Source organism: Thunnus albacares, chromosome 5 (genome assembly GCF_914725855.1).
Source record: "Thunnus albacares chromosome 5, fThuAlb1.1, whole genome shotgun sequence".
NCBI classification, from domain to species: domain Eukaryota; kingdom Metazoa; phylum Chordata; class Actinopteri; order Scombriformes; family Scombridae; genus Thunnus; species Thunnus albacares.
Window position 1 is genome coordinate 12,477,397 of NC_058110.1, and position 110,063 is coordinate 12,587,459.

Genomic DNA, 110,063 nt, shown 5'->3' on the forward strand with positions numbered 1-110,063 from the left:
AGACATAAAAGGGAAACCTCATGCTTCCAATCAGGATCAATGAGTTCAACAGACTGCTCAAGTGTGTAGTATCACAACCAGAACAAAGAAGACTGAACATGGGGAAACTTGTTTGTAGTCAAACAGAAATAAAGTAGACCAACAGGGGCCAACAGGCCGACTGGGAAAACTGCCTCTGAGGCAGTAACACTGCTGTGAGGTGCAGCAATAAACCTAAATCAGAGGTTATAAAGCTGCTTTGTCCCACAACTTTGAATGTAAAATGTATTTGAATGCATGTATTTAACACTGGGACACAGGATTGTGGCCTCATGAGTCTTGGGAATGTACCAAGACAACACATAACATATTTTTGGTCTTAGCAAAAGGAAACAGCAGATGAGGAAAGAAGAAGAGTGAACCACTGCTGAGTTAACATACACACGCAACATCTGAAGCATAAAACAACAACGTTATTCTGTCTCCTCTTCTTTACTTTTACAATTTCCAGAGAGATGTTTATTATCCTGGGAACAGCCAGTCTTTTCAGTGGACTTCATTATATATATTTCTCTGTCTAGTTTTAACCTATCAACAATTTTCACTCTCCTCTTATCAGGCTTTTTGTTGGCAAAAGTCCCACAATGCATCTGTTAAATAATGGATATGGTATTATTAAAGTAATTTAAGTCAATTCAGTTTGGACCATTATTTCCATTAAATATATCCAAATAGACTCATTTAATACCATTAAACCCATAAATTAGATATATTCCGATAGATCTTTGGCTATATTTACGGAAGATTTCTAAGATCTCCTAATGACTGTAAACAGGTCAAGTGTGTTTATGTTTGTTGAGTTTAGACAGATACAGAAGGACCTTTGCATTACCACTAAATAACAAATAGGTTATATGTATGTCTTTGTAAATCGGGATATAGCTCCAAAAGAGTTAAATCTTTAAAATCCAAACAAATCTGTAACAGAGGCACAGCTGCTGTATGTACTGTACTATATATACTGTATATATATATATATGTACAGCATATGCCATTCTAAACAAACTCAACTGCATATAAGAGTGAGCATCCATCATTCATTCATCCATAAATAATAAATAATGCAAACTAAGTAGATGGAGTTTGTCAGTGCTCTGGATTCAGTCTAGAGACAAACTCTGAACTGTCTCCTGGTATGAATCTCTTTGACCTCATGAACACAAAAAAAGCTCCCCACAGATGGTGGGGAAGTCCCACAGAAAGAAATGCATCATAGTGCAGCCTAAAACCGTATCCATACATTACAGTGTCATGATATATCATATGGAAGAATGTAGTCTGTCAAAGGTAAAGGATCTGGTCTTTCCAGTCCCAAACCAACATCTCAATCCATTTGACTATTTACAGCTATAAACAAAGTTGTGGTGTAACACTGTATTTTAAGTCTCCCTATTTAGCATTTATAAGCAGTCTATAAACATTTAATATAACACACTAAAATGTAGTTATACGTGTTGTTGAGTTGTTATTGTACTGAGAGTATTTGAATTTAAAAATATAAAGAGCAAGAGTTCATGTAAAATATGCATCTATGTCATCACCACAAACCAAGAATAGCTGCAAAAGAAGAAAAAAAACAAACAAATACATAAAATACTGATTTGCTTTCATGCTTACATTAAAAATTCTGGTGGAAACTGGAAGTCTGTCCCAAGAAAAGAGACAAATTGAAATGAGCTCATGAGGTGTGGTGATAAATGAGGAGGCAAACTCTTTCAGTTTTATATCTTATATCTTATATATTTGCATTTCAGCATTTCCTGTGGTTTACTGGTTAAATATCTAAAAACAGAAAACTGTTGTAACGAGCAACATGCTTTACAACTGGTTCACTCAGAGCTTCACCAGTAAAGGTACCTTTTGGCATAATAGTGTTGCAATAGGTCAAGAGGTCACCAAAAATATGAAGATTCATCCTGTATTTTCGTAAATGAGTTTGAGATACTTTGTTATGCTGTTATATAATGTGGGCACTAGACACAGGGTTGCAAGTTCTCCATGAATATCCATAACAAGATTCACAGCAGTTTGGTCAGTTGCTCTTGTGGCATCTTGCTCTGAATAAACCTCCTGGATGAATTGGCTGAACATCAGCATCATGAAGAAAAATACAGATTTTTCCAAAAATTTTGAATGAAAGAAAAAATAATAAAAATGTGCAGAGAGAAAAAGTGAGCAGCAAGCCCTGAAACACCTGTTTAAGGTGAGGCCTGCTGCTGCCTGATGAAGTGTGACTAACACACACACACGCACACACACACACACACACACACACACACACACCATTGGCGCTGGAATAGGGGGCACAATGAGACTTATTGTCCCCCACTTTCAGGTGTTATAGTAATAAAGTGGTTATTTCTAAGCCAGGTATTGCGGTCACAGCAATAATGTCTAAGTCTACTCTAACATGTTGGACCTTTAAATCCAGCCCTAATTAGAACACAGAGGACTGTGAGGCCAGTTTAAATAATTTGACCACCAAATACAACTCTGGGTCCTATTTTTTGTAAGCAGCACACAGACAGTTTGGTATTTTCCTGACCTTGAAATTTGCTTTGCCCGTCTGTGTGGTATTGTGGTGCCCAGTGCAGCATGAATAGTGAACCGCCAGGAGGAGACAAACAAATAGGCAGCAAAAATTGAGTTGTTGGTGTTTTTGTGGAAAATGGGTCTTAAATGTGTCAGAACCACATCTGTTTCTTAATCACTTGGTGATTTTATCAACAGGAGAAAACTAAATACCAGCTGTAAATGTGCTACAATAATGGATTAATACTTGAATATAAATTAGTTAAATAATTTCAATGGTTTTCTGATATTTTCACCAGCATTTATCTACTTTATATTAACCTTTTTTATAACCTTCAAAAAACCTGCAATAATACTTTTATCCTTTAGTAGTATGAATAGTAACAGAAACAGCAGCAGCAGTACTAGTAGTTTTAGAAAAAAAACAAAACAAAACATAAGATCTAAACAGAAACATTAAATTCTTGATATGGATTCCAGTACATGTTTTCTGTCTAAATGTATACATGACTAATTTATATACATGGGTAGTCAATGTTAAAATTTGTTTCTTGAAGTTTGACTCATACTAAACTGCAGACACTATAAATACTTTCATTCCTTTTACACAGTGTAGACATCAGAAATGGTTTTATAGAGGGCAGCGGGTGAACATTTGTGTGTTTGTGGATCTTTATTCATGAAAATCTTCAAATCAGTGTGTTGGAGAAGCGAGAGTATATTCATTCAGCATCTGTGTGTGTGTTTATGTGGCTGCAGTAATTGTTAGGGTGTGAAGTCGTTTAGTGGGTTCGGTTGCAGGTTTGGTTTTATGAGATGGTCTGTTTAGCTGAAATGACAAGCGGCCATTGTTACTGCACATTTCCATAGATGTTACAGCCCAATTACCCTCAAATCACACGCATGGCCAGGCCCAGCAGCTGTGGTAATGTAATGGGCCAACACTGAGCCTGGAAATTTGCAAGAAGACTAAATAAGGCAGCATCTCTTCATTTTGGAAACAGTTCATCATCTTTCAAGCCATTGACATTGGGTCCTCACTTGTATAGAAAGGGAGATAAACACACACACATCTATAAATAAAAAGCAGACATGGGGAGTAGAGCCAGCTATTTCATCCTGGCATTAAATGACAAATAGTCTTGTAGCAGGTGTGCAGTCTACAAGTTGTTGATTCAGCATTAAATAGAGCATGTCTTCATGGTTTCAGTAGAGTAAAAGTCATAGTTTATAAAAGTGACTCATTTCAGGGCACTGCTGTTTGTCTATGTTTATGTCACTGGCGCCATTAACCTTGTACTGCCAAAAGACCACATAGGAGAGTCTCCCCTTTCCCCAAAAAGGAAGCAAACTTAAAACGTAAAATTCTTTAAAATACCAACTCTGGGATCACATTTATGTTAGAAAATCAACTTTTAATCTTGTTAAATAGCATACAAGTACATAGCATGCATGGTAGAAAGACATTTAAATAAAACATAAATACACATTTAAATTAGGCTCTTTCTGTCAGAGACCCCACAACCAGGACAATTTTACAATACAATAAAGGGACAACTCACCAAGTTAATGTTCATTTGTAATCCAAGGATCTTTACACTTTTCAGCCTAAATTCTCTACTCAGAGTTTTGTTGCCTGTATGTTCAGTAAAAGAGTGTTTTCTGTGGGGAAACTGTTGAACCTACTTGCCTACGGTGTGCTTGTTGGACTGCTAGTATACTTATTTTAATTACTACATTTTCTATGTTAACATTGTACCACTGGCTGAATCTCCAGTCTGCTTATCACGGAGTAGCTGTGGAGATCTGAGCATGTGCAGGCATTTATTAATTAGTGCACCTCCAATTAAGGAGGAGCAACTAATGAGTGAAATCACCTGGTGTACTTTCATTAGAGAGATATCCTGCACAGGTTTCAGAAAAATGGTTGCAACACTGATCAGTGTTTGAATCCTCGTCAACTGATAAAACCATCAAATGTTTTACTGTATAAACATACTGTAAAATACTACAATAAGATATTAAGGCAGGACAAGTGCTGTGAATTTAAAGTTTTAGATAAAAGTTTTGACAAACTGTACTGAACACAATATAACAAGGACATAATAGTAAGTTAAAAATATGAAATGCCAGATGCAATATCACAACACACTTTGTACACTGTACAGCAACTGAAATGCATTTGAAGGCTTTACTATGGCTGTTTTGAACATGCACATATAACTGACATTTAGTCAGTAATGGCATATTTTTGTCTGCAACTAATAATTCCATATTTGCAATAGTGCACAAAAAATGAAAAGTCATTCTGAAGCATTTTTGTGTCACTTTAAGTCTCAAAACACTGTCCAACAAAAAGAGTATCAGCTTTTATTGCAGCGGTTCCATTTTATGAGTATATATGCTGCAGTAAAATGGAAACTTGTAATTTCAAACACGCTTACAATCATTGTTACAAAAGTTACATTAAAACACAGTTTTACATTTTCTGATGACAGTAATTCAGGACTTAAGAGAGGCAGAAGTGAGAAGAAAAGAATAAATTCCACCACAACAAAATAAATACTCTGTTTTATCATCTTCATACATCAGAGCAGACCAAACCAAACACTTGTGTAGCTGTTTCTGACAAGACTAAAAAAACTGTGAGAAAAGGAACTTTTATGGAGTGTTATTTTCACGATAAATCTATTTTTTATCCTGCCAATTTTGTTTCATGCACACCATTTTCCTGTCATTCTATCATTTTCTTTCAGTTTAGATACACATCAGAAGCAATATTTTTAGAGAAAACACCTTAATTGGAATCTAATAGCCACTCTCACAATCCTCTGAATAAGAAAATAAACTTTGGCAGAGGGAAAAAATGTGTCACCTTCTTAAGAAAAACTCACTTGATACTAAGAAATTGTGGGAAAATGTGTTTTAATAGGGGTTAGGATTTTTATAGATTGCAAATATAGCCTTCATGAGATGCTAATAGTACCTTTTATTTTAAATCTCTCTCTCTCACCCCTCCAACCATCTTCTCTCCTCCTTTTTCATTTGTCAGAGAAGCGATTCACACGCCACAAAGGTCACAAAAAGGTGAAAAAGTTAACTTGTGTTAGTGTTGTTTCCTGACTAATTTTAAATAATGAGATGGATCCCAGAGTATATATACCATCTTCCATAAGTATACATATTAGCAGGATTTCACATGAAGTCACACCATATTGGAAGTCCTCAAGTTCTTGTGCAACAACAGGCTATTCGTGAACACTTGCTTTTAACGTGAACTATGGTCCAGTAGTTCTAGTGTTCCCCTTGCGCCCTAAACATATAGCCATCATTTGCACATTTCTCCACTGGACCTCCATGATGGGACCAGAGGAGGTTCCTACTGATGCAGCTCCAAAGCCTCCATGTATGCTAACTGTTACACTTGATACGACTGAAAGCTACTCTTAAGACTTACTAAATCAAATTCAGTTAAAAGGATAAAGTTTCAGTTTTACTTTTCCCCATTTTATTTTCTATTTTATTTTATTACTGAGGCTCCAGACAATCTCACCCTCATCCAAACACACTGAAATTGAAGTTTGACATCCATTCTCCTCACATCGATCTGTCTTTCCTGACCACCTCTCTGTTTTTACATATTTGAAGCCACATTTAACCTCAAGTTGCAACGGTCACATGTCATGTCTTTTCTTTATTTGCCCTGTCTGTTTTCTGCTACAACCACCTCTATTTCTGTCTCATTAAACAATTCATTCCTCAGTTCTCTTCTTCACCTGTTACCTTTGGGAAGGAAAACCTCTCTTTAGCCCAGTAACCGTAAAAATGATATTTTAACAACAAAGCAAGACAATAATAATGTGGATTATTCTGTGTTCAAACCATGAACCGTCTTAAAACCTATGTTTACAAAGCAGAAAGAAAAGAGGAGTCAGCCAGTACAATTGACCCCTCCATTGTTCCCTCTAATGTGGAGCTGGAAAGCTACAGAACAGGGACGAACTGTGGGAAATGAGTTTAGGGGCTGATTAAGTGTGAGTTAAGGTCAGCTTATGTAATTTCTTCTTTAATGGCTGGTTTTTGACTGGTGGTCAGACAAAAAAAGCACTTTGAAGACGTCACCTTGAGCTGTGGGAAATTGTGATATTTTTCACTGTTTTCTAAAAACTAAACCATTACTTAAGTAATACAAAAATAATCAGAAAATTCATTGAAAATGAAAATAATCAGTATTTACAGGGTTTCTTGCAGGATCGATGTTAATGTTACAGGCTTCATTGAGTTGAAGTGCCGAAAGATCCCCAGTGGAGCCAATATTGGAGGCTGACTTTGGCCAATTGGTACATTCCCAGGAGCTGTTATGGTATTTACTGAAAAAGCGTGAAAATAAGCCTCTGTGAAATATCCCTTTAAGGGGTCATTGAGGAGGGATTTTAATCTCTAGTTGGTGTTTAAAGGAAAGTTCAACCCACAGCAGTGAAAACAAAGCAATGTGCCTATAATCTGTTGAACCATCAACAGTCGTCTCATGGTAGCTTCCAGTTTGAGCTAGATGAGCTTATGAATTCAGTGTTATGGGTGGGTGAACTTTCAGTTTATGTGAGTGTGTGTGTCCTTGTGGCAAGATCAGATACAGCGAGTGTCTAAGCTTGTGTGCTCCATTAGTTGCAGATGCCTCTTACAAATATACTGCGGAGTATATCTAGAGCTGAAGTCACACATGAACGTTTCATAACAAATCCAAAGGCATGGACCATTAAATACAAAGTCAGAAGGAAATTAATCCAGTGATTGCATTGTGTGAAGTTAGTAGTGAGAAACAGAAATGCAGAGTCAGCGTATATGTGTCCATGTGTGTCAGAGCTGCATTTGGAAAATTTGCTTATTTGTTGTCCAAAGATAAAAAAGTATGTAAATGTGATTTTTCTCTCTGTTGAAGCTCCAATTTGCATTTAGCGTGGATTTTTATGTGAATAACTTTCCCAGTGCAGATAAAAGTTGTATAAGACAATTTAAATAATAATATAAGCAAACTGTCAATGATGCTGCAAAAGCAGACGTGAAACAGGGTCTGCTGTTGGTAAAGTCAATCCACAGGCATGCAAACATTACATCGGTTTCTATGGTTTTCTCAGTGAAGAATGACTTCTATGACTTAATGAAATGAGAGTGGTGTGTTGTTTTCATTTTCTGTCATTTCAATGGTAGTAAATGTAAACGAGGGCAAAGATCTGGAGGGGGGAGGAATCCTTGGTAAAAAGCATCCTCAAAGTATATTTGAAAGATGGTCTCTAGTCTCTTCTTTATCACCAACATCATTACATCAACAGCAACCTTCTGTTCAGTAGCAGTCTCTGTTTGTACTGTCTTCCCAGACAACTGAACACTTTTTTGGGCCACAGTCAGAACCAACCTCTGACACCTGACTTACACATACACTGATTTCATAAAAACCATCTACCTTCTTAAAAATCCAGGTGCCAAAGTTTCAACTATTAGGAGCTGATGCTGGTTTTAACCCTTATATGCTGCCCCATTCATCTTGTCCTGTATTGAAATGTTCGTCCCTTTTCCCTCTTTCATTTTCTCCTTCTTTTTCCCCTCCCCGTTGTTTCTCTGTTACTCCTTCCATGCGCTGAGGTCCCGCGGCGTTCGGTTGCGTTCGCCGGAGCTCTTGCTACGTGCCTTCCTCGCACTATCCTGCGCCTGACGGTATTTCTCCAACATGCTCTTGTGTTTCCTCCTCAGCTTGTCATTGCACCACATCCTTTCGCAGTACTCCTCCACTTGCGGCAGGTTTGATGGCCCGATCAGCTGCATGATATCCTTGAACCACGTACGCGATTGGCCTATTTGACCCGATGAGCCACCCCTACTGTATGCGGCACAAGGCATCCAGGCCCTGTAGCCTCCGGTTGATCGGTCTTTGAATGAGTCAGAGAGGCCGGCGTTGTCGCGTGCCATGAGCTCATCCACGGTGTCCGCCTGGAGGACTTCGAGGGTGAGGCGGGCCAGGGTCTGCGTGAAGCCATGCTCCCGGGAGCGGCAGATGTACACGCCTTCATCCTGGCGGAAGAGGCGACGGAAGAGGAGGCCCTGCTCCGTACTCATCACACGATCGTCCAGCTTCACCTGAGTGTGGCAGAGGGAGAATGTGTGTGAGATGAGGTTCAGGAAGAGAGAGTTAGCAGAGATGTGAGAAGAAGAAGAATAGTTTTGTTTCAGATTTTGCTGTGACTGCCTAGTGAAAAAGAAGACATCAAGGCCTTGTAGTTGCATTTTACACCTGGAAGCAGCCACACATCTTAAATCAGCTGAGCTTTACTAGCAAGGTGTGTTATTCCAAGATTCAAACTAAATTTATTGACGTCATTTTCGGTTTGCATATGCCGCGAACGTCTGCAAATTTGCTTTTGATAGTATAAATGCAAAGAGCAAGGCAGTGACAAATGGGAATTTAAAGCCACTATGTGTATAATTTTTATGAGATTATAACATCTTTATCTTTCAAATTATTCTGATGCATTAAGTTTTTGTTGGTGATAAATGAAGCCATCCTTGTGGAAATCGTGTGGTCAATTGTTGCTTTCTTTAAGTCAGAAAATTACATTCTTTCAAATTCTTATGTATCTCAAGAAAAAAAAAAACACTGAAGGCTGCTAGCTGATGCAAACAAATAATGAAACATGAATCAGTAAAATTTGGTCAAAAAACATGTAATCTACTTCATAGCATGAGAACAGAATGAAAGAGAACAGGGGCTGTTTGCGCTGTTTTCTCAGCTTGAATTGCAACAGTAAGAATGTACCATGAAATCCAGTCACTGATAGTTTTTACTTTCTCCGCCTTCTCTTTCCTCCCTTTCTTTCCATACCTCCACCCAAAGTCGCTCTACCTCCTCTATTCATTTATACCTCTTCCTTTCCTCTTCTCTACCTTCCACCTCCCCCTCTCTCTCTCACTCCATCCCTCTGCTTCTCTAACTATCCTTCGGTGCCAACACAAACATGGCAGTCTTGTCAGTTAGAGTGGCAGCCAAATGTTTATTTGCAGGGAAATGGAGAGGGGTGGTAATGCCTTAATACTTGCATGGCTGACCGAGGCACTCAGTTAAGCTTGGAGAAACATAACCTCAAACAGATGAATGATTACTGTAGGCGTGGGCACACAGAGCAACACAATTTTCTAAGTAGCACTTTAATGGGACTTTGCAACACCGCCTTTAAGTCACAGTGGCCTGCAGACATTGAGTGACAATTTAGCTTTGTGTGGCGTGTGGTCAAGGTTTGCAAAGAATTCGCTGTTTATCCAAGAGAAAGAGTGGTTGTGCATTTTCCTTTGAAATATAACTGCTTAATTTCGACCACATGTCAAATGGCTGTCAAATGTGTCAACCATGCGCCAAATTCGCAAGCAGATCTCAGTTTTAAAGGCAGTTACTCAGGCCACTGTTTGCCAGAAGTTTCATTGCGCCCCTCATGTGTCTCCCAAACTTTTCTCTCATCATAGATATATTTATACGGAGTGACATTTATGATCTTGATTTTGATTAGATGGCTCTGTTCTGATTGATTCTTATTGTCTCACCTCCTCTTTGCGGTCGTCGCGTTGGACGAGCCAGGTAACTGAAGCTTGTGGAGACCGAGGGACACATTCCAGGAATGTGCTGTTGTTCTCGGTCCCATACACCACTCTGTCCTCCGTCACATCAAGTTCCTCTGGTTCAAAGAAAGATTGAAAGAAAGTTGAATGATTGTGAAAGAACAAAAATAAAGACTCAGTCAGTACGGGTTAGATTCTCCTTATGGTCACCTCTCGTCTGCTTAAAATGTATGCAAACGTCCATCAAATAGGCTACAGTATTATTCTTAGTATCATTCATGTTCTCTTGACCAACACTGAACCACGTACATGTATGTAAATCTATAACAGGTGAATTCTATAAAGTGCAGTTACTGTTCATACTTAATAAAACACCAAATATCTATTTTCTTTTTATGGCATCTTGAAGTTTAATTGTTTCAGTTAGTATTATGCCTACTTGGAGGATGCCTAAATGAGGCTCCAAGGGGTTTTGCACTTTTGTCGTGTTGTATTTTAGCGTATCTTCCTGTCCTACATATACATACAGTACATAAACTAAACATTACAAATACATTCTTCAACATGAATGTACAGCAGAGTGTCTGGTTCCACAAACATACTCATTCAAAACAGTCTATGCCCTTCTACCTACAGTTGTTGTTGGGAAAAAGTCAGATATAATAAAGGTTAAGCGATTTTTTTAAATCACCTGTAATGACCTGTCACATACCTGAAATAAGGATTTAAGGACACTAATCCCAAACACAACCCACACAAGGAAGAGCTGCAACCTCAACTGCATTCCTCAAAGAATACAGATAATGTCAGCATGAAATAATGCTGATTTGGAGACACAAATTATACACCAGGCAGTATTTCTGGCTGTGGTAAAGAGTTGACTTTTCATATGAATAAATGTTTTCTTTAACAAATAGTAAACATTTGAATTTAGGATGAAATTTCAGTATTTGCAAAGAAAACACATGTCTCAGAGAAGTTTACTTTTAACAACAACTTGACACTTTGGCACAAAGAAACCTTGTTAAACGTGGGTTCATTCAGAGGCTTTGAGGGAGACGTCTTTCATCACCTCAGCTCCATACCAACACTCATTCAACACATGCACAGACTCTTTCTTCCCTGCCTCTTGACGGCCTTGTTTTTCTCTTTCTTGCATGTCTTCTCACTTTCTCTCAGCCTCACCTCCAAATCACATTTATTTATTTTCTCCCACTCATTTGTCCTTTTGTGTTTGTTCTTGTTTTTCATATGATGGCTGATATATGTCTGAGTTTAAGCTCACCTGTCAGTCTCTCAACATTTTCTTCTCTTTTCTCACACAGACAAACAAATATACCATCTTTCACCTTGTCTTATTATCTGTCTGCTTCCTCTTAACATGGTTCATAAGAATCACTGATGGCAAAAATCTGTAGCTCTGTATTACAGCATGTAAATGCCTGAGTGTGCTTGTACTACATTTCTCGTGTCCCTTTAACACAAAACCCAACCAAGTATAAGATCTGGTGTGAATAAACACATTTACTAGCTTATGTTCTACATGCAGTGTGTGTCGTGTGTACTTCCTGTCTAATATACTGTCCAACATCTGCCTCACACAGCTTAGGATAAACTGACAGACAAATTGTGTAAATGTGACTTCTGACATAAACATTCTTTGGCTTTTATCCTGAGAAAGAGGCAGGCAGACATACACTGACTCTTACAGACACAAACACATACAAACAATCTTCATTCAAAGAGGTTGGCACAAGTCCAATAACATCTTCCCCCGGATCTCAGGTGTATACAGACTCATGTACAGTATACAGAAGAGAGGAGTCTCACTGGTCTTCTTCCTATCTAGAGCTAAATAGTTTGGAGTGTCTAAGAAGAGTGCCGCCCTTGTCCAGACAACACAAGAAGTAATGCTTATATGCACTGACCTGGCACGAATGTTCACTTTCTCTTCATTGTTAAACATTTTTATATTGAGGAGGAGTTTGAAAAATCCTTGCAAGCAGATACAAGAACGTTTAGAATATGTCCTTAAAACCAGGACAAATCAGTTATAAAGCAATTAAAAAAAACTGTAAAAAAAAAAACCCAAAATATGTATGAATTACATGTGATATCAACAAGTTTGTAATGAAAGTCAAAAGCAATTGAATTTAAAGAAATGTCTTCAGGACTGAAAACAGCAAATGTATTTGCATTTTTGATCATTTCCAAATGTAATATTTGGAGATAAATGCTTTCTGAAGAACTTTGACCTATTCTACCTCTTCTATTTGGACCACCTATGTCTTATAATCTGTCTCTACAGAAGTGGTACTAACACATTGGTGTTGCCAATCCCAGTGCAACAGGTTGCTAGTTTAAATAGAATAAGAATGAAAAAGAATAAGCTGAGAAAACGTGTGTGGAGAAAGCAAATGAGTTACGCTCTCTCCTCTCTTGGTAAACAGTGTCACCTTTCCTTTGAGCAAGGCAAGGATTAACTCCAAATAACAGTAGGAACAAGTGTGATTCTGAAACTCAGACTTGCAGGGTAAAGTCGAGGAAGGTAACGTCACACTTACCACTCAGATTCTGATCCACACACTGCAGAACAGGGTTTCCATGCCTGATGTCCTGTCTGCGGTAGCGGCGTTTGCTGTTGGGCACGTATCGAGCGCAGGATGATCCGTCCCAGGCACAGTAAGGGTCTCTGGCCAGGCAGCACTCGGCACAGGCTTTCCCATAAGTTTCACATCGATGCAGTTTCACCTGGGCCACACCTGCAGGAGAGCCCACGAAAAGGGCTTGCTGTTTGAAATAATGAGAGGAGAAAAAAAGGAGTAAGGACATGCATAATGAAGATAACATTTGATTTAAGTTAATAGAAGTGAGCATTTAACTTAGTAATTACAGTCATATCAACTTACCCTTTTGACTGATATGTCCATTGATGTAATTGAAGTTGGCACCTGCAATAATGAAAATAATTGGCTTCAGGGATTTTACTATGTGTGAAAAGCCAACAGTAATAAAAGTCAAAGCAGATGTGAAGGAGAGCAACTCTAAGTAGTGAATTATCTAAAACGGTGATAGAAAAAAAATGAGGAGAAAATGGGATTAGGTTTGAAACAGCTTTTCTTTAAGTGCTGAGGACTGTAGAGTGAAGATAGAGTAAAACTTACTTTAAAGACTTGTAGCTCCTCCAGTGTGACCTCTTCTGTCTCTAGGCTGTTTCCACTGTGCAGAGCAATGACCTTCAATATGGTGCCAACATCTAAAAGACAAGCAGACACATACTCTAAGTAAAAAGGTTACAGAATTGAAGCAGCATCTGTTCTCCGCCCCCAAAATCCAGTTTCTTCAAAGGGCCCAATAAAGTTTCATCCATAAGACCATAAACAGAATGTACTATTTAACCATTTGCAAGACAAAACCAGGCTTCTGAAAACAATAATCCAATTTAAAAATGTACATAATACAAGTTTCTGAATTTGGAAAGGCATTAAATCACTTACCCGTGCCAATGAACATGACGTCATACTGTCCGTCCTCTGCCTCGACCCGGTCCACCACAATTTGTTTCAGCTTGTAAGGAATATTGGCCTTTACAAGCACAGGCTGGCGCATGGCGGGATACACTGGCCGCCACATCAGCGGGTGGTTACGGGCAAACTGCAGCACCGAATCAGGGAAGTCTTTTGTGCTGCCAAACTCTCTGCCAGGCTGGTTAATGATTTTACTGGGGCACTGGGGAGACAGAGGGAGGGAGGAATGACGTAAGGAAACAAAGGAAAATGGGAGGAAAGGAATTTTATTACATTAAAACAGAAATATTTTGTTGAAATCCTTGGCTGGCTATGTGATGCTACACTGGAACACAAAAAAATGGACGGAGGCAGGGATAGATGGGTGATTAACAACAGAAGCAAGCTAGATGGAGGAATTTAAAGCAACATTCTGGGCTTTCTCCACCTTGACGCTACATTTCCACCATTTTCCACCATACTTGGGGTGTGCTTTCCAAAAGAAAGCCTAATTATGTTCCTAAACGTCTCTCAAAGAACCATCATTAGCAGTTTTATTGTGCCTAAAAACTTTTGGATGAAAGTTCACAATCACTGTTGTAAAGTTAGTTTGGAAACAGCTCTATAGAGTTTGCTATTAGTTTAAAAAATCTCTTATTTATCTCACTTAAGTAATGAGAAAATAAATGTGCTTGAAATGGGCCAAAATTCTGTATCACTCAAATAAGTAAGAGGGATGAACACTGTCCAAATAAAGGAATTTAAACAAACGACCTTTGATCACAATTTAGGTTTGTGATCTTTGTCTGACAAAAACATAGTCTTCACTGCAATAGTTTTTCATTTGCCTGACGTCACTACGGTTAAAAAATTTCAACTGTTTTATTCAGAAGTAATTGGCTCTGTTGTCTCTGCTGGTGGCCAAAACCATCCTGAATGATGGCTTGTTTGTCAGCTGATTTAACCTCTTCAGAAACTTAAATCACTTAATTTGTGGCTCTCTAAACTCTGGGATCATCTGTCTGTCACAATTAAAGGATGATTTAACCCGCAGTTTCATGCAAGATAAGTGACTGCAGCGATGGACAGGGAGAGACAGCCTCATCTTTACAGAGCCCCTGCCCGAATTCACAAATCCCCCCATCTAGTCTTAACTGGCCAATTGGCACTCAAACACAACCATAAAAAGGCTGCTTTTGGAACTGATTTCAGGAGTGTCACTTGTAATATACCAGAGCTGAAGCTGTTGTGGGTGTGTATGTACAGTATGTTATAATGAATTGCCAGATTACAAAAGACAAATAAAGAAGGAACAGCGGAAAGACATCACTTTAGAAACCAACTGGAGTCTAAGAAACAAACAAACTGACAAATTGAAGAGAGAAGCTGCGATGACAAGAGATTTGGATAAGAGAAGCTACAACAGTAAAGAAAGGAAACACTGCAGCAGTGACTGTCTAAAATGAAAGCATATGTCAACCTCATGAGGCTGACAACTTTGCCAAACGTCATAAATTAAGGCTGAGAAAAGAGCAGGGTTGAATTGAGATTGATTTCCTTTCACAGTTAATATTGGTGAGAGAACTCCTGGTCATTTGACCGTATTATAATAGCAGGTAAGGAATTTATATAAATCTCTCTGCTTCATATTGCTTTTCCAGACTGTATTTCCATATGGTAGAAATATTGTTACTCCTCCTTATCACAACAGTAACTGATCCACACAATAGCAGTGTAATGGTCTGGATTCAGTTTTAGTGGAGGAATCTGAACTGAGCATGGAGGTTAGACTCAAATATGCACAAACTATTGCTGAATAATAGTTCATTCTTCTGACTATGGTTTACTCAGTGGCATAATTTTTGACCACAGAAAGTGGAAGCACATCAAAGCCCAATTCTTTAACTCACTAACTTCAAATGCCTCCAAATTTTGACTGTATGACTTCACAGTAAGCATGGATTGTGATGTTTGTGTATAATTCAACTTTTCTAGCAATGTTTGTCAGTCTGTGGATGGAAGTGTAAAAATAAGAAGTTTGGCACTTTCATTTTGTAACTGAAAGAACTTTTCAACATGTATTTATTTAAGATTTCTTCAACTCTTACACGTTTACACATTCACTTGTGCAGTTCCCAAAGCACATCCTTGATATGTCAGCCTGTTTTAAACTTCACTAAAATACTCCTCCTCTATGCCTAAAACCTAAACTGGAACAGCTCCAAAGTCTATCTCAACCCATCCAAACTGTGCTGCAGCAGGTCGGCTGCTTTAAATCTCCGACTGAGAGCCAAAATAATGAGACAGAGAAGAGGTGAGCATAGTTGTCCGACACCTACTCACCTCCATTATCGTTGTGTGTATGTGATATATATGTGTGTATGTGAGTGTGTTTGCATGTGTAAGCGTGTTAAATACAGTATGCATTGTGTAAGCCGCTCTGTGTTGTATATAGGAAATTGATCCATTATGACAAAAAAAAACCCCAATAGAGCAGGAAGATTAGCTAAGGTTCAAATCCTAAAAGATTACATTCCTCATTTCTACATCAATCTCTCTGGCTGTGGTTAAACACATCTGCACTTTAAGACCAAACAGATGCTTAACATCACCACCAATATACAGCAGGTTCAAACACAACAGATTCTGGGTTTTTTTTTGTTGTTTTTTTTCACAAAGCTGCAGAAATGAATCCTTCTTGGTACATGTTTAATACAATCTCTAAATTGCAGTTTATTTTCTCTTTATGTCACATAAGTATGTCTGTTTACTCTCTGACTAGTTATAATGTAATCATGGTGTAGTCACCTACAGTATCTTAAATTTTAAAATTGTCAAAACTGTAGATATTCGTTTTGTTGGTTTTAAGGTGTTTAAGGTGAACGTTTGATATTTTAGAATTTGAAATGTTTGATATGAGCATAAGTAAGTACAAAATAGCATTAGGGTGGTTACTTGATTGAACATAAAGTACATGGTGGTGTTTTATATTAATGTAACAACCTTTTGAAAGACAATAAAACTTTTAAGTTATTTTGAATTGGTTTGTTGATGAGTAAACTATTCAGATAAAAAGAATACCCAAATTAAGATCAGGCTTCAAGTAAAGTATCCACTACAACTTATGAAATGATTCTTATGATGACAAAATGACAGACATGATGCTCCTATAAGATGCTTATTAAGTCGGATAGAAGGAGCTAAACAAGGATGTAAAACAATAGATCCTAAAACCTTTATAATAACAAAACATCTATAAGCCAACTCTAACTCTACCCAGTAACATCTGATCTCTTACCAAAATGAGCAGTTGGCAATCCCTAAAAAGATGAGTCTGGAAAACTAAATTCTGACTCCATTAGGTAATCCTATATAGACATTTCTGTCAGTGTAGGTGGAAGTAAAAAATGCACTGATCATATCACTGAGGTGAGAGCATAATACCATATGGTTGATTTAAAACATGTCAAGAAAAGCAATTTTCATGTCAAAAATCAATCCTCAATCCAAGAGAAACACCCAGGTAAATGAATCGTTGTGGAGGGATGATCTAGGATAAAACCTGTGTGGTAGCAACTCAAGAGCTGGATATTAAAATATCAAAACATGAGGCTTTTATGATGAAAATGATGTAAAACATATCAGGGTGGATAACAGGGACAGGCTGACAAATCCATCACGAAGTTAAGATATTGATGACACTTCATACCAAGGTCCAGGTAGGATTATTAAAGCTCCAGTAAACCTACAATAAAGACTATCCAAGCATTTCCTTTGTTACAGGATGATTTCTGACACTAATTTAGACAAAATGCAGTGATGATTCAATCCAAGATAAATATCTAGGGAGGATAAATCCACCAAATCTTTCTAAAAATGTATTCAGGGATTGAGATAGAACTTTTATTTTTCATTCCTTGGTGAGTTTTGACAGGTGAGTAAAGAGACAGGGTGGATATTAAACTGTATCCAGCTCAAATCTGTTATGATGAAAGATCAAAGAAAATAAAGTGCATTTTAAAGTTCTGTCTAGTGGTGAAAGACAGAAAAATCTATGTCAGCAGTTCAAAAAGAGTCCAGGGTCAATATTTTAACTACAGCCAGATATCCAGGTAAGATAACAAGCAAGTCTTCATCAAATGAGTTTTGATGGATAGTTCAAGGAGAAAGAAACAATTGGCTTTTGGATTCAATAAGATTCCTCCATCTTTTTTTTTCCTCTCTCCTTTTTTCTTTCCTTCTCCCTCTCTTCTTCCCATCTGTTCTTCTTCATCAGCCTGCCCTGAGTTATCACCTTCTTCCCCCCTTCCTCCTTCCCTCTCTCCCTTACTCGCAATTTTGGGCCAAGACATTCCTGTTAATCAGAGAGTCAGCGACCTGAAACCACAGAGGTGTCTGCTCTGTTCTCACATTATACATATGCCTTCCGCCTCCAAATGCTCTCCGTCACTCTGGTAATGAGGTGGAATTACACGTGCGACGTGATTGTGTGTACATGTGTTGTCTACGCGCATGTGTTTGTGTGTGTAACAAGTCTGAATTACAGTGATGTGGTTGAGAGAACATGACAGAGCTCCACTGAGAGTCGAGATGTAAACCAGGAGAAAAGTCTGTGCTGTATACAGTAACCACAGCTGCACTACCACATACAGTAGTTTACTTTACTGATATGGAAACTTTCTGCACCTGGTTGTTTTTATCCCCTTTCTATCCACAATGCTTTTTACCCATCTGTTAGAGAACATACAGTGAGCCTAAGAATTATATTCATACACAATGACTGTATACTGCATTATAGTAGCTAAATAGGTTTTTGTAGTGCCAACCACCTCATGTCTGGAGAACAATGAATCTAAGAAATTTCACAAAATGTTCAGATCTAACAGCAGTAGAGGTGACCACACTGACAAATTGGGCAAATCCATCTTCTGTTAAATTAATCATTTTTAATTGATTCCTTTTTGCACAGGAAGCAAATGAAAAGATTGGAGTAATATATTCACTTGTCTCTATATTAGGTATACACAGCTAAAATGAAACAGTCTAATACAACAGCCCTGCTATATATCCTATGAAAGGTACACATTTTGTTTCATGAAACAATTTAATATTTATATACTTATTACATTATTGTTCCTTGGGGTATTTGAGGAATAATCATTTGCATGTTTTTTGGGGATGTAAACAGGAAGTATAACATTGTCATTGATTCAGTGAGTTTGCTAAGGGATACAACTTGAGCCCCATTTTTGTTAGCAAATTGGCTCCATTAAAAGTATACCAAGTTAGCTATTATTAGTTCCTGTTTACAGTGTATCCATGGAAACCCACTGGATTACTTTGATACTGGCAAGTTCTGGAGTTTTATATTTCTATGATTTCTTAGTAGAACTATGGATGTTTATTTGCACATATCAGAAATGATGAGTATCATGTCACGTCTCTCCTTCCGCGCCAATCCTTCATCTCCCTTGTGCCCCCCAGTTTGAAAACCTCTGATTTACAGGATTGAGATCACAGAAGAAATGCTATCAGCATATGAAGGCAGGAAAATATTATGTTTCCTTATAATGTTGCCAAGAAGAGTCATGTATTATGGTTCATTGTGGTCAAAGCAAGTATAGAACCATCACTCACCACGCCTGGTCTTGGATAAGGGACCCTGCCTTCGTAGGCCCCCCACTGGTAGTCAGGGCCCTCTTTATGAGCAAAGGGTCCGTTGAAGGCTTCTCTGATATCAGCCATACGGTAAACACACACTGCAAAACCCTGGAAGACATTACTGTGGAGGAGAGAGGGAGATATTCAGTGTCACAGCTAAATATGTAGACAAATTACTTTATTATTTGGATCACATATTTGACAAGAAATGAAAGCAGATTCAGTTATATTTGCAAGAAAGAGGAACTTGTGAGAAAAAAAATGAATTGGGCACATAACATTCTGGAGTCTAACAGCATTTAACAATATTAGATATCGGTATAGACATCATTCACATGTCTGACAGAAATTTAGCATGTGTGGAGAAGCCTGTAGAGGAGTATGTTGACCCACCGTGGGACACTGTCAATCTTTTTTTTTCCAATTATTTGGGAATAATTCAATTCTCATGACTGTTTTGTTGTAGAGTATATTCTAGAGTAGATAAATAAAGGTATACAGTAAATAATGGTTGTATGTGTGTGCATGTGTGTTTACCTAATAGTGCTAAAGATTGCATAGACATCAGGGTTCCTCTCATCCTTGGTCCTCAGCAGGAAAACATCCTCTATTTAATATGAAAAGACAATGCCAGTAAGTGCGTGCGTTCATGTGATGTGCGAATATGACATGATATAACATTATTTATTTATTTTTTTATTAACAAAATGCAAAGGATAACATGTTAAAGTGAAAAACGTATTTCCAACATGGTCCCAAAGTGTTTTTACATGCTGAAATAAAAATGTCAGTGAAAAGTTCTTTATAAATCTGTGACCCTTTACTGTAAGTAAGTCCTGACCTGACTTCTATGAGCCTCTAACATTTTAAAGCTTGTCGGAAGGCTGTTCCACGTCATTGCATCAGTGTAAAAAAGGAGCTTCTGGCTACATATGCGATATGTTTAAATCATATACTCATAATTCTGTGAGTGTAGATCTCACCCAGTTGGTTGAAGTGTGTGTCAATGCCGTGAGGTCCCGGTACAGAACAAACCAGTCTGGCTTTGATGAAGGTACTCCACTTGTTCACCAGCACCCTCTGACCTCCAACATCATTCTGGCAGAAGAACAGAAATACACACAGAAATGTTTTACAGACATATCTATAAAACACAGCTGCATAGTTTTCTGTACACTTCCAGCAGCACATATTTCATTGTTTTGGCTCTGTACTCAGCACACTGAAATAAATCAATACACTGAGGTTTAAGTGCTGATTTTTTTGCTTTAACCCAAAAGCAAGGCAATCAAGAAGTTTTATAGAGACAAATGTGGAATGTTCTTGATTGGTCAAGTCAGCCCCATGACCTCAGAGAAACTGATCAGGTGTATCACCTGCTGAAGTCCAGACTGAAGCCCTTGAAACAATCAAGAAGTGAAGATGGCTGCAGTTGGAGCCAGGTGGAGCACCGGCAGGGAAGACACCGAGTGTCTACTGACGTCTGTGGATTTGATCTAAATATTTAATATGATGAATTTATTTCAGTTTATCCTGATTTATACAATTACTTTTTGTTCCTATTACCCAAATCTTAACATGTGTGTCCTGACTGAACACTTGAAATAGATTCAACTACATGTACACACAATAAGGTTCAAACTAAAGTATGTGTCTCTTGAATAATTTGAAATAAATAAATATATACAGTAATATATACGATGTGGGTGTGCTTTGGCATAGATTACACAGGCATGTTGTAGCAACATGTGTAACAGGGTATGTGTGTGTGTGTCCTTCACTGTCCCTTTTTCATAAAAATTAAAGGACCAGCGTGTAGGATATAGTGATATCTAGCAGTGAGGTTGCAGAATGCAACCAACTGAATACCCCTCCCCTCACCTTCCAAGTGTGTAGGAGAACCTACAGTGGCCGCAAAACTCGCAAAAAAAGCGAAAGGCCCTCTCTATAACCAGTGTTTGGTTTGTCCATTCTGGGCTACTGTAGAAACATGGCAGTGCAACATAGAGGGCTCTGTGGAAGAGGACCCGCTCCCTATGTAGATATAAAGGGCTCAATCTAAGGTAACAAAAACTGAACGATTCTTATTTTCAGGTGATTATACACTAATTAAAACATATGAATATTATATTCAATTTCTGCCAATAGATCCCCCTAATTATTATACAATGGTTCTTTAAGGGAAATCTTCTGCTATGTGTATAAGTGTCTACATAGGAACATGCATGGACATTTGTGTGTGTGTGTGTGTGTGTAAGGAGGATCAGTGGTGATAATTGCCTTCCTGGGAAGATGCACCACAAGGGAAGTGGTGACAATTATTCAAAATGTATGGAGACAAAATAAAAGGAAAGATGAAGATGAGGAAGACAGACAAAGTGGTGTTTTGATGGTTTACGAGAGATTTCGTCTGAGAAGTTTGTGCAAACTTTTCTGGCACAGTCAAACAGTCTCTACGGAAATCCTTCAGCTGTGTGTGTGAGAGTGTGTTTGTGTGTATTTGCTTGTGTTCTTGCATTTGTACCTGCAATTATGAGTAAAATACACCACACACATGTGGTTTTATAAGACAAATCAATGCGTGAAAGAATGTGAGAGAGCATGCAGAGCAGATGGGGATCATGGTTGGGCAATTTGACAGCTGTGTGTGCTTTGGAAGGAGAAAGGTTTCATATCATTCTGAATATCATGATGCCTTCATAGTCCTTTGGGAAAATGTAAAAATATTTGATTGCCCAAAAAGACATTAGTCTCTTCTACAAGATGGCTTGGAACTGTCATAATAGGAGGATAAACCCATAAAACCATTACCTCCTGTCCTGAGAAGTTAATCCTACAGACATTTGTATATGACCATGTAGAAAAAGACCCCTAAATTAAATTACCGTCTCTTCTAGCTCACTGTTTCTTTGTCTTTATGTTCCTCCCATAACCTTCTTCCAGTGGACTTCAGTGGGAGTGTGAATCTATACATCACACGGAGAGGTCTGGCGTAGATTCAAATCTGAGACCCATAACAAATCTACCAAAAAACAAGAAAGCCCAAAAGGACTCCCAGACTTGACCGGATCACAACTCCACAACCTCAGCCTCAAGTGAAACACCTCTGCAGATGTCTCATTCCTAGGACTGGATGTTTGACTGGTGTAATTGTGTAATTCACCTGACCATCTGGCTTCACTCATCCCCATCCGCCAACAAAAAATCTTGATCTTTCTGTGTGCATCTATGTTTACACATGGCTGAGGTCTTTGGATTATTCTGAGGAAGTAGGACTTTGTAGGACGCAGTTTTTCAAATGTAAGTTATAAATGCTTTATGCATCACTAACTGAATTCCCCTCTATTGTAAATCACAAAGTGTTTACAATGGCAAGGATCATCATATTCTCTTTAAGTGGGAAGCTTACTTTTCAACACAAAATTCTGGTGTGATATGTAGACACTGATTGGAAAGCCAGCAGAGGAGACGATGCCAAACTTAACAGTGAAATACAAAACTGCTCGATGCAGCTTTAGAAGCCATAAGATTATGTAATGTCCAAACACCAAATAAATATGCAAGTGTCTCACCGCACACACTCGACCAACACGCGTGTGTATGGCCCCCTCCCTGTCTCCTGCCTCCGTGGCCTTCTCCGTAAAGAAGAAATACACTTTATCATTGTCTCTGTCGTCATTGTCCGGGATGAGGTGAGCAGCGACGAACTTAGGGTCTGCAGAGGAAGATTGATAAGAAAGGGGTGGATGTGAGAATGAGGCACATGGAAAGAGTCATTGATTTTTTAGGAAATAGCACAGGCCATCAAAATGATTGGTCGTCTTTCTCACAGCAGTGCCTTTCTTATTCATGGTGCTTCTAACAGTAACATTAGACTCTGTGACTTTCTGACTATAAAACAATGTTATATCTTTTCACTTCCCTGCATGACACTCATTGATGATGATATGCACGTTTTTATTGCTGATCCTCTTCAGTTCTTTCACCTTATATACTTTGAGAACTTTTGTTCTGGTGGCACTCAATATAAAAAGCAGCATAGATGTAGATAACGGCTTGCAGTCTTATCTGCAACAATGTTATTTGTTTTGGTGATCATACCAGTGTCTCAAAATTATGTGTTAATTAAAATATTTTTTAATATTGCATTTTTATCTCATATTTAGACTATTTTTTAATCTCTAACATTTCCCCTTTAGAAAATTTAAGTGATTCAATCAAATTTTATACCAAGGCTTCAGAAAAATACCAATTTCTGTTCAGTCCATCAAAACTGTACAACAGGGACACCTCATTTAGAGAGAGTACAACAACAGTGCTTTGTTTCTTTTTTCATGTGATAAGTGGCTGATAACGGATGATAATACACCACAAGGTGTCCTGATATAGAAAATAACAAACATCTAATTGTCTGTTATTGTTTACTTATCATGTAGTTTGTCTTATTTTCAGTATTGAATGTAACAGATTGATCAAATGGTGAAACCATACCATGAAGAAGTTTATGGTCAGTCTCTGTCCTCATGATTGAGCGATCTCCCATACTCCTGAAGATCACTGAGTCTCTTCCCAGGAAATCTGCCGTCAGTCCTGTGTACAACTCCCCACCTTGATAGGGAAGGAGGGGTGGAGCGGGTGAGAGACAGGATGGGTGGTGAGAGATTTATAGAAAGGGTTGTAAGAAAGAAGAGGGAAGAGAAAAGAGCAAAAGCAAAGGAACAGCAGCAATGAAGGAAAAGACATTAGGGACAATAAAATGTTTGGCACAGAAGAACAATAAGGAAATCATGGGTGACAGAGAAAAAATTTTGCGGTTCATGAAAATGAGGCAGAGGAAGGGAAGGAGAGAGGAAATCGTACAAATCCAATACAGAACACGGTGGGAGAGCAATCTGAAACCAAAACTCAAACACACTTGTACTCCTCCACTGAGACCATCAGCAGCTGACTCACTTTCAATTTCAACAACTCAGAAAATTGGTTTTCCTGCAAGTAGAAATAAAATCCTGAATCTTTCCTGTATCACATTTCTTACATGATCCTCAGAAAAACCGTCTGCGGTCAAGTTATCCGTCATTAAACAAGGCTTGGAAACAGCTCACGACAAAAATCACAACACCTGTCAGATGACAGAATTATGAGATATAGTTTTTCAAATTCAGCTTATTTTTTTAAAGATACAATTGTTTTTAATTTTTCCCAGTATATCGACCAATGTAGAAACTGAATCTGGACACATACTGTTTAAGTCAGTGGTTCTCAAACTTTGTCACATCAAGGACCCCCAAACTGACACAAATAAGACCATGGACCCCCATCTGATAAGATTTTTGCTTTTAGATGTTTTATTACAGAAAGTGTATGAAACCCATGATCAAAATAGTCATACATTGTGTGATGTGTCACTTATGGATGGAATTATAGTGAAAATGAATTATTCCCCTTTTTGCTGGGGACCCCTTGGAACCATCTCAAGGACCCCTGGGGGGCCACTTTGAGAACCACTGGTTTAAGTGATGTCACAGGTGTAAATGAATTTATATCTTTTCTTGCTGCCATAATGGTATTAACACACACGTCCTTCTGTAACCTAAACAACAGACACACAACACAAAATCAATTGGTATAACATATTTGCAGAAGTAAAGAGAGACACAGTGATGAGTGATGACAGGATCAGGGGAGTTGAGCTTTGTTTATTTTGGGAGAAGATCCTGAAATTGAAGACAAGTCTTAAAGAAGAAAACGATGAATAGGGCTTTCATTGTCTTTTATTATATCTGTATCTTTTTTTAAAATCTCCTTCTAAATTGTAGTATTTTGGTTTCAACTCAGTTTCAGTTCATTGGTATGCAGCAAAGGTCAAATGGAGCTTAGTGTAAATTCAGGCAAGAAGACTATCTATTACTCATTGATTCATTCTCATTCCTCTCTTTCTCTCTCCTGCTCTCAGATCATCTGATTAGGGGCATTACTCTTAGTTAACAAATCAGATTCAGCCACGATTTCTATCATCCTCTTATGTCTAAGCTGCCAAGCTTTAAATCTGTTCTTCTCTCTGTTGCTGTCATTTCAGTGCGAATCGTCGCGACCCTCCTCCACCCCATTCACCTCCGCTTCATCACATCAGCGCCAGATCTGAGATCACCAGAAGCCTGCTCCTCTTCACATGATCCAGATCTCATCATTCCCTTATTCATCACCACCACCAGTGTCTGGTCTCCATCTACTCTCGCCTTCCCTTCCCCCTTATAAAATGATGACATCACGATGAAGTCTAATCGCCAAAGATGTTTCACATTTTCATCTCACACTCCATGCTCAATAAAATTATTGTCACTTGTCCTGATTGAACTATAACCTTTTGGTCATTTATTCACTATTGATCCCTGAGTGGAACATCCACAGAGAGGTCAGAGGTCACGGTCAGAGACAGAGCACAGACCCTGAATATGTTAGTCATTCAGACTCAAGGACAGCCCAGTAACAGGAGCTTGAACTTGAGCCGTCTGGTCATTTTACACAGTCCTGCTGACCTAGAGGCCAACGGATTCATCACTTTCACCAATAACTCTTTTCCACTACAGGAACTTAACAACCCAAAACCTGCAGCTTCCCATAATCTGAACTAGTTAAAAGTGTGTCCAAACTTTTGACTGGTATTGTACATATGATGTTTTTTTTCCCAAGAGAGAAAACAAGATGTAGCAATGCAGTGTTTGGCCATGCTGCCCTGGAAACTCTGAATCAGATACTGAATGAAAAATTGAAATATTGAAACTCTCCCTGCAGTTCTTATGTAACTCATCTCCTGCGGTAGTGATTGTGCTGTTTTCTGTTTTACTAATCGGAGTACCTTCAGTAGGATGTGGATTTTGTATCATCTCAAGTTCAAGTTTCTTTTATTACCAGACGGCTAGGCTGGTGGAATTAATTAATTTAACCTCCTGATCAGTGCTGGAATTTAGGTTCAAGAACTTGCCTCCAAAACGGGGGAGTACAGTGGAAACAAAAGCAGAACCCGTGACAATGGCTACACTGTAAGTCACGGGTTGTTAAATTCCTGTAATGGAAAAGGCCTACATGGAGAGTGAGTGACAGCGAAACTGGTGCAGGTGAACAAACCTCACAGAAATTACAATGCTCTCCCAGCATGTAGAATTTACAACATTATGTCTTCTTAACTTTCTTTCTCTTTATATCTGTCAGTTTTTCTACTAAGAACTTATGCAGGCCTGATGCTATTCCTCAGCAGCTTTCTGTGTATTGTTCTGTATCTATGTGTCCACTGTTTAATCTACTGAGGTCCGACCTACAGAGTATTTGGCTCTAATCTAACATTTTCCTGCCAATACAATGAACTGTGAGACAAATTCTGAAAGCATACAGCTGCAGAGAGGAAGGTTGGACAGAGGGATGCATGCACACACACATGCACACACTCTCAGCAGCTCTAAGAATTGTCTGTGACTGGTATAAATCAGTGTTATTTCACAAGCTAAATAACTAATGACATTCAGAGAGAAACACCCAGAATTATTTAACAGGTCAGCACACCTCCAGCGCGTGTGTGTGTGTGTGTTCCTAGTTGCTGTCTGCAGGGCTATTATCATTTCTAAACATAGCAGCACTCTGTGCAGAGAGGTGAAAGGTGCAGAAACAGATTTTGTGTTTGGCATTTTAAATAACTAGATGTGGCAGAAAAAGAATGCTTCGGAAACTGCAACATTAATTTGACAGCTTTGTCACAGGAGGTCAAAATTGACATTCTGTTATTAAAGGCATACTATGCAGGATTTTCCTAAGACTATTGTATAGACTTATACAAAACTAATCCTTCTCAATCATCACTTATGACCCTCCAGAACTATGTTGCAATGTATGTATCTACAGAGACCTTCCCCTCTGCCTGTATTTTCTTCTTTTCTTATCTCCTCTACTGGTCTGTGTGTCTGTTTGTGTGTCTGCAATGACGGCACCTTCCCACAGGGTTGTGCAGAGTTGTGAGTGTGTTTATTTGCACTTCAGAATGTAACCGTTGTGAAACAGTCAGAAATTAATGTATTTATCTGATTCACGGCTTTGTTCTCAATACCGCCGCTCCCTCTCTTCATTCACTATCTAGCTTGCTCAACCATCTCTGTTCTCTCTGTCTCGTTCTGGTGTTGTTGAACTGGGGAGGACGGGCCATCTTTGAATGTTGTGTTTATGAATAGCAACCGAATAATCCTGCATAGTATGCCTTTAAACACTTTGTGCCAAGGGGTTAGGATAAAACACCCACCTCTTTGTTTGACCTATTTGGTTCCTCTATCATCAGTGTTTGAAGTTATTTCAATAAAATGTATTGATATTAAGCCAAATTGTAACTGGTTCCCTGTCCATATTAGCTCCATAAGCCACTTTAAAAATGGTTTAGAAATACAGGGAAAATGATATGGGACATACCACTGAAGGTGCTAGCAAAGGGGAGGCTGGGGTCATGTGGAACCTTCCCTCGTCCATTCTCCACATTCATAGGGTCCATAGTGAACACATGCTGTGGAAGAAAGAGACACATGGAGGGTTAGGTGAGGCCAAGGTGTCACGATGAAAACAGTGAGTATGCTTTTTTTTCTATGAGGCAATCTTTGTTCCTATGAAACTGGAATGACTGACAGATATTACTGTTCACTGCATTTAATAAAGATTATTAAGACTAATTGCTCTTCCTAAATTGTTGTTCACCAGTTTTGTCTCTGATCTTGGAGTAAAAGAATCCACCCTGATATTTTGTGCAAATTCAACAATTGCAGTGGTATTGACTGTGAATTACAATGTACTTCAGACTATAGACTTAAAATGTTTAACTGGATAGATTTGTGTTTTTTTTAATCACTCCCTCCCCAACCATTTTTTTTCACACTCTAGGAACACGGTCCACCATCACATATTGTCACACAGACGAACCAACACAGATCCTTTATAAGAGGTAAATATCACTAAAAGTCATTCTTCTGCCTCTCTGTTCTATTGTGCATTGTGAATGGGGACATGAGCTAATTTCAGTTTCATCCTGTGTTTCCGATTAATTTGTCCTTCCACTGAACTCTGTGTCTGTCTGAGAACTTAGACACTGTCTGAGAAACAAGGAAATGCAGGATCAGTATCGTTTCCAGAGTTTCCCACCCTGTTCCCAGACTAGATCGACCCTGAGCACTGAGCCGTATACTGAGGAGCCAGCAGGGTAATAAAAGGAAGTGCATAACACTGTTATCAAATAAAAATACACTTAAAATACAAATTTTATCAACAGAAAAACACTGCTTAAAGTTAAGATGGCAACAGGTTCCATGAACTTAGGGTCATAAAGCTCAATAAACATACTTACTGTGCAGTAACTGATCATAAATAGTCATAATCTATGATATTTCCATTTAAAAATATTCCCACTCTGTCTTGCCATCTGATAACTGGTAGCTGAAGCAACACCCTATTCATTAAATCTTTTTAATTTGCTTTGAGAAGAGTCTGGTGTCAGGTGTTTTTTTTTTTCTTGGGAAAAATATTTGGCTGCACAGTAGGTGATGTGGTTTATGCTGTCAGCAACAGTAACAGTAGACTGTTTGGAAAAATACCAGGGAGTACTCAACACTTGTGCTCTTAGCAAAGAAAATGTCTCCAAAATTAAAAAAAGATTTTATGGATCACCATTTTACATCAAACTGCAGTCTGGAGAGGGAGCAAGGAAGCAATTAAAACAACATAGTGGCTCTTTCTTCTTCATTCGCTAGTTAGTCAAGTTCACCTGACGACCACTGGCTACATCCTTGGATTGTGAGACTTGGTGGGTCAAAACAGGGTCACTGTGGACAAGAAACCTTTTGTTTTATCCCTTCTACTCCCACTTCAATGGCATCAGTGTACCAGGCCGCCAGAGCAGCCAAGGTCTGATCAGTTTGAATCCAGTGTGCTCGACTTTCCAGGCTAAAAAAGGAATGGAAAGCAACAGGACCTACAGAAAGACCTTGTGTTTGATTCAAGTCCATATTCCTGATTTAAGTGTCCTCACAGTGAACTCTGTGTCTCACTCTTTGTTCCTCTAATAGACAATGGAGTATTGTTACTGGGAGGGTTAGTCCCCGACTGAACAGATCACAGGGGAGATGATGACATTGAAGTCACTGTAAGAAGCACGGGGGACAATACGCACACCCGTGGACATTAAGTTCGGTACGTGCACCAACACTCCTTCATGCAATAATACGTGCTGAGTAACATGCGTGTAGCAAATTGCTACTGTCAGAAACAAAGGAAAACTTATATATATACTGGCATATCCAACAGATCTTAGGAAATAAGGAGAGACAGTTCATTTTTTATTCAATCCAGATGAAGCTTTTTGTTCATAAAGAGGTTTGAATGAGTTTTACAGGTGTCAAAGTGAACACGTACAGACCACCAGCACACACAACGCTTATACACACACTCACAAGTAATTATATTTGAGATGATGGGGGATAAATAAAAAGTGTTGTGAAAAAAAGCAGCAAAAAAACACTTTATTTCTTCCAGTTCTTTATATCAGTATGATTTCAGAGGATTTAATTTGTCCTTCTCACTTGACTTTATGCAAGGTATGATTATTTATTCATTCATTTTAAAGTTGTACCACATGTGCTTTTTTTTTTTCCAAAATGAGAAATACATCATTTGGCAAAAGTGGTACAGAACTGTACCAAAAGATGAATCCCTTGCTAGTAGAAGATGACAGATTTAGTGTAGAAATGAGTCTTCTTCTGAATCATACAGATACTGAACAATAAAAATGTCTTTCGTAGAAGTAATATATACTGTATATATAATTTTGTTCATTTTGTTGCCCAGTAAACATTTTCCCTGGTTTCTTCCATCCGTTTCGTCACTATTCTTCTTTCTTTATCTTGAATTTCCATCTGTTTTCTGCTCCCCATCACTTTTTCTGCTGAGGTCTTTTAGCTCACTCGTTAGTCATCCTTATTCCTTATTCAGCACCTCTTCGCTCTCTTGTTACTGAAGTTAACATCACTGCATTTCTAAATCCACCATCTGAGTGTGTGTGTGTGCATGTTTGTGCACCTCTGTGCCCAATTTTTCACTGCGCACTTGTGCATCCTATTTGCAAGAGAGTGTGCGTGATTGGTGTGGTTTGTGTGTGCGTTTGTCTGTGTTATCTCATTATGATCCAGAGGAATGGTTTGGCTGCCTTTGCAGCTGATTAGACTGTCAGAGTCACTTTGGCCAAACTCCGCCAAGACAAATATACACAAGTGCTGCGATACAGAACGAGCGAGACATCCAGGCCACTTTGTAGTCAGCTGTGCCAAGCAAAATACATCAGGACTCCCACTGCAAAACCATTTAGACAAGAGACTACTGACACACACACACACACACACACACACACATACAAATACCTGCACATTTGTGTCATTTCACTTGTGAGAACCTTCATTTATTTTATTCGGTCACTAACCTCCACCCTATTCATTATATAACCTTGCCCTTTACCAAAACACTAGCTGCAATCTTCGTCCTACATCAACCACCTTAAAGTGAGACTATATAAATTTTAAAAAGAAATGGCACACTTTTCCTCATACAAATGAAAAGTCAGAATTTATTAGCAATAAAACACCACCTTGATCAATTTTCATACAATCAGGAGTGTTGCTGCTACAGCTTTACTTGGTCTGGTGTGACCACTAATTTAAGGTTATGAAGCTAAAGTTAACAAACTTTAGATACAACTGTATACAACTGACTGTGCTAGCATACTAACATTTACTATTATCCCCTAATCGTCACTTTTGGCTACAGTGGCCATTGCTAACACACTTACATAGTCTCATTTTAAAGGAACAATCCACCCTAAAACACTAAAAACAACTATTAAACAGCAAGAGATCTTTTTATCATTAGTTCTTAAGAATCAAAGAGCTTCTTTGGGCTTCGTCCCAGACTCATTATGTTACAACGATGCAAGGAGAAATCCACTGCACTGTACGCTGCAGATGCCAGTTACTGACAAAAGCCTTACAATGCAATACACTGACAAGACAGGGTTGCATTTTTACATTTAAGACCTGACTTGCTTTGTCTCTGAACAGGAAACATTTATCTCGCTCTTGTTATTGGATTGTCAAACCAGTGGCTGAGTACAACCAGTCCACAAGATTATTTGTGGTTTGTTAGAAGGCATTCTGCAAAATGTCGGACATAGAAGTACATAATATATAGGCTAAGAAACCAAAAATAAAATTTTTACGCCCTTGAATACACTCAACATGTAAGACTGAAATGCAGTAACATGTAATATCTCACATGGGATTTTCTTTTTAACAGAGGTGGAAGAACTGGTGATTTATTTTCCTTGTCTTTCCGTCTTTGTGGAGACATTTGGTCCTATCGGTGTAAGAAAAAAAATAATACAGTGCAAGCAGGAGGGACAGGAGTAAAAAAAATACACTTTCAGGTTTAATCATATCATACCACCCAGTCACAAAACAGCTTCTTGGCTGCTGTTTCTGTCTCTGTCCTATCCCTCTTCCTCTGTCCTACTGAGTTAAACAAAGCAGACATCCACCTTTTGTCCTCCGCTTCTTCCAGCCTTTCATCTTCATCTCCATCTTCCTCCCCACTTGTCCTCCCTCACTGCACATATTTTGATGTTAAGTAGAGGTTGATGCAACATGAGCATATAAAATACTACAAAAACTAACAGGGGCTGCCCTTTTAAGTTTCACGATGTGAATCATCATTTTATCTGGGTTTTATGATGGATGTCTCATGGATCTTTTAAGTTGTCTGTGTGACAAGTTGGCTACACATTATAGTGGCTGCACACAGTCTGTAATTTAAAAAAAAAAAAAAAGGTTAAATGTCTCACAAAGTCTACCATTTGGACTCCAAGCTTCTTACAGGCAACTTGGCAAACCAACAGACTTCATCTGATTTTATGTTGTGTTTGGCCTTTTCCTCCCTGTCCAGTCAAATAATGACTGGGCTCCCTCTCTCAGCACTCACCTCTCACTCTAGCAAAAGCATGAGAAGCTCGCTTTCTGATTACATCTGTCTTTGCTTTTCGCTCAACACTGTTCTCTAATTTGTTTTTCAGTTTTTATTTGTTTCGATCCTGTTTTCATCTCCATCCCAAGAGCTCTTATCTTCATCTCATTGAAGGGAAGACTGAAAGAGAAGGACGCAGTGGTTATAAGAGAGGAACAGAGAGGGAGCATAAGATGAAAGTTGGAAGAAGAAAATGAAAGAGAGGAGAGAAAAGATGGAGATGAAGTAGAGAAAGAGGGACAGAAAGAGAGAGACAAGAGCTGATTAAGAGTTATGATGATCATTACAGAGAACATTTGATATGAAATGCCAAGTAAAAGGACAAGTAAAGGAGCAAAAAAAGATCAAAAAGAAAAAAGTAGTAAAATAAGCCTGAAAGAGGCTTCATTCATCTCCAGTTTTTAGAGCTTTGATCCAAAGGCAACATACATGGGAAAAATAAAAGGGTGATTTATGGTGCTTTCAATCTTCTCAGTCCACTTTTCTATCCACATAAATGATGTATTATTTGTCATGCTGAAGAGCTTTTTTCTCTCTTGACTTAAGAGGTGTCTTATGTGTTGTAGCATTTAGTTACTCAGCAAATTATGTTCTAAGTGCCAAAAAGCAGAATATGAAGTAAAAGTGGGCTTTTAAAAATATATACGGTATATAAAAAATATTTTTTTTAAATATCCAAAATGCTTCTAAGGTTGTTTATGTGTTCTCATGTGTGTACAGCTTTGACTCTTCTTTCCAGTTTTGTCAGTTGTTGTCACATTTCTATAAATGTCTGCTTTGCTCTGTGTGTGTGTGAATCTGTGTCTTTCCACATATTTGCTTTTATATATATTTGTTTATATGCGCATGTCTTTCATCATGTTTTTTTGTGTGTTTCTGTCTATATCTCTGCATATTTATACGTTAAAGTGCGTGTCATTTGTTTGGTTTGACTGTGTGTGTGTTCACGTTTGTGCGTGTGGTCTGGTTCTCTGTATGTCGTCACTGTAGTGCGGTGGTTTATTTTCACATCTATGACACTGCTCAGGCAGCGGTGTCACTCACCATGGGGACTCCTGTGAGTGTGTGTGTGTGTGTGTGGATGACAGAGTGAATGAGGCAGAAACACATGGACTCAAGACACATATTAGGTTCATCTAGTATTTTTTTAGGACTTAAGATGCACATCTATATGAGGATAAAATTTATGTGAACATTGTCTATAATCCATAGCAATGGTGACACATTTCTACAGTTAACTACAACATATTGTGAGCTTTTCCCGATTGGCCAGATGAAATTCAAGCTTATTGCTCAACAGTGTCAAAGTGGTTTTGGTGGTCCTGAAATCTTACCACAACCTCAGAGGAATGTGAAAACTCCCCTCTATCATGTGCGTATGACAATAGGTGGTTGCCAATCTCTGAATAAAAGCATGAAATAAAGTTAAGATTAGCTGACACTTAAGAACAATAACAGCTTGTCCTATATCAATATTTTTTTCAAAACATTGACAGTACAATAGCCTCTTTCTTCACTTAAACATAGCTGATGTAAAATGAACCTAACTTACATTTCTAACAACATCTGAGAGGTTTAGCGTAAAATCTGTGTGACAGTTAGATGGCAACATAAGACCAAGACAGAGAGAGGTGGCATGAGAGAGACACGAAGAGTATGCGTATGTCTGCCCCTAACTGAGATGAAACACCTAGGAGGTCAAAGGTCATCCCACCCAGAGTCCGGTCAGATGGCTCGCAGCCTCGGTTCCCTCGAGAGGTCAGATAAACAGATGGGTGTGTGTTCTCCACCAGTTAACGATTGGTTAAATAAATGGACAGGCTCCCTGTGGTGTCGTCCATTCAGACAGACTACCTGAAGGGAAACAGTGTGGTCTGAGTGATGCTGAACAGACACATACGAGCTGGAGAACAGCTGGTATCTTAACATCAGTCAGTACAGCTGAGGTGGTCTGAGTTTTAACACACATACAGCTGACACAATCCAGGAGTCAGTTCATACACACCTGGGCATGCACAGATACACACACAAACACACCATCTCCCCATCACAAACACATACATCCACATTCCCTGGGGTGACTAAAACAAATGCAGCAATGTTTGCACAGAGGGATGCACCATTTTTACCATCATAAACTAGTCAACAACGAGGTTTACCTCAGAAATTACAACTTTGCCATTTGCAAACATGGCTAACAATCCTTTATTTTTGAAGGTTGAGGGTTGTCTGAGCAAATTTGCTTCAACGTGTGCAAGTGAAATGCACTGCAAACCTCAAGTAACAGCGTTGAACCATCAATAAAATTAGATTTGAATTTCAAAAACTGTCTTGTTTTGTGCTTGGCTAGATGAATCACTGCAAAAAAAAAGACAAAAACAAAAGTAAGACTAAGTTTGCAAGCGTTTGCAGCAAATCCAATGTCCACACAGGTGAGTTTTACAAGACAAAGTGTGCACTAAGTGTGTTTTTGTTTGTTTGAATTTAAAATAGCTGTTTGTGGTGCATTTCAGCTACAGATGTATGTACATGGGGTTTGACTGGTTGCCGACAAGAGCTGTGATAAATTGTCTCTGGATAAAAGTTCCTGTGTCCCCACAAGGTCTGAGGATTTAAAGTGATTTAGTGATTCTGCTGAATTGATTTTGTGTGTCCAGTTTTAGTTTTCCTTGTTCTCAACCATGCAGACCACTGTATATTGTTACTGGGCTCAGAGTTATTTAGTAATAGCAGTGTTTTTCTTGAAGGCCATAAAACCCAGTCTTCAAAAAACACACTGAGGATGACAGATTGAGAGGGAGGCAGAAAATGGACAAAACACACGCTGTGATGAGCACCTAAATCCAGAAGAAAAAAACAAAAGTTCTGTAGTACACCTTCCGTACTTTATGTGCACACATAAGCCACACAATCCACCACATACACATTACTCCCACCAAAAGGTTGGCACTCTCCCACCACAATGTCTCATTTCCCTTCCACAGCTTTTTGCCAGCATCCAGCTTTCCACTCTCCTCATGCCCAGTTTGACCCCCTCCTGCTGGGCCCGGCAGGGCGGCCCACGGGGCTGTGATCTGGAGGACCGCCGTGAAACAGCGAGCTGAGAGTCTGTCTTAATGGCTCCATTCATTGATTCTTGTCTTTCAAATGGTTCCAAGTGTGAGACATTTCAGAAGGTCCCACGAGCTGAGTGGCTGCATGGAGAGCCAGTCTGTGCAGTTGAAAAGATGTATAGAGGGTCTAATGCTGCAGCTGAGTAGCCCGACAGAAAAACTCATGGCATAGCTGCCTGCTGAGGCTTAACCTTGAACCCAGGGGATCTGAGCACAGAGCAGGCCAGTCTGGGCTGACGATTTCTAAAAAGAACATTTTGGCACCAACCACATTTGTTCCATTAGACTGGTTTCCTCCACAGGACCATTTGGAGGCCACCCAGTAATCCCTTATCATCTCATATGTACATTATTTTATATATATAAATATATCTTTAAATAGACTTTCCCATTGTTAATACAGTTTTGTATTAACCAATCATCAGCTGAGATTTACTTAAGTCAGTGTTAATTTCAATTTAACTTTCAATTTATCAATTTAGCATCAACTTGTCTGGTGTCACTGAGCAATATTTCATATCAGCATAAAATCAAATATCAGTCAAATAAAGAATGTTATGATTACAGAAAATTATATCTTAACTGAGTTTTTTTAGCCTCTTTTATCCAATTGTTTTGGTTTTCAGTCATGCACATTTACCTTGCACTAATCTTCTCATACACTATTAATCCATAAGCAATTTTTTTTCCCAGGGGTTTGTGAAGACCAACACTGAGCTAAAATGAGAGTCAGTACTGGACTTACATTTATTGGATGGACAGAAGCACAATGAATGGCACTGTTGCTCTGCTCACCAGATGTGTGTAACAAGTTAGAGTATAGTCAGAAATAGCTTTATGCAACTTCAGCAATAACCATCAGTTTTTTGATTAAATCAATGTCTGTAGTAATTAGTAGTAATTTCTTAATAATGTGTCTAGAATTATCATTATTATTATCACGCTCTCAGTTGAGATTGATATTTAATCTATAGTTGTGTACAGTTAACACAGCTTGAGACAGTAATTGTAATATATTGAGTAGCCTTATATCATTGGACATGCTAAAGGGTGTGACTGTTGTAAAATTCAACTTATAGTCAGATACACTGAGCTAAACTGCACAATCCAAACTGAAAAGTCCTTTTAATGGCTACAAAGTGCATAAAAATTGCATATAATTTACTGTTTCCAAACATTTCTTTTAGGAAATGGAGAGAGAGTGCCGCAGTTCAGCATGCATACAATAAAATATGAGTCTTACACAACTGTGACAGCTGTATATCACAGAGTTTTCCTCATAAACACCAGCTGGTTGTTATTTTTTTGCATGTAGTTGCCAACACAAAGGATATATGTGTTTTTGTGTCTGTTTGTGAGTGTATGTGTGTATTTGTCTGTCTAGTGTATGAGTGTGTTTTTGTAAATGAGTGACTGGTGTACTGAGACATTCCTCCTCTCACTTTGTAGACCCCCACAGTTCTCCCCAGCAGCCCCCCCCCCCCCCCCCCCGACACACACACACACACACACACATACACACACCGCCTATCGTCACCCCAGCTTACCTCTCCTCTGTGTCCCACATAGATGAAGGTACACATCGGCTGAAAGGCTCCAGTGCCACAGGCCAAGAGGTGAGTGCGGTTGTAGGGCTGAAGAAGGCGGACAAAGTTGGCACACTCCGTCTGAAAAACAGAGATACACGCACATTAATAAAAACCTTGTATCTCAACAGAATATGTGAAAAGATATAAAATATGTTGAAACAAATGTTTTGCAATGTCCACCTGAATACAAAGTTTATCTCTTACACACGTACACACACACACACAACAGGGATAGCCAGTTAAATAAATCAAAATACACAGTGCGATAATAATGGTCCTCCAAATGCAGATAAGATGATTTTTTTTAGGGTTTTGAAGAGAACAAAATGATTTCTTAACAAGGCTTATTGATCCCACATGTTGGTAATAAGGGCCAAGGAAAGAGCTTTATTAGATGAAATGTGATAGCCTCAGTGTCCCGCACAGGCCTCGTATATCTGAATTTTGGATTTCAGCCAGAGACATGCTGATGTTGTAGAACAAGTTTCATCACATACGGGTCAGAGGAATTTTGTCAAGAAGTTTTTTTAAAACATCAGAAATGTCTGGGTGCCAATGCGAAAACGTAATGGATAATTTCTTTTGTTTTTTGTGGAGGAGTAAGGAATATCAAGACACCGTAAATCTGAATTTGACTCACAGATTTTACAAAGAAAGGAAGACAGAAATAGACTACTACTACTTTATAAAGCACACAATTAACTGGAAACAAAGTGTGAAAGGCCAGACACAGACACTCAAATAGCCATAAGAGAGAGAACAAAAGAAATGGTGACAGAGGAAATCAGTATCAAGTCTACAGGAAGCAGAGGGCACGACAACTTCCTTCTTCCTGTCTGTAACAACAGCAGCTGACAAAACGAGTGTCAGCTGAGAAGGAAGGGATCGGCCGAGTGTCATTCTCTCAAGTTAACAAGGTCAAACTCATATCTGCACAATGAGTGTCTGATGTGTATTTGTGTATTCACCCAATACTGAATGAGATACAAGTTTCTTTGCCCTGTTTTTGCATTTGTGCATTATGCATCTGCATGTCTTTTCACGATTAATGAGCACGAACATCTGCACGAGTGCTGGCCTTCTTGTGTTTTTACAAGTGCATATATTGTGTGTGAATGTATCTTGTAAAACTGTCATTTTGCGTTTGTGTGTGGCCTGCATCCCGCTAAAAGTCGTGGTGAGAGACTCAAACGTTGCTGATCATTTCCTTGAGTGCTTTGCGGCAATGCAGACCTGATGTAAACTATGTCACTGTGGTACAAGAAATAGTTTACATCATCCTGTCGCCCTTCACCGCTGAGTTATTTCTCCACCTAAATAAAACCAGGCCAGTAATAAACTAAACAGAAACATACTTGTAGTAAGGAGGCTTTCAATAAATCTCAATTTGCCGCTAATTATTCAGTGTACACAAAAAACAACACAAAAATCTGATTTTTAAATATGCCAGTGGATTTTTATTGAGGGAGAGGGGGGTATCAAAGAGCAGATTTGGCATGATTTTAAAAGGATTTCTGACTCGCCAAATTATTAACCCCAAATTAATGTTGGATGGCTTTGCGCCTGATAAAACAGTGCAGAATTTATCTCCAGCCTACTGGAATAATATCCTCAGGGGAGAAAATGAAAGGCTGGGCTTATGCCTCTACGTTCTTACAGAAGATATATGAGATCTAAGAGAGTCTACCAAGTGGACGGAGAATGAATAGAAATCTGTCTCTACTTTGTTTCCGTTCTACTACTCAGGGACTCGTCGTGAAGAGTGTGGCCTCAGAGAGCAAAGAGTGCAATGAAATGTTGAAAACAAGGAAATATGCCTGAGCTTTCCCATTCTGGGATTTTGGGTTTTACATATCTGTGTGGTCTTATTGAGATTAAGTGGCAATAAAGGGCATGCTGTTAAACAGAAAACGAAGTGGTTTATTACTAAATCTGGTTTGGTCTCTTTGGGAATAGTCTTAACATCTAGCCAGGATTGAAAATGAGGAGATTTAATCATTGCCTGAATAGTTAGGGTCAAGGCTGTTGAGTGGAAACAAAAGCTCACAATGTTCATTTATTAACCTTTGATTACCAAGGGAAGGTTGGTTGACCATAAATATTCTTTCCCAGCAGTACCCTGCTGCTCATTCACACAGTTCAAACTTTGAAGCTGCCCACAAAAACCACAGTTTTGTGTCTTGAGGGTTAAAAAAGGTATGTATTGCATTTTAAATATCAAATCATTACCACATTCACTCAGAGACATAAGTGTTATTAACATAAACAAACATGAACATTGCCAACAGCACTGGCGGTCTTTACAGTGTGCACTACAAAGTCTGATTTCTCATGAAATCCGCTGTGCAAAGTGTAATGCTTTTTATGTGCACAACAGGAGGGCGCTGTGTTTCCAGGGCAAACAAAGCAGTACTGCTGATCCAGTCCAGTGGATGGATTTAAACTTTATTTGACAACTGACTACCTGGATAAGAAATATATAGACCTTCCTAACATGTTTCGGTAATTGAAAGAAAAAAAAAAAACTTGGGCTGAAGAAGCAGAAATAGTGACTCCAGGCAGCACGAGTGGAGACTTCCTCATGACAGAAAGAAACACGGTTCATGGTGACATGTGGTCTTTATTTTTGAGACACATGAGCAGTAGCAGTGCCACGGGATACAAATCATTTCAATCATGGCCTGATTTGTTTGCACTAAGTATAACACGGAATCACAATTTGGCAATGACATATTAAATGTTTAAATAAGCTCCACAAAGAAGCAGTCAAGAAAATTTGCTCGAGGGAGTGGGATATGTTTCTTATACTATTTCTTCTCCAAGTTTGTCCTGGGTGAGCCAAGAATTCTGAACCTTCAACCTCATTGTCACATGCATGTTATATTTTGGGGAATTTAAAGGTGTTTGCAACAAAAATGTAACGGTAGCAGCCAAAATAATGCATTGATGTATTGCAGGTGAAAGATAAAAAATTTACTCTAGAAGGAATTTTTATTGATATACCATGTAAGAAACTATTAACTAGCAGATCATTTTCTTATCTGCACATATTTTTCTACATGCAAATGGATTTTTGTTTTTAATTTTGAATGAAACCTCAACCATCAGCAACCGAGCATTAGCGTCATATTTAATAAAGCATCATTTTGGCAAAACTTGGGTTGTTTTTTTATTGTTTTTACTCCAACAGTGGTGCTTGCATGTTTTAATTGGTGAATGTTTGGGCCAACAGTGAATTGCAGCTTTGAAAATTCTATTTGACAGGATTTTACTTTTGTGATCATTAAGCAGTTTAAAAGCAATGTCCATGGAGCACGATGGTAGAGCTAAAATGGAGCAAACAGCAAAGAAAAGTTCCAGCAGCCAAACATGTTCTATGATCATTGACCTGGGCAGGGAGAGGCACTGTTAGACATGGAGAGCAGTTTCCAGTATAAACAGCCGATGTTCAGTGGAGAAAAGTCAGATTCTGTAATACTAACAGGAAATGAGAGCCAACACATTCACGCGCACACACAGACACACACACACACACACACACAAATATGCACAAGACTATAGTCAACAGGACCTCATACACAAACACAATCAAAGACACACATCATGAAGGCAGTTCAAAGCTAGACAGCTGGATGAACCGGCAAGTCCAAGTCTTTGGTCTCAGCAGCTTATGATCCTCAAAGAAGACAGTTTTCTACATACTCATCACTGCTTTCCAGACAGCACTGAAAACACTCGGTAATGGCAAGAAACTCTCGCCAAACCGTGTGAGATGATTTTTCCCAAAATCTACCAGCTACTCCCACCATGTAACCAATCAAATATTCATTTTAGTAAAGAAAACCACAGTCACCTACTCAGCTTCCTGGCAGACTTAAGACAGAAAAAGACCACCCTTGGTTTCTCTGGCCTCTGCATCATCTTTTTCTCATTAATATCAAACAAAACACAGCGAAGAACCATAAAGAGAAGCTGCAACATCTTCCCAAATCTGTCTCTACTGGCAGTAATTCCATAGTGTATACAGTAAACTCTCAGACTTTAGAGATTTAAAGATTTTTCTTGAAATATAAACATGATTTACTGAATAAGTCAATACTGGGAATGTTTGCAGATGGAACAGAGCTTATTGGCGCTACTTCAGTCCTGTCAAGTGATTAAATGTAGGTACAATTCTTAGGTAGAAAGTGATCACTTTCAAATTATCAACTGTGTTTTTGTTGATGCTATTGGAGGCTTGCAGCGGGCCCTCACACAAAGCAGGCCACCCCAGAACATGTTTAAACATCAGTGACGGGAAAGACAAATATTGTATGTCACTGAAAATTACGAAATCACTTTACTTTAATGACCACATGAACAGAGTGAGTCAGTGAAATTTGTTTTTAGTCAAATTGTTTGTTGGTCATTGCTGTATTTCAAAATGACCTATATAACCACTCCCAAAAGTACTAAAAGTTTGAGTTAAGGAAACTAGAACAACTTTGTTAAGTTTAGGGGAACATTGTCGTCATTGTTAAAAAGAAGCCAATGAGAACAGTTTGTAAGAGAGAGGACACAAACCACATCTTCACTTCACTTTTTACAACCAACCAACCATCCACCCTGACCTAATAAAGACTTTTTGTATGCAGTGTTAAAATGTGATGCTTAATCCTGATCATTTAAGAATTAGCTCTTCTACACACAGGCAAAAATTAGACAATTAAAACAAAGTGGAGCTGATCACACATGCACTGATGAGGCCGACCACAAGGAAGCAAGGATTACTAACATTAGCTCTGTGCTCAAAATGTTAAGTTTATGTTAAACATGCACAGTTTTATAATGCATCACAATTTCAGCCCATTAGAGACGGAGGAATTCTCTGGCTGGATTGATTAACTTGATGGTGAGCAGAAGATACAGATAGATGAAGAAAAACAAGATGAGGTCAAAACCTAGTACATGGCTGGACGGTGTATGAAACGCTAGAGGGTTTTTAATTTGTACATTGCCTGGTTACCATCAGACAGCACAGCATTTCTAAGATGTACTTTTCATGCAGTAGTTGTAACTCAAGGTGCTGTAAAAAAAACCCGAAAACATTAAAAATACTTAAAACACATTGCACCAGATTTTGGGTGTAGACTATATAGGGCTGTGTAAGAAAGGTTGAGTTAAGATTTAAGGTCTACTCCTATGGCGCACCGCAGGCATCAGATTTAAAATGACAACACCACAGAACCAACACAGATGCTTGACCACCACCGCGCTGTCTCTCTCTCACCTGCTCACTCGTGCTCTCAGCTTGCTCGCACTCTCTCTCTCTCTTTTTTTGGCTGCAGAAACAAACAGCTTTGGTTGTTGGGTCCTCATGTGATGCTCCAAGATCAAAAGAAGGTCAGAATAGGGGCATCAAGACAGTTTGACACACCTCATAACGCCTTTGGTGCATATTCGGCGATTTAAAACAATAGGTTTACTTCAAAATCCACCCATGCTTTCAGTGAGTTTGGGCCTTTAGGCTATTGTTTCACATATTATTTCACTCACCCACAACCCAAAAATAGTTTTAATACAGTAACTATAAAGTTAATCATTAATGCTAAGTGTAAATGACCCCAATACAGTGTGTTTCATGTGTATAAAGTTTGTAAATGTATTAATTATAATGTTTTTATTTTATTTACCATGAACACAGAAGTGCTTAATTTTGACATTAGACATTAGATATACAGATATTGACAGGAAGTTACACTGACGCACAGATCCTCTTCTCATGTAAACATCACACAACAGTCTCCTTCAGAAGGTAATTGTGGCACCCCCCCTAAAAAAATATTCAAACTTGATAAAAGGATATATTAACAGTCCTACAAAAATTATCACAGCTTAATCTCCACCATTGCTGCTTGCTGTCAGTTGGTTGGGTAATATTGTTGGGATACTTAGCTTCAATGGCCTTTGGCGGCCTTCTGCCAACCAGCAGTTTAATCTCATCACTTAGTGACTCAGTGACGGACAGACAACAGCCAAAAATGTGTCATCAGCCATAGCAAGACAGTACACGCCTGACTGAAGACAGTGAGTACCTCCCCTCTGCTTGTTATTTATTTGTCTGAGCTGTAATTAATGATGGTGAAGGTCATGAGGTTATGACTCTGGGAGGAGACGCTATCAGTAAAAATATGTTTATGGTGGTAACAGAGACTTTCATTAGAGAGATAAAGAGGACGTCCCCCTACTTTATTTATCTTCCACTCACTTTTAACGTCAAGGTATGCACCCTCTGAACATGCTCATGCAGCTAAGGGCTGTGGATTTTTTGGTTTTTCCTCAACTGAATGATCAAACCTGGATTGATTATAACTAAAACCCTTAATCTGCCTCTCTTTGCCTCTGTGTCTCTCTCTCATGTATGTCTTTCTCTCAATCACCAAACACACACAAAAGTCCAAAAACACAATGTGAGGACCTTTCACCTTTCAGCCTCTACCACTTTTAGTCAAACTCAAGTTGTGTTTAACAAACTCAGACAGCAAACATATGAGATGGACCATATGGGTCCGTGTGTGTGTGTGTGTGTGTTGGGTGTATGTGTCTTTTGCTTTGTCAATGCCACAAGATACAACAGTAATCCATCTAATTTGACACCAAAAAACTCTGAAACACAAAGAAAACGAGATACGTGAAGGAATGCAGAAAGATGTCTGTGTAGTTTAACATAAGAAGACAAATATCTCTGTCTCTTACTCAAACACACACACACACACACAGACACACACTCTTTATGACTCCTTTGGCACACGTAAGGTAGAGTTACACACAGTCTGTTTTATGACCTGTGCAATAATGCTTTGTGACTCCTCCTCTCCTCTATGGACAGTACAGTAGCTCGCACACGCACACACACACCTAGCGTGGTGTGAGCCCTGTGAGCAACGCACAGAGGAAACACCTAATAAAACTGATATAAGACACCCAAGACACACCTGCCACTTCAAACACAGAGAACATATACCTACTGACACACACACACACACACACACACACACCTTCTAACCCGTTCCAGATGGAGGTGGCTGTCAGACTTCTTGCTATGAGTACAAGAAGGCACAAAAAGCCGCAGCACTTTTACAACTCTTACAACAGTGTGTCTTCATTGCGGTGTGTGTGTGTGTGTGTGTGTGTGAGTGAGTGATGTATGTGTGTAAACCAGTAATTAGTGCCAGTTTATGTATTCTGGGCACCACTTAAGCCACTGAGACCCTCTCCTCCAACTGGGACATAATTTAACGATGTCTCAGTACATCAAAGAAATGACTTCATTAAATTTTTTCTTCCTTTCCATTAATTTATTTTCTTACTTTCTTTTTTACTTTCCTCCTTTCTTTCACCCCTTCTCTCATTTCTTTCGGTCCATCTTACAACTCACCCTTGCAGCCACTTGTGCTTTACTTTGTCCTTTATTTCTTCCCTTTTTAAAGATGCTCTTAAAATCATCCCCTCCTCTATCTATCCCCCTGTTTCTCCACAAAGTTGTTTCTTTAACCTCCTCCAGGTTAACAGGCAGAAAGCTGAGTCAGCTTGTGGGGATGTGAACAACTCAAGGTGCTGGTATACTATATTCCCATATGTGTGTCATCCAGTTTGTAAATAAAATGTGGTTTGTTTCTGGACATTATTGTAGGCGGTTGCTTTTTCCAAATATCCATTCCTTCTTTTTTCTTGTCATAAACATGCACATAATTAGATTAGTGCTCTCTTTGTTTATTTATCTTTTCTCATATTTTCCTCTCTTCCTATACCTTACTCCCTATTTCCTTCTATTTGTGTTCCTTCCCTCTCCTCATTCAATCCCACCTCCCATCCCTCCTTCACAAAACCAATAAAAGTCTTCATTTACAGCAATGCTCTCCTGAAAGCTTTCCATGCAGTTCTTCATCGGGAAAGACTGGTCTCATCCACCACAGCTGTAACATTTCATTATGATTATTAAATTATCTTGACAGTGCTAGTAAGTTGTAGATTTCATTAAAGACAAACACTACTCAGCTGCTGAGTCATTAAAAGTACTGTACCTTTTAAGTAATGTGGGAGAGCAGAGAGCGGTAGGGTAGGAAACTGAAGAGTCAGCACAACACAGCATGGCACTAAACTGTGTCAGGATGCCATTTACTGCATGCTTAGTATTGCCTGAGGCGCAATCTGCACTCCCTGACAAATGTGCCATTTGGGGACTGCAGCTAAGAAAAGGACCTTGCGGTGCATTAATATTTTGTATTCTTGTTTTCAAACCTGTCAAAATGTCTTTCCTTAAATTAGAACTGGAAAAATACAAGCATGAACGGGAAGAAACAGGAGAAACACTGAGAGCAGAGCAGAGCAGAGACTGACGTGGACACAGGATTCAGTGGGTAAGCAGCTGAAATCTCTGGAGACCCAATGACCAACTTGGTTTGGAGGAACACAAGTGCCATAGAAAGAGCTGATTCTCTGCTCTTCATTGGACACATTTGGCAAAAGGTATTGAGGTGGAGTCTGGAGTCAATAGTGGAGGTCAACTCAGTCACCTCATTTATGGAAAAAACAAGGTCTGTTCAGTTCATTTTTGGCCGCATTGTAATGTCAGATGTCAGGTTACTGGCAGCAGGAATGGAAATCCAAATGTACACACAAAGACTCAACTGGTAGAGTGAAAGGCTTAAAAATCGGGCAGGCGGTCAGGACCGGCAAACAAATCCAAAAATCAGCAGACTGGCAGGACATTGACAACAGAACAGGTTACAAGCACAAACCGGGAATGCAGGAATAACTTAAAAAAGGCCACAGCAGTAAAGCAACGTGGACAATCTTGAAGAGATTGGCTGAAAACTGTCTGTGTACTGATAGTGAATGAGGAGCAGTGGCTGGCTCAGGTGATCTCTCTACAACACAAACTTGACAGAACAGATACAGCGAGTGGAAAGATAAACACTGAAACTTTAGGCAACGCAAGAATGCATACAAAGTCAACGGGAGGGCAACAGTGGGAGCAGACGCAGCTTTGATCTAGGCAGAGCAAACTGCGGTGAAGACAGGTGTGTCAGAGTTGAAAATGTTCCAAATGATGTATGACTGGAACACGTAGAAAGACAAAAAAGCAGAAGAAACTGGAGAAAAATAAAAATAACTGGAGTTCCTGGTCCACAGACACACTCCTCACACATGGACATTGCTAGCTAACAGCTACAGCTAACATTCGTACACTGTGAATCACTTACCTGTGGTTCCTTCCCCCTTTGAATGCAGTCTTCTCTGTTGCCAGGTAACGGAGGCCAATAAATCTATGAAGGAAGGTAGAGAGAGAGAAAGATGAACAAGAAGAGGAGAGAGAAAAAAAAACAGTTCAATGATTAATGACCTCATAACTTTGAAATGATGTAAATAACCACCTTATTCAGTCATATTGCAAAATGTAATTGCTTTGCGGGAGCCACACACCCCTTATGTGACTGTAAATGCAATCAAAACAATCATCGGCATGTGTCATTAAATTTGAATTATTCTCCTTGCAAATTCTGTTTTATAGCAATTAGAAGCAAATTGAGCAGAACGGACCTTCTGCATATGATGAAAGAAAAACTTTCTGAGGACGAGCCCAAGACTTTAGGATTTAACTTTTGGCTTGTAAAGCTGTAGCGTTGATTGAGACATGACACATACATTCATCATTTCAGACATGCTGAAGCCCACGCCAGGTCGGTTTGCCCAGATTACGTCATATTTTAACAACATGTTTTCTCACTTATCTCTAATGGTATCTAGTCATGCAGATAATTTTGGTTTTATTTGCCCAGTTTTTGAGATAATCTGTCTCTAAGATTTCTGCCTCCACCCCAAAACAATAGAGGTCATTTCTTTTATCGTGTTCACAGCAATGAAATAAAACTATGTTCAAAACTTCAAGGGGGTGTCCCTGTGGCTAAGAGGTTAAGATGTCAACCATTAACCGCAACTTTCCCTGTATGAGTCCAACCAGGGATCTTTGTTGCATCTTTCTTTCCCTCATTTCTTGCCATCTCTCCATTGTCATGGACCCTGCCACCATTTAAAAGAACCCTGAAAATAAAAAGTAATGTACCGGTTACACTGAATAATCCAGCAACTTTATTGGAACTGCTTTCTTCTTGGGCTGAAAACTGTTATAAGTGTCTTCTGTGGACTGACCAAAGCACAACTGCATAGCTAGATACGACTATAAGTAAGTGATGAAGTGTGTTTTACAGCTAAAATTACTTTAAATATTTCAAATAAATGATGCTTTTTGTTATTTTTTACTACAGGAAATACCATTCTTAAATTCAGAGGATCAAGTAACATGATTTTGGAATAGAGTAGAGAAATGTGAAACCTTAACTAGACCACAGTGTAATTAAGATTGATTTGTCCATCTGATTAACCGCATGCTTTTAGAACTACTTGCTCAATATGGATTAAGGCAACCACCTTTATACAATGTTCACAACAACAATAACATACAAAACTGAAACAGAAGGAAACTTTGCAATGCTCTGAAAGACTTCAAACTAGATGTGAATCTGCTGTATCAATGTTGACTCCAGAGACTCGTGGCTCTGTCCCCTCCAATGTCAGTCTTCTCTTTTGTGTCTAGTAATAAAACGAGACCTTTGGCTACAGACAAACAGGCAAGCTGTGCTCAGCTAAACCCTTAGTGTATCCTTACAACACCATCTGGATCTTGAAAAAAGAAAAGATAAATAAATAAAACTCTCTTCAGTTTTCAAGTTCTCACAGCATAGATCCAAGATTGTCTGATTATGAAAGTCCCACAGTCTTCCTCTCATTCTGCCAATTCAATAAGGAGAAGAGGTCAGTCTCAGATAGGCGTGAATTAAAATTTGGACCTGAAACAATGTGGATAGTTTTAACCAATCTGCTTTCTACAAATGAGAAAAGAAATCCAATTGCCACTGCAGAGGAAAGCCCAAGTCTGTCTCAGTATTGAGCTTCAGTGATGTGTGAAATAATGTAGATTCTTGCAAACTACCAGAGGGTTTCTCTGAGACAATAAGTCTTTGTCTGGTCCAGTAGGAAACTGTTTTGTTTTGGCTAACAGAGAGAATAGAAACCAGAGAAGAAACAAATGGTCCTGACTTGCATTACTATGTCTGATTGTGTTTAGTGTGTGTATAGAGAGCATGTGGGTGTGTGTGTGTGTGTGTGTGTGTGTGTGTGTGTGTGTGTGTGTGTGTGTGTGTGTGTGTGACGGGGCCACTCTCGTATCAACTGTATAAGATTGTTATCGAGTGTGTATGAATTTGAAGTGATGAAGTGATAGAAACAAAAATAGAGACACAATGTAAATTGAGTTGAGACAAATGAGACAAACGAATATCTGTTTCTGCCTCGTTGGCTCAAAATCAAACCACATTCTCCTCTTTTGTTCGTCACACTCTAAATTTCATATCACCAGTAAAAGTTCTGGACAGATTTTATCTCCTGTGTTATAAACCCCAAGTTATCACAGCCAGCACTGCGGGCGCACTGTGAATCAGGATGACTGAAACCTGGCTCAGACATACTGAAACTCTCTCACACATAGTCATCTGTATTTAAAGTCCTGTGCAGATAAAAGATGTGACATTGAAGTACTTTAACCACTATAATTTGCTTTAATACAGTGGAGTGCAAAAGAACAAAACTCAGCCAATCAATCCCTTAAGTTAAGTTTACCTCTGTGTCAGTGAAATAAAATACAAATCATTACAATGAAAATTCACAATGTTAGATAAAATGTCAGATAGAATACAAATCAAATTGAGTTGGTGTTGAAGAAGACTGTATATATACTCTATTACAAATACGTGTCCTCTTGCATTTAGCATCTAAAGAACATATTTTTCTTTGTAGTATCTAAAAGATTCCACATTTTTGCAAAATTTTTTAAATGTCAGTTATCTATGTATTTTATACACTTTAACAGGGGCGTGTTAAAGTGCGGCCTCTCCTGCAATTCCAATTGTGAAATACATATTTTGATGAAAAATCATCCATCAACATATTTTCCTCCCAATAAGTCCTTGAAATTCGACAACAAAATATGCAGTTTGTAACGTCCCTTTAGAACGATGTATAGAAGCGTTTTCTGATGTGGCATCCTTATTGGCAGGATGACATAACTTGTCTGCGCCTTCCAAAAACAAAAACTGAGGCAACTTTACCATATTCCTGCTGGACTGTCAGAATTCAGTTTTACTCAATAGGAAATATTTTTACAATACCTCAAGTACAACTTTTGGTGAGGGATTGTTTTTTCTTAGAAGAATTTCGAGAAAAAAAATAAATCAAACCAGAAACCACTGCTTTCTTGGTATGAATATTTTCTCCATGTACAATGGACACTAGTGCAAATATTTTTGTTGTTGCACCACCTAATGTGTGACTAACGCCTGACCTGCAAGCTGGCTTGCAACTGTGGGAATCCATTTGAAACAAAAATTTGTTTCATGCCTGACTGAAATAAATGCATAAATTATGGTCGGTCTAAGACTTGGCTTGCAATGGTTTCAATCTCTGGAACGATTTCTTTTGTATGATGCTGGATGATATGAATGATATGAATGTTGGCCTGGTGAAAGGTCTGACTCACACACAAACACACACACACACACACACAGCCTGACCTACAGCAGCCTGATAGCATGCCTGACTGATATTGATATACCGTGAAATCAGGCCCTGCCCAAAACCTGGCTGGCAACAGTCTGAGTCAGTGTACTGTAATATTCTATTCACTGTCCAAGATTCCCGCTCTGCACGATTTAGGAAATATGGCCGACCTCCACCAGCCACCCTGGTTTCTTCCTCTATTTAACTTAGCTCGACACTTCATCACTGTGACTCTGCCTTCTCAGAGTGCTCTTTAATTTTTAATCCACCCTCAAACATCATTCACATTTGCTATTTATTTGCTCTTTGAACTTGGAACAGAGTGCAAAGAAGTGTGTCAGAGCTGGAAACAAGTGAGCCGTGGAGGACGGTCACGACCGCAGCCCGTCCTTTAACTTCAAACTGGAACTTGTCATAATTTCTGACAATGAAACCGCCCCTGTGAATGAACAGGACCTTCAAAAGAGACTCCAGAGATACAATATTTGAGAAGTAAGCCAAAATTAAGATAGAAACGGGCATATTAGGTGCTGAACAACCTGGAATACATCAAAAACCTCCAGTATCTCCCTTTTAGTGCACATTATACCAAATGATGAATGAGAAATGTGATCTGGATCAACCCCACTTGTCTTTAACAATACAGAGACATATAACAAATAACACTTTTATCATATGTTTGACAAGAATCCCCTATGCCCTGTGGTCACTGAAGCTACAATAAAATACACTTTCCCTATCAAATTACATTTTTGTTTGTATTGTTTAAGTGCACTCAACTTTTACTATGACTCTAAAAGCAGAAAAATATTCAGACATGAGCTACTGTTTGTACATCATGCTGCTGCATGCTGATTTTAGCAGAGTTTGTTGCTTTTTCATTACAGATATAGTACTATAGATAGAATAATGGAATGTAATTAACTTATTTTTGACCAAAGCAGGATGCAACAAGGCTAGAATTACCCGATTTAAACACTGGACCAAAATATTTAAAGAACCTTTTACACTCTGCAATCCTAAAACAAACTCAAAGAAAAAAAGTCCCTAGAGAAGATTTAAATTCCAAAACAACCTCTGCTTTTATCAACATGTCATTTCTTATGCTGCGTAGTGTATTCCTTGGAAGCCAAAGGGAGTTCTCTAGAATGAAGCCTCACTAAGCTGGGCCACACGCCATCTCTAAAATCACCAAGGAAGCATAGCAACACAAGACACATTGTACGTAACCACACACTGAGGAAAATAAACCAGTCGTCTGAACATGCTGAAACTAATGACAAAGTCTTTAAAAGGTGCCAGCCACATTTCCAGGCCAACGCCCCCCCCCCAAAATATTAACATTTTATATACAATAATCAAAGATGGTGTATCAAATGCCATATATATTTATCTTTTAGCAAGGAGAAAGTGGAATATTGATTCCATCATTTGAAACATTTACATAAACTAAATCAGTATTTGTTTTAGTGTTTCCTGGGTAATCATTATTAAGGGAAAAGCTCCACTTTCAAGATTTGATTCAGTAGGAACTGGTAGGTTTAAGACCTGGGCAGAAACACTGAATGCACTGATTTAAAGCTGTCTGACTTGTTTTCAACCAAACCCTTGTGTTTAGAATAACACCTAGTTCCATTTTCCAATTTTACTACACTGTTAGTCAGATTTATAGTGGAAAAGGTGGCAGTGTTACCTTCATGCCAAGCAGATATAATAAGCTGTGGTTGACAGAGTTTGAGCTTGGAAACTACAATTCTGATTATTAAACTTTAACAGTTTCTCACAGAGTCTAGATATTTAATCAGATGCACCATAAGAAATGTAAAAATACCACAAAGAATAAGAATAGTGACAAAAAGTGGCAGCCATTTGGTTAACAATGATTTACTTTCTCTTGCTCTGCTCTCAGCTCACTTTAGACAAACTGGGGAGGAGGGACCAACTTTGAATGCTGTGTTTACAACCGACAAATCCTGCATAGTATACCTTTAAGTAGAAATGTTTCAGTCACATCATAATATTATTTAATATTATTTTTCAGGCTTAAATTATTTTCATTATCAAAAATATTCAGCATTTTTCAAGGTGTGTTAGAAGGATGACTTTCAACCCAAACAAGCAAAATAACTTTAGAGGAATAGGTAAGCATTTTGCAAAATACACTTATTCGCTTTCTTTCCGAAAGAGACATGAGAAGATTTACACAGCTTGTTGTCGGTACATTAAGTACGGAACTGGAGCAGAGACGGGGTTAGCCGGGGTTAGCTGCTCCAGTTCCGTACTTAATGCACCGACAACAAGCTGTGTCAATCTTCTCATGTCTCTTTCGGAAAGAAAGCGAATAAGTGTATTTTGCAGACTGGGGAACAGCTAGCCTGGCTCTGTCAAAAGTTGAAAAATATGCCTACCATCACCTTTAAAGTTCACTAATTGAGATGTTGTATCTAATTTGTTTAATTCATATACAAACAGAAATGTAAAAATTACAATCTGTGGTTTTGGGGAGAGTTTTTAGGTTTTGGCAGCAGAGACGTTGGAAGTAGGGATGCGCTGTCTGACTTTCATTTCTGTCTTTCATATTTCCTTCCAACATAAGGAATATATGGTTTCATAGCCCTGTGATATGCCTGTCAGAAATGATAAGCCTGTCTCCTGCTCAAAGCACTTCATGTGTCTTTAACTATATAAACAGTTACGTTAAGCTAGGCCAATTGCTTTGCAGCTCTGCCTCAGAAATGAGAATGATATTAATTTTCTCATCTGCTAAGAAAGCAAATATTTATATTTCCCAAAATACTCAAGACACCTTTGAACTCATATCAGAAACATCCTGAGATTCTAATTTTAGAAAATAACGCAGGGATCAGTTGTGGGAACCACGGGTTTTCAACATCAATGCTGGTTGTCAAAGCAACTTTGATTTAACATCAACATGTTTTGCTTAAGTGATAATCCCTTATGCGAAGACAAACATTATGAATTCATTCATTTGGGGTTGTTTTTTTTCCCTTTCCCTTCTTCTCTCCGTCTTTCAGCACTGGTTTATGAAGTATTTGGCAGATGTATGTCGTCTTGTAAACCTTTGTTTCATTGAACTGGCATCACGGGGAGATTTCACAATGGCTGGCTTTGATGGAAGCATGGGCATTAAACCTCAGCTTGCAGCAAACTAGAATATCAGAGAGCTTCATGTGTGATCAGCAGCCAAGGCGGAGAGCATTGAGAGGAGGCTGAGAGAGGGATGTAGGGGAATTAAAGGGCGGATAAGGTGGGCGACATCTGGCTCCCTGTGTACTTAAATTCCCAGTTCCCCCATTCACTCTGTCTTTGACCCATGTATGAGCACAGATACACACTCACACACACACACTCACTCATACTCTGCTGCTCTTAAAGTGGTGGCGCACATCAGGGACTTCTGCTTTAGAGAGACATATTTTTATTCTACGCTTGTTACAAACCAGTCTGATGGAACACAGAGAACACTGTGCGCCCTACTGCAAAATAATGTCTGAATAAATATATGCTGCATATATTCCCAGCACTATTCTTCAACAGATACACATGAAGATGATATGAAATCCCGTTTTCATTTTAACTCGCTCATTTCCCCTGTGTCAAAGCCTTCCAATAAAAACTCTCAGAATGCTCGTAAGATATAACTCAAAGGTATAATAACTCCCCAACTCCACAAATCACAGCAAAACTCATATCTATGTCCGTTGTTGCGCTGAATAAATTACATTAGATATAAATTCCACTCCAATATGAGACACATTTTTCCATGATTCTCAACATATCTGGTCTTCTTGACTTAAACCAAGATGTCGATATCTTCCCAAAATAAATGCATTTTATTTCAACAGTTAGGTTTTAAAATCAAAAATCCAATATTTGCTGATAAAAGAAAACAGAGCCTTAAATCTAGAGCAACGATAGCATTCTTTCGGCTTCTTATCTCTCTCTATGTCAGCAGACTCTCAGTGTGTGATGACGGTAAATCGGGGGACGTATTCACAAAGCATCCGAGTATAATGGCTGCACAGAGATTGTAGGGAAAGCAGCAGCAGCTTCAGTCTTCTGGCAGTATGCCCTCAAATGCTACGTAAGTCACCCATGGGTCAACCCCACTCCTTCTCTTAGCCTAGAAGATCTCTCTATTCTTAGTAAAAGTTGCTTTCAGCAGCTTTATAAACAGCTCTTAGGAGAAAAGTCTTTTAGTACCACTTAGTGGTAAAATAAGGTCCTTTGCGAATACGGCCTCTGACTTCAGCATCGTTGTTCAACTCTTATTTCTCTCTGGTGAGAGACTGTAACTCTCACTGCAAAACCAGCGTGTTTGACAAGCCTGAATGACAAATGGATGTTCATAATAAAGGTGACCTAGATTTAAAAAAACAAAAAAACAAGGCTGGTTAGCACTAGCTGCACTTTTACAGTTGTTCCTGCAGCAGGAAGGGCATGAGATCGTAGAAAATGTGATTGAGGTTTAGGTTAGAAGAGAGGTAAAGCAGAGCTGAAAATAGCTCTGGTACTACAGTCATATCCTACTGCAACCATGCTTATTTATTCACACATTTCAAAGAAATTTCATAATATACTGGATGCAGTAAATGATTGGCCCAGAGATGCATATTTACCCCAGAAATAGATGCGTGATCTGTTGTTTTTACCGAAAATTGAGCTTTCTTTAAACTCTCTAAAAATATTTTCATCACTGTTTTCTGATAATGTTTCAGTGATGATGCAATGTAATGCAGTAATATAAAATGAAATGGCTGCTCAGGTTTGAGTCACCATGTTTATGGTTGATTTATGACAGAGTGTTATAACAGATGTTCAACAAAGGGGGAGGATTCTGTAAAACCTGAAAACCCTACGCCTATATCTTCAAGTCATACATCATCTTTTTACAGATTGGAACCACTTAAATCTAAAAATGAATGACAAATGTTGACTACTATCAACTAACCCTTCACTACACATCGATCATTAGAGCAGAACAAGTCATTAAAATAACATCAATAAAATAACTGATTGTAGCTGTTGTCTCCAAACAGCCTCACCTCCTTGGGCTCGCTGCTGGCGGGTCCCAGCATGAGAGAATACATGACATCTTTCCCTCCTAGGAAGAGGCGGTCACGGTACTCATCCAAGAACACGGCAGTAAGAGAGAGCTGGCCATGATGACCGCTGAAGATAGATGACCTGTTGGTCGCCAGCAGGTCTGCAGAGAGAGGAGAGAAAAAGATTAGTATTGGCATCCAAAAAACACAAACAGAAGAGATAGAAAAAGAAAGCAGGAGGAGGTGGAGCGGAAAGTAAGAGAGATAATGATGCAGGGGTGGAAGACTTTTCACACTTCTCACAGGACTTAAATATATTCCTGCCAAGTAATAAAGCATAAGATCGAAGCAGGAAAACATACAAATCAAAAATGCAAGACACTCCACATGGAAATTAAATAACAAGTAAAGCTAAAATGCATACAGCAAGAGAAAAAGACAAAGAAAACAGATTAAAGAGAAAAAAACAACTTAATGGAATATCAATAAAAGGTAGAATACATCGTTAAGGAGATTACCCCAATTTGCTCAGTTTGTGTTCACAAATAAGCCAGAGATCAAAGTCCTGACTGATCTCGTTTCCAGTTTCTTAGAAGTTAAGAAAATTTTGTGAGAATATTTTTGCATCCTGCGGAGCGCTGATCAGTCTTGCTTGTTGCAGCTGCACCTGCTTGTTGTCCCTCTACCACACCCAACCCCCTGCTGTACTGCTGCTTTCAGATTAGAATTGGACAGAAAAACTTGACTTGCACACTGTGGTGACAGTTCAGCATTATGCACCTTTTACAAATTTATATAAAACACTTTATTGTCTTTATCCCTGTGCTCACAGCTAGTGAGCCTCCTCCTACTCTGCTGCTTGCATTTATACCAGCAAATAAACAGCAGGCTGTTCTAGAGTAATGAAACACAGGTGTAACTAATAACATTGATAATGGTTTCAATCCCTTTCTGTGCGTCAGAGTCCTGCTTTTGTGCTGGCTCAGTGAGCACATCCAGTACCATACGTTTCCTGTGTTTGTTTCCTGAATGAGTGGCATCCTGTCCCTCAGACGACTGATATAGGTCGATCAACAGTAAGTGAATTCATACCATATTCATCACCTTCTTCATGGAGACATTTTTATCATCACTAAATCACCAAGTACCACAAGAGTACAAGAGTTTCTTGTGGGAATCCAGATGTAAGACTGCCCTCTGTTCCACTGTATTGTCTCCAAACATGCTCCTGTTGCTGCTGTCGGCAAATCATTCCTGAACATTAAAGGATGTTTCCCTGAGTATCAGCCGACCACTGAGTCCCAGAAAAAGAAATATTTATATTAACACACATTTGCTGGTTTTGTTTTATTTCATTTGCAATTGAAAACAGTAAAAGCTGGCAATAACTCACACTAATAAATGTCAGAATGTCACGTTGAGCTAACCTTTTGAGTCCAATGATGATGATAAGTTATGTTAAGTTTACCACGTGCATGACTTTATGAGGGTATATATACACATGATACACACTCCCATCAGTGGGCGAGCAGGAGTCCATCTGTACACACCAGGCTGCACCTGGCTCTCCTCGCTGATCTGGCAGCAGCTTCAAAGTCAAAAGGTTGTTGCAACGACTCTGCAGGAGTGGAGGAGACCGGGTTGAACTCAAGTTCAGCTAGACGTGGGGTGTCTCCTCTCTCTCCTCTACACACACACACACACACACACACACACGCACACACACATACTGTATATACAATATAATTATATATACACGCACCAGTACATAAACACAAGCCCACTGCTTCTCAGCCGCTCAACCTCCCACAGCTTCGAAATCTTCAACTTTCTCACACAAACACCTCTTATTTCTGCCTCTCCTACTCTCTCTTTTCCATCCCGTCTCTTCTTCTTTATCACCTTGCATCTCTCTCTCTCTCTCTCTAGGTGAAGAGATGAGGAGAGAAATATGTGTGTGAGGAGGCGTCATTGGTATGCCAAATCCTCAGTGGAGGAGTCTTATGGCTCGATCGGCTTTCCGTCTATCTCTCATCACTCGTCCGTCACGCTCGCTGTTCTGTATCTTTCTTTTTCACTCGGCTCAACACACACACACACATACACACACACTGTGAGAAAGTTGCCTCAGTCACTCGCCACTCAGCGAGGGTATTGACTGAGTGAAGCACAAGGGCCCCATGTACCAGTGACACCTTGTCCATCACTGGCGCCTTGCAGACAAACACAAACACAGCTGATCTGTTTTTACTAGAAATCTCCATTTCTCCTCTCCCTAAGTGTCCACACACACATACACACACCTGCATACTCTACACTAAAACTGCTTGTCTTTATAGCTTAATCACTCAATTATTTTTCTGATTACTCAATTTATCGTTTAGTCCATAAAAGGCAAAACATCGTGAAAATTGAATTTGTCAGAGCCCAAATTAAGACATTAAATAATCATGATGTAAAACAGAGAAAAGCAGTAAATCCTCACATTTGAGAAGCTGGAAGCAGAAAATATTTGGGATTTTTGCCTCGTGTGTGAGGTGTGATGATTAATCAATAATTCATTTTCTGTCAGTGACTATGTTTTCTGTTAAATTGAGTCATCACTTCAGCATTACTCCACATGCAGAAAGATGCGTCAGTCGTTCCTTACCCTTATTCCAACTTCGTCCTTTGCCTGCAGGCATACACACACATATTCACATCCAAAGAGCCTCACCCTAGATTACCCTCAATACCGGTGCAGAATAAACTTTTACAGTGAGGGGAGAACACTTAACAGTTTAACACTCTATCATGTTTTCTCTGAATATATATTAACTAATAGAGTCTTTACAGCAGCCAAATAAATAACAGGATGAACAGACAACTCTAGTGAAACACTTTCCTCCGCTGAGGCCAACCAACGTCGAAGCCTGTTAAGTGTTGTTAAAAAATCTTCTGAAGACAGTAATGAGGGGAGTAGATTCATAAGAAAGACTGGATATAAAAGTTTCAAGCTGCTGGCAAGAGAATATGGAAGATACACAAGCAGAAAGACATCAGGGATATAGTGTAGGGAGAGAGGAGTTAGAGGAAGTTAGAGAAAGAAAGATAAAGTAGGAGAGGGAAGGGAAGGAGGCTTTGTGGCTTTTTGCAGCTGGCAAGAGTCAGAAAATAATGAGTAGTAAAAGAGACTTGCGGAGAAAGCCACGAGACAGACAGAACATGTAATGATGTATGTTGGATTTATTGGGACTGGCAGAGCAAGCAGAAAATACAATGAGGAGACAGAGAGGAAGATACACTTTAGGACTGTTTTACATTACGGAGACTTGTGCCATTGTATGATATACATTTTCATACTAAATGTTGTATTTTCTCAGTATGGTTTGAATATATTCAGAGATTTTGTAAAATGTTTGGCAATTTTTTGAAAAGCAGATAATGTTACTACACTTTACACAGTGTATATGAACAGATTTAAGTATGTTCACAGATTAAACACCTGCACTGATACTAACAGGCCTGTAGAGGCCAAATATTTCAGCAGGAAGGTCTAATCTGTGCTTTCATGACACAGTTTATCAGAACAACATGCAGGCGGCTCTAGACGACTTCAGCTGATGACTGTCTGTCTCCATGTGTTGAACCTTTTCCACACAGCTCTGAGAACTGAGATGACCTCCGGCTGGCGAATGACGAGAATGACAAGAGACTGTGTGACTTTGTGTATGTGTGGTGAGAAGACCGTGTATGCAGCGTTTGAGCTTTCGTGCGCTAAGACCTTTCACAGATACTGTAGATAAAGGGTCGGGATCTAATGTTCACAGCACACCTCTTTGTTTTGACAGGAAAGATTGTGGAAGACGGATACTGTCTGGCTACTGCGGTAGAGCTATCACATTGTTGTAAGCCCTGTGTATTTAAAGATGAATCAAATATGGGGATTCACTAAGATTATCTAACCTCAAATAACCGAGGTACAGTAGATTTTCCACATTTTGCCAAAATTGTTTTCAGAATGACAATTAAAGCAACTGATATATTGATTAACAACATTTTCTCATTCTGTTGAGAGAAAATGTAATTCAGCCAGTATTACGTTTCTAGCAAATGTAATCTCTAGGAGACAGTGTTGGGCCTATACATATCTTCCAAGTGGCAGGAACAAAAATGAAAAAAGGTGCACTTCTTCCACATGTGCAGTCAGTGTTCATCTTTACTGCAAAGTCACATCAGAGCTTGGTGTGAATTTAGGGCACAAACCTATCATGGTTTTAAAACAGGCACTTTGGCATTGAGAGCAAAAGGAGCCACAGTGCTCCTGACCAGAATTTAAAATGAAGTTCTGTGTCTTTCAACAGTGATCAGCTACTTAACATGCATAATATCACAACTCTTTCACAAGCGGTGTATGCTACACAGTGCAGGGGTGTCTGTGTCAGTGCATTTTGACCTGTCGTGGACATTTTCAAAGATCTAGTTTCCTGTGCTTTCATCCTTAAATTGAGTGCTCATCTGAGCACAGGCTTCTTTGATGTCTCTATCTCTTCTTCAGTTCTACCTTTGTATCTAATTAATCACCCACAAGTATACACAAATCTCCATCAAACAGCAGCTAAAGTATAAGCACATAAATACCACAGCCACACACACAAACACTAACACAGAGGGGAAAGGTGAACTAACAGCTTCCATCTGCAGCTTGTTACCACTCCAGCAGCTCATCGCCTCACTGTGGAAACCACACCACTGTCTCACCTCTCACCATCCTCTCTCTCCTGCTGTCGATCCATCTTCACCTCCCTTCCATCTATCCATTTAACCTCGCTCTCCACTTCATCATGCTCCGTCTCTTCTGTCTATCCCTCTCCAACTTCCTCTCTGGAAGTTATTTTCCCTCTCTTGAAGTCGCTTTTAAATATGTCTTCAATTTCATTATTTCATGTCTACCCATCTGTCTTCCTGTCTCTCTCGTCTTTGCTACTAGATTTGTCTCTTGTCTCTCTTTTTATCCATCTTGTGTCTTAAGAACCTATACATCTACGAAATTCCTCACAGCATCCATAAGGAAACTTCTACATCTGTCTCCAATGTGTCTTATTTCCCTAAAGGCAGCCAGCAGACGTTGCATTTACAAACAGCAGCCGTGCCAAACCAAAGCGACACGCTAAAGAGCATCTGGTTTCACTGTACGTGTCAAACCCTCACCCTCACCCTCAGCCACTACAAAGATATGTATGCAATAATTTATTCTGGGATTTGTTTACATTGACAATGTTCCGCTTAGTCAGGCTGAGGCATGCCCTGGTGTCTGTCAGACATGAGGACTTTGCAATCACAGTCACTGCTGCTGTTGCAAGACCGTTTCCATATTTGCTATTTTCGATTGATCTGGAAGCTTACATGGTTCTTTCATCACCCAAAAACCAATGTAATATAATCAAACTTCTGATAAAAGATAGAAAAAAAGACACATTATGATGAAACTGAAGTCAGTATTAGTGGATGAATATATTATATTAATTTTGCTCCCAACTACAGTACAACTACAGGAGTAATGAAATGTTTTGTAACAGCATCATTTCATCAGAAACTGCATTTTTCCTGATATTTTACAGCCTTTGTATGGAGATCGCACATTCTCTCTTTGTCTGTGTGGGTTTCCACCTGGCGTTCCAGTTTCACCTGACAGGCCAAAGACTCTAAGGGCATTTTCAGACCAGCACTGTTTAGTCTGGTTGAATCCAGTGATTCATTTGGGCAATTCTGAACATAGCAATTGTACCCGAGTATGGACTAAAACAGCTGCACTGAGACCCCTTGAGGATGTGGTCTAAGACTAGTCCCACACAAACAGTGGAGCAGTTCATTTGCCATGGGAATGTTATCCGACCTTGGTCCGACCAAACTACAAAGCGTACTCTAACTAAACAGCTTCCGTTGCTAGGTGCACTTTGCAAACTGGGATGTGGATGAGCAAAATCAACAGTTGTTAGCAGCTAGCTGGAGAATGAATCAAGATCCAACCTGGACTAACTCAACAAAGTGCGCTGGCATTTTTTATATTTGGCACCTTCTTCAAGACCTTCTTCTTGTGTTTATGTTCTTGCTCCCACCCCAGACACATCTGACCAATGAGTAGAGTGAACAAAGTGATTTTGGTTCCCTTGAATTTTTTCTGTGTGAAAAGAAACCGAACCAAGAGGAAAACACAAGTTCACCAGCTCATCCACTGATGCCAGTATATCCTGCCTCTTGCCCAATGCATGCTGAGACAGCTCCTTGTAATAGTGAACAGCATAACTGGTTATAGAAAATGGACGGATGGTCCTCCAGAACAGTCGTAATGATGCCTGCGTGGTGTCGTCCTTACAGAACAGTTCATCTCCTGTGTGAGCAAATGTAGCAATGGCCAGAATAACAATCTACACCTTGACTCGTTTAAAAGATGCATGTAAGTTATTAGTTTTTTTTATCTTTTTAAAGGAATATTCTGGCAGTGATGAAGAATTCAGTCTATAAAATGCTAAAAAAAAAAGTCCACAGTAACTGGTATCTTATCTCAAACTGGGCCCAAGGATGCTGATGTACATGCGGCTTAGACACACAGTTGTGTATCCTTTAAATTTAGAAGGTGTTTTTTTATATATAGTATGAGATTGTCACATATATAAAGAGTCCAGGAATGGAGATGAAGAAAAGTATTTTCATTGGGAATGTCTATTTAGGGGCACCTGTTTAGGATCATCGGCTAACAGTCATAATATAAAATCTCTGGCTGTCATTTTCATAACTGCATTTAGTGATAAAGGGTCTGGACAGGTCTGGAAACAAGAGAGGAAGTGGGTTCAACGGGAGAATCAGAAGAAAAAGATTTACTAAGAAAGAGAGAGAGAGAGAGAGAGGGAGAGAATGAGTGAAAAAGTTCACTTGCAAATCTCATGCTGACATCTCTAATGTACAAATTGGGCACAGGCAGAGTGTAAGCTATGGTAAGCTGCAGACTAAGACACACACACACAAACTTACACATGCATTTATGCAGGCACGCACGCACACACTACAGTATCAGTGTTATTGTTGGCTCAGTGGGAGAGGGGGACACATCTGAAGCCTATTAGACCCCCTGTGCTACAAAATGCATACCAGAAACACACACACATGCACACTCGCACGCACACACACACACACACACACACACACACACACACAGCATTGTGAATCAAAGAGTCCTTGGTTCAATTGTACCTATTCACATCTCTGCTGACAAAACTCACCGTCAGTCTCTTTCTCTAAATATTTCTCTTTGACATTTTGTTTTCATGAGCTCTGACACACAAACACACACAAATAAAGACTCATTAGACTCATTACACCGCTGACAGACTTCCCAGGGTATCATTAGATCTCGGCTGTATATTGTTGCAGTGTGCCAAGTATTTCTGGAATTTACCGCATTCACAAAAAGTCGTCTCACGGTGTTTCTCCGTCTATCGCCACTCCCACTCCTCTTCATCCTCATCCTCCTCTCCTCTCCCTGGTATCGAATTCCTCTCATCCTCTACATTTTTCCTCCTTGCATAGTTCTTTATAAAGTAGGTTTTCAGGGTTAGACAATAAATATATAAAATGACCAACATTATGGATCTTTTTATGACCTCAATTTACTCATTTAATTTTTTTTTCATACATACTGCATGTTGTAAAGAAAAAGATGCAAAGAAAAATGTATGTAAAAAAGTTATTGTTACAGCACTGTTATATTTATTCTTATGAAGGTAAATGTGATCATTTATCCTTGCGTGGAATTTAGGTCACATCATTCATATCTAAACAGTAACTGTGTACAAAATCAAAATATTTAACACAAGAATTAATATCCATTTCCATACGGTTTCACAACTTCAGTATATGAGCGTATCTGCCTCCAACAGGTCAAAACTTTCTCAACATGAAATAGCTCAACATTTGCTAGATCAATCGTTAATGGTTCCCAGGCGATAAATACTTCTGACCTCCCTGACTTTTCCTCTAGCCCTGCCATGAAGTTGACATCATTGCTTTTGAGTAAAATAAGTCGGCAGCTGATGGACGTGTGCTGTACAGTCATTCCCCACACTGGTATGAGTTTGGTGAATTTTGACCAAATAAGCTACTCGCATTACTCACTACTTGTATGTGATTACTGCTAATTAGCAAATCTTAGCATGCTAATACTCTTAATTAATATGGTGTACATGGTAAAAAAAAAAGTGAACTGCTAAACATCGTCATGTTAATTGCTATTGTGAGCATATATTAGGATGCTGACGTTACCATTGAACTCAAACTTGATACTTCATACAAACTGTATACAGCATGTACTATATACAGTAACAATGGTGACCAGACATCCCAAATAAATTGGGACAATTCTGTTTTTCAATGCGTTTTCTGAGTTTCTCCAGAATTCGACTGAAAGATGGTTTTCACTTTTAGAAAATATGTTGGGGGGGGGGGTTAAGTGACAATTGCGGAAAATATTAGTAGGGGAAGATCAGATATATCGGGACCACAAGCAGGTTGGATTAGTCTTCTGGATGAAAAATGTTCCTTCTCTCTCTCTCTCTCTCTAGCTCTCTGTCTCTCGTGTAAAAGAGCAGCGGCAGCTGAAAAAAGGCACAGCTGCAGCCTCTCAAAGCACTGAGTGATTGTGACAGGACGGCAAAGTTCAGACTCACACACAAACTCTATTATGAATTGACGATTGTTGTCTTTTCTACGCTGAGAATCTGGTGTTTTTTGGGGTTTTTTCTTTTCTTAGATGTCATGTACGTTACGTTGCAAGTGCATCCTTTTTGATTTTTCTCATCAGGTTTCTGTATTCAAATGAAAAAATCTCAGAGAACAAGAAGATGTTATTGGTCATGTTTTGCACATTAATAAAGTTGCATAGTAAAGTTTTTACATAGGAACAATTCTGCTAACATTCACATGATGTTTTTCAGGTTTCCTTTTTAAAGCTCAGTTACTCAGAAAGTATTAATTCGCAGCTAGCAGACTGAGATATCTGTTTTCATTGTGTTAACTCAGGCCAATGGTATCTGTTGAGATACCATAGGCCATATAACTCATGACAGTGTAAATCCTGGGATTTCCTGCCAACCTGTTACTGTTTCTCACTGGAGATGTCACTTTACCCACACAGCGTGCATTTTCATCAGAGCCAGACACATGTAATCATATGGTAAAACCATGAAAAGTGAGATGAGCACCACAGAGGGTACACACACAAAAACTGGTGACCATACAGTATGATTTCAATGTCTTTTTCTTTCTTTGTCTTCCTGTTTCAGTTTTCTTTCTTCGTTTTTCCTTTCTTTTCTTTCCTTTCTCCTTTCCTTCTCGTTCTCCCTCTTTCTCTCTTACACACACATTGACTTATTCAAGACTTTTCTCTCTGTTGTCTCAGGATGCCTATCAGAGTTCCTGTTACCCGATCTTCCCTGCTGGGCCAATCAAAACACAGCACAGGGTGTTACCTCATCACCCTCGATCCTCATCAACCCTCACCCTCCTCTGCCTCCCCCCCCTACCCTCATTTCATCATCTCTCCCTCCCCTCTTTCTCCCTTAATCTTCCTCTCTCTCTCTCCCTCCCTGGCGTCCTGTCACTTTCTCTCTATCCATCTTTCTCTTTTTGTCCACTTTCATCTTTTTTCCTCCCATTTTTGATCCACTCTTAACTCCATTACTCACCCATACCACACACACACCTCTCTCTCTCCATCATCCAAAAGGATCCATGACAAACTTCACTTCTCTTAAAGCCAGCTTTCTCCCACTTCCTCATCCCCGCTTCTTTCCTTTCTTAATCTCACCCTTCCTCTCTTTGCCTCAGAAATCAGTCATCCTCCCTCCTCACTTCCTCCTCTTCCTTACTCACTTTCACCTCATCAGTACCCATACTACATTTTCTCCCTCCATAAAGATCAATGCTATCGCCCTCCCTCACTCTCTCCTTCGGATTAACTTTTTTACTCTCATCCCTCCCTCACCTCCTTCGACGCCTCATCCGAGGGCTCCAACTCTCTATTAAATTCTCCGTTGGCTGTCACATTTTTCAGCACAGAGAGTTCAGCCAGATCTCTGCTGGCCTCATAGACGGATGCATGCATGCATTTCTGTGTGAGAGCAGATATGAATTCTTACTTAAATACTTATATTAAAAGTTGAACAACATCAAATGTAAATGTGATTCTATTTTTTGTATATAATTAGTCCTACATTTTATATGTATTAAGAAAGAAAAAAATGCCAATACAGCTGGGTTTTTCAATCTGTTTCCATTACAAACAAATCACGAAAAGAACAATTACAGTCTAAACTAATTCTCAAAGCAAATTGATTTGTTTTGATACCAATCAATTATAGACTAAAGGAAATAGTGAAAGTATCTAATGTTCTGTTCTGCAGCAAATTACAGTACAAATGCAAACATGGACGACCAGTAAGACAGCAGCTTGCCATAAACGTTAGTAGGCAGCACTCTGTGTCAGTTAACATATGGACACACGCATGCACCCAACTATGCACACACACACACGGGCTTCAGTTAACTGTGATGTTTGTGTTTATGTGTTTGTTATCTGCTGTCTAATAGATACATCAGTCCACAGTAGAGTCCCTTGTGCTCAGCCCTTCTTGTCAACATCTTCAGTGGAACTAATTGATTGCTACAAGACGGGGTGTGTGTTTGTTTCCGTGGCATGGGCGGTGGGGCGGGGGGAGGGGAGGGGGGGGGTAGACAGTACCTCAGTGCGTGTGACATGTAATGTCTCCCATCCTGCATTAAAGAGGGTTCCCATCACCTCTGGCCTGTTTCATTATCACTTTGCATTGGTTGTGAGCCAAAGTGCCAAATGGTAGGACACTGCAATGACATGAGAAGACAAGAAGAACCTTCTTTGTCTTTGTGTGTGTGTGTGTGTATCTAATGTGGCATTTTCTAAATAAACATCTCAGTAGTTTGGGTTTTTTTTTTTTTCTCTTTCTGTTTTTCTTTCTTTTCTTGTGTGTGTGCTTGCTTTCTGCTGGCTGGTGTGTCCAGACAGACTGTGTGCATAGTATTGTAATGTCTAGTAGTCCTTTAATGTCTCCAGTGAAAAAATACACTTAACAGAGCTGAAGATGTTTATCTCTCTCAGTGAGAGAGGGTGGTTGAGGGATGTTTCTCTCTCATGTTGGAAAAGCCAGACTTACTGTAAAACACTGGCAAAGCATCTGTCATTTCGACATCATGACCTAGCATGCACTTGGTTGACGGTGACGTATGGGAGAAGGCCAAATTCAACATTTGTCCAAGCGAGTTAAAAATTTTCACAAAGTGTTTTTATGAGACTGTGATTTGTTGAAAGTATTAAAAGCTATGGATGGCTTTGTAAAGTAGACAGCCATGTGAGTTATATGAATTTCTACTACATCTGCAGTGGTTTTCAACTAAAATGTTTCTTGGCAAGTTTGAAAAACTGAAGCAAACATGCAATCCTCTACAAATATGGTGCATATGCAACTATTTTGGCTTGAAATGTAATGCCGACATGCCAACCAAAAAGATTCATATTGAAAAAACTGTATTTTAGTTCAATGCCAGCATTCAATGCAGTAAGAGGTGTTACGTCAGATGCAGACCAAAGTGGTAGTGGATGGGCATGTTAGCATTTGCTATTCAACTCTTGTGGGGCAGGTTTGCATCACAGTCTTAAAGTTTGTCGCATCTAACCATGATTATTATCTTTCCCTAAACTTAACCAAGATGTTTTAATGATTCGTTTTCCCATGTTAGATAACTGGCAGTTGAGTGCAAGAAACATATGGAAACAGACAAAAGATTTGTGTGACACCACATGTTCATGTGTAGAGCACAGTATGTCACCCCACTGATGCTGCCCTTTGGCTATTGGCTAACAGTGAAGGGTCATCAGGTGATTTACTTCACCGGGGCCTTGCAGACTGTTAAACTAGCCCATGTGCTCGCTCTTTCTCTCTCTTACTACAGCCGACATCCACCCTGCATCACCTTTTCTTGCTTTTGCACCTCCGACCCCTCCAGGGAACATAACCCGTACATCCTCGCAGTGCTTTAATTGCTGATGTTGCTGGCCTACACACCCTTCTCTTTGTTTTGTGCTAACATTAGTTTTAATAAATACATTTATTGTTTTGTGTCCAGAGCTGGAGGGTGTGTTAACCCCACAGCTTCACTGTGATGACGGGACTTCTGGAGAGTTGGATGCAGTTAAACGAGCTGTTGATGGTCAGTAAATACTTCCTGACTGTAGGCTGGCTGATTGTTAAACCATAATGTCTCGTCTTCTATTTCTACACGTGTTAAAAACATATGTGGCATGTGGGTGTGTAGAGTTGTTTAAAGGCACCGTTACTTTTACCAAAAAAACTGAGTAATGCAATTACTTTTGTTGGTGAGTAATATTTAATACAAGTCAAAATCCTATACATACTGTAGGGGCTTTTGAATAGCATTTGGAGTCAAAGAAAACACCAGTCCAGATGGAGAAACTGAGAGCAGAGTAAAACAATAGATCAGATCAGCACCAGACTAGAGGGTGGGTCAGCAGGGAGAGTAGCTGCTATGTGTCTTCGTTCTTCAGGGTGTGGCAGAATGTAGAAAGTTTAGATAAATAGTATGACAGGACTTGAACCCCCCTTGGTGACGGTCCACTGCTGTGATTTGTAATTTTCATATTAAAACGGCCATTGCTGTGGACACCGGGGTTGGTTTTGGCTGGCCTGTTAGCAGGCGCATACACATCTATACGTTAAGTTGGACACATAGTCAAACAAACTGGACAGATGTAAAAAATCACAAAGAAAAGAAATACAGGTTACTCCCACTATGTGCACAAGACACACACACATGCGATGAAACACACACAGAGATACACACACCTCTCATAACTCCTGTGTGTAAGTGGAGTATTACCTAATCTACGTGACAGATGGTCAAAACCACATTGTTGGGACTTGAACTCTCAACTTTTGCTTCTCAAAGGGACCAGTGTGTTTCAGGCTTTAGATTAGCCTCTCGCTTCCTTTTATCCTTCTATCTGTCATTCTTTCATTCTTCTGTCTCTCTCATCTTTCTCTCCACTCTTTCAACCTCCTGTCTTTTCCTTTTCTTTTCATTTTCTTAGCTCCCTCTCTGTCTGTTTATCTCTCTCCACCACGGTACTATGACCTCTCTTTATCTGCCTTCCTCCGGTATTTCCATCTCCGTCTGACGCTCACTTTTTCCTCTCTTCACTCTTTCATTTACATTCAAGCTTTCATGGATCCATCATTTGTTTTCTCTCCACATTCACAGATCTTTCATTCATTAACTCTCCCTCTTTCTCCTCTGTCCTCTTGTCTCTCTGTTCTTTGAAATTCATTGATGCTTTCTCTCTTTCATGGCTATTCCCCTTCTACAATTCATCTTTCAGGCTGTTGATTCATTCCAGCATTAGGGGCACATGTTTTAATTCACAGTGCGGTTCTGGTTCAGGCAGTTAAGTCCTGTGTGCGCTGACCTTTCAGTGTATCAATGCAGTGTTTATCTGGACATGTTTTGCAGCAGAGCTAAGCCGTCAACCTATCCTTGGATTTTAAGGGATCTTGGGGTGTTAGATTTATCTCCCAGATCACCCCGGAGGTACAGCTAGATGTTTATCCAGAGGCAATTCAGCCTCACAGTTCACATTTTGTACACGGGACTTTTTCAGGGTGAAGCCATATCTTAAAGATGCACTGGGATTTCTATACACAACTTTTGTCCATATAAATTAAATGCTGAAGGCAGGCGTGTTGCAGTAGCGGTCGTTACACTTTCCACACTTTCTCAGAAACATGATTCCATTTGTTTCTGTTCTAAGATGTAAATACTCGAGACTGAGTTACAGATATTTAGTTTCATTTTTTTTAAAAAGTCTCAGTAATTGACTGAAACAGCAGGACATCGCAGTTTTTAGCAAATGTTACTCAAACAAGAGCAAATTGTGTATTGGTTTGGGACTATTTTCGGCTGCCGATTAATGCACATTTTGTGCTTTAGTATTTACAGCAGCATAGATGATGTATGTCTGATTGACTTAAAACAAATTACAGGGCCCATGTTCATCTTAATGATGAAGCACCCAGTGTAAAACTGTGACTCACTGGCTATAAAATATAGGTGAGTCTCCACAGTCTCCCCGATAAGAAAACTTGTACTTCATATTGATGGAGATAAAACACTAGTATTACTGTACGAGCCTGTTCCAGGTTCATATCAAATCTGCTCCAAGAAATGAGCTCAGCCCCATCTATAATCTAATTTTAGTCAAAATCAGTGGAAACAATAGGAGCAGTCAGCACAGAGGGCTATTCTTTACCAGTATGACAAGTCATGGTTCAATCTCAGCAATACCACATTGATCCACAGTGCTCATCATGGATTTATAATGTAAAAGTTCTCGTATCTTGAACTTCCTTTGTCTGTCTGATGCCCCAAATTCTTTCACTGGTACCTCATTGTTTCTGTCTTTCTTTGATTCTTTCTTTTTTCACTAACTCACTCCTTCCTTTTTTCTTTCCCCTCAGCCGTCTAGGCACCTTCTCTCTTCTCACCCCAGCTTCCTCTCCATCTGTGTTCTCTGCTCTGGCGCTGTGTTCATCTCAATCCTTTTCCCAGCTCCACATCTCTCACACACCACCGAATTCCTCCATCTGTGTGTTGTCTGTGATCTTGCCAGGCCACAATCTGAAGGTTGTCACATAAGACATGCTGTTGACATGACACACAAGTGACATCTTGAAACACACAGATGTCTACATCAGATACCATCGCTCTCTCTTTTTGTCACTCACAAACACAATCACACACAGTTAACTTCAAACACACAAACCCTCCGACAGCTCGGTACACACAGATGTCTCCATCAGAAGCAATGCGTCTCTCTCTTCTCTCACACACAAACGTGCACATTTTGCCCTTCACCTACGCAATAACGCCTACACGGACACACACATAAATGCTTTACTCCAGATCAAAAACACCTACACACTAACGCCTCAGCACACACAGATATCTATATCACTGTGTCTCTCTCACACACCCACACACTCTCTCTTTCTTCACCCCTCATATCATGCCCCTGGTGTCAGAAACATGTAGTGTGTTTCCTCTGTCAGCAGGTCTACATACCAGACAGAAAACCTCTTACTGTGTCGCTGTAGCCTCCAAACAAAATAGCCTATGGGTGATTTTCATGGACAGGACAGAATAAAGCACTTTTGTGCTGCTTTCATTATCATGTATTATATATAAAAAAGGCCTATTGTCCGAAACACCAATATATATATGTGCATATATATATTTTACAGTTTACACGTTTTTTTGATTGTGCTTTGATATTTAAACCACAATGAAAGCTGAAGTTTGAACAGGACACCTGGATGTGTGTTTAATGCACATTTGATATGAGTGTATATATTTAACCTGCAGTCTGTGAGTAGCACTGCAATTTTCAAAAAAGATGATGTATTATTTCCTGTTATTTCTAATAATCAGGTCATTCCTTTTATCAATTAAAAATGCAAGTATTGTTTTATCATATTTCATGCCCATATGCTCTCGGAACGTCTCTCACTCAGTCTTTGTCAACCTTGAAATAGACTTTATGTACGTCATGTCAGGGATCATCGTTTAAATAATAAACACCATCCGTGGGAATCAAGTATTCTGTATAGTAATATAAACGAATTAAAAGAGCTGTGAATAAGTGAATAAGTTTGAGACACAAACTTGCATACAGAAACTTGTCGCTAACATTAAAATCTCCTTTCATCTCTGCTTGAAAGCTTAAAGACTTTATCAGACTTCCGAACATACGTCTCCTCATTAATAAGATGGATTTTACAGCTGAAATCAATAAAGAATTACAACTTTCACCTGGTAGGACTTTATTTCCATACTACTTCTTAATATTTCTACTTTTTCTTCCTTTTTTTTTCTTTCATTGAACTATTGGACTATTCTTCATGTACTGTAAACTTGAATATTGGCTATTACGCCCGCGGGCTAAAGACCTCCTTGACTAAATGAAAAGAACTTATACAAACATTTGAAATTTAAACACATGTCAACCATTACAAAAACTCTAAAACCTTCTCTTCTTTCCAATATCTCTTAAAGCTGAAGCTTATATACATCCTAGTAAAAAAACATGTGTCTTACAAGCCAGTTGGCCTTGTTACCTAGAAGCTTCCCCCTTTCGTTTCCTCGTTTACTTTCCTTTTCTGGGTTTTAGATCAATCCAGAGGCCTGGGAGCACTTAAACTGAACTTGAGGAAAGAAGGAAAGAGGAACATTATAAATGAGGGAGGGACTGAGGGATGCAAAATGGAAAGAAAGATGAAGAAGAATGGAGAAAGTAAGAAAAAGAGCTGAAAGATGAAAGGATGGCAGATGCCCCACATTTCAGCAGCTCCAACAGACTCCTGGAGACAGATTACCCCCCCTGCCTAAGAACAACTAACACCCGTCCAAGTATCTGCATCTGGGAGATGCCGACTGAGAAAACAAACTCATTCATTCACAGGCTGTAAGCGAAAACAAACATAACTCTTCACTCTGAGAACTAATGCAATCTGATCAAAACAGGACGCTGATGTGAGTGTTTCTGTTTTCAAGGGCCCCCTGCCTCTGGTAAGACAAAGTGAATATTGTATTAGATGGAGTGTGTGTGTGTGTGTGTCTCAAGTCAGTGCGTGTTTCTGTTTGCGTGTGGACACAGGGAATTCAAATTAATAAAAGACCTAGGCAGATTGAAGGGAGCGGAGGACAAATGAAAGACATACAGAGACAGAAAGAGAAAGACAGAGAGAAATGCATGATGGGAGTTTGGCTTGGCAGAGGGCTGGGAGTGCCGCCAACCTCACACGCAAACATCACCCACCTCGACGATTCATTGTCACCTCATAACAAACACACACACACACATGATGTCAAGAGCTTTAACTGCAGTTTGTTCATTAAAAAAAGTATATTAATATCAGATCAATAAGGATCAAGATAGAGATGAGAGAAAATAAGTGAATAAATTAAAGAATAAAGCTCCAACAAGCATTAATATGGTGATTCGTAGATCACAAGACATTTAAATATGTCAGTAGATTTGGTTGGAAAGTACATTTTTTTAGACATCTAGGTCACATATTCTGTTTCCACAGCATTTATATTGCTTAATTAAAACATGTATTTAGGAAATGTACTGTGAAAAAAATCTCACTTCTAAACCAAACGTAGTCTGGTTTTGGACAGGAGCCAAGAGGAGAGGAGCGGAGAGGAGAGGAGAGGAGAGGAGAGGAGAGGAGAGGAGAAGAGTACAAATACTTTAATAGTTCGGAGGTAAAAATGGCTTTCTTCCTGCTTGAACTTCTACCCACTAATTGATTGAAATGAGATAATGACAGCTTTTCCTGTCGCTAAATTACCTCAACATCCTCCTGGGAATACAAACACCCTCTGGGCTTCTCCGGGTTGTAATGAGAGACGAGGTGATAGAGAAATAGACAGACGGAGCCAAACAGACAGGAAAGAAAGAACACTGAGATGAGAAAAAGAAGTGAGAAATTAAATTATAGTGAGAAGATGAGATGCATAGAGAGGAGAGATTGTGCTGAAAGAGAGACAAAGAAAAGAAAGAGTTGAGTCAAGGGGGAAATTATTTGAAAGAGGGTCAACTGTGGGGTCAGATTTGAGGTCATCTGCACAGGAAGCAAGGAACCGGTTGGACACTAATGAGAATCTTATAGGCATAGTTTCTTCCCACACTCGTCAATATGCTCGCAAAATGAGACTGGAGTGAAAATCTGGTTTTATTTGGTGCTGTTTATTACCGGACCAAAATGAAAATGTGGCACTTTGAAAAAGAGGCTTTTATATGGTTAAAATGCAGTGACTCACAATCTTGGGCACTGCCTTTTCCATAAGTGTTTGCCCAGGGAATGACTGTTCAATAAAAAGTTCCTTCCACTCTGCGTCTTCTCCTCTTTTCTATATACTGTAGCAGTAGCCTAGTTGGTAGAGGTTCTAGCATGTATGTTGAAAGTTAAATATCCAAAAGCAAGTATGTGCAATTTCAGAGTTTCACCATTTCTTCATGTGTCTGCAGCTCTCTTCTGTTGCCCTGGCCTCAGTGTTCAAAAATCAAATTCCACTTGCTCTATCCCCTTTCTTTATCAGTCTGCATCTCAATCTCTCGCTTTCTGTCTCTCTCCCTTTCTGAGCAGTATTTCCAGTACCTCAGACAGGAAGACCAGTAAGCTCAGATGGTGACTTTTCTCCCGAAAACATGGAACTGAACGAGAGGAAATCCTGTGCGATATCTATCGCTGATGATGATTGCAGACCCACTCCATTCTGCGTGAAATGAAACAATGAGCATGGTTTGGCAACAACACAGTCAGCAGCACTTAAACACACACACACCCACTGGATCCTTTACTGCCTTATCATTAAACCTGAGTGAGTCATGGCCAACAACAGGGCTTAGATTTGAGACAGGGGGGGAGGAGGAAGAGAGAGAGTGTATGTGTGCCAAAAATAAACTATATATGGAAATGTTAGAATTTATTAAACTACTTCACCTTCAGCCAGCATCCAAATAAAATCAGTATAATCATCATCCGACCAACATATTTAAGATACAAGGACCACTGACTGGGGACTCTGGGGACCGCAAGAATAAACTGCTGTAAGAAACGGTAATCATAGCAAAATGTTAACTTATTTCTTCTCAAAACATGATAAGTTATGTAATTAATGTCATCTGAGAAAAAATATTATTATTATTGTTATTATTTTAGGAAAGTTACAGTTAATTTGCTTGTTGAGTAAAAGGAAAATATACATTTTTCTTTAATACAAACTGCAGCCTTTATCTCAAATACAATCTTTCCACAAAACCTTCAAAATGACTGACAGAGTGTCCCTATCTGCCCTGATAGTGTGAGATACTTTAAATTAGGACCCATGGCAAACATGAACTCAATAAATAGTTCCATCCATTAAAACTGCTTGGGCAGAATTGGATGCTTTTGACTGAGGTCCCCCTGGACCCCAATACATTGTTTTGTTTTGTTTTTTTAAAAGCACTAATTAAAACAGAAACAGATAATGATATGAAGTCATTAGGAACAAATTGATTGACAAAGAAAAATTAAAATGATAGAATAAAGCACCTGTGGGATATGATGAAAAGTAAACCTCTGGGTTCTGCTGGTACCCCAGTCCGTAGGATTAATAATCATATGATTCCTGTGAGACAGCAGGAACTACTTTTCGACTGGGTTAAAGGTTAAAGGTCATTCTGGACTGTCTGAACTTGAACTGTGTACATGCAACATGACTTTTTCAGGGCCACGAATAAAAGATATGCTCTTCTTCTGGTGCTGTAGGATATTTGTGTTCATTTATATTGACCTCCACTATATTCTAATATCCATTTCACTGTATAAATCATGTAACCTCATCTCTGGGTATTTCTGTGTATAAACATCTATAATGAGACAATCGCACCCCGGTGGATCCCACCGCAGAGCGATGAAGCTCCGCCAAAATCTCCTCTGGCTGGACACCCTGCCTGCACTGCGAAGCTGTTTCAAACTGGAAACCAGTAAACTGACGTATTCATGCCTTCTAAAACAAATAAACCTCCCAAAACAGTAGCCAAAATGTCGAACCAGATTTAAAGCTTCCAGCTCAGACCACCGCGAGGAGCAGAGAAGTAGTTGGAAAAAATGCACAAACCTTTAAAGTAAGTAAGCCTCTAAGCTTTAAGAGGTGGGTGTTAAGTTGAACTATTGACAGAAAACACAGATATCTGCTGGAAAGAGAAAAAGAAAAGACTTCAAATACTTCACACGAGACGGTCAATATAGCCAATTAAAGCCACCTGCAGAGCACGCGCGCGCACGGATAAAGAGTGATAATCAGCATTTGAGCATAGATAGATAGATAGATAGATAGATAGATAGATAGATAGATAGATCATCTAATTACCTTTGTGTGACAGTCTCAGGCGCGGCACATTTAACTTGTTGGCTGAGACAGTGGCGACAAGTTGCGCAACAAGAATCATGCTGCAGAAAGATGTAAATCCTCTCATTCTGCTGAAGAAATGTCCTTCTTCTTTAAAATTTCAAAATGTGTTATAAACAATCGAACAGAATATCTCCAGGAGAATTTAACAGGTGGGGTCTCTCTTCTCACGATGCCTACATTTGTGTTTCTAGGTGGTTCGCCGAGGTGCGTAAAAGGCTCTTTGACCGAGCAGCTGGTTGTCCCCTCCGCGCAGTGACTGCCGCTCTGCTCGGTGCTGATGATATGATTCACTGACTCCGCTCGAAAGGCTGCTGCTCTTCCACTTCTCCACTTACAACAGCTGCCTAACAGGCGGTGTGTGTCAGCCAGAGAGAGAGGGAGACACCACGCCTCTACAGCAGAGAGAGAGAGAGAGAGAGAGAGCAGCAGCAGCAGCAGCAAGCGCTCCAAGTGATCTGCCCCTCCTTTACGCACAGCTCTCTCCAATGCAGACGCACTGGGAAGCACGTTCCTAAAGATGATTCATAACACTATTTCAAAATCATTTGGAAGAAAAGCAACATCTAGTGATATGCAATGTAGCTCTGAGAAACATTTATTGACGCTGCGCTAAAAGAAATTAATCTCCAAAAGAAATTCTGGGAAAGATACAGAAGAGATAGCAAAAAAAAAAAAAAAAAAAACATTGTTTCGAGGCTAAATTAAATGGTGTTGATGTGATGTGAAGTTCTTGCTCAAAAAGGGTGAACCAGCCCTTAAAGTCAGTTGTAGAAGCACTGAAGGAGGAAGATTTGCCACCATCTGAATTTTTCAAGATAATGAAGACATCAAGAGGTTGGATGTATGGGCGATAAATGGATGAAACTGAACAAAATAAACAAAAAGTACATGCGGCCCCATCTCCATCTCTCTCCCCTGTGAGCCTTGTGTGTATGTGACCCTCCTTAACCCCTTCAGCGTCACTGGGACGTGTTCAGTAGTTTAATTAAGTCGTGGGGTACCTTCTCGACCCCCCCTTCCCTCTCATATGCATCTATTCACAAGCAAGCCTACAAGTGAACACGAGGGTCACGGCAGGGTGAGAGAGAGCCATTCAAGGTGTCAGTGTTACTGCAACCCTGAGTCTTTTGGGAGCTCTTGTTTGTACCAGGAAAGAGGCTCCCATACATGTTTCATACAGGCTGAGAGGTAGAAAGTGGGGATAGAGAGGAGTGTCAGGAGTGTTGGCACGAATGCTGGGCGCTTGAGATGACAGCGTGTCTCTGCTGAGGGCTTGTTTGTGCCAGGGAAGGGGACTCCCACGTGCACTTCAAGTTCTGTTTTCATGGAGGAACCGCACTGGCGGATCAGTGGAGTGACACAAAGAATCAATCATATGCTCACAACAGTATTGGTTGGATTCTCCCCTAATAGCTTTTGTCACACTGCAAGTAGATATCAGAAGATGTTATTGTGAGGAAATTGATCTCTGGCACATATATGCTCTCAGAGACTCCCAGCCTCATAAATAAGGCGTACTTCTCAAATAGAAAGATATCAAATGCCTTATTGATGGATATACTGTATAAAAGTGCATATTTTGGCCTCATTTTAGATAATTCATGTGCCAACAAAACCTTAAATATGCAATTAGAAACAGATGTTTTCTCTACAGAATAACAGAGATATCTAATCATACCATATCTGAACAGTTTCATGCCGCTTTCTCTCACAATTGTTGTATAACTCTAAACCACATACTAGGAAGTGAAGAAACAAATATTGGTAATTGCTTTATGAAGTATTTTTAACATTGTATAATTACTGTAGACAAATGAGACCACGTACTGACAACAGGTAGCCTCCATCTCATTCCAGTGGTATAGTGCTCCTTGAAATTAAGATCGTGTTTCGAGTAAACACCGATGCTTACTGATGAAATAAAGATGTTGCTACTTGCCCTTGTCTTCGGGCACATTGTTTTGCATCTTTTGGAGGACAAACATATTTGAAAGGATGTTTCCATCCGTTGTTCTCTGGTTTCATTATGTCCCATTGCCAGAAAGTCTGAAATATTATCTGTCTTTGTTGCCTTTGCTTTTGTTTTGTGCCACAAAGCAACGCAGCATATCTCCTGCAAAATCAGATACAGCGGTTTATAATGTAAAATGCAGTGTGGAGACCAGTAGACTACCAGTGATGGTGTTGTGACTGTTTATAGTTTTTCTTGTAGTTTTTCAGCATTGCCGTGTCATTAATTTAATGCTACACATGTTTTTTTCATTATTAAAAGATGTTTAATGATGTTCATTCATTTTAAACCAAGTAACTGATTATACTGCTTTCAAGTTCAAATGTATGACATTGCAAGATAAATGTCTGTGTTGCATTTACTCTGTTTATATGTTGATTATGCATGAATAAACCAAACCAAATGTTGCTTTTTGCTGGCTCTCCGTGATTAAAAAAAAAGCAGGAATCAAAAGTATGTTGTAGCAATAAAATCTTTTTTTTCTCTCTCAGTAATTTGAACCATGGGATCATTTCTCAAAACCTGTGCACAAACACGTTGTTTAAGTTAAGTGTGTAAGTACAATTTATACAAATAACAGTAAATTGAAACTTGTTACGCCAATAAATTCATGTACAATGTGCCACCAAGGACAAAGAGTATGAAGGTTTTTATTACAAGCAAACAACACACCGACTGATTTCGCAAATTAGAGGCCACGCTCTAAGTGAAGTTGTTCTGATTGGTTGTTTTTGTTGTAGTGAAGTGCTCTCAGCCCTCAGTGGCTCCTGACTGGATAACACTTGTCTAAATGTAGATTCCTTTTGAAGGACAAACAGACGTGGGAAAGCAGCAGAAGAGGCCAACGGCAGCATGAGTGTTGAAGAGCTGAATTAATTAATTTACAAAAACAGCAGCAGCCATCGCTGAAAGAGTGTTCCTTGCATTTGTTAAAAGAACTGTTAACTGAAAATGACCTGAGAGAAGAAAATGTCCTTTAAACCACAACAATGTGAGAGGAACATGAGGAGCTGAGCTGATTAAATAAAATGAATTTCCTTCGCCGTGTTTTGCTCTTTGTTTCGCTAACTTTCTCTATAAATTACTCAATGTCGTTCCTGGTCACATACAACACTCATATTGGTTTCAGACATGGTGTTCGCTCTTAAAAATCCCATGAAGGATCTTCTTGTTTCTCAGTCTCGCCATCCAAACTCTCGAACAATGTAATTCACTCTGAAAGGAACGCCATACTCTTCTGAATTCCCCTTGTTAAAGAATTGCGGTCTATTGTCTGATTGAATTGTACTGTCTGAGTGAAGGACTTGCTTTGCGCCTCACAAAATCCTCCCAGGGCTGAATTATGCTCTTCAGGCTGTCAGTAGGGATGAAACGTAAAACCACTTACCAGCATCTTGACATTGCATCACTTTGACAAATAAGATTGGTGCTCCTTGAGTGGTGATTGGGAATGGCAGGGCAGAAGTTCATGAATTCACAATGTGGGAAGTAGAGCAGAAATAGTGGATGGAGAACAATTTTGAGGCACAAGACACGGAGACAGCTGGTGTGTTTGTGTGCGTGTGTGCCTGAGGGCTCATAAATGTTTCATCTTTCTTGGCAATAAGTATGGAAACTCAGATAATGGAGATGAGTGGAGCCACAGTAAAGGACAAAGTGACTCAAGTAAATCAGAGTTAGTGGAGAGACAGCGAGTAAGAGGGTGTTGAACATAATGTTGAATGAATATACTGAACAGCAACACACACGTGAGTATATACAAGAGGCCCAAAACTGAGTGTTACCTGCTGTATCCAGAATCATCAGCATCTGAGTCGAGTGGCATCCAGTGTAGAAGCTTACTCAACGGCCTCAGCAGAGGAAAAAGGCTATTTTATGGATTTTCATCATATTTGCCAAGATTCTCTTCAGCTAGTTGCTGTAATCACATTATGATTAGCTGAGCTGAATGAATGTGAGTGAAACTGGACTCAACAACAGTCTGTTTTCTAGTGAGGAACACTGTTTAGTTCTTGATTTACTTGTATGATTGAATCACTTAAATATTTATCTGCCATATGCTAAAATGCATCATAACAGTAGCGTGAGAGGAGATTCCTGAAGTCAGCAACTGTGTAACATCCGTTACACCAACATTAGCTAAAATTCAAAGAATTTAGGTTGAAGTTGGGTGGGGGTGGAGTCTCTTCTTTAGAAATTACAAGCTCAAAAATAATCCACACACACACACGTTATACCTTTTATGTCCCAGATTGACTTCTAAGAATAATGAATATACTGTAGATCTGTATAGTTTTAAGGACACATGTTGTTTGGCCTTTCTTCAAGTGTTTTTCAAAGAGCCAGCTGACTTTGAACCAGTTGCATTCAAGCTTTGCATAAAGGACACACAAAAGAAATCAATTGAGAAAAATACTTTTGCAACAGCTGCTGCCTCTGTGAGCAGGGGAATGAACTGACCCAGTTTCCACACACCCAACATGGAGAAACAGCAGTCCATCTTTGTCCATGTTTTATCATTTTTATGATTTTTGTCTGTCATTTTTTGACAGCAGAAATATGTCCACTAAAATACAGAGAAAAACATTGCTTATGGTAATTTACTGGATGTTTTGGGCCAAGCATCTGTGGAAATCATAATGTTTAAATAGTATTTTCTTGTATTCTAATTTAATTTGGCTCAGATTATAGGGTGGAAATACATTTGTTTAGCAAACCAGCTAGTGACCAGCTGTTTGTATGTGATGGAATAAGGAGGCTAAAAAATCAACAGTGATTTTTCCTTACATATACTGTATACCAAAGTTTATGTTACCAATGCACATATGTGTAGGTAGAGTTACACACCAGGAGGACCAGTGACCTCCACCACCTTCCTTCATGGAGTACTTGGCTATTCAAGAACTTTATATACTGTTGGGGATGTGTCATAAAATATAACAAAATCCCAATACAAACACAGCTGTAATAATTCTCTCCTCCATCTTACAAGTTGTGGAAATTGGATAAGAATTCAGAGCATTATTCCAAGAGGAGGTGAGAGATGGATTTTCCTCCAGATGCTCCATCACCATTACAATTTGCACAACAGTAAACTTGAATTTGAAGCCCATTATTGCAGCAGGGCTAAGTCCACCATCGGATCCAGAATAAAACATTTCCACAAATGTTTGATGGATTGCCATGAACTTTGATATAAACACTCATGTTCCCCAGAGGATGAATTCTAATGACTTTGGTGATCTGCAGACCTTTTCTCTGTTATGATTGGGTCAATTTATGAGCAAACACCTGCAAAACTAATGACAATTCCCATCTGCAATGACACCCCCTTCCCAGCTGTACTTTCTGTTCACTGCAAATTAGCAAATATTCACATTCTAACAAACTAAACAAAGATGTTAAACATAAACATGTCTTTTTAATATCTTTACATTTTATATGCCAGAGATATGTAACTAAAGAAGCTGTGTAAGAAGTACTAAAATAAGTGGATGACAAGTGGAAGTACATGAAAAGAGAAGAGGGGAGGAGATATTAAGTAACCTTCCCCAGTGAAAACATTATTCAGTGAGCACAACACACCTACTTAACTGTCTTCTGGGTGAGTTATGTAAGTAGGAGAGATATAGAGGGAGGAAAGACAGGAAAGGAGAAGGGAGGAAGGAAGGAACACAGGGTGAGGAAGGAAGAAAAAAGAAGGAGGAATGGGGAAATAAAAGTGGGGGAAGGGGGATGAGGGATAAAATGTAAGAATGGAGGAGGGAGGGGAATTAACAGGAAAAGACAGAACTGAAGGCGATGGAAAAGGAAGAGAGCAAGGTGAAGGACAAAGGATATGACAGAAGAGAATAAGAGAAGATTGTAGGGAAGTAGGAGAGGAGAAATGGGGATGACAGAGGGAAAGGAAAAAAGGAGAGGAGGGAAGAATGAACACAGGTACAGATACACACACAGACATTTGGTCATTAACACATGTGGCCTGTGCAGTTAAGGGGGACATTTTAATTTGGTTTGGGACCTTTCTGCAAATGAACACACACACACACACACACACACCGTGCAGGCCCCTTTTAGGATTTTATGTGCCCCAAGTCTCAATTTAGACTGATTATAGCGTGACCTTAGCAGTGAACTCCCACTCACAGCACTCCTGCCTGTCCTGATTAAGCTGTGACCCTGCCACTGACCACTGGACACTAAACACTACCAGACCAGGATGAAACACAGCTGACGTACCAGAGAGACCTCATGGGGACTTCCATTATGCAGAAAAAAAAGAAAAAACCTAAGCTGTGGAACTGCATGAGGAAGTCATTTAAAGCTCCTTGTTCTGCTCAAACTGGGCGTAATTTCAGTTCACTTCAGCAGGAAAAATTCCAAAGTTTCCTCCAATAATTACATTTCGACCTTTTGATACTCTTGCAAAACTTTTCCTGCCGTAAAATTTAATTTTTAAATTAAATTTAAAAAACCAAATTGCTGTCATGACAGTCATTGGTAAGTTCATCTTCAGGATCCTTTTTAAAAAACGTTTCAGCTGCACAAAAAAAAAAAAAGAAAAATCTGAAATGGAATCAAACACTTTGATTGCACCATCTTATCTTCACTGCTTCCTCCCTGTTGAATGATGTGTCATATTAACACTAATGTTGAAATGCAAAGGAAAACATAGCATGTATTCAAATGCAGTGAGCAGTTAGTCAGTGCAACAGCTGAAAAACTAATAAAACGATTTACTCACTTGGAAGTAATTTATTAATTAAGAGCTCAATGTGTGTCATTTGGTGCCGCCCTGTTGTTTTTTGCTGTTTCAGTGTTTTTGCTCTGTTAGATATAAATCTATAAATAAAATAAGCCAATAAAATACAAATCATAAAAAGTATGAAACACTTTAATAGCATTTTTTCCACTCTGTTTTTTTTTTTTTTTTTTTTCTGGAAGAACCCAGGCATGAGTGAGGTCATTTTCATGCAGATGTCGCCAGAATAGAAGTTCCTCATGCGTGTGATTGCTGCAGTTCTGCTGTTGCTCAACATCTGACAATTAATGTTTGAAAAATCCCCTGCAGCTTTAAATGAAATAATTTCAATAACTTAGTGGACACCACATCAAAGATCACGTGAAATTTTGTGATATAATAAAAAATGATAATTATACCTACTTTACCTCTTACAAGTCTGCCTGTTAGTGCCTGTATTTATTCTGTACTCTTGGCAATATTCTTAAGATACGATAACACCAGTGTGCTACATTTGTAAAATATGTGTTTTTTGGCTCTTGTACTTTCTGTCCACATTACAAAACTGCAAAAAATGTTATCTGCGCTTCCTCTTTGTTCTCAGAGACAATTATCTATATTCAATTTGTAATTCATTCCAAGCTTTCCTATAAACCAACCTGTTTGTGTCCTGCTCCTGCAGTCGGAGGAGTCAGGTTAAGAAAGAGAAGCAACATCTTTATGCTGCTGCAAAACACCTACACACTCACAAAAATACACAAATGTAGGAGGAACAGAGCCATGTCCTGACACATATTTATTTATTTAATCCTTATTCTGAGCCCCACCTTCAAATGGCCCCTTCATGAAGTGAGGACTGACAAAAATGCATGTCTTACTATCCCTGTGGGGGAACTCGGTCCTTGTAAGGATACAAGTACAAACAGACACAGATAGCTTTATCCTGAGTTAAATCCCAACTGAGCAATGTCTCTGGTCAACACCCTCCTCTCCCTGATCTAAATCATCGCCCTCGCTCTCTCTTCTCCCCCACAGTGAGCACTCTGCTGGTTTCCAGCTGAATGCTTGAAACAGCCAGTAAGGAGAAAAACTGCCAGTGATTACCAACAGAAATGCCAGCATAAAATGTCAGAATAGTTTGTTTTGATACGTTTTCTTGTACCTACAGTAGCGTTCCATAGTGTTTAAAACTTTATTCCCAGGGTGCACAGTGAATATAAACACATTATGCATAACAGTAATTAACGGAATTACTGCAGGTCTGTGATTGATGTAGTTCTTAATTAAATATTGTGTGGATATAATCAGCCAAACAGTATCTCATAACTACTTTAAATGTAGTATAGTAGTTCTGGGTTTGGGACAGAATTGAATAATTCAGTAAAATACATTTCATATGAACTGCAAGTAATTATCTACATGATTGGCATTTTTTCTTATCTATAGGTACCTTTACTGTTTTGCCCTCAGTGTCATCATAAGTCACTGAATCAACTGCAAATAAAAATCTTTTGAACAATTTAACTACTGGTTGTTCTCAGATTATCTGTTGAAGTTTGAGTTTCTGTAGTTGGCAGAACTCTTTGTTTCCATTGCTCCAAGCTGCTTCCCATTCATTCCAATCATACTTTATTCATCCAGCACATACAGCAAACAAAAATAAGTTTTCTGGGCTCTGGGAAAGTTTTGAAAATTCATAAAATAGAGAATTATAATTATAGTTTGATGTCCTATCAACAGTGTTATATCTCTTTTATTATGGCCGCCTTTTGAGAGAATGCTTTTTGGGCCATTAGGAGATTTCTTTCTCATGCAGTTTTACTGCTTGTGTTAAATATTAAATTACCTGTATTCTTTTAGTAAATTCAGAGTATCTATTGCTGCTGCATGACATGAAAAAAAACAAATGCATTTTTTTTTTAATTCTGTACAACTGCCTCTCACTCATCACTGTTTAGCATCCATTAAAGCAGAAAAGACAATAATCATTAAATTAAAACAAACAGCCTGGTCGTGTGCGTCCACTCTGTGAGGACAAAGTGATGACTGTTGTGTGGTTCCTACAGCACGCCGAGGTCATGACACTGCACTAGAGGTCACGATACCTTAATGGGGCTGATCAGTACGATGGTGCAAATAAGACACACACACAAACACACACACTCACACACACAGACATTGGCCATGGTCTATTACCTCTTGACCCGTACATCAGCGTGCCAGATGTTTATTTGTTGATTCCCTCCATCCTTGAAGACATCCATCATCACTGTCAGAGTGCAGGAGGAGTGTGTGTGTGTGTGTGTGTGTGTGTGTGTGTGTGTGTGTGTGTGTGTGTGTGTGTGTGTGTGGTGTGACTGTAGTGTTATGGGTGCTGAGTGATTTGGTGTGTGTCAATATTTAGCTCTAATAAAATTTAAGAGATGACATGGGTGGTCTTGGTGTGCGTGTGCTCTTGTACTTGACCAATCTGAGTTCAAACTTTAAGAGTGATGATATTTCTGTAGTCTCAGTACATTTTGTCTGGTGTTCACCTCTTTAGAGAATTAAGCTTTAGATTAAAGTAAGGGTAAGGTTTGGGCATGCCGTGGTGATGTTTTAGAGGTATGGTACTAAAGTTGTTCACAACAGCAGAAGTACAAATGACACATACGTATGGTCTTATGTAATGTAGCACTGTCACTTTTATTAGCTCCCTGAAGACAACACACAAACATACACAAACATTAACAGTCTGTGCAGTCCCAAAACACTAGACACACTCTCCTCACAAACTTTTAACACTCCCTAAAGATTCATTGAAAACACTAAAAACGTCATGTGTGTTTGTTGCACATTTAAAGAAAATCACCTCTGAGTTAGTTTTAAAACTTTTTACTTTTGTGTTGTTTTTGCATTTTAATTGTAATTCACTGTTTCTACTGTAGCCATATTCCATGAGTCTTTTTCCTACATTTACCAGAATTATGTTAAGATACCGCTGCATTCAGTTATGTGTAGGAGGAGACAGTAATAGAAGTGCAGGAGAGTCAGCTGTTACCTTCACTGAACATGTCTTGGGTTGGAGAAACTGTTTTGTACAGTATGATCATTTAACTTGCAAGATGATGAGTCCTGAAGGAAGCTGTTAGCACTTTAATTCATAACTCAACAATTATTGTTGAAGTTTTAGATCATAAAAATTCAGAAAGAGCACAAACAGTGAGCTGTAAATGTGTTATAACCATTGAAACACATGAAAATCAAGTTTTTATTCCCCCAGATATTTTTGACTGCATTGTCTTCATCAGGGTGGTCCCCGAGGTCAAGTCTGGCTTCTTTATATAGAGGCGGGTCATGTGATTCCTCCAGTATTTAAGTATATAATAGCAAAAATGAAAACCATACCAAATATGAAAAACATTGCAAAGATTTCAAAGCACTATATATACATATGTCCATGAATTCCTCAGTGGTTGGACACAGTCTTTTTTTCAAAACACACTATTTTCTAGACCAGTGAAAATCAGCACTGGTGTTTAGAGTGTTAAAAATATCTATCAGACTCTATTGTGGCTTTGTTGGAAATATCTCCACTTTTGGGGGTAGTTTTCCTCTGACAAACACACAAGAATGCTTTCACCACATATACAGTATATACACTCACCAAGCACTTTATTAAGAACACCTGCGCAGTCTAATGCAATCCAGCACAACAGCTCTGCCATAAATTCTACTTTTACCAAACTTATACATTTTCAGTTTTTGTTGACATTGTCAGAGAGGTGAAAAATTCTACTTTATGTTTTTTGAGGTTGTAATGGGTGGCGGTGTACTAGAGTGCATTATATTCAAAAGTTTCAATATAATATTTTGCTGTCCTCATGTATGTTAATGGGTGGACTTTGTAAAAGTAGAATTTATGGCAGAGCTGTTTCATTGGATTGCACAGGTGTTCCTAATAAAGTGCTCAGTGAGTGTATTTATAATATAAAGATAATATGAATTTCTCTCAACCACGATATTGGTATTTAATTTTGGTATTTTAAGTGTTTGTGCCTTTGTATTGTTATCATTATTATTATTATTATTGTTATTAACAGTCTGCTACCTGTACTGGCCATGTCGTTAATGAGCAATGATGTCACCTTTGAGCTTTAGTGTATTTTCCGGCTGTCTGGAAGTCACATTTCCAAAACTAACAACTAAAGTGGATTGACTGAAATAATATTTTTCTGGTTTACACATCACATTTTTCAAAATCGAACTTGCAAACGATGAACACACACGCCAGACACAACGCACCACCAGAGGTGGCTGGCCAACAAAATCAAACTCGCCAAGCATGTTGACAAATGAAAACATTCAATGTAGAACAAACTTTTCACTTTCGATTAAATGTGAATCACGAGCCAAATTTCTAACATTTTACTTTTCAAATATATTATTATGCCTGGAGATGATAAACGCCAGCGCTGCTCCTGCTGCGGTCCCACTCCTGGCTTTAAAGGTGGGCTGTTTAATGTCCCATAACTCTCACCGCGTAATGGTTTTCAAACCTCTGAAACAAGGAAAACAAGGTGCCACCTTAAAATTTATGAGACATTAAATTTCTTTCCATTAAATCTCAGTCAATCCATCATCATTAAGGCTTATCAAAATAATCACAAGCCTGTAAAACAACTTAACTAGTGTTTCGTCTGAAGTGCAAGGAAGAGGTGTGTGTGTATGTGTGTGTGTGTGTGTGTGTGTGTGTGTGTGTGTGTGTGTGTGTGTGTGAGTTCCCATATGCGTCACCCTCTGACTCCTTCTTTGAGTCTAGAAAGACACCCCCTTTTCTCCCGGTCTTTCTCTTTGAATAAAGGAAGGAAAATGTTCTCCACCTATTTCCATCATCACAACTCGTAATAGCTCCGTAATCTCCCTGTGTGTGTGTGTGTGTGTGTGTATTAGATAGAATATATTGTAACATGTGATAATAGGGGATTTTTGTTCCCCTTAACCATCTCTAAATCTTACATTCATCCATATAATTAGATATGTTTATACACCCTGTAGTCCAACCAGAATTATAAAACGGAGAACCTTCTTTAAATGAGATAAAAACAGTGTGAAAATTGGACCGTTGCTGCTGCAGGTAATAACAGATACAAAGAAGGAAATACAGACAGACAAAATGTAAAAAGTGTGTAAAGATGATCAAATCCTGCATATACAGTATGTTAAAAAAAGATATTATTACTTTTCCCATCTCCTCTCTCTCTCTCTCACATACAACATATTTATTCAGTCGTTGGCATAATATAAAAGTAGAGTTCACCTCAAATTACAGAAGCAGGCTCCATGCTTGTCAGGTGGCTTGGATATTCTGTGGTTGGACCCATGAAGAAAAGCAGTTAATGATGGTGATCCTAATGAAGAGATAAAATTTCATCGCTCCATGTTTCTCTTTCACTGCCCCTCTCCTCTTTTCTCAGTTCTAAACACAAAAGTCTTTATGCTTCGCTGACACTCAGTTGAGCGCCTCCGTCTTTCCTCTCCTCTTAAAAGCCAGCGGATGCTACACAGCGTGCCCAGTAGAGCCCGATTCCAACTCCCTATGGTTTCTGCCTGGTAGTCATCACTTTGTCAAACAGATTGTAAATCATGACTTGGATTGTGGCTTAGTTCAGAGTCATCGCTTCTATGTTTCCTGCCAAATTTACATTTAACATTCTTTTGGCATTTCGCACTTTTCTACAGAGGGATTTACAATAACGGCAGAATCAGCTCTGCTGTTGCCAACAATAAAGGGGCAACCAACGGTCAAAGCTACAGCACCCTGAGCAGAGACATGTTTATGTTAACAATGTATAAATGCTTAAAATGTTTCTCTCTCAGGAAACAAAATGGTTCTTGACTGCTACAAAACTACAAAACACCTCTTTACATATCAGGGGAAAAGCTGTGGCAGAACCTACCAAGAATGAATTTCATACTAAAGCAGATAAACTTTGAATAAAATATATTTTTACATATAACAATGACTGTGGATTTTGTTCCCAATCACTTACATTGAAAGTGCCTCATGAAGGGATTTCTTAATGGCCAGTATGAACAGGAGGACAGGTTTCAAGACAGCTTGAAAAAAATGTGAACTTATCCCTTAACAGCAACATCTGTTTAACCTGTATTACTGTGAGACCTGTCCGAATGTACCACATAATCTACCCCATGCCGTAGTATAACTTTGTCCTCATGACCACAGAGGGCTGGCAGCTACTCTCTCACAGCGCCCGTAACCAAAACATGTCAAACACATTCACTGAAACTGTGAGACAAAACAATGTCATAGCAGCGCAGACAACAAGGTAGCGGAGCAGTGAAGCAAAGGAAACAAACTGAAACCAGCCATCGAGGCACTCAGTGATCACTGAACCATGACTTAGTTCAGGTCTTCTTCATGTTATTGTGCAGCAACCATGATCCCCATATCACCAGTCACAATGAACTGAATTTCCCAGATTATATTTCAGTTATGTAACAGAAATGCAGGAGTCCAGTCTGGACACACTGCTGAAGGTAGAGTGTCATTTACTGTAGCTCTGGGCTTTGAATTCTTCCCTTCTCCCTCTGTCTGTCTGTCTTTTTCTCTCCCTGTCTCTGTCTCCATGTTGTACTCACATTTACTGTAAAACAAACTAAACAACACTTTTACTGTATTCCTCAGATGCTTAACCCACACTGTCAGTGTCTTATTTGATGCTATTGGTTTACCCACAGTTTACCCATTTATGGTCATCTAAGGATCTGAGACACTTTCATAGAATTTACATCATGGTTGATTGTCTGAAAACATCAAGGAGGGTGGACATTGTACTTTTTGATTAAACTTGCTGATTTTGATGCTATTAATACCATTGATGTGACACAAAGGCAGACAAAATGCGTCTGTGGTTTACATGAGCTATATCAGTGTATCACAGACAGTAAATTGTTGGCTGCTGCATGTTACACTTTTAACTTTTAGCTTTTCTTCCACTCATCTGACTCACTCTCTTCCCTTTTTCATGTCAGTCTTTCTATAATTTGTTGTTGTGGCCCAAAGTGTGTCTTCTTCATCTCCTGTTGTCTCCTTTTAATTTTCTAAAGCCGTCTCTCGTTCTTTCTTTGTCACTGACAGCCTCTGTTTGACCCCATTCATCTTTCTCTTCCTTCCTTCCCTTTCATCCCCAGCTAGTTCTCTGGTGTCTTCAGTATTTCCTTCCTTCCTCTGTCTGTTCCTCTTTTCCTCCCCTCTCTCTTTTATCTCCACACTTTCCCTTTTATTCAGTCCTTATTATTCAGTCTCAGTGAATTCCTCTCTCCTGTCTCAACATCTTCCAGCTCTGTCTTGACACACACACACACACACTCACACATTTGTGGAAGCACTTCTGTCCATCTTATTAACATCATAAACATAAAGTATGTTTACTTGCACTTGTCCACATCACTGTGTCTATAAAAAAACACCATGAATACATTTTTTCACTGCTTCTAAACAGCTTGATTGGCAGACACAGAGACTAATCTTTTTGTTTGCTCTTTTTTTTTGTGACTTTGGATTGTTTTTTCTTTTTCTTTTTAATATTGCACATTACCTGTCTTTGTTTCTTACTCAACACATGAATGCACATGGTAATGTGCATGGTTAATGGTTAAGCAAAAAACTTTTGTCTTTATCTCTCTGCATCCCACTGTCAGCTGACCACCTGAACTAACCATTTGTTTCACATGGTACTAATCTGTTTAAAAAATCAGATATATAACACCAGTGTATGTGTGTGTTTGTGTGTGTGTGTGTGTGTGTGTGTGTGTGTGTGTGTGTATGTGTGTGTGTGTGTGTGTGTGTGTGTGTTTGCATATGTGTGTGTGTTATTTCACTCACTGAAAGTTAGATGGCCAAAAAAGAAATAAATCCCCATTTTGAGAACCTAAAGCCTCAATGATTTACAATTGGTGTCCAGTCCAATTACCTTTTCCTTGTCCCCACACACGCAACCACTACCACAAACTTTACTGCACCTCTCACTACACCTGAGAGACCCAGGTCACAAGGTTTACAGTCTGAGGTAAAGTAGGGCGTTTACAAGAGCAGAGAAAAAAAGGTGGATGGAGGGAGGAGAGGAGTAAAACATAGAGAATGAGGTAGAAACTGATAGAAGAGAGAAAATGATAGCTGGAAGAGGAGAGAAATTAAAGCAGAGTATAGGTGTTTATAGGCAAGAAGGATGAGGGTGACAAGGCGAAGGATGGAGGAGGAATAGATATGTGGCATGAAGTGTGATTTAGTTTTATGTATAAAATAAAATTTGGGTTTTGTTTGAAACAAAAGTAGAAACTTAAGACAAAACTTTCAACTTGAGATCTTTCAATCCCCATTGAGCGAAAGGCAGAAATGGTAACACAACGAGCTGAAGTCTAAAATAATCTGACTTTTGTTCTGTACAGTTTATTATCATCTTTTCATGCTCTTCCTCTCAGTAACTTCAGACTCACACCTTTAATGCACCTACACCTTTTTCCGGCTGCCTCAGAGATTCAGTTGTTAACTTTCTGCAACTCTGAGGATTCCTGAGACAAAAATTTGACAGGAACTAAATTTGTTGTGTGACTGAGATAACCCATCACCTGTCCAATTTGAAAGGATTGATGATTTTTTAAAATAAGTAATGTCTTTTCTTTCTACAGTATAATGTATGTTGAACTAGTCTTCACTGGAATATAATGATGTGGCTGTAACTTGTTATAATCTAAACTATGTGAGAAAAAAGTTGAAATAAAAAAACATTTAGACAAAAGTCTGGAGCGGTCTTCCCCCTGATGGCAGGCTCTGATACCAAGTGGCTTTTAAACCTTAATTGGTGGTTTTAAACCCCCATAAACACATATGAACGTGTTTTAATGATCAGTTTTTAAGAAATAAGCACCGCTGTTATATTTAATGATGACGGTTTTACCATCTAAACATTAATGTGTAACTTAATGAGCAGCTTTACCCATATAAACATAAATGTTCTTTTTTTAATGGTCTGTTTTAACTGTATGAATATGGGTTTGTTTATTCTGCGGTTCTGACACTTCTTCTGATCCTGGGCGCTCCTGATGAAGCACAGACTGCTCCTTTAATCCCTCACAGCCCCCCTACCTCACCTTTAAGCCTGGCTTTTATAGTATGGCAAACATAACTAAAAAGACTCTTTACATCTTCTTCCTGTGAATGAAGCCCATTTAATCCGTCAGAGGGTCACGTGACAAGTTGAATGTTGCAGAGCTGAAGAAAACTTTTACTTTCTTATGTTTACATGCACTCACACAAACACACATGGAAACACATACCACACTCCATATGCACAACAGAGACACCCTGCAGCTGGCAACGCTGTCTGCCACAAATGATGTTTAGGTGCAACTTTCTGCATCAGTGATTAACATTAGAAGCAGTGTGATGTTCATATGGAGCAGAGGAAAGTAAGATTTTGACACAAGCTGTTTGTGTCCTGTCTTATACTGGACCTATGAGCATGTTTGCAACCATTTTCAAATGCATACTGTGCAGTTTTTGGTTTTTTTATAAGGTTTCCATTCATTTCTGTATGGCATGAAAATCAATTAGAAGACTCTTGAAATTTGCTTGAGTTGTGTAATCCAGTGAACATCAAGTCTGCATTAATTTTTTGTCAATATTACCTTGCCCGGTTTGCAGAATCGTCAGTTGTGATGTTAAATGTATAAGTGGCTTGTAGTAAATAGGCCAAAACATGCAAAAGTTAAAGCTATAACACTTAACTTTGAAGCTCTATGTGACAGAATTTGCGACTGTGACTTGCTGCACTTCACATGACGTTCACAGAGGATTCAGAAAGATAATGCATCACTTACTTTACTGCAGTACAGTTTCATGCCAGCGCACAATCTGGTGCACTGTAGGTCAGAAAAGGTGATGGGGAAGGTCTTAGGTTTAGCTACAGTAGATGCTTCGTAACATCTTGTAACTTCGATGCAGAGAAAAAAAAAAAGTAAAATATTGTGGCATCATTGGCATTTGGGGATATTTTGAAACATGTTCCAACATGTTCACTGCCACATTTAGAACAACTAGTTTTCCATCTGTGGCAGTGAACATGTCGGACGTATGTTCTGTCTTAACATTTTATTGCTAAAGAGAAAAACATGATCTTGACAGTATTTTTAGGCATCACAGACTTTCAGTATCCTTGTGCATCTTATCTTTAAATTCTACAACTTTGGCATCACTGCTGATGCACTGCATGATTAGTTCAGGTCTGTGGAGTAGGAGCTCCACACTATGATGACACTCAGCTGACTCACATTTAAGAGAGAGCGAGCAGCAGTGGTCTCTGAAGATAAACTATAGATGCAGAACACCACAGCTGTAAAACTGGCTCCAGGTCTGTTTTTGATGCGGCAGGAACAGTAACTCTAGATGCTAAACAAACATCAGCTGTGTCAGAGGTCTGAAGCCCCTCATGAGCCTGTGTGAGGTGATTTACAAACAACATCTTCGTGTTTAGAAGGGAAATGACAAGAACACATGTTAGTATTTTTTTTCTTATTTTATTTTTTTAAGAGGCAACATAAATTTTGGCTCTTGTTCACACACACTCATGCACGCAAACAAAACCAACTCAGCCCACACACATATTTCCATGAATCCACACGCACACATGCACGCAAACCCCTCTTCAGCCTCAGGCTAATTTCCTATTTCCACGAGGCGCCTTGTCCTAATTCCTCGTTTGACTTTGCTGAAGTGACTCTCGAAGCTAAACCGTACACACACAAACACACTCTTGCACACACAAAGGCTGCAACCTTCCCACTAGCAGCCCCGAGGAAACCCCGAAGGCCTGTTCAACCTCTGCTCACAAATACAGATGTTCTCGGGTTGCGAGAGGTCATGTGTGGTATATAATCATGGACTTTGCTTTGAATGTCAGTGATTAATGACCATATACTTTTTAAAACTTACTCATGTTTAAATTCAGTTTCATTTCATTTTCATGACATCTGTATCATAAAAAACAAGAATCCGCAACATTTACATAAATTTTTCTATAACGCACTAATATCACACAACAGTAATTCCACCATTAGCTTGTTGGTGGAGCTTCTACAGTTAAGTTGCCAAACACCTGCCTGAAACCAATACAAATCTGTGGATTCAGAAGATAAAGATGACAAAGCAGCCACTATGCACCAGTAGATGTGAGCTGAGTCTGAGTCAAATATTATCATGATATTTGATTGCAATTTTTAAACTTATATATGGCTGTTGATGAGCCATGACATCCTAAAAACATGAAATGTTTTACACTTACAAGTTGTGAGTGGAAGGTGGCAAATTCATTCTTTATGTGAATATCAATCAGTTCTGCAACTGCTCCCAGTGTCTGACACTGCAGGTCTTTTCTGATGATCAAAAGGAAGTGATACATAATGTTCGTTTGAAGGAAAGAAGAAGTGGTAGGTAGCATGAGCAGTGATTGCCACCATGACTGAGCAGACATTGGTTCCCCACCACATTCCCAGCACATTCAAAAGTGACAGAAAAAAAAAAAATCTGTATCCAATTGCACCATTTATGAAACCAATTTTAACGGATTTGATTCAGTGGTATTGACCCCAAAATAGAGACACGGAGACTGAAAAACTAACACACACACACACATATACAGAGTGGGAATTTCACTTCCTGATGTGATGAGTCTTAATCACAACTCAATGGAGCAGTCAGAGAGGCGGCTTGGTGTGCACAGTAGTAGGTCAAACACACACACACACACACACACAGAGAGTCATACAATTCATTCCACAAACTCAGTCCAGTGGTGGGCTCTCTCTGCAGACTCCCTGGGGACTCACAGATTAGCCTTGGCCAAAGCCACTAATCCCCTCACATACCTACACACATGCACACACACACACACAAAGTGAACCAAGCCTCAGACGGTACCTCTGCTCTGTGCCAGCCGCATGCAGCCTCATTCAAACAAGTCAGTGAAAGGTGAGGCGGCATCTACTTCAGCATGGTCTTCTACACACACACACACACACACACACACACACACACACACACACAGAAAGAGAAGAAACAAGGGATGGAAACAGTGAGAGAGAGGTGAGCGGGTTTGTCTCCAGAGGATTTACTGAAACCACTCTGCTCTACCTTTAACCTTTGTGTTCCTTTTGCCATCTGAAGGACTGAAGAAAAGATGAAAACTTTTAACTGCTTTGTGAATTTGTAAGAGTTACACATGTTTGTTTGCGAGCACACAGGCTTGTAAAAAAAATATGTTTGCTACCAAGCTGAAAGGAGAGATGGGAATTCTGTTGAAAATAAAAAAAAACAGCGAGAGAAAGACAAATAGTTATGGTGAGTCAGAAACTAAAACTTTATTAGGTACTTTGTTATTTGGAGTCACTTACTAAATACCAAGAATATACTTGTATTCACAGCAAAGTGAGCTATGTTCAATGACTGTATGTTTGATTAAAATGTTGAATTCTGTAAACATATAATATAAATACATCATAATATATTTTCTGTGCTATAAACCCCTTTGCCAGCCACATTCTGGCTGTAACAACAAAAGGTGTGAATAATTACACCCACTGAAAAGTATAAGTGGGTGCAGCACTGTCGTTATTAGTGAAAGAGTCACAATATCAAGAAGTATACTGGCAGTACTTCATGCAATGCACTGTATAAAATTAACTACAGAGCCATTCAACAGTATTTCATTCAGGCAAGTGACTTAATAACATATAATCACTCCCCAGCTACAACTTTACCACAAGTATCTGATGGTTTCACAGCGGCTGAGCTAACTGCATTGTAACTAAGACGAGGTCACAAGGTCAAAGGTTAAAACTACACTGGCTTCTACTGAGAGATTTGGTTTCTTAAGGTGTGTGTGTGTGTGTGTGTGTGTGTCCATGTGTGTGTGTTTGTGTGTGCACAGCTTGTTTGGTCACTTGAACACACAGTAACAATCACTCTCCTCCTACTGACCACCAACTCAATATCCTGTGTGGTTCAGTATGTCGGTTCAGAGATGTTTGGTTCTTTTCTTCACCCTTTTTTTCATCCAAAACCTTTTCTCCTCATTTACTTTGTTTTCAATCGTCTCCTATTACTTTCCATGTTTCTCTCATTATTCTTTTCCCTCCCTAGTTTTTTTTTTGTGTGAGATGTTTTATTAAAATCCTCCATAGTTTCTTTCTCTTTCTTTCTTGCTCTCTCCTTCTCACTGTCCCTTTCTTTTCCTTACAATAGGCTTTTCATTTCGGCCACTTATGCACTCAATGCATCATCTAGACCCGCTCTCAGATCCCCCGTATGCCTGTTTGGGAAAAATATCCAGCACCAAACTAAAAGCAGATTATACTTACTTCTTAAAACGGCAAGATGAAGAGTGAGAGAACAAGAGCTGGTCCACTTTTAAAGGATTATCATTTTTAGCCCCTAAAGAAAGAAAGGGATACCCTTCCAATTTTAAAGGATTACCTTTCTGCCTTGAAAAACGGACAATAGCCAGAACGAAAAAAAAAATCTGCCCGGTGGGTTTGGGTTTACTAACAAGAATCCGTCCATTTTGCTTCAGGATTATCATCGCATTGCACCTCTTTGGTGGCCTGTTGGTGGTCCGCTAAGGTCGAGCACAACAGAGTTGCACTCTGCAAATTTATTGCTTCATGAACCTGTCAAATTACTTTGTGTGAGTGAATTTTATTAGACAATATTAAAAAATGTTGATTTTGAAAGTATGCAGCTTAAAGGCACATCTTGCAATCAATATTGTGATGTATCTGGATCTTGCTACTCATGATGCACTTACTTGTTAATGTAAGTTTAAAAAATATCAACATAAATCGTAAAGCTGAGCAACACCACCTTGAAAATCTATCACCACACAACACACATACAATAAACCTCCTTCACAGATGCTGAAGACCTTCAAGAAAATATTAATTTCTGGATTTTTCTTTTTTTTGGGGGGGAAATAAAATAATAATCTTGTAGTTTTTTCTCTTTGGGGAATCTTCTTTTGCAACACTAAAATGTCCCAGGTCAAACACACTCTAACAGTGTATCTTTTTTGATAGAAGATAGAAACAAAACGATAGAGGAAGAAAGACGAACGAGAAAGGAGAATATAAAGACGGAGGGAGGGCTCTTGGTTTCCATGGAGGTAAATAATGAGAATCTCATGACATGGGGCCTCCAGGAAAGCGTCCCGCTTTTCTCTATCCTCCTCCTCCCCTTCTCTTCATCCTTTTCTTTCATTCCACCCCTCCTCTTCTTCTCCTCTCCCTGTTGTTTTCATATGTGCCCCTCTAAGCTGACTCCCTTTTCTTTTCCAAAATCCTTCCTGCTTTTCTCTCAACCAGCAGCACACACACGTATGAATTAATCTCAGCTTGATTTACATATGAAAAAGAATGTTTTTTATTATTATTATTCCCCATAGCAGATCTGAGACAATCATTAATGACCAAACAGTCATTACCGACAAGTCTGCATTGTAAGTCTCCTGTCTGGAATGCCATGAATAAAAAGTTAATTTGTGACACAAATTAGCTTTGCTGATTTATGTGCCTCTGTGGAGGGATGTCAGCGCTGCTTTTTCCCCCTACGGTACCTCTATATCTTGTGCCATACACAGACTGTCCTCCCAAAAAAGGATCAGTCATTTAGGCAAGTGCCCCAAAACAACATATATTTACTTTCAAGTGACAGAAGCCCTCTGGCGGCCATAGTGATTATGACAGGAGGAAATGAGATGGCGTTGTTATAGAGCCTCAAAGTCCACATAGAAAGGAGGTTGGGGTTCCCCTTTCAACACTGTTTTTCAAAAATTATGACTGCAATCATCCCCTAACCTTCACCATGTGGTTATTATTGTTACAAGCATTAACAAAGTAATGATTTTTATCCAAATCATGATGTTTCCCTAACCTGAAAAATATGCTTATTCAATTCAAATCATAAAGTTTTCCTAAACCCCACCAAGTGGTTTTCGTGCCTTAACCTAACCAAACCTTAACCATAGTGTTGCCACATCATAAGACATATTTTAAAGACGCCCCTATCAGAAAATGCTTGTCTGTGTCATTCTGCATTGCATTGCACTGCAAGATGTATTTTGTCGTTTAATTTGGAGAACTTGTTGGCCATATGGGATGTTATTAATTATCAATAAATCTATGCAGCAAAATTGTCACAGAGGATGTTCTACTGATCTGATCTGCGAATTTTCTGAATCCACAATTTAGAGTTTAAAAGTGTTTGGTAAAAGTTTAGAGTTGCACATCCAACAGTGGCCCCTAAGAATGTCAGAAAAATGTATAAATAGTGCAAACAAACAAAATGAAGTTGAATGGATTGTTTTTCTTTTTCTTACTTCTGTTTGGCATAATTTTGTAGTAGCAGTTTTGGAACTACAGTACCCAGATTGATCTGGACCATGGAGTCAGTGAGTTAGCTGTGGGCTACCCCTTGAGCCCCTTTTTGTCGCATATTTGTTTACATTTTGCCAAATTTGCCCCATAAAAACTCTTGTCTAGTTAGCTATTAACCACTGTAACCATGGATGTACAGACAACTATCATTGGATTAGCGTCTCTTATATGATTTCTAGTAAGACAGAGATATTGATATCCACAAAAAAGTGTAAGTCACACTGATTTTTCATTCGCTAAAGATTAAAGCAGCATTAATTAATTTTGACCACTAGAGGGCAGAAAGATCATAACTGAACCGGCAGCTCAATAAAGTTTTACAGCTAAACAACCACGTGCAGAAAGCAGAAACAGCGGACCAAGCAGTAGAAAACAATATCACTATATTGCTATATGGCTTTACAGCTCTGTTTTGTTGGACTTTTGTCACCAGCCATTTGTTTACTTTGGCTTTCTGCCACATTCTGCTACAGGTAGAATAATATGAAGTAACAATGCTCTGGTTTTGTTGGTTCAGATAATAAAACAATGAGCTGAGAGCAGCTGCATAGTAAGCTGTGAAATCTCAGTGACTTTGTCAGTACTTTTGATGAAGTTACATATTATGTGAGAGGACGTTCTGTTGTTCTGTGCTGTACTTTCATCCTGTCGGACATTCACTTAAGTTTTGCTCTCACAAGGGTCTTGTATGTTCATTTCCTCTGTACTCATAACTGTTGTGCACTTTTTATATGTGATAAACTATGAATACAGGTCATAAAGAGAACATCAGCCTGAAGGTACACCGAGCTTACTGTACGTTTTTATCCCTCTTCTTCAATTTGGATATTTATAAAAGCCAAAACCAGCTCTTGAACTCTGTCCAGTATCCCCTAAGCTTCATTTCCTCCCGTCCTCTCCCCTTATATGAAACCTTCACCCTCTCTCCTCCTCTTGGATTCCTCCTTTCTCCACCTCCCCAACCCCTTCTCCCCCAGATCCCTCCTTTATAAAATTCCTTTGGACTGCTTAGGTGATGACCATGGACAGGCTCTCTCTCTCTCTGTCCTATTTACATCTGTGTGTGTGTGTGTGTGTGTGTGTGTGTGTGTGTGTGTGTATTTCTGTATTCCTTTATGTTTGTGTGTGTCCATGTGTGCTGATGAGATCATGTGGTGATTTAAGAGTGTTTATACCACTGGACAGACTTCAGAGTCGAACCACAAGCTGACTCTACATAAACCTTCCGGAAACATCCGGTGTGTGTGTGTGTGTGTGTGTGGCTGTATAATGGATGTGTCTTCACTTTGGGGTCAGTGGGAGTAATCCCCACCTTTAGAGGAGGGATAATCAGACCCATCACCACAAGCAATCCTACACAAGCCCAGAAAGACACACAAATTCATACACACATTTACCGCTAAAGGATTTCTGCAGTGTTGGTGAACTTTATCTTTATTTTCCACACTGGCCTCTCGTCTATTAAAGCAGTTCTGGAGGATTTACACTCCTTATTCACACAATCTTAGCTATGTTATAGATGCAAATCAATTATTTTATTGATATTTCTCAAAGGATGTTAATGACTCAATCCAATGAGGACAAATATGGGGAGAGTATGTAGCCAGTAAATATAAGCTTACAAGAATATACTTTTTTAAGAGAACAAAATTTTTGCTAAATTAAGTTGTTGTTTTTTTAGGTGGTACTAATACATGTAGTAGTACCACTACACTGACAAGGGCACAACACACAAACACACTTGCCAGTTAAAGGCTTTCAAACTAACACACACACACACACACACACACACAAAAACATACGGAAACAAGCATTCACGTTTTCAAAAAAGTACATTCACAAACACTCAACCTTTCATGTCATTTTACAAACACATGCACACACCTTCAGAAGCGGTCCCATCCATGACCTGCATCACACACACTCTTCATTCTCCTCTCTCTCTCATCACCTCCAGAACTCAACCCAACTTTGGTCAGTGTGTGTGTGTTTTAACCATGCGCTTCCCCTGCTGAGTGACAAATCTCTCTGCCAAAGAGGCAATCCATCAAGAACACACACACACACACACACACACACACACACACACACACACACACACATACACACACATACACACACACACACACATACACACACACACACACACACACACAGTATTATGAAGATTGAATACCACAGTAGCCTCAGATGATCCGAACCAATTCTCATCCTAAATTCTTGTATGAACCAGCAGCTGATACACAGATCACAGCAGGAATGCGTGTTAAAAATGATCCAGACCAGAGTCATGTATATATGCATTTGTGTGCGTGTCTATACACAGACATGAACAGATAGAGGTTCACACACAGCGATACACACATGCACTTGCACATGCTAACACACATACTACACATAGTTGGAACAGGGCCCTCTGATTTGGTCCGCTCAGCAGGGTGTCTGTTGTCACAGTAAGGTTTCCCATGGCTGGACTTTAAATGGGAAATCCAGCTTCACATCCTATAGCACAGTGATTAACAGTGAGCCGTACACACTACCTACACTGACAGGGAGACTGTTTAGAACATACAATTTATACTAAAAACAGCAGGTTAGTTGATTGATTAATCATGCATTTTTATTAGCATCTATTTAACATTGATTTTTTTTAATGTGGTTGTTTCACTTTTATTTTTTATTATTGTAAATTAATTGCTGTATGTTGTCCTTTTTAACTGTAAAGCGTATTGGGACCATGTTGCATGGTGATCTGCATGTTGATTAAAATTGATTGATTGATTATAGGCTTCCCAGAAAGAGACTTTACAGTAATTTTGTGCCAAAGCATTTATCCTTATTATTCAAGTGAGTAAAAATGCTGAAGAGGGAGTACAATACAATTTTAATCAGGAAAGATACTTCCAACTGAGAGAAGGTCTTATAGAGTTATTGAGGAATTAATTTATCTAATGTAGTGTGCACAATACAGGAGAATTTGAAGAGAGATGTGAAGAAGTCTTTGGTCAACATTGTGACATTATTGTTTTACAGGAGTAGCCACTATGATGCCATAGAAGAATATCCCCCAGTAGAGTCTAGACACTGTTGGTGGTGAAAGAATGAAGAAGGGCCTAGCTGAAGATTTAGATGGATGTGATCTGGACCGGGATTCCTGATGAGCTCACTGGAAGGTCCCATTGGCCTGCTGGTTCCAAGCGAAACTGGTGGAGGGGTGGAGGTGGGTTGTGTCGATCAGACACTGAAATGACAGATGAGAGCAGCAGAGAGAGGAAATGTTTTAAACGTTTGACAGCAACAAGACAATTGGCTCAAAGAGATCATGGCAAAAGCTGAAAATTGTGAACACCTTTAGTCAGTTGATTAAGTTGGAAGTGGCAAAGGAAAAAAATCTAAATAAAGAGAATAAGCATGAAGATAGTCTTCCTTTAGATATGTTTCCTTACAACAGGAAGCAGCAGGGTTCACAAGATGTGTTAGTTTTGAGAAATGGTCGCAATAACTGTTGTAATGAGCTACATGCTATCAATTGTAATAACCATGGTGTTGTTTGTATATGATAATTGAAGAAATGACTAGAACAATCAAAATCAGGATATTTTCAGAAATGCTGTAAAAAGATTGTCAGTCTTTATCTGTGATATTCCACGTCATATTTCATTTTTCTGTTGGTGTACAGCAGCACAGAAAAAACATTTTGGTGGTGTTTTTCTCAATATATGCTCCCTACTGTGTGTTTAAATCACCTAAACAAATCATTTAGCCAGTGAACAGACTGATTCTGTGATGAGTTGACTCTGAAGGACTACAGGATGATTCTCTGAGGATCAGGCTCCGAACCAGAAACACAGCTGTAGCCACTGAATATAAGTTCAGACAAACGTTTCCCACAGAGTCAGTATCCCGTTTAGTATCAGCAGAGCAGCTCCAGGTTAATGACATTACATTTTTTCCCCTCCTCTCCACTGGCTTGTGGCTTTGGAAGAGAGTTGTTCGTGTTCACAGAGGCAAAGAGATCTGTCCAAAAGACCCAGGAATAACAAAATTCAAAGCTGGTATGTGCCTCTCTAAGTTCAGCTGGTATTAGCATTTATATATACAACATTGCAGAAGGGCAGAAACCTCCATGAGTGTTTATTTGTGTATGAGAGGAGCAGGGTAGCCTCATAGCTCAATTTATAAGCCCAGACGATTCTATTGAGGTTCTGATTTTACGCAAAAACAGAAAAGCTATTCACCGTAATCTTTCCATCACTGTTCAGCACATAAGATCCTGACTCTGTATGTTTTCTCTCTCTTTAGACATAAATGAAAATACCTGACCAGCTCCTGCACTTATACTGTACTGTGCACTCAAGACTCACTTATAACAAAACCATCTGCAGCACCCACTGTTGCATTAGGCCTGCAGGTATGTCGACAGTGATTTGCACTGTACGTTTGAACATTTTGAACATTAATCACACTCTGAGACACATGATAATCCTTCCCTGGGTATGTTGGTCTGTCCTGGGGGGGAGGATTTATAAAAGGTTTGGAAAACGTTTTGTGGTATTTTAGTCCCACATACTGAATCAATGATTAGTTTAGCTGATTTACGCCCCAAAAGGCAGAGAACTCATGTCAGACATGTGAACCTGCTGCTGCTCCATATCTCTTTTGTTTCCAGGGGTTTTGTGCCGGTCAAGTTTGATTTAGATCTTTGTGCATCTCTCCTGAATTTTTTTTGCATTGTACTTTCGTATTGTGATTTATTTCATCGATAAAGGTTATTGTTGCTAGAATTTATTGGCTTAATGATTTACTGTACATCTCTTAATTTATGTCTCAGTAAGTTCAGTTCTTGTTCACCACTTCATTCAAACACCTTTTAAATAACTGCAGGTTTATGTCATTATTTTCCCCTCTGAGAGGCTTTAATGCTTTGAATGTCCACCACGTCGTTATTATTCTTGACATGAGCACAGTCTCTTGAATTTAAATCGTGCCCTAAAAGACGTCTCATTTGAAAAATTGTGCCTGAATGTGCATGCATTTTAAGTTCATGAAACTTTTGCCCTCTGTGATAGCCCCTTTGGTTGCCATTTTTTATTTTAAGCTGTACATTTGTCAGTTCAAATTTGTATTATGACATTTTTATGATAAGGAATAATTGATTTCCACTCCTGTTGGGAAACAGCAGAATCACTCCCCTTTAAGGAATACCTCATGTTATACTCTCTGTTTGATATATTCATTTTTTACTCCATCGTTATTCACTGTAATCATAAAGCTACACAGGGAAAGATATTTATTTAAAAACTAATGTCACTGTGCAGTTGAATCACAAATACTTTCCTGGATTTTGATGAGTTTACACCACTAATGATATAGGATGTCTGAGGAAAGGTGGACATTTTCAGCCACGTGCATGTTTGTTTAGCCGTATTGCTCCCTTCAGTTGTGTTCACATAGCGCTGCCTGACTTCACATGGTAAACTTCAAGTTTACCATGTTTTTTTATTGTAATATAATCAATTTCCTTGGCAATTTTGAAATAAAAAGGAGTTTCAGCAGGCACTTAGTGGCTCATTTCTTGCAGCATTGTGATTGCTGTATTGCTGCAGGACTGCTGCTCCCCAAAAGAGACTCTGTTTACAGTGTTACAAAGTTTCAGAGAGAATGTGATGTTAGCCACGCCATTACTAGTTTCAGAAAAAAGCATGACTTACAGTTTGAAAACATTATGTGCAGTATGTTTACATATGGTTTACAGCATTCAAATATTTTTGAAGATCTAGTAAGACAATAACACACACTGTTTCTTTATGTATCAGCTTTCTCATCAGTTAAAAACAAATCAGGAAATTATTCAGTCCCTAATAGACTCCCCAAAAACATTTCGACACTGACTAAATGATGGTATGATGTTCAGCACTGCCTTTGAAAACATGTGGACCAGTATGGAAGCTGAGAAGATGTTTCATAGCTGCTAACAGGAACTTTTACAATGCCTTAATGTCCTGTTCTTAAAATGTTGTGCTTGACATGAGCTGATGTTTATTTTGGCCTTATTCCACACTTCACTGTATGTCTGATTCTTGCTGGAATGATCTCAGCGTGAATAAAATCTTTATCCTGCAGATCTCTAAAATTCAATTAAACCATTTGTTTCCAAGAAACTTGTCACATCCAGCAGTTATGTCCCTGACCTCTGCACAAACAAGTTAAATATAAAACCCCCCACCAGCTGAATAGGGATAGAGGGAGGAACTGTAGAAGAGATGAGCAGATAGACTAAAAGACAAAAAAGAAACAGATGAAGAGACTGAGACAGAGTACTGTCGATGTTATATTGAATCTGGAGGTCCCAGTGGGAGTCATAGAGAGGAGGGTTCCCAAGGCGTTGACCCTCAACACTGGTCTTCCATGCCGCTTCACTTCTTCTGATTTATCACCCCATCATCCATCTTTCCACAGCGGAGGAGGAGAAGAAGGGGAGGGACAGTGAAATAAAACAGGAGACGAAGGAGAATATTACAGAAAGAGGGAAACATAAAAGATATAAAATAAAAAAAGCATTAATGGGCAGAGAGTGATGAAAGAAGGCCTGGAGGGATGATGATTGGAAGAGATGAAAAAGATGAAAAGATGGGAGGGGGAGAAGAAGAAGAGAGAAAGGAGGAAAAGAAATGGGTGAGCACTGAAAAATGCCATGCTTGGCAGAGGAATCTATTTTGTAGTGTTGTCTTTGGGTTTTCTGTTAATGAAGTGTGTACAGAATTTGTACAAAGAATAGCAAATCTTATGTTTGTTGAAAAATGCTGAATTTTAGTTAAATCAGAAAAGTCATGGTCTCATGAAATAAGTAAAATACAATGACACCAGAATAACAAGAATTGTTGTTTGTCGTTTAAGGAAAGAGAGAGGAAGAGCATGAGGGAAGAGGAAGACAAAAATGGAGGTGAAAATAGGAAAAATGAACATAGACAGAATCCACAAAGGAAGAGAAGAGAGATGAAGGCAGGTGGCGCTCGGGGAATAGCAGCCGTTTCAGAGGTGATAAATGTTGTTTTGACACATGTGTATCCACAGGCTCGAAGGTCACAGTTTAACAGAAGGGACGAAGGTCAGTTTTAAGTCTGGGTCAAGTCAAATATGATTCCCTAAGTGACAGCTTTGGAATTTAAATTTATGGTCCAGTGTAGCTCAGTAGGTGGAGCCTGCACAACATTTACACAGTTGTGGTTTCTGGGTTTGATTACATGATGGTTCACATGTAGCAAAGTGAGCTTATAGTTGTAATGTAAGATAACAAGACCAACTGTATATAGATAGAGGGAAATGTAGGAGGGAGCATACATAGATACAAACACAGAAAAGAGATCAAGAAAAAAGAGGGAAAGAAAATGAATATTACCAATACCATAAGAAAGAGAGTAAAAAATTAAAAGTTATTATTTTGCATCGCCTCCATTATAACTGTTAACTAAAGGTCATTACACTTTTGACCATCTTTGTACCCAAGCAGTCACACACAGACACACACGCACGCGCACGCGCACACACAAACACACACACACACACACACACACACACAAGTCTGGAACCAATTACAATTTACCTGCAGGCTGCATGCGACCCTCATCAAGCACGCTGTGTTTGGACACAAGTAATCAACACCAACCTGCATTTGTGTGAGTATATATATATATTTATATATGTGTGTATGTGTGTGTCTCTGTGTGTGTCTGAGAAAGAGAGAGGAAAGGAAGGCAGGAGACTCCATAATGCAGAGTAGCAGCAAACACACAGTGGAAAAGTGTTGATTGTCCTCATCTCACACACACACACACACACACACACACACACTTCATGTCTGACCACAGAGAGACAGAATATTGAGACTGCACGCACGCCACGAGACTAGTCCTACGTGTCATGACCACATCTAGATGTTGTGGATTTTTCTTTTGTCTCTGACCAAATTTATTTTGTCTCTGATGTCTGATGTCTGTGTACTTGACTCATATTTCGACCAAAGGCTTACACAAATAAGCTCAAAGTATTGCATCAGAATCACAACATGCGCCGTCTCCATTCTGTTAAAAAAAATTACTGTTAGATCTCAGGTTCAAAACCACTTTAACCCAACTGAGCTTAAATGAGCCTGGCTCATCTTGAAATCAACAATGGTTGATTACAGTTCAAGATCACACACATAATGCTCACCTGGAGCAGACAGGGGGGTAAAGCTCATCAAAATCTCAGTTCAAGCCCACTTGTTAACAGCAGTGTTAGGCAAGTTACTTGAAAAATGTAATAAATTACTCATCAAAAAGACAATCACACTTTCTCTGCCATGCCATTTGTACGATATATATTACACAGTTTATTTGGTTTGGCAAGTGAATTCGGGAGGGGTTGGATGGGGTCGTGTACAGTGGGATGGTTGAGGGACGAGAATTTTGATGGTGTGGTCTGAGATTCCTTGTCTGGACGCAATCGATGCAGCTCTGACTCCGGGGGGATTGACCAGAGCACAGTAGAGTGCATGGGCATCGCCTCGCCTGGGCATCTGAGGCTGTATCCCCGAAGATTTTCTCTTTAGCCCCGAATAATTCTCCATTTTGAGTGGTTTGTCACTGATGAGGATGGCAGTGTTGTAATTTTGTGTTTTCTGTGAATGGAACGGAAGCAAGACCAATCAGAGAGGGTTTACAGGAAAATATGTGGAAATACTTGTGTGTTATTGGCTGACAGGTTTCTGTCAATTCTTAAATTCATGGAGTTACTATGCCAAACGCTAGCTCACACAGTCAGTCAGTATGAGGAAAAAATGGATATATGAAGATTTTTTATCAGTAAAGGGGTTGAAGCTGAAGCAGTGGCACAAACATCCTCTCATGCTGAGCCAGGAAAACAAGTTGTGTAGACTGTATGAGTTCCAAGTTACGTGTCCATGTTACGAGCAGAGCATAAATTACATACAGTTATTGTACTTTGCATTGCACTGTAGCCAGCTAAACCATTAGTAATGATAGCATAGTTGTGCCTCCCCTTGGCTAGCGACACCAAACTAGCCTAGTATCATTTTAGATTTAGTTTTATATTTTATTGGTCTGGTAGTCCTATAAACAAGAATAACACCTGAGGCAACTTTTATGACCAATCCATCTTTTTTTGTGATCATGTCGTGCATTGACAACTAAGTAACCACAACTTCCTAAAACAAAACTTTAGGCTACTAGCTGAGCTGGTAATGTTAGTCAGTTTAAACAGTTGTCTCAATCACGAGAGATGTCAGATTAAACCTGGAAATAAACACTGAATCTAAATGATTTAGATGTGTCACATGCACACTGACCCACACTGTGGGTCACTGTTTGGTGTATTATACAGTATATTGTGTAATCATATATTGTCGTTCATATCAAGTAGGTCCATCAGCAATGATTTTGCAACCAAATTATGAAAGTTTACTCAGTCACTTTGAGTAGTTAGCTGTTTTCAACTCTCATTTGTGAAATTGCCATTGTATTACAGGTTTTGAGGATTTTCCATCATGTAGGTCTAGTAATAATGGTAGTAGGTGTCTGATATGACACTCATTTCGGTTTGAGACATTCAAGTGACTGGAATATTCATGTGCAGATTATATGGTAAATTCAAATCAAACCCTTCCTTCCTTCTCCAATCTTCACATTTTTTAAGTAGTATGTAGCCCTCACATGCAAGGAAAAGTGCATGGAAACAGTCTATTTAGAAGTATGTTTTTAAGTTTTTTGATGGAGAAGAATCTGTGCTCAGCCCTGACCTGGACAGAACTTGGCGGAGATGGTGATGGAACCAGAAGTAAGTTGCAACTTTGCCTGATTCTGTGGTGAAGAACAGATCCTGTGGAGAAGCATGATGGTTTAAGTAGTTTTGGATGTGTTCAAAAGGACTCATTTTAATTTAGATGGAAGAGAAATACAGGGTGAAAAAGGACAAGCTAGTCAGTTTTCAGGGAGGCATTGGTGGGAGAGGCTTGCGTGCCATGATGGGTGGTTGCAAAAAACAAAGAATGCTAGGAGAAACACTGATTAGAGGGATGAGTCGATGGAAGGGGATAGGTATCCTGCACGGAGGATTTGGATGCAATGGATGAGGAGATCTGCTGTCAGGGTTAGGTGTTTTGGTGTAAGTTGGGGATCTGCTTTTTGTAGGCCTTTGATGAACATTTTGACATAGGGGTGAGAAATGGAAGGGGCTAGAGCTCCAGAAAACAGTATGATGAAGAAATTAATGCTGCTGATGTACTCCTGAATGATGGATCTTCTGATCTTCTGATTTTGAGAACTGAATGGGTGTAAGTGATAAAGCTGGTTAAAGATATGACATCAGTTGAACAAAACGGTAGGCTGTGTGAGGTATGAAAAGCTTTGAAACTGCACTATCCTGAGTAGAACGATGAGAGGGTTTTAGGAGTGAGACTATTTATGATGGTTCCTTGTGATGCAGTGATCAGGTGGAGAAACTAGGGGTTCAGTTGAAGATGGAGGCTGAAAACAGAGGGACCAGCGTGAGATGGGAATCTGAGTCTGGCACCAAGGATTTGAATCTCTGAAATGAGAAACAGGGGGGAGTCAGCAATAGTGGGCAGCACAGATGATGTATTGGTGTTGGCTTGAGATTAAGGTGAGTTTGTGGATGAACTGCATGATGTCAAGTGATTGTGAGTAACTTTTATTTGTTATATCGACAGTGGTGCGGTTGTCTGCATGGATGAGGATGAATTTTTTAGACCACTCACACCCCCAGAGAAGGGCGGTGATGATGATGGGGTACAGTTCGTAGAGAGTGGAGGAAGGAGATAGCAAGGACAGTTCTGGCAGCCGATCGGAGGCAAACCATCTACCACTGTAGTAATCCGATGGAGAGTGTACAGCTGGACGTCTTCAGGTTGAGTTATGTGGTTGTCGTAAAATAAAGGAAATGCCATTCTGGGAGGAAAGGAAGTTGTGCTACAGTCTCAGCTTTATTTTACATGTGTTATCCAGTATGATGTAATCATGGAGAGAGGGGACGGTGGCAGGCAGGGACACTAAGTGGAAAAGGAAGGAACAACCTTGTGGGCTGATGCGGATGGCAAAATTCAGATGTAAAAGCAGGGAGAGAAGCTGGCACTTGGTGCATCGGAAGGCAAGGAGGAAGTTTGAAATGTACAAGGAGATACGGTGGAGTTTCGCATGTGGGAGGAAGGCCTGAGAGTGAATCCAAAGTGATGCCAAGAAATTCGAGGGATGTACTGGGTCCTAATGTTTTCTCTGAGGAAAGGGGAATGCCAAGTTGAAGGAAGGCAGAAGTGAGGGTGGAGAGACCATATAAAGGAGGTGAGGATGATGGTGTGATGGTGAGGAAGTCATCCAGAAGGTGAATGATATATGGAAGTTGAAATGTAGAAATGGAAAGTTTGGTGGTCGCATAACCCCAGTGAGCACATGCAACTCTCTAAAAGTCCCATCCTCATAATGAAGCTGCTGTTTCACACAACCTCCCGCAATGAACAGAACCCAGTAATTCCCAGATGTAATAGTGACTAGTTGGCCAGCTTAGATGACACCATTACGGTGCCAATAAAAAGCATTTTTCGTATTTTCTTGTTTTACAACATTGAATCAAAGGGGATTTAATGTGGCATTTGAAAGACCCTTTATTGTCAAAATGAAAACATGTTTGCATAGTTATTCATATCCTTTAATTGGACACACCTAAATTATCACTGGTGCAGCCAATTAGTTTTCAAGTCACATAATTAGTTAAATGGAGATCACTTGTGTGTAGTCAAGGGGTTTCAATTGATTATTGTATATATACACCTGCATCTTGAAGGTCCAACTTTTTGTGAGTTAGTATAATTGCAAAACTTCAACCATGAAGACAAAGGAACACTCCAAGCAACTCCACAAAAAGATGATTGAGAAGCAAAAGTAAACGGAAATGGATACAGGGAAATTTCCAAGTCACTGAACATCTGATGGACTACAGTTAAATCACTATTAAGAAATGGAAAATGAATGGCACAGCTGTAAATCAGCCTGATCAGGTCTTCCTCAAAAAGTGAATGAGTGTACAGAGGGAGATGAGTGAGGGAGGCCTATGACAACTCTGAATGAGTTATCAGGCTGAGACTGAAGACGCTGTGCATACAACAACAGTTGGTCAGGTACTTCACCAGTCTTTATGGGAGAGTGGCAAAGAAAAAGCCAAGAAAAAACATGTTGGCTAGTTTTCAAGAAGGCACATGGAGACTTTGAGATTAGCTGTGAAATGACCATCCCCACTGTGAAGCACGGTGGTGGCAGCATCATGCTGTGAGGATTCTGTGTGTTCTGTAAGGTTTCTATGCAGCTGGCACTAGAGGGCTGGTGTGGGTTAAAATAAATGTAGTACAATACAGGGAAATCCTGGAGAAAACCTAATGCAGTTTCAAGAAACCTGCAACTTGAGAGAGGATTTGATTTCTAGCAAGACAATGAACCCAAGCATGAAGCCAAAGCTCCAACGGAGAAGCTTAAAAAAAAAACAATGTTAATGTTGTAATGTGAACTTTAAGGAGGTGAATACTTATGCAAAAATGCTTTTTGCATTTTTAATTTGTAATGTTATTGATTGAGTTGAATTTGTCGATACAGTATCTGTTTTCGCTTTGATATTAAAAGATCTTTTTCTGTTGATCTGTGTCAAAAAAGACACATTCAATCTACTTGATTCAGTGTTGTAAAACAATCAAAATGAAAGTGAATATTTTTATAGGCAGTGTAAGTACAACACCTTTGGAGTTACGAGAGGATGTACTCCTCCTTTTTTTGTGGGCACTGGCCACCTCCCTCATTAGGTTAATATTGACCAT

The 110,063-nt window shown here is 39.2% G+C and overlaps 1 protein-coding gene across 2 annotated transcripts; it reads right to left on the reverse strand.

Annotated features, from left to right (window-relative positions):
- Positions 1 to 3,965: 3,965 nt before the first annotated feature.
- Positions 3,966 to 75,352, reverse strand: sema3bl (sema domain, immunoglobulin domain (Ig), short basic domain, secreted, (semaphorin) 3bl). 2 transcript variants are annotated; one of them, XM_044351220.1, is made up of 16 exons: positions 74,910 to 75,352; positions 54,849 to 55,009; positions 46,374 to 46,436; positions 37,087 to 37,206; positions 27,789 to 27,879; positions 23,832 to 23,948; positions 22,913 to 23,055; positions 20,324 to 20,438; positions 19,878 to 19,947; positions 19,317 to 19,461; positions 13,671 to 13,902; positions 13,338 to 13,429; positions 13,083 to 13,124; positions 12,738 to 12,963; positions 10,159 to 10,289; positions 3,966 to 8,703 (listed from the first exon to the last, which is right to left on the reverse strand). In XM_044351220.1, the coding sequence occupies exons 1-16, from the start codon at positions 75,013 to 75,015 to the stop codon at positions 8,191 to 8,193; spliced, it is 2,367 nt and encodes a 788-aa protein (XP_044207155.1). In that variant the 5' UTR covers positions 75,016 to 75,352; the 3' UTR covers positions 3,966 to 8,190. The 2 variants fall into 2 exon arrangements, with proteins under 2 accessions (XP_044207155.1, XP_044207156.1); XM_044351221.1 differs by lacking the exon at positions 74,910 to 75,352 and adding an exon at positions 55,367 to 55,661.
- Positions 75,353 to 110,063: the final 34,711 nt, after the last annotated feature.

Excerpts from the sequence above, each read along its gene's own strand:
- sema3bl (XM_044351220.1), bottom strand. The coding sequence starts at position 75,015 with ATGAGAGGATTTACATCTTTCTGCAGCATGATTCTTGTTGCGCAACTT. Across the intron at positions 23,056-23,831 it reads TGACCATAAACTTCTTCATG|ACCCTAAGTTCGTCGCTGCT; the intron begins GTATGGTTTCAC and ends CTTCCTCTGCAG. Across the intron at positions 20,439-22,912 it reads GTGTTGGTCGAGTGTGTGCG|AATGATGTTGGAGGTCAGAG; the intron begins GTGAGACACTTG and ends TTCTTCTGCCAG.